At 46.0% G+C, this 144,179-nt stretch overlaps 1 protein-coding gene across 1 annotated transcript; it reads right to left on the bottom strand.

Annotated features, from left to right (window-relative positions):
• Positions 1-60,903: 60,903 nt before the first annotated feature.
• On the bottom strand, positions 60,904-137,798 carry LOC142563264 (uncharacterized). The gene is made up of 8 exons (XM_075673817.1): positions 137,554-137,798; positions 123,277-123,335; positions 116,035-116,076; positions 68,126-68,234; positions 62,606-62,743; positions 62,074-62,224; positions 61,115-61,234; positions 60,904-60,960 (listed from the first exon to the last, which is right to left on the bottom strand). The coding sequence occupies exons 2-8, from the start codon at positions 123,320-123,322 to the stop codon at positions 60,904-60,906; spliced, it is 663 nt and encodes a 220-aa protein (XP_075529932.1). The 5' UTR covers positions 123,323-123,335; positions 137,554-137,798.
• Positions 137,799-144,179: the final 6,381 nt, after the last annotated feature.

Here is a 144,179-nt window from a genome sequence, read left to right as displayed (position 1 = left end):
ATGCGCAAATGGTTCTTCGTCTAACCTGCTACACGGGTCTTTGTCTATCTTTTTGCACCGTAAAGGTCCGATAGGGTATTCACGTGAAATGTGTGCTTATGAACCACGTTGAAATTATTATTTACTCGATAACAAGTAATTGGTACAGTGAAGTGTAGCGACAATAGAGGCGGCAAGATCATTCTAAGCATGTGCTCGATGGGCAACGAAGAACGGCTGAAATTTAAACGTGAGCATGTGACTGGTAGGCGTAAATACCTGCGTGGGATGGTCGTTCCGATGGTCGGCGTGATCAACGTCTTATTTGGCAGCAGATCAATATAGAAGTTGTGCGAAAGAAAAAGGCGGAGGATTTCACTTTGTGCATCAAGGTGTGGTAACACAAGCAAGGATTTTATTGGCGATACGCAAAATTTGAAAGAACCTTCAGAAGTGATGAATCTAGAAGCGTTGCTTTCGATCAATTTCTAGTCGTTAGTTAGATTAGATAGGTAGGGGGGTGTCACACAATGACATGCATATACGAGCGTACGAATGGCGCGGCTTTTGCAAGCGAGGTACTATAACTTACGTGGAGGAATCGGTAAGTCCCGAAGTAAGTAACTAGGATTAGGATTAGCTGAGATAATATTTCGCACGATATGATTAAGCCCAGATATATCAAGGGAAAAATAAATGCTGAGTGAGGAAGGAGATAGGTGTGCTAAAAAAGCCCCTTTGCCATCACGTGGCTCGTACCCAGTTCGCTCTCTGGCTGCGCTCTACCTGCTGCAGCGGCATTTGTCGCTGGCGCTATACGACCCAAATAAACCCCCTTCACAACTGCTGGAAGTGTGAGGTGCAACAGGAAATCTGAAACTTCGCAATCGGACACTGCAGCCCGTCTTCATTATGCCAGAAGAAGGACTACCACAATCACAACCCGCTGCACCTGCGGCTACCATGATCAGCCCTGGTTCCTTCTGTGAAAGTGGCCCAACCATCTTCAGCGGTGCAGAAAACCATGACGTAAAAGACTGGCCCGCTGACTTCGACGGAGTGGGCATCCGCAATTACTAGGACGACACCAAAAAAAACTGAATTACGTGTCGTTGTATTTGAGCATTGCCGCCTGCGTGTGCCACTGCAACCCGAACGTGATTTCACCAAGTGCGTGGACTCCAAAATTAACGTGACTATGACATTCGGGCGCCCTGCCGTTCGCAACCTTCGCGCCGAGCAAGGTTTCCATGGTCCTGCGCAGCAGAGCGGGGAGATATTTGCTATTTATATAGAAGGTGTCAACCCCTGTAACCTCGTTGACGTCACAATGGCTGATGCCGAGATCAGGCACATCTTAAACGGCATTGAAGACGACGCCTTCCAGATGTTATTTGCGAAAACTCTGGCAATAGTGTCTTAACTCATCAGTCCCTGTCAGAGCTTCGACGAACTACGCAAACAGCGCGTAGCCACCTGCCAGTCTCCTCCATAGGTCACATCAATGTCGAACATGGTTGTTACCCCGGATAAGACATCGCTGCTGCTACAGATGAAGGAGTTCCCCCATGAAGAAATTGCTGGTCACCTTTCTCTGATACCGTTTACACACGGACAGTAGAATTTTTCATTGAAGCCAGCTCTCCAATTTGTCTTCAAGGAGCAGATAGCGGACAACATTTTATCTTCTCTCCAACAGGCTCCGACTGCCACATTCCTGACGTACGCCGAAGTCGCTACGGGGCCTGCACCACAGACCTACGGTCCGCTTCGCCCGCCTTTGTGCACGTCTGTATCCACTCCCGCCAGTGGTGCAGTATGCACGACCTCCAGACTATTGGCGCATGGTAGACGACCATCCGACGCGTTTCTTTTTGTGGCTGTGCTGGACATTGGCACGTCACTGTCGCCCACTTATACCAAACGTCTCCTTCAATGTGCTCCTATATGCGCCACGTTTCCAATAATACGGCAACTATTCGGGCAGCTTTGAATCTACTCCTGCCGTCGAGGCAGCATTCTGCGCTCATCATTCACCTCGCCACCTCTCCCTTTCCCCCGTGCACGGTCGGCGCAGCCCTCTGCGCCATAAAAACTAACCACCGCCGTTCAGAAGGCGAGAACTGCGGTGTCAGCGCAATCTATAAGTTCAAGTTCAAGTTCATTCTTCTAGTACAGACTAGAAACGTCCTCCCGGGCTAAAAGCTGCGGTCAGCAGCTTGACTGGACTAAGCAGGCGTTATATATACATGGCAGTGCGATAACAGTAACCTTTTCGGTACAAAATAAACTTAAGCAGAAATTTACTAACATAGACTAAACATGAAATTGAAAGCTCAGATACATGCTTATGACAGGATATGTAAGAAACAACAACACATTTTTGTACAAATATGGCCTCAAACTTCTCCGAAAAACGTTATTGGAGCTGCAATAGAAGTAATATGGACGCTAGCACTTTTCGACAACGTTTTGTTAATTCCAGGGGGACTTCAGCCATTTACTTCTCCAAATTTGTATTAGCTATAAGGGATACTGAAGGAGAGGAACGTCATTCGAAGTACTGACAGATTGGTAGATTACACAGTTGTCAGGGAAGAGCCGGATGGTAGAAGAAAGGCAGAGAGGATGATCTTGAATGCATATATGGAAAAATAATCGATGTAGAACGAAGTCTTCCTGTACACCGGCGCGTACATATGATGGTGTTCCAGTGTAAGACTTGCAGCCAAGAAAACGTTGGCGATTGGTTAGGTATCTTCTGTTGCATTCTACAACTTACGTACGCAGAATTAGGCTCGAAAGCTTAATTAAAAGGCGAGCGTGAAATTTTTTACGTAAACTTATTTCACAATGCAGGGAGAGGTTAGGAGCAGGAAAGTTACATTCAAGGAGTCCTTTAGAAAAAGAGCAAGCTGCGTGTCGCATGAGAGATGCTCACAGGAATCGTGCTAATTAGATTGAACGAAGTTCACTGATATAAGCAGACATCTACTTGTGAGGACACTAGATGATTAATAAGTAATGAGAGTGTGCTAGTGATTGAGAGAGAGAGCGATAATTTTATGTGGGAGAACAGTTAAGGCACGTTCACACCGAAGGCGGAGCGGACAAGAGGACAAGCGGATCCGGCCAAGCGGCCGCGGATTTTCCGCTTTGCGGAAAATACGCTGCCACTTGGCCGGATTGCGCCCGGACCGTTTTTTTTCCGCGCGGATAGGTTGGCCGCTTTGGCCGCATCCAATCAGAATCCCACACCGCGGAAGCGCTGGTGAAGGAATGTAAACGAATGTCTTTCTCTGGGCTTTTCGCTTCTGTTATTCAAGAGCGTCAAAACGGCAAGTTGGGCTAGTTGGTTGGTATTCATAGTAAGGTTTGTTACAGCGCAACACAAGACAAGGACAAAAGAAGGTATAAAACGACGACACGGCGCCGTGTTGTCGTTTTATACCTTCTTTTGTCCTTGTCTTGTGTTGCGCTGTAACAAATCTTGAAAATCGACTAGACAAGTGGCGAGTAAAATGCCAACAATCTCGTCTTCTTCGTCTGAACTCATCATTGTGCAGAAGTAGATAGCGGACGGGAGCGTGCCGACCCACGAAGAAAAAAAATATCGAAAGTGCGCGCACAAACCCAAAGTGCCGTGAGATGGCGGCGCGTCCCTGAAATTCCTAAAGAAATTGCGAGATGCCTCGCCCTCCCGGCGGCGCGGATAGCCAGACAACTCGGCCGGTCTGAACAGGCGCGGGCGCTCGCCGCTTCGCCGCTTTGAAAATGCGCTTGTCCGCTTAGACGCTCCGCTTTCGGTGTGAATGTGCCTTTACTTCTTAAATAGGCTGTAATAGTCTCAGGGACCTCCCAATCGGCTGAACGGACCGAGTATGAAGTGAGTCATAAAAAAATGAGGGCGAGAATGAAACTAGGAACTTGCCAAGTATTCTTGGAAATGTTGGGGTTGATACTGTCGATACTGGCTAATGTTGTTTAATAGATAAAAGAATTAACTATTTTTTTAGCCTCAGTATCAATGCTTTCGATGTGTGGATAACAGAGATATGACATGTCTGGAACATTGCTGGCATAATAAGAATTGAAAACACAACAAAACGTTGTAAACGTTGTACATAGGACATTGATGACTCCCAACCTAGGTATTGGAGAGCCTAAGAATAACCGAGAGAAATTTGGCTAGTTTTGTCTGTATTTCTTGTATTCAAAGGTATTTCTATCAGTTTCTGGCATAGTTGCTAACGTGTTAAAAAAAGGAATGATGTTTAGCCTCACAATTTAAAATATATATATTTTTAGAATGCAAAATTATTATTCCAAACAATGTTTTACTCAGCAATTTCAGTAAAGTGAAATAACCGTTTTCTGTTGTTGTTGCTGAAGCGTTTAATGGTTGTATTGCGCCGTGGTGAGTGAGTGCAGTAAGTATTCGTTCTTGTAGGTATACAAAGCTCAAATAAACGTTGTACTGCCGTTTTAAAAATAACATCCGAATTTTTCGGTAGGGCATCAATTACATTATGATGTGATCAGCAAATACCGGCTGTTCACGAATAGTACAGTCAAAATCACCTTCTCATACAGTGGTAAAAATATTACCATGTTAAATAGTATCGTATGGAGCAGCATGCAGGACAAAATGAATACATAGGCGAGGCGGAAGGACAAAAAAATTCTCAGAGCTCATCCAGTCTGTGAAGGAGGATGACCAACGAAGTGCTGTATGTCGGCCCTTTACTGGCGAACTGCACCTCCGGCCCGGTTCGGCCCTGCATTGCACTGTCTTAGGGATCGGCCTTCGCATTGGGAGTGCTTCACGCCTGCTTAATTTCCGCTTCGGGTCGGCCCGGCATTGCACTATCTTCGCGATCGGCCCACGTATGGTGAGTGCTTAACGCCTGCTTCACCTCCGCCACAGCTCGGCCCGGCCTCAGAGTACCTTCGAGATCGGCCCACGTATGTGGAGTGCTTAACGCCTGCTTCACCTCCACTGCGGGTCGGGCCGGCAATGGACTATCTTGGAGATAAGCCCGCGTAAGTTCCTGAACGCCTGCTTCATCTCCGCCGCAGCTCGGCCTGGCATCGGACTATCTTCGGCATCGGCCCACGTACGGGGAGTACTTAATGCCTGCTTCAGCTCCACCGCGGGTCGGGCCTGCACTGCAACATCTTCGGGATTGGCCCACGTATGGTGAGTGCTTAACGCCTTATTCACCTCCCCCGCAACTCGGTCCCGTAATGGCCTATTTTGGGAAGTGCCCACGTATGTTTCTTAACGCCTACTTCGCCTAAGCCACCGCCCGGCCCGGCACTGGACTAACTTCGGGATCCGCCCACGTATGGGGAAGGCTAAACGCCTGCTTCACCTCCACCGCGGGTCGGGCCTGCACTGCACTATCTTCGGCATTAGCCCACATATGGGGAGTGCTTAACCCCTTCTTCACCTCCCCCGCAACTCGGCCCGGCCACTCACTATCTACGGGATGGGCATGCGTGTGTTACTTAACGCCCGCTTCTCCTCCGCCGCAGCACGGCCCGGCATGGGACTATCTTTGCGATCGACCCACGTATGGCTAGGCTTAACGCCTGCTTTTCTTGCGCCGCGGGTCAGGCCTGCACTGCACTTTCGGTATCGGCCCGCGCATGGGGCCCGCTTAGCCCGCTTAACGCCCGCTTAGCCTCCGCGGCGGTTCGGCGCGGCATTGCACAAACTTCTTGGTCGGCCCACGTATGGGGAGTTTTTTGCTTACAACGACACCAAAATTTCTCTTGACGGTAGAGGTATACAGCTTTGCTGTAAAAAATTGATAATTGGTTCTAAGGAACAGCTCTGTAATTAGCTGAGCAGTCCATGATACGTCTTGCTACAATACACCTTCAAAGCTCCCGAAAGTTGGGCTAGGCTTGTGTCGGTAAATTCAGTGTAAGCGTTATTCTGCATTTAGGATAGAGGCGATGTTTGTCTAAGCGCTTGAGGGGAAGGTAATTACTCGGAACCATTAAATTAGAGCTCAGTGATAGGTCATTGTTGGTGGGAGTACGGCCTGATAGAACAATGGCAGAAAAGAACTGCCATTGTTAGGTGTAAGATGGGAGATTTTGATCAGCACACCAAGTAAAAGAAAGGTGTCATTTTACCGTTGCACTCTGATACGAACACGTCCTAGAGGTTAGCGATAAAGGGGTAGTATTATTAGGCTCCCGCTAATGCGCTGCCAGAGTGTGCCTTGCATACATCATGAACCCATAATAGCGTTTGTAATATTGATTGTTACTTAGGCGTGCGTATATTTTGTGAAACGTTCTTCATCTTAGGGTTAGTTGAATGACGCCACGCGAAGTAAAATTAGTATCGAGCCATCTCTCAGTCTCAATATCCGGGTCAATGGCATATATATATATATATATATATATATATATATATATATATATATATATATATATGATATTGGACTGGCTGCACAACACAGTTAAACTTGAAAAGAATGTTGTTTTGTGACATTGAAACCGTATGAATTGCTACTGTTTTCTTTCCTATAAGTAAAAACCAGCACGAATTTACTATCGGCTTCGATAAACCGAAAGCGCGGTTAATTAGGCCATAAAGCTTTCCGTAACAAAATTGTTGAAGTGCGCCCCTGTGGTTTGCCCTTTATGGACCCATAATAACGTGAGAGAGTGCAGAAAGGAGCAAAAATATCAGCAGCACAAATATATGTACCTCGAAGACGTCGCCACGGAATGAAAAAAGAGGCCAAGAGAGTTGGCAACCACATACAAGGCGATTAAAGTGTAGGCAACCAGGAGTCATAAGAAAAGAAACTGAGAGAAATAGAGACGGCACATGGGATGCGAAGGATCTAAGGGAAGACCTTGGAGATCCTTGAAATACGGCAAGAAAGAAAGCAGGAACGTATGTCTGTAGCACGAAAAGCTAGTGGACGCCCTAGTTTTCGGCCTGAAGACGAAGGTGTGGGCTACAAAAAATGCCCGAGAAAGACTCATCATATTCTATTGAAATGCCAATATAATAACACAGGTCGAAACCCTAGGTAGTGTCCACCTTCCGGATGTACTGAGATTCAAAAACGATCGAAGGATTAACAGGGCAGTGGTTGATATAATTAGGAGAGCAATGGAGTATTAGTAGAAGAAAAGCGGGGAAGAGGTGGACTGAACCCGAAGCCACTGCAAGTGAAGGTAATACCATAGTAGGTGTCAAATACGAAAGTTAGAATCGATATCAGGGAGGCGAAAGGCTGGATACCCATAGATATAGGAAAACGTCACTTTTCGAAGCAGGCTAGGTGTTTGTCCTCGCTCTGTTTCAAAGGGGAGGCCAGTAAACATCATCATGATCATCGTCAGCAGTTTTTCACCATGCCATATCGCACGAACATGTCACTTCGCACACGTACATAGAACACTTTCGGGATATGTTCAGCACAAAACTGAATCTTGATAAAAGTTTCAATGCTACGCTCTTGGTGATATACTGCCCTTTTTTTAACTGATACAGTCTCTATGAACATAAAGTGTGTTTTCGCATAGTACAAACACTAGCCAGAACACTTTGGTTATTACTACACGGATCAAATTAACAAAATCGTGCTGTTTATATCCGTGTGTTCCACACTTGATCAATATGTTTGTGCTCCTTATGGTCTGTTCCCCTCGACCGTGTTCAACAGCAGAAAGTGCTAATAAAATTTTGTTCCATGTAATTATTCTGGTACAGGCTAGTGTGTACACTAGCATGTAATAAATTGACTATAACGGAAAACATGTGAGTTGAAATCAAATTAAGCTTTAGATTTTATCTGGTTAATAAGAAAAAATCCTTTTGGTGCCATGATATTTCCTGAAGGTGCTTTCTATTAAGCAGTATACACTTTGCACTTGCCGTTTCGGTGTGAGCTTGAGCATATTGCGCAACATCTCGGCGTTGTCGGTCCAACCGTTCTTTAAGTGTGCTATCAATTACAACATACAGGTGTAAAGTAAAGTGAGATTGTGGGTGTGTCAGATGCTGCCTTCCTGTTCACATTTAAAGGAGAAAAAACACATTCAAATCAAGCACAACGAATGTACAATGTTTTAGGCGGATGAATGAGAGCATGCAACCCGGTCCTCTCAAGAGAAACGTCGTAAGCAACCAACAATGAATACAAACGTTGGCTTGTCACTTTTGGAACGCTACGTCAATAGGTATGCCAACGTTCAGGTCAAAGGTGTCCTCTCATTCCTAAAAAAAATATTAACAGAAAGTAATTTTAGGCTAGCTGGACACTCGTGAAAGGTATGAAGCGTGCATTTTTTACATTTAACATAGAAATGACATAGTCCTTTACCAAGAGAAAGGTCACCCGCTACAACTGCAGGTTCATTCTCCTTAACTGTAATAGTGTATATTATCTATTATGAACGTGTAGTTAAGATGGCATGCATGAGAATAATTTGAAAGCAGCAAAATGTATTTCTTCTGCTGCTGTATTCTAGCAGTTATGACTACACATTTTCTTTATAATAGTATTATACATATTTAGCTTTGTTCAAATCTGTTTGGTGAACTATCAGAATTATTCAAAAGCCGCTTGATTGAATGTTTAATTGATTTATAAAATCATGTAGACGTGAAACCTATGCACGTAAGCACGAATAAGTACAAAGTAGTAAAAGCTTAACAGAACGCTTGTAATATTACAAACATAAAGCTCTGCAACTTGATGGTCTAAGGCCAACCATGGTACCACAGTATTTGAAGAAGATAACACTTATTGGCTTTGGTGAAATGAGTCACAGCTTACTTTAATGAGGCGCTTTAGAATTCTCTGAAATAATTAGTGCACATACGCGTTAACTTTGCCGAAAACGTTTAAAAGAAGAGTGGTGATATTTCTTGCTCCAGTGATATTAATTGCGATGTAAGCAGGCTTCAGTCTCGTGAATTTTTATGTTAGCATGAAATAAGAAGTCACACCTAAACTCGTTTAAGCCGTTGCACGTAACACAATTGCAATTGTTTGAAATGCCTTTCGTAGACACAATTTTCATGCAAATGATTTTCAGGAGGAAAGTTTATAACATTTCAATTTTTGTTATTTAGGTTGAACCCTTTCAATACTTCCTTATTTATAGATCTGTACAGGTCTCGGTATACCCCGTATAAAATAAAAACTGAAATCAAGTTTACCTTAAATAGGCGTAAAAAGAGCTTACCGAAAGCATATTGGTAATCAGTGTTCACATGAAAGCATTAGGTTGCTATTTAGTGCATTTGTAACTGTGAACTGCATGCAAGTTTACCATGCTAAATGAGGACACATATTTAAAAAGGTTTCTTCCTGACGTTGGCGGAAGGTAAGTTCTCTCAGTATTCGATATAGCGCCATTTTTGGGAGCTTCTTAATCAGTATTCTGAGCTATAACCGTTACCTTAGGTATACCTAAAATTGCGACATGGTGGCAGAAGTAATGTAGACAGCGTAGGTGCAGGTTCAGGGCGCAGTTGTGTGCCATGTTCTTTGGCTGTCGGCAATCATTAAAGAAGGCTGTGCTCTTACGGCGAGCTCGTCTTCAATATCTTCGTGACAATATTATAGCAACAGAAAGGATAAAGCTTTTGTTTGCGTCGTTCGGTGATTGCCGCATCGCTTTTGAACCTGGAGAGTGTGACGGAACACAATCATGTCCATATGACACGGCGCAAGAACGGTAGGGCCATGAGACCTACCAAAAGGATTTTTCACGATGTCGGACGCCTCCTGGCTAACGAAGCGCCTGCTCAGTCTGGACAAAGCAGAAAGCAGGCCACAATCACGTACACGTCCCGGGAGTTAACGAGGCAATTCCACGGGTGCTGGATGTCATGACGTATAGGTGGCGCATCTTGCATTCAGAAAACGAGCATGTTGAATTCACGGACCACCTGGAGAATAACAACTTCTCAGCTGTTTTTTACATCGCACCACGTGCGGATTGCCTACACATCTACATAAGTGAGACGGGCCGCAACCAGAATCGACTTCAACTGCGCTGAAATACCGTTAATAAGCACGTGTTGTCGAATGCCGAAGGCGATCGCTGCGCAATTACGCCACTGACTATCACCTATGAAGAAACGCGTGTGTGCTCCGAGGAGAACAATCTCCTTTCACGCCTTTGTTGCGAGTCACTGTTCATCGAAACCACTCTGCGCGCCCTTGATCGCATTAAGGAAACTTTCTGCCTGTGTGTGACAGATGCCTCGATCATGTCATGCTCATTGAATAAAAGCCACGCACTGTGAAGGTTCTCACTAGTTGTGAACAGTGCTTCCGTGAGGGAGGTGATAAGTTTACAAGTAGTGTTGAAGCTATAGTTCAGGTCCGTTTCATTACGCAGTGCAGCTGAGGTCTAAAATATGTGCCCACACATTAGAATAGTCATGGCTTAATCAATAAATAGAACAGCAAATTGAGAAGCCTTCTGAGCTGTATTAACATTTATATAACAGTCATGGAATCGGCTGCTTAAGAAATACCATTGCGATTTCTTAACTACCAACATGACTCTTATAGTAGACTTGAGCTCGTTTAAACGGCAGCTTTGACATGTTTGTGGCATCACCAATGTCGGCTCAGAGGTTGCGAAAAGGAGATTGCTGAGTGTGGTCAGTACTCTGGTTAATTGTATACGTCTTGTATAGAAGACGTCATCAATCGCTGCCTTCAGGTCAACAGCTCCATGACAGAGAATCACCACTTGCGCCACTCACTGAAACGCCATTCAGCAGTTGCGTTGAATGCCCTTTAATGAAGGACCCCATTACTGCGCCTCACGTCGTCCCTACGTGCCAGTATACGTGCCAACGGCTGCACGAGCTTCATTTCATTCGCTTGCAGCTTGACATGTCTGATCCCAGGGCAACCGGTGGTAAGGAGCTTCGAGCATTGATGTGTAGCAGCATTTTAGAGGACCCGCCATCACAAGCTTAACCGTGTGTGCTCTCGACGTTTATACGTGTTCTAACTGCGGCCTAGGTAACATTGTAAGAAAAGAACTAGCTTCGCTGGCTGGCGTGCAAGTGTCGAGCCCTCTGCCCACACCAACACACCCTTACCGTCAGGATACTTCAATGGCGTCATCTTTGGCGGACACGGCGCCGGCGTTGCCACCTTGAATTTACGGTTTTCTGGCTTCCCTTTCAGTCTCCCAGTACAAGCACTACCTCAGCCTAATCATGACGCCTGGCATTCATCTCGTATGTACTGCTGTTACGGCGGCATCCGTGGCCATGTTGCGGGATTTTGCCGACACCACAAACAACGCTCACGACGTGAGCTTTCTGCCCTTCGACCACTTACTGCATTGTACTACGTGGTGCACCTTTCCTACGAACTAGTGAGATCAAATTTGAGATCAGCACAAACGCCGTTTGCATCGAGCATTCTTACCTGACTTATTCCTCAGCTATCATGTACGCCATACTTCACGTCGTGTTATGTCAACCGTGAAGGCACGAAAAAAAATATATGCTAGCCTGGCTTTGTCGATTTTTGGTACAAGACTTTATTTTCACATACTTCAAGTCGGTTATGGATTTCGCTTTATTATATAAAACGCGAACATTGAGTACTTCAGAAAGTACCCGGCGCCACTATGGGGGCCATTTGCGATGAAGACCCCAAAATAAGCTGTTGGTTGGAAACAAAAATCACTTGCTTTGAATGGGCAAGTGAACCTTTATACGTGGCCGCTTAGCCTTCTGATGTTAAAAGGTGTTTTTACTATTCAAGATTTCGACATGTGATTTCGGCATTCTTACTGGCCTTTCAGAACACATGCGAACGACACGTTCTGCGTGCTGAGAGCTCTGCAATGCGCTTGCGCTTGAGCGCAGTCACATTGTTTCTTTTCAATTTTCGCTGGCATTTTACAAAAAGCTGAAAAGATCAACAAATGGCATACACGTTGTCACAAATTTTGGATCTCTCATTTCTGCATCTACTCTACAACGTAACGAAATGCTCATTTGCGACATTCATTTGTAAAGTTTCTGCAGATGAATCAGCTTCGAGCAGCGAAGAAGAAGTGTATCTGTTCGGTCGCTGTTTTTGTGCAGTGCTCTGAGTTTTCTGGTTTTTGGACATTTACGGTTGCCATTGACGACGACTGATTAACAAGACGTCGGGCGAAGGTTCAACGAGCCAGGCGCCTTACAGGTACGACACTTCTTTTTTTAAGGACCTGGCCATTACCCTGCCGCTACGGTGGTCGGAAGCCGAGAACATCGTCAGGAGCCTTATGCTCGTCCAAACGTGACAAGCCATATGAATGATGCTACGGGCCGTAATGAAAAGCCTGGGGCCTTGCAAGCGTCACAAAGCTTCATAAAGCCAGCACGTTTGGTTCTCCACAACTCGGAATCAACTTCAGCGAATTCAGGAATAATGGCTGACGGTGAAGCCGAGAGCAAGAAGCCTCGCCTAGAAGACAGCAAGTACGATGACACAACATCGAATTATGAGCTAAGTGATGAAGAAGAGATGGGTGAACATGCACCATTTACTTTGGTCACGTACAAGGAAAAGCGAGCCGAAGGCATTCCGGTTGTCTTTCGCCCAAGTGAAGGTACTACTTTTTGGCAAGTAAATCCAAACCGAGTGTCTGCCGAAATAGTTTCCGCTGCCAAAGAAAAAGTACAGTCTTTCAGGACGAACAGAGATGGAAGTTTCAGTGTCAGCGTTGCTTCCTTAGCGTCGGCGAAACGCCTTTTGATGCTCTCAAGTGTAGGCGGCCTGGAAGTCAAGCTCTTCATCCCCGAGTCATACACGCGAAACGTTGGGAAAGTAAAACATGTGCCTCTGCAGTATACAGGCGAACAACTCCTAGACTTCTTGAAAGACGCAGGAGTTATATCGGCACGCAGACAGATAAGGCATTCCCGCCAAGAAGATGGAGCAGTACAGCCTCATCCACTTCACACGGTAATTCTGACTTTCAGAGACGATCGCCCTATTCGAGGAAGAATTTACTTGGGTTTCACCAGTCACCCTGTCGAGGAATACCTAGGACCAGCACTTCGCTGCTATAACTGCCAGAGATTTGGGCACATGGCGAAAACCTGCCGCAGCACACGTCGATGCAAAATCTGCTCAGAAGATCATGACCACAAGGATTGCAAGTCAGTTCTTCAACCTAAATGTGCAAACTGTGCGGGGAACCATGCTGCCTCCTTCTCAGGCTGCCCTCAGAAAAAACAGCTGCACAAATGCGTCGACATGAACTAATCCATGGAAGACAACCGCGACGCAATGAACCCGCCCCAAACCTTGAGATTGTCCATCCAGTGCCAGATCACCCACCCCAGTGGGCACCGGAATCACCACAGCCAAGAGCACCAACAAGCTATTCCTCCTCTAGAGAACAACCAACAGTGCAATCAAGAGACCAATCAAGAGGATCACAGTCAAGTGCGCAGTCTTACGCATCAGTGCTACGGAAACCCAGACGACAACAGGCAGAAAGTAATACACAAGAAAGCTCCAGTACTCGCACACATTTCTCTCAGCGACCTTACTCATCTACTGCAGAAGTAACACCAGCTAATAGCGAGCATACCACAGCATCGGTGACACAACTGATTTTGCCAATGCTTTTCGCAGCTCTTAAGGCAATCCTATCTGCTCTGCCGGAAGCAAACAACCTACCAGAAGTGAAAGCCTTGTTGCCTCTAGAAGCACTATTGTGTCAACAATCCGGGTCGAAACTGCGGCAGGCAGTACATGAATAACCGCTACAAAAATGTCTCCATATTTCAGTGGAATGCCAACAGTCTTCGAAGGAAGTGTGCTGACTTTCGTAAACTGCTTGTGCAATACAACTTCCCAATACTTTGCATTCAAGAGGCGGGAATCAATGACGACTTTCGCCTCTCAAATTATGTGATATACAAGACTTCTCGTCAAGGTGCTGTTAGCAGAGGGCTCCTGTGCGTCAGAAAGGACCTACCATCTTATCAAATTCTGTCCAGTGATTCAGACTTCCCGGAATTCATCGCATGTAAAGTATCCTTTGGCAAGCTCTGTATAACAGTGATTAATTTAAACCTACAACCTTCAAACCGGATTTCAGTAGAAGCGCTAGTGGATATCTTCAAAATAGCTCATTTTAATGTATTTATATGTGGCGACTTCAATGCACACAACACCATCTGGGGCAGTGATCATTGTGATGCACGGGGTAACGTTATTGAGTGCCCCATAGATAAATGCAAGTTGACTGTTTTAAACGATGGGTCGCCAACATTCCTTCGTGGATATAATTACTCAAGCTGCATAGATGTTACCCTGTGTTCACATGATCTAGTGAATGGTGCGGGATGGACAACAGATATGGAAACACGCGGAAGTGATCATTTTCCCATCCTTGTTAACCACCCTAGCATGCACTGTGATATCAGGCGTTACAGCAGACTAACCAACTGGCAAGCTTTTCGGTACCGCCTAACGGATCAAATTAATCAACATGCAACAGCGGAAAAATTTACAGAACTTTTGCAGGACAATATGAACATATGCACAAAGAGGGTCCCAGTTCCAAAAAATTACGCTGCAGTTGACGGTGAATATGAACAACTAAGAGCCATCCGACGCCGATCCGAAAGAGCTTACCGATGGAGCGGAAGTTTAGAAGCATACAGAAACGCTCAGAAAATACACAATGTAATGGGCAGACGAATGGAAAATTTAGCCAAACGGCGCTGGCGCGATTTCTGCGGCACGCTGTCTCCTCAGACGGCTGTCCCACGAATTTTTCTAGTAATTCGTTCTTTAAGTGGACCTGTAACACAGAGCTTCCCATTTCGTGCTCTCGCTGTAGCACGGGACACGTGTGAAATAATAGTTGCAGATGAATTTTGTGAGCTTATTTCCAGACCTGCTTTCTCATCGCAATGTGCAGAGTTTGATATTTCAGTAGTGTTGGCTAAGCGAAAAATTACGGCTTGCTACTGGGCCCAACATCCTCAATTAGATCATACTTTCACATTAAGCGAGCTTCAATGTGCAATTGCATCATGTCGCCAAAAGTCCGCTGCTGGGCCGGACGGCATTACGTACAATATGCTAAGAAACCTCGGACCGACAGGTACAAATGCTCTCTTAGACATCTATAATAACTTATGGATAGAGGAAACGGTACCTGACTCTTGGAAAGTCGCTCGAATCATACCAATTTTAAAACCTGGTAAGACGCCCTTGTGCCTTGAATCCTTCCGCCCTGTTAGTTTGGCAAGTTGTTTATGCAAAGTAATGGAGAAAATGATTGACGCGCGACTTCAGTGGTGGTGTAATGAAACGAATGTGCTGTCCAACTACTTAGTAGGTTTTAGAAAACATAGATGCACAATGGATGCAATATTAGATATAGTAACCTGTGTGGAGCACGAGCGTGCACGTGGGAACATGACTATAGCAGTATTCCTAGACATCAAGAGGGCATTTGACACTGTTAGTCACGTTCATGTTTTGCTAAGCATGTTGGAACTTGGTCTGTCTGGCAGGTCCTTGCGATTGATTTCTGAATTTCTGTCAGGCCGCAAAATATTTGTTCAGACGGGTGAAGGAAAGAGTGCTGAACATCTCGTCAAACAGGGAGTACCACAGGGAAGCGTACTCAGCCCCTTCCTTTTTAACTGCGTCATGGCTCATGTAACCAGAAGGCTGCCATCACAGTTAAAATTTTCACTGTATGCAGATGATGTGTGTATTTGGACATCTGGGTCTAATGCTCAACTACTTCAAATGGCATTGCAAGACGGCATAAATATAATCAACAAATTTTTGAGAGAGAGAGGAATGGTACTATCACACGCAAAGACAGCTGTATTGCCCTTCACTCGAAGGCGGTTGAAAAATTTCACTCTTAGTCTGGAAGGACACCCTCTAATGATTGTCACACAGCATCGATTTCTAGGCATAATACTTGATAGGCAGCTATCCTGGGCAGCCCACATAAAGAAACTCGAAAACGAGGTCAATGCCGTAGTGACTGTACTTCGCAGACTTGCAGGCACATCATGGGGCGGATCAGTATCGTCCATGCTAACTGTATACAATGCATTAATACGACAAAAAGTAGCGTATTCCGCGCCCATCTTACACGGACTTTCCCACACGTCAGAAGAGCGACTTCAAAGACTTTTAGCTAGAGGACTACGCCTATGTCTAGGAGTTCCACGAGCGACTTCTAGTTCTCTTGTAATAGCTGAGGCTCGCCAATCACCATTTCCAGTTATGCGAACAACAGAAACATGCCGGCATTATTTCCGTCTTCAAACCCAGCATAAAAACCACCCATTGGCTCTAGACATAATGAAACGAGATAGAAGTTATGTTCATATAGAAATTAGAGAACATCTTCACATATTGCCAAGAAATGAATTTTGGAACTCCGACATCGAATATCCTCCATGGCTGCTTACAGTTCCAAAAATCGAATTGTCAGTAGATGGGATATTCAGCAAAAGAGATATGTTCATTCGAGCTGCTCAACAACTAGCGCTGTACCAGATATATATGCGGTATTCAGGATACACACACGTCTATACAGATGGCTCCAGTACAGCAACCTCTTCAACTTCATCATTCATTATACCGCACCTCAACAAACAAGAATCATTTAAATTATCTCGTGCGACTTCGTCTACAACGGCTGAACTGTTCGCAATCCTATGTGCGATAAAATTTATATTGTCAGTAAGAGATGCGCAAAAATGGGTAATTTTCAGCGATTCACAGGCGGCTCTAACATCACTCTGCAACACAAAGGGGAAAACATTCAGTGACAGTATAATGTATGAAACACTTAAAAACCTCACAAAGGCAAGCGAAGCGAAACATGCAATATCATTCCAGTGGATACCAGGGCATTGCGACATTCCTGGCAACACAGCAGCCGATGAAGCATCAGGACAAGCGCACCTAAAAAATGATACGGCTCCGCTCCCAATATCAAAGGATGAATTACGCTGCATTATAAGGACAACGTCTCTCAAATTATCTAGAAACACTTGGTTTGACCAGAATTCTAAGAGCTCGGACTTATACCATATTGATCCATTTATTGAATTCAAATTTTCATTGTCGTTAGATAGAACTATGGAAACCCTTATTCATCTATTAAGGCTAGGCACTGCTTACACAAAGCATTTCTTGCACAGAATTGGCCGTGCGGAAACCCCCGAATGTGATTGTGGATTTGTAGACGAAGATATATATCACCTCGTTCTAGATTGCCCACATCACGACACACCAAGAAGCCGACTTAAATCAGCGCTAATTAAATTAGACCGCAGACCTTTCAGTTTAAGGAAACTTTTGGGCCCTTGGCCAACAACGGCCTTGCAGAAGAGTGCTTTAAAATCACTAAAGACTTTTCTTGAAGACAGCGGCATTGCTGGACGTTATTAGCGCTTTCATTGTTCCCTTCATTTCATTGTCACTGTATATATCCATCTGTTTGTGAATTATGTTATGTTGACTGTTCTGTTGAGACTGTATGTGATAATGCATTTACACGATGTATCTACCACCCGCTGACTAGACCATGTGTTATTAGGCGACAATATCTTTTGCACTTTTGAGGCTTTCATCTACATAAGTGTGGAGAAATTTCCATCATTAATTGTATGTACCATGTGTTCCTTACGTCATAGTCTTCCTGTGGAAACGTTGCGTGATAAGTCCTGGTGCTTGTGTGAAAAGACTGTTTGATATGTAACCTTGAACCCTGTACGATGTATGACGGAACCACTCAAGAGATGAGGAGTAGCCGGCGCCTTAAATTGTGCGCCAACATCTCCTTATATCATATCAATAAAAAAAGCATGCTTAAATTAACGAAGTTCACATACGGCTGCGCTGGCTGTGAACAACGCTTTTCCTGCTTTAATGATGAATAGCTGAATGCCGTCGCGCAGCTGAGATAAAACTACAACGTGCTCCTTATGGCAGGGCGCTCTTTAGTCAAATTGCACACTAAGGAAAGTAGTGTGTTTCTTCTGTATTTATACACAAATTAAAGTGAAAGTGTGCCTTCGAAAATACACTAAGCAATAAATAAAATTGTCGTCCATCCGAATATAGTCTGAAACACGAAAGGAACCGCATACGGGTGTCTTTTGGAACTTCGTAGTACATCGAGTGAAACCTAAATGGGTTTCTGGAACAGGAAGCTTAGCATTTGAAAAATTCTACTAAGACGAATTTTTTCTAAACACCGCAGCTTGCTTTTTGAAAAACCCGTTTGGGTTTTATTTGTAGCTTTGGGCTACATCGGGCGAAACCCACATGTTTATCAGAAAGGAAGCGTCGTATTTATAAAGAAATTCGTCTTGCACGACATTTTCCTCACCTACTAAGCTTCCGTTCTGATAAACCTGAATGCGTTAAATTTGTGACTTCGTGCTACATTGGGTGAAACCCATACAGAATTCTCAGAAAGGAAACTTCTCCATGTCAAAAAGAAAATTGCCTAATACAAATCTTTGCTTATGTCGAAGCCTGCTTTCTAAGAAACCAGTATGAGTTCCCTCTGTAGCCGCTTGCGAAATTTCTGTGCACGACAATGTTCTCTTTGCTGACTTTTCCTGCGCTTTCCCGTTTTCCGCAGAACTAGTTTGCCACACAGAAATAATGCGTTATTGTAATATTTACATTGGTTGTCTTAAAACGCACGAGGTGGAGTTTATTTCTCTAAACACTATAGCAAGCCCTGCAGAACTCACCATCTTTGCTTTCTCTTGATTTCGATGACGCTTGGCAAAGCACTGGAAGAAAATGCAATTTGCAGTAGCAGTAAATTGGTCAGGGATCAGCTTACACAAGTTGAAAGAGCCATATGGTTTCTAACGTAGTACGCCACGATCATGTCACGTTCTTTGCGACTGTTGTCGCCACTATTTAGACGATCTCGTCAGTCACACCTGCAGCGCTATATGTGCATGGAGCTATGGTGTCAGTTAGGCCCGTGACGAAGTTTGGTTGTGGTTATACGATTTAGAATATATTTCTATTTACTCTATTTTTTTTAAATTGGCACGATTGAGACATATAGCCACGGTTTTATGGATATGCGTATTGAAGCTGGTGTGCTTCTATGCGTTTTATTTCTCACAGAACTGCTCCTATGAGGTCCATAGGGCCAGGAATTACATATTCTTTTTGTCTGGCTTACTTTACTGCAACGCCCTCATTTCCAAAGCCTTTCTTTTTAAGCTTTTATCTGTCTTTGTTTAGTTTGCTCTACCTATGTTAGGAGGGGTATATTTCTCTGCTTTTATTTTAGTTGTGAACTACTATGAAATTATATGCAGACATGAACACAACAAGGGTTTAGTTGTCACTTTCGTCCGCATGTCTTTTTCTTGGCTCTCTCAATTTGTTAAATTAAAGATGTTGATTTATTACGAAAGCATTCCTGGCATAACGATAAAGTCCATGGAGGGCAGTTGCATTGTCCGGTGTGTAAATTTCAAGTAGTTTCCGACATCGGTGCCGTCTTAAAAACATTCTCAGCTCTTCCTTTCTCGCAGAACATGGACAATTGTTAAAATATGAGAACAATATTTTATAATAAGGTACTTGTCCGTGAGTAACAAAAACAGATCACTAATTCTGCCGTACTACCGAAAATCTACACTATTTTTCCCCGCTCACATATCAGGAGTCGCGCAAAGTGTAGTGCTTGAATGGAAGTACTCAAGCAGGTAAAGGTGCTGCTTTTTCCAAGTGGCTCGAGAAGAAAATCTAATATACCGTGAGCGCGCATGGAATAGAACTATGTGAGTGGATATTAACCAATATTTTCTTACTTTACCCTTAGGATGAATAGTCGCAGACCAGTTCCCTATGCCGTTTAATGTAACACTTCTAACTTAAATAAATGAAAAAGAACCTGCTTCTGTCATTTTTTAACTCGAGATTTCACGAGCAATACGTCCGTAACTACAACAACATCCTACAAACGCCCATGTAAGGCCACTCGCAAATAATGACGTCTGCATGATGGTTAATGCTTAGTTTAGAGACAAGTTTAGCGTAGGTGATTTGAAGTTTGGTTAGCAGTTCCAACATTTTTTAAATCGACTCTCACATTTTTAATTTGGCCGGGATGTGGCTGACTACCCTGAATAATGTATTATTTGTACATGAAAACTAACACTAAGCTGAATGTGGGAAATATGATATCTGTCTAAAGCAAACAATCGAATATAACAGGAAACTCTATATTTGGACAAGATAACTGCCAGTTTTCCTGCCTGGAAACTGCTGTCATTATGGTTCACCGACGTTTGTACATTGGTTGAGACACATAAAATTTAAAAGAAGGTAACTGTTCTGTAATCAGAAGTGCAAACTATCGCCATTGAAAGTGTAAAACTCGTAGTTTTGGGCATTTGAATTAATTAGAATGCGCAGAATGAGGCAGAGAAAGACTAAGGAGGGTGTGGAGGTGAGCTAGTTGGCATACATCTACGGTAACGAAACGGTGTTAAAGACGTGGACTCGTAGGAAAAAGACACCCCCGGAAAGCGCTCATCTTCTATTCCTCTTTCCAGTCCACGTCTTTATCCCTGTTTTCTACGAGCTAAGCACACCCTTCGAATTCCGGTTAGGGTGCCATTTCGACGTTTTCTAAAGGGCCTTCGTGCAAGATTAGTGCAATGGCAATGCACCGACAATGAGACCTGCATCCTTCGGACACTTCGCGATCTTTTGTGTAGCTTCTTATTGGCGTATCGAACCTCTCTCATGCCAATCAGTCTCCCCACGTAGTTCATCGCCTAGTGAGCAGAGAATCGGATTGCTAACCCGAGGGCACGTGGACGCTAAGCTGAGGAAACTAACCATTGAAAAACATGCCACGGTAGGTATGTGGCATTGAGAATCGTCCACCGGTCTTCAGTAAACCTCGTTGACGATAACGTGGATAACTGGAGGCATGCGGTATGTGTGGCTCCTTAATCAAAGAAATGGTAAGCCACCCTAATGCTCGACTTAGGTGTCTCTTAGTGGCACTCAAGCCTCGGCGTTGTTATTTTTTTTTGGCTAACAGAGTGAGCGTGTTTCCCCTGGCACAATATGCGGGTGAGGAGCGAGTAAGGGCGACGAGGAAAAACAGCGTGCGCGACCTGGTAAAGCGTAGCCCCCTAACGAGCGGCACAAAAAGCGCCCCTAAGAGTGCTGACGTCAGCCCATGTAATGAACGCGCGCGCGCAGCTGTTGCGAGTAAGCGATCGAGCAGATGAACGCCGCGAGATGAGAAGCGAAAAAGGAGGGACTGACGTCACCACCCCTCTGCTGGGCATATGTTCAGTCTGTGCAAGGCAGCTGTTTTCCAATAATTAGTCATTTAAATATCAAGCCACCTTCTTGTGTATGACGCCATTAGCGAAGTCAATACTCCCGCTTCCTACTCGAGGGGTTGCAAAAATTTCGCCAAAGCAGTGCTCACGTGGCGGGTCTCTAATATCAAAGATTATATGCTTGACTGTACGGCAATCAGGAACTTCCGTATGCCCCAAATATCATATCTATAATGTAGCGCATAAATTTCGTGCTGTAGTATTCTTTTTTTCCATGTTTACTTCTGAATTTCGTCCCCGGTTCTCTCGGGAGATGAACCGAAGGTGCTGCGAAAGAAACAAGAGGTTAGGTCGATCCTCCTGCTACTAAGAACAAAATCATTTGAGATGTCGTCAGTGCAGGGCAGAGTTCAGTTTGCCTCCTGTGTATTTATATCACGCTGTTGAAACATATACTCACACATGTGCCACGCTAGCTGGCTCAGTGTGCCTAGTGGGAGGCACGCGAGATGAACCAGGATGTTTGAACCGCTTTATAGACCTTTTCAAAAGGCGAGGAGGAAAGAGCCCGCGGCGATCATTTCCTCCTCTTTGGCTTGGGCGAACCGGCGTGGTGTTGCTTGAAAGTATTGAGGTCGCCTACTGCGGAACGATTTTGAGATGTTTTATATCTTACTTTGTGAAATTTACTCAATGTCTGTTCATATAAGGTCGTCATGGAAGCCTATCGGTGCATCGGTAACTACAGTAGGCGGATATGTCTTTTGGAGGCGCAAACATCTGACGCGCATTGTCACCAGCGGTGTCCCTATGTGTTATGAAGTATTGTGCGTATATGAGTTTTAATTCCACGAAGAAAACCGGTGTCCCTGTTTTACCAGCCCGAAATGGTAAATCAGCTTACTATCTGATTGGTTGTCGTTGCGACTAAAATATAAAACGTAAGCGCGCATTCTCGTGTACGGCAAACCTAAGGCAACTACGGAACATCTAAGCGGCAGGCGCTATCAAATATTTGTGATACACCGGCATCGTTTTTACGCATTTAGAGTTTAGTAGGCTTGAAATCACTACATGTCTACGCTAGCATTCCTGCATGAGGGCGATGGCGCTGCTCAACGTAGTGATAACTACGGTTGGTTAACCAGCATGATACATATACAAGTGATGTGCTTTGGCATTGCCTTTTTAACGTGTAAATCCTTAATACATGAAAAGGATCGCATAAACAGAACACGATGGCTGTTCTTGAAGGCAAAAATTTTCGTAATATATGTGAGCGCCTCCTAAAGAAGGGAACGAACACTACCAAAAAAAAATTTCACCAGCAGTGAAAGTGAAATCCGCTGGCAATTCTTATCACGTACGTGTTTGAAGTCCTTTAAAACATGCTTGTGAGGATTATGAAAACACCCTGTTTAAACTGAACACTTTTCTTACACTCATTTCCGTAACCCATGATTGTTTCCTCAAAAAGCAGGGCTGGAGTTTTAGAAATAACGACGCATTTTCCAATTAGTTGCGATTTTCACTGTTGCTTTGCGTTTGTTCCACAACGTGCCGGATTTCCTATTAGCTTTCTTATGAAGCATAGCTATTACAGTAGAGGCAAAATATTCACACCTAGAAGTGCCGATAAGAGGAGCATCCAGATTGTTTTCCTCTGGTCTATTTTTCCCTGTACTTGTTCATATGAACCACTAATAAAATTATGTGATGTAAAGAAAGCGTAAGTACATTGGGAACGGATCTCATTTCTGTTGATAAAATATCTCGTTTCTTGCTCCAACTAAGACTCAGAAAATCATTGTTCCGTACAAACTTCTGTTCATTAGAAATTAAAACTTACGAAACTATAATGAGTGCAGCAAATTATAAATAAAATGCAAATGAAACGATGATTTACCCAAGAGGATGCTCCAATAAAAAAGCTTCGGTAGCAGCCTTCCCATGTTCAAGCGACTCCTGAAAAGCAACGAAACGTACGCCGTTGTAATGATATAGTTCAGTAATTTTGCAAGAAGTGGCGCATTCCGGAATGACAAGCCAGGAAGACAAGAATGTGAGGATCGAGTCATTTGTCACAACGACAATCATGTGCGTCACCTATATGCGTTTACGTAAAATGAACTTATTAAGGTTGTGTATCGTGGTTCATTCATCGTAAATAGTATATTTAACTATTTTCTTAAAACATAATAATCAGAAATCAGTACACATGAGGGTTGGGCACTGGAAAGAAGCATTGAACGGAACATCCTTGTTCTTCAATATTTAGGCCTACAAAAACTTCAAGGGCGTTCGTTCTGCAACTCACTCAGCTCATACTTGGCTATTGGAGACATATTTCTTAATACTTTTTCATGCACCTGACCGTAATGTCACTGGCAAAATTATATCAAATGCTGTGGCCGTTAAGCGTTTTGCCTTCGTAGACCACCGCGGCCTTAAACCACCCCCATGGTGTGGTCCCGAGGCGTCCATGCGGAAAACGCCGCTTTTGGACTCATAATGGCGTGCCAGGGCCTCCTGCCGAAGCAGCCGTCTACCACTATGGTATGTGCGTGTCATGTTCTGCGGAAGATGGCACATGTGCAGGGCATAGTGTCATTCTTGTACCTTACGTACGTGCCCTTCTATCTATCTGAGAGGTTGGAGGTGTAGTCGCTCAAGGAAGCGGATACCCGACAGTGTCTGAAAGCGATTTGTGATTTCGCGGGTAATATAAGCTTCATTGCACTCCCGATAAGTATTCGCCCTCCCAAGGCCCGAAAGACTCTGGGTAGAGGTGCTGACCGGAAGACCAAGGGCCTGCTTAACTATCTGATGGAGTAGGACCTCAAAGGCATCCTCCTCATGCTTTCGGAGATAAAGGTATGGATTCGAGTCCAAAATTCAACTAGCCGCAAATGCATTGGCCAGCCGCAAGGCACCTTTGCATCTGAGAGCCCTCGCTTCTAAACCCGGCAGACCATGCGGCCCACCTGGTCCCCCCACCTTCTGCAGCTTCCCTACTGTTTTGTCTGACCGGCGGGGATGGTTGATGAAAAGTCCGAGTACTATAATCTCAGGCTGTTCAGGGATTGGACCACACACGAGAGAGGGCAATTTTGGTCGTGCATTTGGGCGAAAGTCGGAAATGCACTGGAGGAACACTGGAGGCCTCAAGCGTGAGCATATCGGTCCATTGTAATCGTCGCTTGCTACAGGTTGGCCTGCAGGTCTCCCAAAAGTCTTGCGTTGCCCAAATGACGATGTCGTCCGTGCAGACAGCTTCTTGCACCCCGGGGACGGCCTGCAGCTGGGCAGGCAAGTTCATCAAGGCGAGATTGATCATTAGGGGTAGAGGACAGCGCCCTGTGGTTTACTTCTTGTAACTAGAGTGTATGGGTAGGGATTGGTGTCCCGCATGTGCAGGTATGCGTATCTCTGTGTTAGAAATTATAAGACGGGCTGAAAAGTGTTACGCACGTAATTGGTTTGAGAGAGATGTGTTAAGAAGATTTCATGAATGGCGTTGTCCAATGCTGTCTTAAGGTCAAAGGCCAGGGCCACCTTTTCGTTAAGGGGATATTCAAGAGGGTTTAGGACTTCCCGATTAAGTTGGAGGAGGACATCCTGCGCGGATTTGTGTGGGCGAAACTTAAATATAGTGTCGGCAAATGTATTGTGTTCTTGAATGAAAAGAGGCAGCCGGTCCTGCACCATCGTCTGCATGAACTTGTCCATACAAGAGGCGAGAGAGATGGGGCGGAGGTCGTCCGTGTCCATGGCTTTTCCTGGTTCAGGAATAAAGGTGACAAGTGCTGTCTTTCAATCGATAAGGAGGGGCGCTTGTCCCAGCCAGATAGAATTGAAGTATGCTAATAGTGAATTGTAAGTTGAGTACGGCAGGTGTGCGAGGAGCTCGACAGCAAGATTGTTCAGTGCGGGTGCAGTGCAACATTTCATTTTGTCCAGGTCGTGTAGATCGTGTAGAAAATGATCGTGTAGATCGTGTAGATCTGCGGATGGTGTAGCTGGAAATGATTCATCTCGGCATTCTCGGAGCCTGCATATGAGTGTGCCGGCCCTCGGGAATCCTGGGTTGTGCAGAGGTATTGGTCCCTGGGCTTGCACGCTGCCATAGCTGTCTTACCAGCGTGCTGAAAGTGTTTCTGCGCTTCAGTGCAGGTTTGTCTGGGATCAATAAGGGCGCGAAAAACACGCCGTTGGTTTCTGCTGTGCATTTGTCGCGCAGTTGTATTGCAGCGGATAAACCAGTTAAAGCTGGCGAACTGGGCCGCATAATCGGCCGCCTTTTGGGTAAGCTCTGGTATGCGATATTTTAACGTCCTATTGTGTTTCTGAAGGCGCCAGCGGCTCATGAGGCTGTGCCGGGCTTCTCATAGGTGGAGGAGGTGGTTATCCAAGTCCGACACCGCCTCTGACAGCTGGATCTGTGTTTCCGTAGAGTGCAAGCAAGCAACCAATTGCTGTGACCAGGTCTCGTAGCCTTGCATGTTTATAGGAACAGTGGCCTGCTAATTTTGCCTGAATTCTGTCCAGTCTGGGATGAGCGCATGTTTTATGGGTCATGCCTAGGGGCGGGTACGAATGGCTGTGTGGATGAGACAGTTGTCGCTCAAAATTCACCCAGTCGGCGAACTGAATGTTGTATGTGAAGGTCAAATCTGGACAGGTTTCTCGGGTCACAAAGTTGCCAGTACGAGTTCGGAGGACTGGGTCAGTGTGAAGAGTCAGGCCCAGCGTGGACGTACGTTCGGCCAACTTGCGGCCACGCTTCTTTTCACGACGGTACCCCCAGACCCGACTGGGGGCGTATAAGTCGCTCACAATCAGGAGGGCGTTCCGGCCTGCAACTCTCAGTGCACGACAAAAGAGGTATGCGAATGGCACCTTTCGGAGTTTGGTGGAAGAGTATACGTTGAAGATCTGAATGGGTGGGTCCTGTTTCCGGAGCGAGACGAGAGTTACCATCACATGGGAATAGTCGGTTTGGAGGTCAAGGTCGACGTGGTTCGCTGTATAATTTGGATGGACGCAGAGACAAGACGAGGGGTCCTGTTGGAATGTCGAATAATATATAGGGTGGCTTCCTTCCCTGGCTCTTGGAGGGCAACAACCGCGGGCAGATGCTGAAATGTTGAGAGGGAGAGGAAAAGTCGGAAGCCCGTTCTGTTGGTACGAGAGCAGAGGCCCCGAGAGTTCCACTGGATTATGGTGAAGGGGGACGCCGATTGGGAGGGGGGAGAGCGACTAACTTTAACGGTTCCCGCCATGATTAGGTTGAGCGTAAAAATGAGTGCAGCTGTGCCAGAGGCAGTAGGCATGAGCAGCGGTTTGACTCCTAGGCCAGCCTCGGTGCAGCCTTCATCATCGTCAATGTCGACGCTGCGACGCGAAAATTTTGAGAGGCGGCTAAATACGCCCTTAAGGGGGCCCGCTTTGCGCAGCGTGATAAGATGCGCAGCGACGGCTTGGTTGACTTAAGCCGCGATCTGGTCATCAATTTTCGCGAGCATCTGGGCCGTCGCGGTGCCCATCAGGACCACCATTCATGCGCTGAGGCACGCCTCCATGCTCTCAAAAAGGTCATGGGTCGACGCCTTCGGAAGAGTAATCTCACTATCCATGGCCTCCGCATTGTATGCGGAGGTGGAGGTAGGGGCAGACGGTGAGTTGGAGAGTTGAACCTCAGGACTTGCAATTTTAGCGTGGGAAGGCTCCAGGTAATTGAGGATCTCCTCAGCAGTAAGAATAGGAGAGGGAAGAGGGAATTGGGGAGGAGAGGCTGACCCACCCTGACCGCTCACCTGTCAGCCATAATTTTACTGCGTTTGCGGATTCCGCGTTGGGGCCTTGCTGTTGCTGTTGACCGCGTTTCCCCTTGCTATCGTGTGATGGCGGTTGCTGCGCCGCTTGGCTATTGATGTCCCTACGACGTGGTGGTGCCTGCTGCGTTGTAACGTCGATTCGGCATGATCAGCTCGCCAGAACTCCATGTGATGACGTTTCTTCTTCCTTGATTTGGGGAAGCCGCGCTGCCCAGAGGAGGCCACCTTGGGTGGTGTGTACTTGGCCGTACATTCGCGCGAGTTGGTGGCGTGGCGTCCTCCACAGACCACACACTTAGGGTTGTGCTCGTGAGGTGCCCGCACCCCTTCCGCTAGCTCAGCCTTTTGTCAACGCATGGCGCACTTTGCATTGGCAGCGTTGGGACATAAATCAGTACAATGTTCAAAGGTGCGACACAGTCCGCAGGCCGAGAGGGTCCAGTAATAGGGTTGAATGAAGGTGATTTCCGTGTTGTAGTGAATGTAGCGAGGCTTGACTCTGCCGGCAGCGGCTAGTCAATCCTTGTTCCACGTGCCAAATTTGCGGATATTCAAGAGTTCACCTGCGTGAAACTGCATAACCTGGCGTAGGGTGTCGGTCATCTCGTGGTTGGCGACCGTGACCATGCCGTAGCAGACGTGCTCGCCATGTTGCTTCAGATTGCCGTGGGCGGCCATATTGCCTTTGTCGGTTTGTAGCTCAAAGTCGCCAAGCAGTTTGTCCGCCGTGTGGGCCTCCCGCGCACTGGCGATGATGCGGTTCTACTCCGGCGAGAGAAGCAGGCTGAGCGTCGTCGCCTCTTGTAATCTGAGGAGAGTGACGAAGAGTGACCAACGCGGCGGAGAGTGCACCACGTTGAAAGAAGTCTCGCAGCATCACTGGCTCACGAAGCTTGATGATGACGGCGAAGCCGTCTGGGTGTGGTCGAGGCAGAGGCTTAGGGGACCACGCCATTCTAGGCTTCCTGCGCTTCGCGCTGGATCCTTGTGCCGCAAGAGTGGCTGAACCTGTCTAGGTTGAAGTTGGCTTGCCGGCGGGTAGTGCCGATAGACCCGCCACCGTAGCTTAGCGCTGAGGCGGTGGTCAACCAAGCGAAAGGGTTCATCATTGTGGATGGAGTCCGCAGCAGAAGATTGCAGTCCCTCGGGGACCGGGATCGTCGCCCGCGCCATGGCGTGGAGATCGTAACCATGTTGAGCAGAGAGATCCGCCATCTTTCAAGCCGAGCGATCTGCTCCCAACTGCGGGCTGGCTTAGCCGTGAGGCTTACCGTCAGCGCCGCGAGACCGAAATGGAAAATCGCCCTAAGCTTGCCAAAAATGGGCCGACCTGAATAAGGTTGGTATCCTCCGGTGCCGGACAACTTTAGGAGTCCGATGGAAGCAAAATTGACGGTGGTCCACGATATTGAGCGTGGATCTCGTCAATAATTGACGGAGCCGATGCACCGCCCCACGCAAGAGGCAAACGCCAAACGCGTTCCCGCCACGTGCAGGCTTCGCCACTGGGGTGTCACATGGCGCTGAGTGTTCTTACCGAAGCGAGGCACATTAGTCGTGCTGCAGTAAACGCTTCATATATAGCCCGTTTCGACATTGACAATATGTCGTGTCGCTGTATTGATCCAATGCTAAACAGAATACCGTCGACTGTCAGCGTGGGATGGATTCGGCCGTTCTTGCATTTGGCCGCCATGAAAACGCGGCCACTGTGGTTGGGGTCGAACCAACCAGCTCGTGCTCAGCTACACATTCCCACAGCAATTAAGCTAACGTAAGCAGTTAGCCCCAATCTCTAGATTCTAAGAGAGCTTTGTACTAAAAGAAGAGGTACTTACTTGTCGTGCATCTGAAGACAGGAATATGACTGGCGGATTGGCACACAGCTGTATCTTTTAATAGGCAGTCTAGGAACGCAAATCTGCCATTGCAAGTGGGAGAGATGGCTGTCAAAACAACCTAAATTGGTGAAAGACGTTCTGGAACAGCTGCAAGCGCTAACATACACACCTAATGAGGACGTTTTGACACGCAGCATTTTCGAAAGGACGCGTGAGGTATGATACAAGAGCAAATTAGTGCAATGTTACTGAATTCGCTATTGAGCTTCACATCGCATGTGGTCGTCCAAAATACAGAGACAGAAAGACAGAGTCAGCCCCTTCGTCCTTTTAAGCAACAAGATGAGTCAGCGCGGCCTAATGCCCTAATCGATTCTCGTCATCGCCTCATCAAAGCTCAACAATTTCGACCACCTGGGGTCCTTTATTGCACACCCAATACACGGTGCCCATGCGATATCACCTTTCGCTTTCGTCGAAATTGTGCCACCGCAGACAAAGTATGATCCGGCGACTTCGTGCTTAAAAGGGCAATTCCACAGTAACTTAGAGTGACTGATGCACAATCTGACCTACAATGAATGTTACTCGTCCTATAGTAAATTGAAGTATCATTGCAGACGATGACAGATACATTAAAGTTGCACAATAAACTTAATTTTGGTAGACAATACACATCAAAAGTATTCGTAAATAATCGCATATTTTGTTTTAGGCTCAGAAGATTTTCAAGCCGCGTCGGCAGAGCCAGTAGTGGTAGCCGTGGTAGCTGTGGCAGCGGTATTAGTAATATTAATAATAATGCGTTATGCCACGACTCTGGAAAAGCCGTCATTTGCGAAAGGCCTTGAAATGTCATTAAGGGCCAGCGTGGCGTTCTCGTCAATTAAGAAAGCCAATTCAGACGCCACTCTGCGGTGTTCTCGCTTGCAGTTTAGATTATTGTACGCGACTGTAAAATTCTGAGTACGGCGCAGTAAAAAGTGTTTTAAAGGGCGAGATATGTACTCGGGCTAACGCCAAGCCGCTAATGCCAATTATCAGTTTCCCCTCGAGCTTCTGAAAAGTGATGCCATGCTGTGCTTTTAAAAAGTGCTAGGATGAGCTATGTCTCATACGAGAACCTATCTGGCATGTCACAATGCTATGGTATACAATGGCATATCAAATTCTTGGATGTGCAACGGCAAGGGACCCGCTATACGGAATTTACATCAAAGCAAACCGCATACACATAAGAAAAAATCAACAGGATTAGGATTTGTAAGAAATACTAGTGATCACTGGGGCTACATCATTTACGTAACACACTTGCCACGATATGTGATCGGCAATTAGGGAACCTGATTGAAACGTTTATAACATTTATAGATGAACAAAGCAAAATGATAATTTCTGTTTTCGGAGAAGCAACGCCTGGTTGGTGAGTCACAGACATATGTTGAGGTTTTGTAACGAAACATAATTGGTTATTCAGCCATTCACGTCACTAAACAATCAAGTGAAACACTAATGACCTTTCAGAGTGGATTGATGGACGCGCAAAACTTCGCGAAGTTTTCAAGCTCCACAATAGTTTGTGTGGGCATCAGTGTAGCAGTAGCAGATTCAAGCAAATTCTATTTTGGCTTGGGTCATCTAGCGCTTCTTTTCGGCAACAACAAAAGAACTACATTGAAGAGAATTTCACTGAAAAACACTTCAAATCTCGGTTATAATACTTCTGACAACATAGCGCAAACGCCACAAATTACATGGGATGCTTAGAACTGTCTAAGAATGTGAAAACGAAAGCGTAGTCGGACCTTCTGGTGATCTGCTGGTGAACACTCTGTTCAACTTTCAGATGAACACTCTGCTGATGCACTCGTCAGCCGCTGCCGTAGCTTCATCCATAGCCGCTTCTTCCCGACAGCGGTTACGAGGAGCGGCATTTCGAGCTGCTCTAGCCTCTTCCGCAGCGGCGTACATTCTCGGTCCTCCCCGCCCGTGACTAGGTCCTGGCGCGTCCTCTCTCCCAGCGATGTGGAATCCAGCTCGGAGCCCTGGCTGCGGCGTATACGAGGCGCCGTTTCCACAAAGTTCTGCGGGCGCCGTCCCTGGCATTTCCCTCCTCCACCGTCATATCAGCCCTCGTATTATTGCCATAGCAATTATATGAACACTCCTAGCGCATTTCTGCCGTCGCCGCGGGGTTCCGTATGAAGTCCAAGGGCGATAAATCGCCGCGCGCCGTATGATGTATATGCGACTCTAAGCGTGCGAGGGTGAGCTGGCATCGCGGCTCAATCTCGCGCACGAAAGAGACGAAACGCGGGGAGAGGAATTGCGCCGTCTTCCGTAACGCGCAAGGCCCCAGTGGACGAGGAGGGCGCTTCTCCTCTGGCAGGCCCGTGGTCCCACGCGATACCGCTCTAACCTGAAATTCATCTGCGGCGGGGTTCATTTCCGCCGGGTAGAGGGGGGCTCTCGGGGTAACGCGCCTCTCCCGGGCTGCTGTGTCTTGAAAGCCATCTGGCGACGTGTAGAGCGCGCCGGGTGCAAGGGCAACTGACGATCGCGGCTCAATCTCGCGTGCCCCGCAGGGGCGTCTGCGTAAGCAGGCGTTTGGTATGTTGCGACACCACGTACCCGAGCACACGAGGGTTGGACCCTCCCTCGTTTAACCGTGCGCGGCTTAGGTGTGTCTGGGGAAAGGGGGATCCTGAGGGTTGAGCAGATGCCGGCTGTTCGGACCTTTAAGGCCCCCCGGCGGAGCCAACACACCTCTTTGGCCTCTGCTTCACGTAGACGGCACCCCTGGACTGGCCCACCCGGGGGAAATCGGTAGTGGCCTTTTCCTGTCTCTCGCTCTCCCTCCAACCTTCGTCTTTCTCTCACTTTCCATCTTTCCTGTCTTCTCCTTTCTTCTCTTTACTTCCATATTTTTCAGGCAGCAAGGGTTAACCTTGTGTGCATAAGCAACCTAGGTTTTTTATTATTTGGTTATAGTGTTAATGTACAGCTGGCGTTTGCAGGCCTGTTTCACAGGCCCTGCAGCGTTCCCTTGTGGGACTGCACGGTGGGTGGCTGCTGTTACTGCCGAAATTACAATCTCCTATGGCTACTTCCTTTCCCCCACTACCTGATCGCTCCCTGAAGAGGGGGCGCACCGATAATGTCTTAGCATTTTTTCCCGTTAAAAAGAAAGTTTCCCTCGCTTCCATGTAGTCCACTCCGAAACACCAAACAAACCCGTGCGAACAATCTCATCATTCCTCGTGTCCAAGTCTCTTACCCAAGTATTTGGTACAAGTTACAAAGCATCCAGAATGGCAAGCGGTGATCTCCTCTTGGAGCTCCGCAACCAGAAGCAATATGAAAAGCTACCCAATCTAGCATCATTTGGCGACGCCAATGTAACAGTAACTCCGCATCGTACTATGATTACCACCCGTGGTGTAGTCTCCGATGATGATCTCTTGGAGCTCACAGGCTGAGCTCTTGGAGGTATTCAGTGAGCAGAACGTCATCAACGCTAAGCGAATTAAGATGAGGCGTGATAACAAGGAAATACAGACCAAACTCCTGATGCTTACTTTTGGCACAAGTGTTCTGCCCGAGTCTATCGAGGCCGGGTATATCAAGCTCCGTGTTCGCCCATATGTTCCTAATCCCCTACATTGCTTCAAATGCCAGCGTTTCGGTCACAGTTCACAGAGCCGCCGAGGCCGTCAAACCTGCGCGAAATGCAGTGCTCATGAGCACACCTCTGAATCTTGTGAAAACTCTCCCCATTGTGCAAACTGTGAAGGGGAGCACGCTGCATACTGGCGGTCCTGCCCAACCTGGAAAAAAGAAAAAGGAATTGTGGCGATAAAAGTAAAGGATAATATAACTTCCAAGTAAGCACGCAGGCGGGTATCGTACTTACCCAAGAACACATTTGCCGAAGTGGCGCGTCTACGTCCTTGTTAGTGGCAAATGATACGATGCGATATATCTTTCCTACAAGTTACAAAGGAAGCCCCAGATATCGAAATCCGAATGCATTTCCTGGAACTCCAGTACAAGTACTCCTGCACAGAGTTCTACACAGACGCATCGAAGTCACGCGACGGGGTGTCCTATGCAGCCGTCGGTCCATCTTTCTCGGAATCCGATGTACGGCATCCGGAAACTAGTATCTTTACGGCTGAGGCCTACGCACTGTTGTCGGCTGTAAAACATAAAAAGATCAAAACTCCAGAAATCAGTTATATATTCGGACTCCCTAAGTTCTGTGAAGGCCTTAATGTCATTTTCTATGCACAAAAATCCAGTAATCAATGAACTATATTCCGTCCTATGTAAAGCGTATATATGCAACCAGCATGTCATCATATGCTGGGTGCCGGGTCATAGGGGCATCAAGGTAACGTTCTGGCGGACCAGATGGCCACATCAATTGCATCGTATTCTGTTAATCCTACCACTGCAGTCCCTGCCACAGATCTGAGGCCCTTTTTGCGCAGGAAACTGCGAAACTACTGGCAACGCTCGTGGGACATGGAAAGAAATAATAAGTTGCACGTAATGAAGCCACAATTAGGGTTCTGGTCTTCAGCAACAAAATCACGCCGAACGGATGTCCTATTCTGTCGTCTAAGAATAGGACACATATTTGGGACCCATCATTTTCTATTAACTCGAGGTGAACCTCCAACCTGTGGTAGATGCGGTGAGAGGCTGACGGTCCTCCATGTCCTGCTGGAGTGTCGGAAAGCCGAACCTGAAAGAAAGAAACATTTTCCGCTTGCATACGGTTATTACATCCCTCTACACCCAGCTATGTTTCTTGGTAAGGAACCGCTTTTTAACACCAAGGCAGTTCTCGACTTCTTAAAGGATGTAGTTCGACACGTTATAAGTCCACTAAATTCGTACAGCATCCTCGCTCCAGAGGATGCCGCTGCGATAATTGGTTTGAATAGCAAATGCCTCCAGGCCCTTGTGTTTCAAGGGCTCAAAGGAGGCAGTAGTGCTCTAGCATATCTCATATAACCTGATATAATTTTAGACACCGTGCCACTCTTCTTAAATGCGTCTTATTGTCCATAGTACACTTCATAAGTCATCGGCATAATCTTATTATACAGATTTTACGCACCTTAGCGCGACCATTTTTAGGGCCCCTCTACAGTCACGTCACACTAACTTCATAGAACTCATGATTTCACTGCAAACTCATTAACACGGACATGGCGCTCTTTTGCCATACTTGGCCCTTGCGCCATAAAACATCAAATATTCATTCAAGTGGCACGTCAGGGGGCAGTGCCACAACGGTCTCCGGCGGCTGTCCGACCCACACCCAGTGAGCCGGCAGTGACACCATCCGCTCCCCCCCCGCTGCAGATGCAGCTAGGTCTGCTACGCCAACCCAGCAGACGGGGCCATCTACCTCCGGTCAGGTGACCTGAAGGCCTCGTCCAACGTGCCGAGGCCTTCACGCAAAACAAAACGCTCGGAAGAGCGCGTGTCCAGCGCCTCGCAAGAGGCGATGGACACAACCACGAGCAAGACGGCGCCACCAGCGCCTAAGGAGTGGCGAGGCACTCTCAATCGCTCCAACATAGACAAAACTCCCGTCGCGGCGCTAGAAAAAGGTCCGTGAGCTAACCTTAGTCTCTTAAACACACAGCACCCAACACATATGGCTTAATGGATACACAAAAACTACAGTGGAATGTTAGAGGACTTCTCCATAACCTTGGCGACGTTAAAGAACTCTTACAAAGCACAATCTCAAGTTGCTGTGTGTTCAAGAGACACAGCTAAAACGCACACAAACTTTCTTGCGCCAATACACTATCTTCCGCAAGGACCGTGATGAGGCTAACACCTCGTCCGGCGGTGTATCAATCCTTGCAGACAAGTCCGTAGCTTGTCGCCAGGTAGCATTACAGACACCCCTCGAGTAGTGTCAATTAGAGGAATTATTTTCAAGAAGTTGGTAATCGTCTGCTCCATTTATATACCTGCAAGCTATCGTCTCCGAAAATCGATTTCCATAACCTGATAAATCAGCTGCTGGAACCCTACATATTTCTAGGGGATTTTAACGCCCACAACACATTGTGGGGAGACGCGCGTGGCAACTCAACAGGCCGGCTTATTGAAAATTTTATTCTGACCTCTAATGCCAGCCTATTTAATAAGAAGGAACCAATATATTACAGCCTTCAACACAATTCATATTCATCCATAGACCTAGCACTAGGCTCATGCTCACTAGGCAATGCCTCATCTTGAATGGAATGTGATCAAGAATCTTTTTGAAAGTGACCACTTCCATATAACTTTAAAATCAATAACGCAACATGACAGCCCTCCCCGGTTTCCCATTTGGAAATCAGGATCGGCTGACTGGGAGCATTTTAAAGAATCTACTCATTTACTGCACGATTTTATAAACAATTTTAGTATATATGAAGCTGTCGCATATTTTACTGCTTTTATTATTGATGCTGCTGAAACGTTTATCCCACAAACAAATGGTGGTTCACTTAAAAGACGTGTTGCCTAGTGGAATGATGACTGTAGGAATGAGCGAAAGAGGCAGAATAAGACATGGGGAATATTTCTTAGGTCGCCGAACGCAGAAAATCTTATTGAATTTAAGCAAGTAAAGTTACAGGGGAGGCGCATACGGCGTCAGGCGAAGAATGAAAGAAAGCTGGGTGAGGTTTCTTTCAGGTATGAGTTGTTACACACAAGAGGCGAAAGTTTGGAATGGCGTAAGGAAGCTAAAAGGGCAGCAAATAAATCCGTTGCCTTTGGTGAACGATCAAATAAATACCCTAGAAGAGCAGGCAGACACCCTAAGGGAGCACTTTGAGCGTGTGGCGAGCTCAATTCACTATTCCCAATCCTTCCTTAAACACAGAGAAATAGAGGAACGCAAGCCAATCACACGAAAATGCATAAATAATGAACCGTATAACCGGCCTTTTAGTATTGCCGAGCTGACAGCCGCCTTGAACACATGCAAAAGCTCTGCACCGGGACGTGACAGGGTCATGTATGACATGATCAGAAATGTACATACTCACACACAAGTCACACTACTCGCACTTTTTAACCCAAATTTGGCTGCGGGATACCTCCCATCTACATGGAATGAAGCGATCGTAGTTCCTGTTCTGAAGCTGGGAAAAGACCCTTCCTTGGCGGCAAGTTATCGTCCGATAGCTCTAACAAATTGTCAGTGAAAGCTTTTTGAAAAAATGACAAATCCGAGACTTATACATTTCCTTGAGCTCAACAATATGCTCGATCCTTATCAGTGTGGCTTCAGAGAAGGGGGGTCGACAACCGATCACCTTGTGCGCATTGAAGGAAATATCCGCGATGCATTTAGATATAAACAGTTTTCCTATCGATATTCCTCGACATGGAGAAAGCGTATGACACGGCATGGCGTTATGGGATCTTGCGAGACCTGTCGGAAATGAGCATACGTGGAAACATGCTGAACATAATCGAAAGCTATTTCGCAAATCGTATCTTCCGCGTGAGAATCGGCAACGTATTATCGCGACCTTTTATACAAGAAACAGGAGTACCCCAGGGAGAAGTACTCAGTTGCACTCTCTTTATCGTTAAGATGAACACACTTCGTTCTTCACTGCCACCATCCATTATTTATTCCGTCTACGTAGACGATATACAGATGAGTTTCAAATCCTGCAACCTTACAGTGTGTGAAAGACAGGTACAGCAGGGCTTAAACAAGGTGTCCAAGTGGGCAGACCAAAACGGATTTAAAATCAACTCCCGGAAAAGTTCTTGTGTTCTCTTTACTAGAAAGAGATGTCTCGTCCCAGATCCTTGCGTAGAACTGGGCGGACAACAAATACCTGTGAGCAACGAACACAAATTTCTAGGTGTAATACATGACTCGAGGCTTACTGTCATGTCACATATAAAATGTCTTAAAGCAAAACGTCTAAAAACTGTGAATTTACTTAAAATGCTATCCCACACAACATGGTGTAGCGACAGGAAGTGTTTACGGAAGCTTTACAGGAGCCTAGTTCAATTAGGATTAGATTATGGTGCCGTTGCATATCACTCTGCCGCCCCGAGGGCGCTAAAGATGTTTGACCCCGTTCACCATCTCGGTATCCACCTGGCCACTGGCGCATTTAGAACAAGCCCTGTCGAAAGTCTATACGTCGAGTCTCATGAGTGGTCCCTCCATTTTCAGAGAACATACATCAGCTTAACGTATTTTCTCAAGGTTCGCTCTAATAAGGAACATCCGTGTTTCACAACCATTAAGGACTTGACGTGTGAAACACTTTTTCGGAATAGATCCTCTATGAGGCTTCCTTTCTAACTGCGTGCAAGAGAACTCAGCACGGAAATGGATGTGCCAGTTCTGGAACATCGCCTCATGCCTCCAGCTAAGCTATTACCACCCTGGGAGTGGCAGATGATAGACTGTGACATATCCTTTGTAGAGGTCACAAAGCATGCTCCTGACATAGAAATCGCTATGCACTTCCGTGAACTCCAATAAAGTGCTCCTGCTGCGAATTCTACACAGACGCGTCAAAATCAAATGGTGGCGTATCTTACGCTGCTCTTGGTCCCTCTTTTTCTGAATTTGACGTGTTAAACCCCCAAACAAGTATCTTCACTGCAGAAGCGTATGCAGTACTGTCTGCGGTAAAACACATAAAGAAACTAAAACTTGACAGAGCAATCATATTCACAGACTCTTTAAGCCTTGTAAAAGCACTCATTTCTTTACAAAACCATACAATTCCTGTCTTCAATGAACTCTACACACATTATGTAACATCTACTTATCAAATAGACATGTAGTGTTATGCTGGGTTCCTGGCCATACAGGAATCGAGGGAAATGTGCTTGCTGACGAGACTGCCAAATCAATGGCATCGCAGGGTGTTCTGCTGCAGTCCCTGCCACAGACATGAAGCCTTTCCTCAGAAACAAACTGCGAAGCCACTGGCAACGCTTGTGGGACGCAGAAACGAGTAATGAGAAACGAGAAACGGGTACAGTCCAATTGTTCCCGCCAGCATACGCGAGGATACAGGTATCGATTCCGCGTGAGCTACTCGTGGCAGCGTGCGTTTGTGTTAATATTAACAGCATTTGTTAAGGGAGCCTGTTTCTACTGAGTTTAGTTACAGTTCGAAAACATATTTTTGGAAAACGGCAAAGAAATGTTAGTTGAATGTCATCACTACAAATTATATGCCTACTTGGGCCTAGCTTCCCAAATAAAAAAAAAGACCAAACCAATCTTTGCTCTAATTCAATAGTTGCAGTATTAAGTTTCCAGGTACCAGCATTACGTGTCATGAATATATTTGTAAGTTGAAAGGAATAATTTTAAAAGTCCGCATGCGCATTTCTGATTTTTAAGATGGCCATGCAGCCTGAAATTGTTGGCGCAAGTATATTATTATTATTTACCTAATCACGGACGCGGCACCGCGAAACGCGGCTGTCCATCCTATCTCCATGTGACGTAAAGACATGCATAAAATGAAGCTGCCGTCTCATTTCCCGCTGTCGCCGATCTTATTCCGATTTGCACTGAGCGAAAACCACGATTACTAACATATGCACTTCGGGCAGCTTTATGATGCCGTATCCCAGTCGAAAAATACACTAAGCCGGTTTTGGTTTTTATCGTTTACACGAGAGCAGCTTTTAAAAAACGGGCCTGGTGTGTCGGGTGTGCCCGTGCTGCCGTGTACGGTTAGCCAGGTTTGGTGCGCTTGGTGTACTTGACCCGGTCCTCTCGGTGTGTTTGACGTTATTTGGTGTGCTTGCCTGGTGATTTCTTTATCCTGGTATCGTCTCGTTGGGACCTCGTTGGTACATTCTGATGTGTTTCAAAAATTTTAGCATGCGCCAAATTTATATATTTATCACGAGTTTTATGCTACAGAACTCATATTTACTATGGTAAACAGTTCGTTGACATTTATTCCGCAGAGGACAAGTTGCTCTAATATCAGAAGCGAAAGAGCAGTGCAAATATTCATTTCGTAAAGTAAATAAAATGGCTTTTTCCTTGAAATTATGAGCATATGGTAACCTAAGTGCGCTCAATTTCCTTGCACGCACTCTGTTGCCCTAGCAACTAAGTATTTTTGTTAAGGCAAAATGCTATATATTAGCTGCGTAGCTTTTTATTTCAAACTAAATGCTATCTCAGCTCTGATGACCAGGGAGAGAGGAGGAGGAGGAGGAATAAACTTTTATTCTAGAACCAGCACTTTATGATGGCCGGGCCTAAGCCTCCCACGAAGGGACGTCGAGGGCTTGCCTCGCCGCCGCATCGCGGGCGTGCTGGGTCGCCCAGGTTTGGTCGTCGAGGGCGGAGCTCCGCAGAGCCTCATGCAACCTCGACGAGAGAGTCGTGGTGTTAGTCTGGGTGTACTGTGCTGGGCACTCCCATAGCATATGCGGAAGCGTAGCCGGGTGAATTCCACAGCACCGGCAGTTGGGGGTAGTGTAGACGTCCGGAAATATAAGGTGGAGGCGGGCGGGTGAAGGGTACGTGTTTGTTTGTAGTAGACGCAGGGTGGTAGCCTGCGCCCGGCTGAACTTTGGGTGAGGCGGGGGGAAGATTCGGCGACTGAGGTGAAATGCCTTAACGAGATCGTTATAAGTTGTCAGACTTTCCCTGGTGTCCAACTCATCTCCAGTGACTCCGGCGCGGTTGACTAGACCTCGCGCAATGGAGTGGGTGACCTCGTTGAGATTGGGGAGGTGTGGGTGGACAGGGCCCGCATGGGCCGGGATCCATGTTAGGGAGATTATGCTGTCTTTAGAGTGTGGTGCCTGGCAGAGGATGCGAAGAGCTTGGGGAGAAATACGGCCTTTGCTGAAGTTAGTAACGGCTGAGCGAGAGTCACACACTATGGTGTGACAGGTGGGATCTAAAGTGGCCAGGGCGATGGCCACTTCTTCAGCCGTCTCGGAAGTGGGGGTAGTGACGCTGCAGGCGTGGCGTAGGGCTCCATCGCGTGTGGCGACGGCCACAAATCGTGTGCCATGGGAGTATTGGGCTGCATCAACAAATGTGACGCCAGGTACGTGGGCAAGGGCTTTTATGATAGCTCCGGCCCGAGCTTGGCGCCGGGCCCTGTTGTATTCAGGGTGCATATTTCTAGGGATAGGGTCTATGTAGATCCAGCTACGTATGTCGGTCGGGATCGGTTGTTTGGGGCCCTGTTGCTGATGGTAGGTGAAGCCAAGCGTGGACAGAATAAAGCGCCCCGTTTCAGTAAGGGTGAGCCGTTCAAGCTGGGAGCGTTGTTGGGCTTCAATGAGTTCGGTAAGGTTGTTGTGAACTCCCAGTTGGTTGAAGAGTTCAGTGCTGGTGCAATGCGGGAGCCCAAGTGCTTGCTTGTAGACCCCTCGTATGAGGGTGTCAAGCTTGTTTTGCTCAGCGCGGTACCAGTTGAGGTACGCAGCAACGTACGTAATGTGGCATATGACAAAGGATTGGACGAGTCGGAGAAGGCTTTCTTCTTTGAGTCCTCCTCGACGGTTAGATATACGTTTAAGAATTCGTAGGGTGTTTTGCGATTGGGCACAGATCTTGTTGAGAGCCAAGGCGTTGGAGCCGTTGGTAGAGATGGTGAGACCGAGAACCCGGATACTAGGGACGTGTGGGATAGGACTGCCATCTTGAAGGCGTAGGGTGATGGCGTCACAGGGTCGGTGATCAGATTGGTGTTTGGGAGGGCGACCCCGCTGAATGGGCTTGTATAACAGAAGCTCCGATTTAGCCGGCGAACAGCGCAGGCCGGTCCCTTGGAGATAGGCTTCAACCGTGTCAATCGCCGTTTGGAGGGCTGATTCCACTTGACCATCACTGCCTCGGTACGACCAGATGGTGATGTCGTCGGCGTAGATGGTATGGTTGATATTGTCGACTTGCTGTAGGTGCTTGGCAAGGCCAATCATGACTAAGTTAAAGAGCATGGGAGAGATAACTGAACCTTGCGGGGTGCCTTTGCTGCCAAGGGGAAGCTTGTCTGATCGTAAATCCCCGGCCGAGAGGGTAGCCGTGCGATTGGAGAGAAAGTCACGGATGTAATTGTAGGCTCGCTCTCCCAGGTGGAGGTTGGAGACCTGGTCAAGGATAGCTGCATGGGAAATGTTATCAAAGGCTTGAGCGAGGTCGAGTCCGAGGATGGCTTTCATGTTACGGGAACGATCGTTTAGCACTTGATGTTTGAGCTGCAACATAGCGTCTTGAGTAGAAAGGTGAGGGCGAAATCCAATGATGGTGTGGGGATAGAGAGAGTTGTCCTCGAGGTGACTGTTGATGCGTGCTAAGAAGGCGTGTTCCATCACCTTGCCTACGCATGAAGTGAGGGAGATGGGCCTTAAGTTATTGAGGCTAGATGGTTTGCCAGGCTTTGGGATTAGGATAACGTTGGCAGTCTTCCAGGCGGCTGGAAGGGCACCACTGCGCCAGCAATCGTTGATGTAGTCAGTCAGATGGGGCACGGACTCGTCATCGAGATTGCGAAGGCTTTTGTTAGTGACCCCATCTGGCCCTGGAGAAGAACGACCGTTAAGCTTGCGTAGAGCGGCATGTATTTCAGATACGCTGAAATCGGCGTCTAGTGTAGGGTTGGGGCTACCGATGTAATTGCTGTGTGGACTGAATTGTCCCCTGGAGATATATCTGGCGCAGAGGTAGTCAGAGAATAAACATTATACGAAAGGGCACACGAGTGTAGTATGCTCATGCGCTGTGCAACGGGTGGGCCCCTCAGTCCAGCTGACTTAGCTGCCCCTTTCACTCGGTTGACCAGGTTGAGCTGGTCCGTCAAGGAAGAGATGGACTGTGCTGCCTCCCATTGCCGTGTGCAATGAAACTTGGAAGTCTTGTAGAAGCCACAACCAGTTCACAGCTAGTCGCACCCTCTGATGCTTCCCAAAGACAAAGCCTAATCAGAAAAGTTGTCTGCGGTTTTTCGACCTCATTGGCCAAAAATTGCCGTATCCGAGCCTGGCGCCTTGTAAAAGTAGCGCCGTTCCAGTGTCCTATTACGAGCTCTTTGTGATCGCCTGCCGCGATGCGACATTACCATGCCTTGTGCGACACCCGGAGCAACCTCGGAGTGATTCACTGCCTTGCTTTACGCTCGAATCTTGACTTTGTCCTTAATCACCGCCTTTTTTTTCTAGTACCGTCACTTTTTGTACGAAACGCTTCATGCTTTCCTGACTTTCTCTACTTATGTTCAGTAGTTCCTCCAACATCTTTCTTTGCTGGGCCTCTCCCTCAGACGTTTCCGAGTAACTGTCGTTCTTAAAAAGGGGGCCTTACGCTTTGTTTTAACGAGTCCTACGCGGGGTATATGTTCGACTACCTGCGGTGTCTGGTAGCTCGCCTCTATGGGCATTGGGTTTGCCTTGGCGCCTTTGAGTTGGCGTACCTCCCTCTTAGCTTCTTAACTTCTTTAAGTAATGCGTCCACATGCGACCTACTACCATGTTCTGGCGAAGCTGATCGCGTTACTTCCATGGGTCTCTGTAGCTCCTTCTTCGTCTTCCCTTTGACACGTTCCGCACAGGTAGGCTGCTTCTGGATCTTCATGCTGGACACCGAGCGCCCTCTTGATCTAGAGCGCTGCCTGATGGCCCCGCGCTTTCGCGCAGCTGGCGTGCGAGAGGGCCTTCTCTCGGTGCTGCAATCCTGCACAGCTGGCGTACACGAGCAGCTCCTGCCGCCCGCCGTGAGGACGTCGGTCCCCAGCTGCAACTGCTCGGCACATCGACGCCACTGCTGACGTCTTCTTCTGACAATATATAGAACTTAAATTTGTCCCTACACTCTTTGGCCGCTGTGCAGTGCGGGCCACCGCACAACGTCCATTTCGAATCGAAGTGGTCATCTTATGCCGGCGATTGTTTGCCGCAGGTGCGACACCATTTGCTTCCCGGGTTGCTACACACGTCAGCCCGGTGTGCCAGTGCTCCGCAGCCTGTAGCAGACTTCCGTACCGCGTAGGTAGAGCGTGCAGCGAAATGTGCTCGCGCCGTATGCCACGTAGGTGGGGCCCCTAATTCCCTCGAAAAGCACCACCACCGCTGTAGTGTGCTTGATCCGCCTGGCCTCCAAATCGCCATGATTCCTACAGTTTACAATCCTCGCTCTGAGATCAGCCTCGCTGATTTCCACGTTGACTCCTCTTACGACTCCTCTACACGTATTCTCAGATGGCACCAGGTACGCCGCCACACCAGACGTGCCTTCACCGAGCCTGGTTTTCTTCACTCGGGTATAAGCGTCCGCGTTTTTCTCGTGAGGAGAACACACCCCAAAAATGTTCCGAACTCCGTTGGAGCACATCGTGTCCTCTTCTACTGCGGCCGGAGCCAAGGATGCCGTCATGGCCAGGGCTTGCTCAAAGCGTGTTTTACGGACCTTGTGTACATTCAGGCTGTTGCGCGGTCTGACAATGATGCGAAAAGTGTCCCTCGGCAGTAGAACTAGCCTCGAAGCAGTGGTGACGCGTCGTATCGCGTCGCTTCGTGCGGCGCTGCGGCCGCCGTCGCCCCGTCTGCCACTTGTATTTCTACCGTCTTCAGCCGAAGAATTCTCTTCCCTGCGCCTTATGGTCCGGTGGCCATACACCACCTTCCATCCCGTGTCGCATGCCTCTTCTTGAGTAATATCTTCTCCCTCCACAACTTCCATCCTGGATTCAAAGTCTCACATGCGCGGTAGTATGCTTGTGCCTACCCTCGCCGTGTTTCAAACACTTGCAGAACGGCGAAACGTCGTCCAACAGACAAAAATCCGGTATCGGGAGAGTCCTTTTGACGTGCCACGTCGGTTAAGGCATAGATCGTCGGATCTCTCAGGGAGAGCCACTCGAGGACATTGGTGAAAGGTGTAGCCGATGTCAACGCGTCCGCACTAGTCGACTTGTTCTCGTAGAGCCCGATATCACGAGAAAAGCAATTTTTTGAATTTTTTTTTCCACCGTTCAAGTCGATGCGGCATAGAAAAGATACACACAGAACATGCATCGTACATCTGCAACCAGTGCGAGAGAGAGCATCATTTGTTACAACGCCGCTTTTCTTGCAAGCTTTGCCAGTCGCTAGATGCATGCGAGCTCGACTGTCCTTAGTGTCGCGCCGCGCAACCATTTCGAAGGATTTGTTTGCAGTGCCTAATTCATGCCGTACTAAAGCGAGTAAAAGGCGAACATGGCCTTAGGCTTTGGAGCGGCATGGGGCGACAAGAGGAAAGCTGCCAAGGTATACCGAAAATGGCAATGTGCGGAAGACATAGCGCGAACAGAATTATGCGGAGTTACTTAACGCTGAAAGAAAAAGGTAGCTTGAAGAAGACGTGGCACAGAAAGGGGACCATCAGTAAAAGAGGCTGTAGGAGACATTTTGGCTTTCACGACGGCAAACTCTATATCCAGCGTGCATGATGCGAGTGGTGAGGTCGGCATTTCAGTCCTGAGAGTCAGGAGTTCTTAAACCCTGGGCAAGTAAGTTGCTTGATTTAAACAATTTCAATCATTATTTTAATGCCACAGCAGGTATATGGACACTCCAGCCACATTTTTGTCGTCGCTGTTACCGTGATGTTCCGTGTAAATTCCAAGGATGATGACGCCGTCGCCGCGGGTCCTACGCTGCATTGCGAGTGAAAGCTTCGCGAGGGGATCTGACGATCGCGGCTCAATCTTGCCCGAGCGACAGGGAGGGATGCGGGTTCGTTTTCCGTAGTGAGGAACTCTCAACGTTTCGACGTACCTGGGGGAGGGTAGAGAGATGGCTACGGTTCTTTTCTCGCTGAAACATCTCATGTTGCGGCTGCGCGCGGTCGCGCGGCCATATGTTGAGAACGATCTGCGTTGAGGACGCAGTCTAATAACGAGGGCACCTGGTAGCTTTGAGCCTGCTTTGTTTTCTTGGAGCTCAGTTTGCGTTGAAACGATAGACAGCGCAAGGTCACTTCGCTCACTGCTGCTGCCGCTTTTTCTCAGGCCAGCGCTTTGGCAGACACTCTCTGTGGTCGTTGAGTATGGTGTGTTCATGTTTTCCGTGCGCTTGACACCATGCTTGCTAATTTATTCACTCTGCCTTTGCTTACCGGGTTATACTGCCGATAAGCATACTATCCTTATTTCGTGTAGATGTCCACTAATTTGGTCTCGCACTGAGTGCTTCGCTTTCGGCCGAAACTGCCACCTAATATGACGCTCACTGCTTACTTATCTGTGCAATAGGAAGCGTCTACTGTTCAGAGACGCTAACGCGTTCTCACTTCCCGCCCAAATGTCACCTGCACCGTTCGCTAGGAAGGCGATGAAAGTAATGAGCCCTTCCGAACGACAGTGGCTCACTTGTCATCGCTGGTCTGAGTGTTATGCACTGTACTTTGACAAGCTGGTGACAAGCTGGCTGACAAGTTGGTGAGCGCTAACTTCCAACTGAGGTTTATTTCGTGACACAAGACTACTTATACATTCGCAAACCATGTGACATCAACAAAGAAAACCAAGCAAGAAAACCGATAGCAACCAAGTGGCAACACATTCATACAGCCTGTGGCTGCAGTCGGAGATACGCCAATTCATTTCTTGATAATGATAATGAGGGTGAGCTTACACATGCATGGCCCAGACCAATGATAGCCTTTGCTTCGATGATTTCTCTTGTGAGCTGATTACGACTGCGACCAAGAATGACGCATTCCTCTAAGACAGGTTCGCAACCACACGTTTTGCAGTGCTGCGCGAGAAACCCCCCAGCTGTAATACAATTCTTGGCATTGTAACAATGCTCGCGCACCCTGTTTTCCGCTCCCTTTGATTACCCCTACCTCTTTCCTTTCTTCCTCGTCCCGAGCTGCGCTACTAGCCTTAAACAGTTATGACATACCAACTCGCCCAAACTGCCACGCTTTTGGTCAAGCTCACTATTGTTCGCGCTTCAAGTACCGATCAGTTCTTGTGCAGTCTTATGCAGTGCGTGCGCACTTCGACATTTTCTCGACTTCGACAATTTTGACTCGTGACAAGCGATCAAAAGTGTCACGGCGAATGCACACAGCGCGCCTCCCGCTTTGCTGCCTTTGACGTTGGCTGTTCGAGAGTTTCACTTGTACATGGCCACAGAAGTCGCTTGCAAACTGCAATGCAGGGTGCCTATATTGACACGATTACCTCGCCACACTTCTTTGGCTAGATGTATTACCTGTCTAACTGCAACACACACTAAGATGTGAAAACGTGCGGAGGAAATAACGAGATTTTAATGCGTTTTAATGTGAGGGTTCAATCGCACGAGCACAGGCTTAAATGTGCCTGGTAGTGCATGAACCACAGCATCGACGCTACCAGGCAAACACTAGCGTGTCTTTCGCGACGTTTTTTAATGTCCACGTGGCTGGAATCGCACGATAAACAGAGTTCCGGGCCTCGCACACGGCTGCATACGCAATCATCCCTTCCACAATCTCCTGTCTGCAGCTGTGGCCATGCGCACGAGCAGCCACCAAAAAGAAAAACCATTACGACACCACGCCTGCACATGACCGGCCCGGCATGGCGGCCAACTTGTGTGCCATTGGTCTCTTGTTGCCTAATAATCATGCGCATCGGAATACCTTAAAGCATGTGGTGCGTGACACGTAATCATGTTTATCGTCTTATGAAGGTGTCGTGTATTTGAGATCATCGGCAATCCAATTCCGCAATCGCCTTTACACTCGCGCCTACGTGGCTTACCGAGACACCGCACTTTACTTCGCCCGCAGATGACGGCAAACAGCTTCGCACGTGTTTCACGCTTTCATACTTCAACGAACACACTTGAGCTCATGCTCATTTTTACGGCTGCAGTAGTGCGCTACGTCACGTAATTCGCTCACGTAACTTGTGCCCAGCTGACCTTTTTTCACTGCATCTCCGCACATGACAGTGAGTGTCGACGCACTGCAGTAGGAAATATTACTAACGACGTCTTTACAAAACTTGGCTTCTTGCATCCGCCACACCACGTTTACCACGCTTTTACAGCAGGGCGCTCCCTAAAAAGTCGCTGCCCCGCATGAGTTGTGGGAATGCGTGAGCCGTTGAAAGATCACGGGGCTTCATCGCCGTAGCTCTCTACCCCTCACCAGGAACCTCGCGGAACGACGGAAGTAACGTCTTGTTGTATACCTTCCGTGCGGTATGCCTCCACGACGCGTCGGTGATCATTACTGGATACATTAGCGCGAACGCGCTTCGACGTGAAAACGAGTGGCTTGTCTTGCCCATTGGTGCTGAACGTGGACTTGGCCTCAAGGCTTTTGCAACCTCAGTGCATGCCTGCCATTGCCAACTTACTTCAGCGACCACAATGCGGGGGTCGCTGTCGGCGTCGAGTGAACTGTGTTCCACTTATGTTCACGCACGCGTCCACATCGTAAGACTGTATTTCCTGCAAGTAATTTCTACGTCCCTCAATATATACGCCACTTACTACTCGTCATCTCATTTGTTGCATTATTCTAAGCATTATTCGAGTGAGCGTCCCAGTGCCTACGTGCCCGGTACACGCAGCAGCGTGTCTACCAACCGGAAAAACCCGGAAAACCGGAAATTCTCAGGGAATTTGAATAGCCTGGAGATACCCAGCCAAAAGTCAGGCAATTTGTGCTTTTCTCAGTGAAAATTAACTGTAACTTTATTGAAAGGGAACGAAAGTCGCGCTAGTGCTGGCACCAGAGGAATTCCAACTATTCGTCATTGACACCGTGTCATTGTCATGAGGTATTGACAGAGTAGTTAACGACCGATGTTCCAGACGACCGATTTTTCGAACATGCCCGATCATTCCCACGGCTTTGCGGCACCACCACGTACTCCATATAGCGAATGTATATTGCCCTGACTGCAGGTCTGAAATGGCATCAATCAAAGCCACGAACGCCGCCATTTTGATTATCTGGCTTCCTCGAAATGGCACTCTCGCGCAGAACCGCTGGCAGCAGTAGCCACCACCGTGGTAACGTTAGGCCTAACTGCTTGTATGTTCACTATTAAGCTTCTTGCAGTGCGGTGCTGTGTTTTTGATTGAAATAATTCACAGCTGTCATCAACTGAATCGACTCCGCCTTTGTAATCCTCGCGATTGGCTTCGAAGCTCAGAGAGCACAGCGCGTTGCGTAATGCCAGTCTCTGAAAGCTAGCTTCGCCTTAGTACAGCATTGTTACGCGATGAAGGATAATAAGCGTGGTATTGGACAATTGTCATGGGACACAGTATATATTCCTTAATTATACAAGCGTACACCCTCGTCTCCGGTCACAGTACGAGCACCGATATGCATAATAAGTGTGCTGGCACGCCTTACGAGCTTTTTCGGACGTGTCTTCGGCAATTTTAGCCATTCAGGGCAGGTAAAGACATGCATTCAATTTTTTCAAACTGCCCGATTTTTCGGATGTCCGTGCGGCCCCTAAGGAGTCCGAAAAATCGCAAGTTGACTGTAGAACTGACCAATAGAATGCTTTAAATGATCCATGGTGTGAACGCATGGCGGGAGGAGGATGAGAAAACAAAGGACCGACGCACTGAGGAATTAACGGGAAAAGAAGCGTATCGTCGCCTCTTTGAAAGAACTTGAGCTCAAAAAACCAAGTGTTGGCTGACGCCGAGATGCAAGTGTCCCTCAATCAAACCAAAATAAACTCTTTAAAGCTGTGAAAGCCAAGATTGAGATGTTGTGGACGGGCTGAGAGTATGTCAAGGCAGTTGAGGTTAACTTTCGATCTGCTGAGAGAGAATGTTAGCTGTGACGAAGTTAAGCCTCATACTGATTAGTTTGCTATCAAATGATGGAAATAGCTCATATTAAAAATATTTAGTTATGGAGGCACCTCCTTTTCATCCGTATTCGAAAATGTTGGACTCAATTTGGAATGGGTTTTGGAATTTGGAATGAATTTTTTTCGCTCTTCCCTCTCTTTTCTTTTTAAACAAAATAGATATTACTCCATAGTATGGAAACTGGATTAAGTCCTTTGTTTTGTTTCAGCCTGCTTACTAGAGAGCGACAGGTTCGAGCAACGTGGTGTGCCCCCTCCCCCAGCCTGTCTTGACATAAAGCAAAGTTCCGCTTCATCACAGGTAATATTGCAAAGTGCTCAGGGAAAACCTGGAAAACTCAGGGAATTTGGAAACGTCAACTTGTTAGACACCCTGGCCCAGTCTCATTTGCTGTGCGCACGATGTCGGCGACAACGACTCCGCACCGCTGCTCCAGTCCTACCTTTATGCGCGGTATCATTTTCCCGCGCCGTATGTTCGCGGCCACCTGATGGGGTCATTTTTCGACGCGCCGCACACATGCAATGCTCCAATGATCGGCAACGAAGTAAGTATATAGCCCTTCGCCTCTACACGCGTTGCCAAGGGAGCCGCCTGTCGACGGCACCGTTTCACACCCGGCCCGGTCGTCGTGCTCGTCCCGCGTTTCTCTTAATATCAGTCTTCCTATGCCGCGGCACACCTGCTTACTTAGCAAGCTCATGCTTACTACAGTTCGTGTTGCTCCTAAAGCAGCTAGTCTTAATTCGCATAACATTCCAGTCTGCTGCTATTGCATGCATTGCTTTGCCCTTGTCACGACAGTGCGAATTGTTATGCACGACTTTCTCAAGAAAACCTTTCGCCAAGCGATATCTTGCACTTCACAAGCAAAACTGCGGGACTATTCGGCAACCGAGTCTAGGAGAAACAAACAATGTTTTTTTTAATACGTCGAAGGCTCATCCAAGAAACCGAATTCACGAAGTCAAGCCAATCTAGTAGTCGCCGAAGAGTGACAAACAGGTGTGCAAGCCAAGTGGATTTGCTGAGTTGCCAAAGCTGCATTGGGGGTTCTGAATATATTTGCAAGGGGGGGGGGGGTTCCTTCTACGTGTTAAGCAGTGATGCCACCTCCGCCCAAGACTACTACAGCTGTTACCATGTTTCTTTCGTACGTTAAATTCAACGAATTAACTTATAAAACGGCGCCAACTACACATTTAACGACTTGTGCTAACAAACGCGGCTATAGAGCGACACAAATTACAAGAAATGTCTTTTGCGAAGAACCCAGCTATCATTCGTTTGAGCGTCGCTGACTACTGTTCGAAACATACAGCACACGGAGATTTCGTGCAAGCATTTACCTTAGTGGCGTCTTTCAGTAGCGACTGCATGATTACGGTCGAAGTGCATTTATATTTACGTTAATAGGCATGCTTCTGCTTTACAAGGCTATAAAGTTTTCCATCAAATCATGACTCCCTCGTTTTCTTGTTTTTATAGATCAAGATTGCAGTTGAAATGCGTTAAGGTGGTTCTAACAATGCAAACAAAGGAGCATGGACGTACAAGCACAATCGGTCACTGTCACCGCATACCGCCACCAAACAGCACAGTATCACTTGCAGGACTATAAACATATGTTCCGGCTACAGCCACTTGTCCTATGTTGTTGCCCTTTAAAACTGTAACAGTGACCTTGTCACCCTCCGCTGCGATGACTTGTGATGTCGGCATGCTAACATAATTTCCTCTGTTAGAGGTCCTTGGTCGAAGCGCGCTACCGAGATTGCGAGCGATCGTCTCTGTAAATTGTTATAGGAACAAAGTTTCGATTGTATTATAAGGTGAAATAAATCAAAATTCTGCACCGTAGGCTGCAACAAATAAATATTACGAATTGTGCACCTACAAAGCTGCTTAATGATGCCTGATGAATGGCATCAGGCGTTATATGGATTGCGCAGAAGTCTTCTGAAGTACTTGACAAGGAAGGAGCAAATATTTTTTTTATTCAGAACTTCTGAAGTTTGGAGATGCCAAGTTCGGCATCCTAAATCCAAGGCATTCGTAATTTTTCTTACCGGCATTTTCCTTTAATGCATCTCTGCAATAAAAAGAAAGATAAGATGTACAGTAGTACCACGCATGCCTCAAATGCCAAAAGGGAAACAAATTCTCTAGCTCGCTCTAAAATTATTGTTCTAATATTATATAAGTTCAGTGGGTGACATCTGCTAAAATGTTAAACCTAAAATTTGTTAGGCCTCCGCATTCATAATTAGATCCTGTACTTTTTTGCAGAACCGAGATGCGCGTGATATCCTTTACTTGATTCGTAGGCATTTTCTTGTTTTTGTTTTAAGCAAAGCTGCATGGCCCCATCTGGCTCCATCTGTATGGGCCGGCCGCGCTTCAAAAATATGGTATGTTAACCCTATGGGGATGATCGAGTCGGTGTGAGTGAAATGGCGCTGGTAGGATGAACAAGCATCAAAGAGCTGGGGTTGTGGTAGTACATTCTGTGGAAAAAAAAACTGAATGACTGCATTCCATGGTTGGCTAGCGAAGGAAGACCAAGAGTACGTTTCATTTCCTGGACGCTGGCACTGCGAGCATAGTTACCTGAAATAAAGCGAGTGCTGAGATGTCGCACTGCCTCAATGCCCTGTATCAAAGTATATTGAAAGTAAGTTCTATAGAGTAACAGTTTGAGTCACAGCGGGGCAATACAAAAGTTTCTTTTCAGGTAACCTAAAGTTTGGTTCGCTTTAGCTATTAGACAATCAACGTGATGTTTCCATGATAAGTCGCTGCATATGATTGCACCAATATAGCGAGAGGAAGCTGTGGTTCTGAGGGAGTTGTTCTTAAGAAGGTAGTATGGAGAGATAGTGTCACACCTAGTTACGTGCATGCCTTTCCGTTTGGCAACGTTAAATGCCACGTACCACGTGCGTCACCACTCTGTTGCGATATTAAGATCATGCTGAAGTTATGTTTCGTCTGAATCGTTGCCTATATTCCGGTAATGGACACAGTCGCCGGCGAATAAACAAGCTTGGCAAGAAACTTTAGCAGTTAAATTGTTGATTTAACTGAGAAATAAAAGGGTCCAAGTACTGACCCTTGAGGTACGCCGGAAGCTATTGGAGCCATGAAGAAACGTTTCCGTTAGCTGTAACATACTGGACATAGCAGGAAATATGTTCGCGAATGAAATTTAATAGTTGCGGGTCAATATTTAACGTTTTAGTTTTTGTAACAATATGCAGTGATTAAGGTTATCATAAGCCTTGGCGAAATCTGCAATAGTACAGTCTACAATAAAGCCAGATTCAATATACGCATCTAAGATGTTTTTGAAAGTGATAAGTTGACTCTCACGCGAGAAGAACTTGCGGAAACTGCGGTGCGAAGTCGAGATAAAACTATTGTCCTCGATATAGTTGACAAGATGTGTGCAAAAGATATGTTCACAAATTTTGCATGGAAGTGGCGTCATTCAAATCGGTCAAAAGGTTAATGGACAATTCCGTTTACCTGATTTAAAAATTGGCCCAATTTTACCTATTTTTCAGTATTCTGGTAATGTACAGGAGTCATACGATTGTGAAAAAAAGCACTCGAGAATAATTGAACAGCACTCTTTCATATTTTTGAAGAATTTCGTGTTAATCCAATCTGTTCCACAAGTGTAACATTGTTCTGCTTTGTTGATTATTTTTGCGATTCAAACTGGATCAACAACTGTCAGATCCATGGGAACGCAATTGAATCGTGAAAGTTTACGTGCCATAAAGAATTTTGCAGATGAAAATGATTGAACGTAGGTATCGTTCTATGCTGAGGCAGTCAGGGATAGCGGCACGGGATCACCACATGGGCTGGATATTGCTAACTTGCGGTCATTGTCGTTTTTAACGTACTTCTAAAGCTTTCCTCGTTAGGTTTCGGTATGTTGGGAAGAGCAATGTTGAAAAATGAAACTTTGCTGCATATCGAAGCAGTAAAGTACGTTGAAGGCACTGTTTTGTGCGACAGCCAATCAGAAATCTTTTGACAAGTTTTCGCTCTTCGAAAATACGTTTCGTTTTGTTGGAAGTCGGTGTATGTATCTATTGTACCAACGTACGCTATTACTGGAGATTGTACGACGAAGAGGTACGTGTTTCTTAAGCAGTTTTGAAACTAACTCTGAAACATTGAAGACAACGTTGCTCTCAATGGGCGCTACATATATTGCGAAAATATATGAAAATCTTTAATGCATTTATTTTGATATTCTCAACGCAACAAGGCCCTACGAAGATGTGTAGGTATAGATGCTAACTGCTCCTTTGAATCCCGTGTGAATCCCGTGACAACGAAGAAGGAGGAAGGTGGCCACATTCGTTAGCTGTTTCTGCGATTAAGTAATAATGTGATATATTAATAATATTGTAACAGATACGAAAGGCACGGACAAGAAGAGAAGGAAGAGAAGACGAAGAGAACGAGGAGTTTGAGAGGCCGGGCTGCGCTACGATCACGCTACCATCATCGTCCAATTCTCCTGTAAATAAAACCATTCCTCCGGAACTCCTCGTAACAGTTGTGGTGGAGGTGCGGGGTAATCGACACCCGAAGACGGAGGCTGAACCACAAGTTCTTCGACGGAGCCGTCGCCTTGCTGGAGTCCCACCGAAGTCACCGGAGCTGAACATGTCCCACGACGCAGACGAACAGCGGCCCATTCCAACTGCTGCCCCGACAAGTTCTGTTCTGCAACTGAGAGATGCGCGTCCCTTCGCCGGAAGAGCGGACGAAGACGTCGAGGAATGGCTCATCCATTATCACCGGGTGAGTGCCGCCAACAGGTGGAACAGCGCTTCTCAGCTTTCTAACCTCGTGTTCTTTCTAACGGATACTGCGTTGGTATGGTTCGAGAACCACGAGGAAACATTCACAACATGGGGAAGATTTGTTTCGGAAATCAAAGAGCGATTCGGCGACTCCGCGACAAAAAAGGAAAGGGCAGTACAGACGCTACTGCAACGTGCGCAAGTACCAGGCGAAACCTGCACGACCTACATTGAGGCCGTAAGCAAACTGTGTAGGATGGTGGACTCCGTAATGTCCGAGGAGGACAAAGTCGGGCACATCCTAAAAGGAATTGCCGAGGATGTTTACAATTTCCTCATTGCAAAAGACAGCCTGGCTTCCGTCGCTGACATCATTCGGCACTGTCGTACTTTCGACCAACTGAAAACGAGGCGCATCACGCCGAAGTTTGGCAGGCTAGCCAATGTGACCACAGTTGCAAGCGTGGACAGCAGAGAAGACGAATAGAACGAGGAGCTTGAGAGGACGGGCTGCGCTACGATCACGCTACCATCATCGTCCAATTCTCCTGTAAATAAAACCATTCCTCCGCAACTCCTCATAAAAATATTAAAAATGTAATAATATAATAATGTATAAAATAACTAAGTCGTAATGGGGTATGGTAGGTGATCTGCCTCATAAAAGCATTTTTCGCCATTTTGACATCAAACATTTGATATCAGTTTTTATTATGAACTATACAATTTTCATATATTTTGCCACCAAACTCAGTTGAACGGGCGCATCGAATTGGGACATTTTCAAATAAGGAGTGACCGCCGGTTACAATAAAGCTATCGAACTTTAAAATTAAGGAGCGCATACTTTCGTCGTGCAGCCAGCTTACAAGGTTAGCTAGAAGAAAGCTTCGCGAATTTGGCAAAAACTAGCCTAACTAGCCTAACCATGTCCTCTTGTTTACTTTTGCACACGGTATTTTTCAGGCACCTGTTTTTTATAACGCATGAAGACTGCTGCAAGGTCACAAGGATGTCAAAAGAACCAGTCCAGCGCGACTCCACATAGTGCAGAGGAGCGCACGCCGAAGAATCAAAATACATTTCCGGGCAATTCTGACGACAAAACTAGATTGTGGATATGTTGGCTGTACCATTTGACTCCACAAAACGTTAAAAATACAGTATGTCACACCAGGATGAAAATCCTCACGTGCTCTAGGCTGTCATCTTAATCTGGTATATTTTTGCAATGTCTGATGAGAAAGTCAAAATCAAGTATGCTCTCTCGAGACAAACACATACGTGCAAGTGTCATTCAAAAGTTGCAAATGTGTTCAAAAAAGGCTGATTAGATTTCTGAAAAGTGACCGCTTTTTGTCTTGCCGCTCAACAGATATATCCACGTGATAAAAAAATAGTGGTACAACGAAATAGCATATTTGCTTTATGACATGATACATACTTGCAATGAGCATGGTACCTGTGTTCACTATAAAAAACAACAGATCATGTGTGCTTAGGTGCTTACATACATTTAACAGCTTTAATAGCTTACAGTTAACAGTACGTGAATACAAGGGTGCAAATACAAACCAATGTTATTCTGTATATTAAATGCTTTCATGATGCAGACAGATTTTCATTCCTTCTCTTTTATTTATTTTTCACTTATTTTAGGAATATGGCCTCTTTTTAGGTCCAGGAAAGGGAAAGCATTGGGGGAAGATAATTCCACGTTTAAGAAGCCATTATCATTTACATGCATGCTCTTGAAACCAGTTCATTGGAACTGCTTGTGCCTCCCGAAGTGAAATAAAGGAGCAATTAGGGCTTTAACTGTACACCGTGTTGCACACCTTACGTCTTAGAAGCTAGAGAGTCACTCCGAATTGTAAATTATGTTAAAAAAGTAAAATTGTGGTTTCTCTTTCTGTGAAATAATCATACGATAGCTGCAGGTGCAAATACGGCAGGTATTTGATATATTGATTAGGGTGACTCAATCTACTTGCCAACCAAGTATGCTAGTGGAGGTAGAGGTGTGTTCAATGAAAAGAACTGAGAACATCTGAGTAGAACACTTGTTCATGAATTGGTGGATGTGACCATATAGTGTTAAGCAAAAGCTCCTTAGTTGTATCGCTTCTGTAGGCATAATTTTTATAAGGCAAAATAAAATTAAAGCATTTTTCACGTGGTAAATTTATGGACTTCTTCCCAGACACATGTGCACTTGTTTGGAGACGAAGATCCAATGAAGTGCTATAATTTTTCTTAATTTAGCGCATCTTAACGACTTCAGTAGGACGAAAGCTTTGGTGGCAGGTAGTCGGTTCATTGTGAGTGTATATGTATAGTTGAATGCAAAATCCACGTGCATGGAAGGGATATGTGAACGAGGAGAGTGCCCTTCTCAATTGATGATTAGCTTTCTATGTCTTTTTCGTGAACTGCCCTGCCTGTACATTTCTTTCATCGCCTTTGATGCATGACATTCGTCACATCTTGCAACCTATACTCATTTGCTACACACTAGAAAATATTGTAAATCTAATTATTATTTATTTGTGAGAAAGTATAACGGATCAATCCTAACAGCACCAGGAAACTACTTTCGTGAGGAGGCGAACGGAATAGGAAATACCATACGCATCTGTAGTGGTTTCAGACCGGGCAGAATATTGCGACAGAACCACGACAAGACACGCTTAGAAACAATGGGGCTCAGCCCATACAGGACTAACATTATATAACCTTATAGCCTTCTGTATACTTGTGTGAGCATGTATATTTTCTGATCAATGAAATCAACTGAAACAGAAAAACTGAAGCTAAAATATAAGCAAAGCTAGCGAGACCTGCGGGCCTCACATGAGAATATACAACACATTTCTAAATGCACAGTACTCTCACTCAGGAACATCCATATGCTGTACAGGACATTATAAAATGAGCTGCTGTCTTAGAATATTGCGCACAAAAATGTTTCTCTCACAATTGATCTGCATTACTAGCCCCATGCTTAGCGGCTCATCTGGTAACCTCCGCCGTATAAATGCAAGCATTTTCTGCCACAAAGGTGTTTGCTGGCCAGTAATGTAGCGAACATTTCTCTGTGATCATGCTGTCAATATTTGTGAGTTTGGGCACGTTGATTCTATGTTTAACTTTCCATGGTACACTTTATTTTTGTGAAGCTGGAGGCAATTCGAATACAGGATAATTATCCACTGTAATACTTTTGAAACTTTAGAGAATATTCTTATGCTTAATTACACGATGTGTTCAAAAGTTCGTGAGCATCATTGTAATCTGATTTTATCGGTTTGTGGCTATGTTTGTCGAACTATTATTCAGCTTCTCTTGTGACTGATAAAGATTTTGACCTTTAGAGAGAAAACGTTTCAATATAATAACTCCGCGACTGCAGATTACATCCCATTCACCAAGCACAAGTGCCGGAGCTGCTCATCAAGGAATCAAATATTCACCACATTTAAGTATTCCGAATCCCTTCTAACGTGACCATGGATCTACATCGTGGGAAGAGTGCTAGCACTCGGTACTGAAGGAGTACAAGCACTCTGTTTGGGGGAGTAGAAACACTTGGCTTGGAGGAGTAGAAGTACTTGGCTGGGAGGAGTAGAAGTACTTGGCTAGGAGGAGTAGAAGCACTCGGTCTGGGGAAGTACTATTACCCCTGTGGGGAGAGTATTAGCACTCTGCAGAAGAGTGCTAGCACTCCCTTGCAGTGGAGTAACAAAACTCGGTCAGGAGGAGTTATCCCACCCTCTCAAAGAAGGTCGACCTACTCTCAAAAAGATAGTGAAATATGGGACAAGCAGTTACTCCCTCGAAGAGAGTGCCCGAAACAGTCTTTTTTTGCCGTTTAGGACCTCAGGCAGCACTGCAAACCTCCTTGAGCCAATGTTATTCTTTCATCCTGATATGTGTCAACATGTATCGCTTGTTTTAAAACCATTTGTAAAAAAATAAGTTACCACTATGATAGGGCACATTTTGACGCATAATATTGAGCTAGCTAATTGTTTTGATTCTTTGCTAAGACAATTTGATGATCGCACCATTGATGAGAACTGCATCGTTCTTAAAATTAAAATACATGGTGTCACTGACAAGTTTATTCCACCATGTAAAATATCCTGCAGTGATGAGAAGCCCTGCTACAACTCTAGGTTAGAAAAACTTTCCAACAAGAAAATACTGCATTGAATAGCGAATAAAAGTGCACTTGCATCGAAATGGGGTGCTTATAAGGAGGCGAACAATACTTACACGCAGGCTATAAAACTTGCCAAGAAGGCGTTCCAAGTACTGACTTTGCCTAGAATGCTTGCGAATGACCCTAAAAAGTCTTGGCGCGTTATTAACCCTTCCAAAGATAATTCGGTCACGCAAACCGAGTCCAGTAGTTTCCCGCTACCCGTTCACGTATGTCTCCATGTCCTTGATTCTGTGATCGGCAACAATTTTGTCGTATGTAATGACCATGTCCTTCCTACTCTTGAGATTTGCAATTATCCTCCTATGGACTTTATTATCATTGAACCTCTTGTGGTACAAAAATGTAATTAAATATCTGAAGTTGTCATCAAATCCTGGTACTCATTTGGTTCATGCGAAATGTCTGAAAAATACTCTTGTTTATTCATCTCTTCGGCTTTAAAATTTTTTCAGCAATCACTGCATACCCATCATTTATGTGCAGATAGGAAGGTCGGCCGGGTGCCCCACTTCACAAGTCCGGTAGCAAAATTTCGCCCCTCAACTTACCGCCCCATTTTCCTCACCAGCATTTCTTGCAAGGTTCTTGAATATGATTTTCACGCACATTTAGCAAAGCACTTAGCCAATAATTCAGTCTTCACAAAATTGCAACATGTTTTCCGAAAAAACTTCTTTTGCGAAAATCAACTTCTTCCTTTTACTCACAGCCGTCATCGTATTCTCGACAAAGGCTCTTTCGTAGAATGTCTTTTCTTTGATTTTGACAAAGCCTCCGACAAAATGTGTCATAAATTGCTTCTATTTAACTTTAGTAAATTTTAACTTGTTCCAAACCTGCTTGCAAGGCTTGGACATTTTCTCCTTAATCCGTCACAGTATGTTGTCTCAAATAACCATGTCTTCAGTCAATCCAGTAGACTCTGGTGTGCCCCAAATGTGAGTTATAGGCCCTCTTCTTTTCTTAACTTTGATTAACGATTTACCCAATCAGGTTTTTTTTCTAATCTTTACCTTTCCGCAGATGACTGTGTTATCCTCCGCGAAATTTCAGGCAAATGTGATAACAAACTCTTACAAGACGATATAAACGCTATCTCTAAATGGCGCGATGTTTGGTTAATGCAACTTCATGTAACAAAATGTAAAGTATGCTAGTGACTCACAGCAATATTCTTCCGCCTATTACTTTATTGATACTCCCCTATAAGTCTTAACCTCCTATAAATACCTAGGCGTCCACATAACCTTGTCACTTTCCTGGTCCTTGCACATGGATAAGGTAATTCACAATACTAGCAGCAAGCTAGGTTATCTTCGCAGAAAATTTTCTTTCGCTCGCAGAACATAAAATAGTGTTATACAAAACGCGTTCTAGGAGTAAAATGGATACGCCTCATCCATCTGGGACCCGCATCTCGAAACCCTTATTCAATCACTTCAACTACTCCAAAACAATGGTGTGCGTTTCATTGTAGCAATTATAGCCGCACATGAAGCGTAACTGCCATGAAAAGCTCCTTGATACTTGCTCCTCTCTTATTGCGACGTAAGTGCTTTCGCCTTGCTTTATTTCATAAAGTATATTTCCACAATTCCTACTGGTTCGCCCACATTCATCATATCCATCAGGTTGGAATAATTAAATACACACCTGAACCTATTACGACTCATTTATTCCCAGGACCTTTTAGGAAGGGAGCCACCTTTCCGACCCAGTTGTCGCAATAAAGGACAACTCCAAGTTTCGTTCGACCTCATCAAAAATCATCACTTCCAGATACAATTAGCTAATCAATTCTGCTCTATCACCTACCTTTTGCTGCTTTCTTATTGTGTATATGTTTGTTACCCACTCCCCCTCTGTAGTACTTCGGTCTTGAGGGTACATTAAATAAAGCAAATAAAATAAATAACAGATATTTCCTTTTATAACAAATATCATACAGTTTGGCTTCACAGCAATTTTACGAACTTGCTTCTTCAACGCGCTCTACACTTGCAAAAAGCTCTTTTTCTTTCGAAATTGAAGATGTGGCTCATAGGTAATGTTAGTTGATTAGAATTTTGAATATTCACCGAAGAATGGCATCGCTGACGTTTACGGCAGCTCCATCGTTTGCAAGGCAGCAGTTGCGTTTATCGTAGTCCACATTCTCAAAATTTTCCCAAACTAGAAAAGTGCGCGTGTTCGTACAGAATACTAGAAAAGCAGGAATGTTGCATTTTTCTTCAAGCAAGCAAAAAGGGGAGATTTTGCGAAAATTGGTAAGCTATCTCGTGTCCACATGGGGAAGCCTCGCTCGTAACAAGGGCCCCATGATGACCCTCAGTGCCTCGCTCATATGCTCAAAGCAATCCTAACAGCAAAGCATTCATTAGAATTGATTAGAGTACCGGCGTGGAAGGAGTATTCGAGGGAATCCCGGATACATTACGCTGAAAATGATGTCCTGGAGCGTGTTAGGCTTGATGCTTCAGAAATGAACATCTAAACGAAATTTCGTGAATACACTGCTTTTTCCTCTAAAAATAACATTATGTCTTCTACTTGGAAACATTTTGCTGAGAAACATTTTCAACCATTTTAGTGCGTGGAATGCATCTACTGAACTAAAAGAGTATTCTTACCTGATTTAGTTTCTCTTAAATAAATATATCTCTTAGCATGTTGCCCTCATTATGGGATGTCATTGTTGAAAAGACTATGTCAAAGCACGTTGCATTTTTAAAGATTTCCCGCATGTTACATTTTAAAATAGGGCTTGGTATGGTTGTTAAGATTTGTCATAACTAATTACCGCAAGTTTTTAAAACGTTCCTTTCGCAAGAAGAAAAGAAATTGACGTATTGTTTACGTTCCACATGTGCCATCATACAACTTAAATATCTGGAATTAACCTTATATGCAACATGTCACACGGCATAAGCACGATCACCGAAGACGAGACTCATCGCTTTGAGTACTTCAGCAAGCGTACACTCTCTTCAAAGAAGTCTACAAAAACCTGCAACGTAAACGCCAACAAAGAATTTGTGCTGCCGATGAATCACTGCTCAAATGACGCTCTTTGGCCAGTTCTTGCCCTTGCACCTATAAACCCCAATCATCATAAATCGTTACGCTTCTTTGTTACTTTATTGCTCAAATATGAAACTTACTTGAAAGGAATTTACATTGTTACAGGGCGTATTGTCTTCATCAGTCATGAGAAATACATCTTCAACTGATTTTGTCTCGTCGTTATTAACGCTGCAATGAAATTTGCAAGGTGTCGTGCCCTGAATGACAAAAAAAAGGCTAAAATTATACAAATGTAGAATAACAGGTAGTGCGGCACTATTTACCTATCTGTATAGACAGCAACCAAAAGTTTTCAAGGAAACTATTTTACTATTTTGTGCGTATTCGGCACGACAGCAAAATATATTTTGTATATGGACTATCGATAACTTTTAACGGTAATTCATTAACATTTTACCAATAAAACGATACACCGTATTGCCACCGTCGAAACGAGGTATGTATAGGGCGTGTACTGTAGCTGGACAAGTCTTTCCTGCTAACCTAAAATCACAAATCCTAGAATATTTCAGACCCCGAAAGTAAAGCACTGACAAAATATAAGCCATCCAACGCTCCATGTACTCTTCTCATGAGTGCGGTGACATCATAGAGCACTGTGCGCAGCACGGCATTTTGCGCATTTTCCTCTTGAAACTCCGCGTTGTTGCTGCAGGTATGTGTGCTCTATAAATGCGGGCCGATCCCAAAGATAGTGAAGCCGAAAACCTTAAGCTGTCAGATGCTTCTCCTACTCTCCTGACGTGAGGGGTAACGCGATTGACTGCTGCTTCCAATCCTTCCGCGCCATTTTCTCCGAAACTATAGCCGAGAACGATTATCATAGTACATCTTGTTTGTAATTTTCAGAACCGTCTACATTTAACACACTCCACCAGTAACAGAAACAGGACCAAGGCCACACCATTCAAGGGTCTCGCTACAGTTCGAGTGGACGAGTTTTGTTACTACATATGCACAGCCTATTTGCAGCTCTATAATATAACTTCTACATAACGACTCTATAATATAACTTCTAGATAATGATTCAACGTACCTCAATGTGTGAGATTACCTGTCCTTTACTGATGCGTTTTTCACATGCTCTCTCCCTTTGATGCCTAAGTTGTGGATTGTTCTCAAGCTTCGTGCCCAATTCAGGTTTGGTGATGTCTACCTCTCCAAACAAGCAGATAGCTTGGGGTTTACTGCGCAAGCAGGAAGTACGAGAGGTACACAAATTAGCAGTTGCGAAATTAGGGGATCTATATTTAAATAATAAAGAGGTTGAAGGGAAATTTCGACAATAAACAAAAAAAGAACTTGTATAAACGTAAAACTACGCCTTATACGGGACGACTTGAAGCACATCTGAATTTTATTTCGCATATATGCTAGTGTCTACGAGTCAACGATGATTACGAAGCCTATAAACTGTTGCTTTACAAAATCCACCATATCTGGCAAGCGCTTGTACTGTCCTTGCCTGGGTAGCAGAGATCACAAATGTAACCTTTCCCAACCGTTCGTGTCATACTACCCTAATAGTAAACAACCAGTAAGAAGCGCGATGAGAAAAACAAACTTACTGCAAAAATTTATTGATGGCACTTAGGCTGCAGCGTGAGTACGTTTCTCTTTTCTCTTGATGATAGGGGTTCATTAGGTGACGATCACTCTCTGGACACCCCAAGGATGTTTCTGCTCCATCGTGAGGAGATCCGAGCCTGAAAGTACATAGTTGTTAATGTGCATGCAGTGTACATGATGTTATATATAATCAGATTATCGGCCGCTGTAGACCACAGCTATGATCCACCGTCATATGCGGACAGACGTTCTTAGACTCGGACCTGGAGAAATTAGCATAAACTTCCGCTTCAAGACAAAAACACGCGATATTCTACTCAACCCAGCTCACACGAACACAATCAGGAGAGTGGTACCCCAGTAGGTCCACTTCGACTACGCTTTTCCTACGCGAGTCTTGCTCGTTATTTGTTCGCATAAAATGTTAGAAGACCTTGAACCTCCATATGAGACTAATATCTAGCAAGTGCAGGGTGTTGCGACGCCGGTTCCTCAAACTTCACGTTTGGCGTCAGACGTTAGCATGATGACTGGCCATGGGCGTACGAACTTGATACAGCAAGCACGAAAATGAATGAAACCTCCAAGCGGTTTAAAAAGGAAGAACACAGTGCTAAAAAGGGCAAATCAGCACTATTTTGTTCGTTTTAGGCACATTGGTCCTTTCTTGCGTTGTCTGGCCGCTCTATATCACTCCCATAATGCATTACCAATTAGCCCAATTTGCAGCACAAGTGGCCATGGGTCTCAGTACACGAGGCGGCAAGACAAGGACCTAGGGTACCTTCTGCTAGACCTAACATTTATTTCCACGTTCAGTAAGTGAACTATGATAGAGAAGACAGCTCAAACGATAGGCCTATAGGGGCCTTGATGCCTACAATACGCTACCCGACGCGGTCTTTTCGCCGGTGCAAGCAAAGTCTTTCCTCTGGGCGACGACGTTAGTCCACCTTGTAGTGACGTTCTTGTCAGACGACTAAGCATGTGCCACCAACGTGCGGCATTTGCCGACCGCAGGCAGCATGTGCCATCACTTCCGATCACTGGCCTCTCAGATATTATCCTCCCGTCGGTAGCCGCAAGTCTCTTCTGTAGAAGAAGCCGAAGGCAATGGAAACGCGCCCAAATATTTGGCAGTTGACACCAGTGTGTTAGCATCATGAACACGAGACACAAGAAACATGTGCTTACGCACTGTACCTTGCTTTCATAGAAGTAGAACCAAATTAGTGAAATAAAGCTGCTTCCTCGTCGTCAAAGTAGCAGGTCGTACAGCATATCAAGCTGGAAAGTGAGAGCAGGACGTGAGGTGGCCAGCAGCTACAGTGCAGAGAGATCGGCCATTCACCTCTGATGATCAGCCTCTTGTAGACGGATGCTCGGTCTACGTTAGGTGGATTCTAAAGGGTGCAAAGGTGTAGCCAACTAGCCGAGTTTGTATTGCTGTTCTCTGGACTGCTTCTCTCTTTTGTAAATACGTTGAACGTGCGCTTGCTGGCCGCATTTGCAACGCATATAACGCATCTCTGACATGCCTGTTTCTGAGGCGAGTGCCGGCGCCCCTCTTAACCGAGTGAACGAGCACAACGAAGGACAAAAGAACAAACGCAAAGCGTAGCGGCGCATGAAAGACTGCGACAGCGAAGAGAGCGCGAGGAAGAAAACGGAGGAGGATGCTGCAGCGGAACCATGAGGCAGTGGAGAACGGTATGGCAAAAAGGTTAGAAGAATAGCGTATCTCCGCGCAATGCGGACTCTCCTGGGACGATAGCTGCAGAATGAAACAAGAGCAGCCCGCGTCTTCCGTGTGGGAGAAAAGCACTGCGTGAGCGGAGGTCTGCCTGCGGCGGCCGATGGGAATCGCACCCACGACTCACCCACATGCTGCCTCTCGCGATTTCCCAATAAGCGAGGCAGTCGTGCCACACTTCGTCCCGTGTGGAACGTGCCGCAGAAGATAGATTGTCCGCACCAGCCTATATATCGGAAAATAAAAACACGAAAACTCACTCGCTCAGGCATAGCATTAGCATGCCTGAGCGAGTCTGAGCATGCCATAGCGTCGTATTCACCAGTGAGACTTTTTCTGTGTATGTCCCCCTCCATAACGCTAAAACAACCATTTCCAGATGTCGAAGATGATAGACCTAGTACACTAAAAATACAGTGACACAAATGAGCGGGAATTGAAACAAAAAACACCATTGAGAAGAACATTGCACACAGACAAACGCAGAGGGTTCAGTATTCATATGAGAATATTGCGCACCCGGGTGCAGATATTCTTATGAAAGGTAATTACGATCCCAGTGCCTAGTATTACCCCAAAATTTATGCCATTCTTTCATATTAGAGCAACGAAGTAGACAAATACTTCAGCGGATAATAAATTGGAGACTGATATTTTGAAAGACGTGTTTTTGCGTTTAGATCTTCCTAACAACATGTCGCATATTTCCTTTTTAAAGACCATGCAGAAATGTATGCTCGTTCACCACCTTCGCAAAATAACCAGAAATATTCGAATTGGCCGATTTGTTATTGGGAGACTCGTTTATTTCAAGTTTATTTTTGTGTATGTATTAGAGGCGAGTGAAAGTTTAATTGTATACCTTGCACATTCCGCGATAGGCTAATTGACTAAGCTATTCTACTCCTTAATCTCCTAAATCGCGACGGATCCGCCACTGTCACATCAAATCCTACTCCCTATCCGATTTGCCAGGATATCTTTCTTAGCTGCGATCTTGTATGGTAAACTCACTCGAGTAGCAAGAGCTTCCACCACCACCGCAAACCTGTGCATACTAAGCTGTCCTCGCACGCCCGCAGGTGCTTGTTGGTGCAATTTGTTCTTACGTTTGTGCTTTCTTTGGAAGCCTGTGTGACTTCTCTGTAGGAATTACGAAGCCAACGCTTTTCTTACGTTTGCATATTTACAGGCAGCAACAATATTTGTCGTGGGCTGTGCCAGATTGACCCGTTTTAATTTATTCAGCTCTTTCGGTTAGCTTCCTAACCTGCCCCCCGTTTCCTTCAAGCGTTCTGTGGGCTTGTATGAAAGAAGTTACAGGTACTTTAGCATATAGCCCCCGTCCAACACCATAACGCGGGTGAACTTTCTCTTCGAAGAACAAGAAAAAAAGTTGGGTGACGCTCCATGCGTTGTTTGAGAAGCCTACTACGCTGGTCATATCGGTCGGGTGGTCCGTTGCTACCCCTCGGTTTGCGACATTGGAGACCTTGGAGAACGCATCTTTCACCGCGTTCACTGGCCGGAGCCCCATTTAAGCCCACCACTACTTCCTTTCCGGCCCATTCTTCCTTCCTTTCCGACCCATTCGCCGCTACGCCAGTGAATGGGTCGCCCTGTTCGAGCTGGCTCTGGAGCTGAACAACACTTCGATGCAGGAGTTCACGTACGAGGTACTCCTCCATGTCCTGCCACATAACATGAAACTGAGCCTCAGGCTTCCGTCGCCTGGCCCTGCGCTCCTACGATAGACTACGGCTGCCCGCGCGGAACTAGCCGTGCGCCCATTTCTAGAGGTTGACAGCACAGTACAGAACTAATCTTTACCAACACCCTCGCAGCCAATGCCAAGCGCGGCTCTTCCAGGGCCCGCATGCCATTGTCATCAGGCCAGCCTTCTTCCCTCGACTTGTCTCGATACCATCTCATGATAGAGACTCATGATTCATGATACTCATGAGAGTCCTGACTCGTGATGGGTCTCATGACTCCGTGATAGAGTGTGTAAGCGCGACTTAAGGAGTGTGTACAAGGAGTCCGGTGCTGTCAGCGTTGTCCTTGACGCTTTTGGCGCAGGTAACACAACCTACAGTTCTTCCGAATGTTCACATATGCTTCACGGACGTTCGCGCCTCGCCGCTGTAAGCCTCAAGGTCTGGTCGACTTCCAGCTTTTGTGGTGTTGCAATGAAAGATACGCTGCATCCGGCGTCAGACGCAGATGCCGAACAGCCAGAGACCCTTACGAGCGTCAGCCCCACGTTGCCTGGTCAGCCCCTTGTTCAGTAACGATGCACCCTGTCGCCTTGTCTGTCTTCCTTGTGTCCGTGGTTTTATTTGCGCTAAGCTACCTCTTCAAACCTGTCGCCAGCTGCGCCAGACCATTTTCGCTTCCGGACGCCACCTCCACTTGAAAATTGGAACACAGGCGTCGTGGCAACCCACGCGCTTCGAATTAATTACGCGCGCACCCCAACTGCTGCGCCGCCGACAACGCTGGCTGAGCACCGTCGATGCACCATTCGACTGTCAAGCGTCGGGTTTCGCCCGATTTCAAAACGCATGCGCCGACCATCATCTCGTCTATTTGGCGCATTCTTCCCAATAGCGTCCGTACATCAAGGTCCTCGCCCGTTTCGTAGCACCGAACGCTGCCTGCTTGAGCTATGTTGCCGACTCCATCACCTTCACGCTGACTACTTATACTGACCCTTTGTAACGTAACGCGGTCACACTAACTCGCCATTTTGCCGTTCTGTCTCGGCGGGGGGCCCTGCAGTGCCCACGGACGCCACAGCGCGTGGACTCAGAGATCGGCGTTCTCAGCCGGTGCAGTGATGCTGCCTCCGAAAGATCAGAAAAAAAAGCTGGACAGGGCTTGCTCCATGCGCAAGAATGACACATACAGTGTTGTTGAGTTTTACGTGGCAAACGCATGATCTGATTACGAGACACGGCGTAGTGATGACTCTGGATTAATTTTGGCAACCTGAGCTTCTTTAGCATGTACCTAATCCGCGGTACACGGGCGTTTTTCGCATTTCGCCCCTATGAAAGACGCAGTGTTCTGGAAGCCTACAACGCTGGTCCTCTTGGTCGGGCACTACGCCTCGACCCTTTGGTTCCTGACAAGCAAAAACTCCCACCACACAGCTGCTTTCTTCACTACGGTACCGAATGGGTCCTTTGTTCTTACGTTAACAGCTGCGAGCAAATACTATTTTTATAAATTGCCTGCGATATGCATCCCTTACGTTTGGTTGCTAAACGTCATATTCGTAATTCTACTACGTAAGCTACAACGAAGCTAACGATGAGATCTTTCCAACTTAATTGGTTTTCCGTCCTGGTGTTAACACCGCAAAGCGTAGATGGGCCACGAGACGAGAAGACACCACAGCTCTGTGCTGCAGGCAGCACTTGTGGTGTCTTGTCGTCTCGTGTCCCTTCTACGTTTGACGCAGTTAAGACCAGGATTTAAAACCAACAAGCTCAGGCTGCTATTTTTTTGGTTTGTCGAAGCATTCTGAAGTGTCAACTGATTTCTACTCTAGGCTACTAACATTTATAATCTTGAAGGCGCTTTACTGTGAAGCTGTCCGAAAGTTCCGAGCAGCGCAGTGGCCCAGTTGCCTCAGTTACCTGTGTACAATGGTGAGTCTGGCGAAACATTTTTTGCAAGAATGACAGCCTATCATGCATCGTTTATGTGGTATCAGCGAAGACTGTTTCAGATTTCGGTATACCATTTTTCGGGCACTTACGCATGTGATATTTCGTGGGCAGCAGTCAAGGCTGCTTTGTACGGGTCACCACTGTCCGACACCATCGCCGCCCTCGAAGGACCGCAGGCAGCACCCCTCGAAGTGATTCCTGTCAATATAAAGATACAGCAAGTAATAAGCTTGTAGAGACGTTGTGCTCAAGGTGCATGAGGATCTTGACTATGCGTTCATCTAAGTGCTAAAGACCTTTCCTTTGACGAAATCATGTGATAAGTAAAACAATTCCTGATGTAATAAATTACCAGTTTGTGTCTAAATATATTACGTCTACAAGTTTCACATAATTATCCTGTAGGCAAATTATTCCAAAATAAATTTCTCGAAGCATACAAAGTCAACTCAACCTGGGCTGCTGTGACACTCTTCACTGCGTTTTTGACGGGATAACATCACTAGGCTCATTGTGCGACGCCACCGTCATTAGGAAGCCGTGGCAGAAAGTCGGAACACAAATGACGCCATCTTCACCTAATTACAAAGAAGTGGCCACACTGAGGATTCGATCCACTGACCCTTCGCCACTGCTTCCGCTGCGAAGCAAAGTGCACTAGCCACTGTGCCACCATTCTAATGTAATGTAATGGCTTCGACGCTGTTCACGCGTCTGGGATTTCCCTGGTGGACGGTTCCTTAATGGAGCATAATAGGAATGGTATAACTGTGGGTGCTGTAGAGTCTTCACCGTCGGAATTTAGAAGCATCCCGTCTGCATCATCACGCGTGACCTCAAAACGTGGCCAGTGGCGCCAGTTGACTGTCGACAAACTACGGGACCATCGTAACGCAGCGAAGCGTGCGAAGCGAACTGCTGCAGCGAAACAATGTTCACCGCCCAAATGCCCAGTTTGGCGTTGTAGAACTCCGATCACAAGGCCATGCTACTGTGAGTCTGCTAGGACCCGCAGACGCCGTCAGCGGAGCACGAATCCAGGACTAAGTTCACATGCACCAACAAAAGCTTCGCATAAGTAGTTTGTCTACGCGTGTGGAATGTTGCGATTATTTTCACAGACGGCCACTTATGTGTACCTTTTTTAAACGAAGCTTTCGTTGACAACTTAACCCAGTTTTTCTGGTTGTTTCCGTGCCTTCGCAGGGTGTGAGTTTGAACCGCATGTGTACTTCATGAAATTTAGACCGGCAAATTATTGGCAGTGAACACAGGTCTGTTGAATCAATTGATTTAAAAAATGTCCTATTGTAGGATCACACACACAAACTATTACGAACAGGTTTAGAAAAATTGCACATTATGCTGAACAGCATCATGGCGTACAATATTGCTGACATTTGCGCTACGCCATTCGTTGGCCATTTGGGGTACAAAGAACCTGATTAAAGTTTATATTGGTTCTAATATACCAATTGAATCTGTATAAACTTTTTCCCCTTTAAATCACCGTTTTGCATCAACATAGTAGCGCGTATTTCTGCACGAGACGCAAGTAACACTGCTTGAGCAGTTAGCAGCAGAATGAATAATTCAATTGGTACTGTCTCATGCAGCATGTCGATTACGATATTATTTTTCAGAAACTATTAACAAATATGCGGATATCGTCATTGGCTGGTATTATCTTTTTTCTTTTGTTGCAGTGAGCGTAACACTTGTCAATGTAGGCGAAATGTGCTGTATAAGCTCTACTCTCTTTCAAAGATTTGAAACAAGGCCAACCACGACAGGAAAAAAGTACAAAAATGCATATAGGTCGTATTCTTTTTGTTGTTCTTCTTTCGGTTCATTATTTTATGCTGTTGTGAGCATTTTAACCGGTTTGCTGCTAATCGTGGGAAGCCTCCGGGCGTATGAACGCGGCCTACATTGCGAAAGAAGGGGATGGCCTACTGTGCAATCTGTGCAGAAGGCGATGGCCTACTGTGCGAAGACGACGGCCTACTGTGCAATTAAAGAGCTATTCGTGGATACTACTGATACTCATAAATTCAGAACAAATTTTGACGGCTACAGACAATCTCAGCGCACTAGGAAATTGATCGCGCAGCAAATAATTCTCGAGTTTATAATTGAAAGAGCACAAAGTAGATGACAACTTAATGGAATATGGAAGACTTTAAGAGTTTAAGCGCGCAAAAAGAGGAAGCCATCTTTTCGTAATTAGTATGACATAAAGGCAATAAGATATTTTCTTGTGCTGCAAACCTTGTGGTATTGGGATAAAAAATGAGATGAGAACTAACGAAGTTATAAGAAAGTTGTTGAGTTAGTATTTTCAAAATAATATCGCTGAATGGGGGGGGATAGTTAAACAAATCAGTAACTTGAAGAATGCGGTGTGTACGTAGTTATGAAGAGGCGTTAGAGGAAAAGTGGCTTCGCGTTATAATGCGGATAGCCTGACTTTGTATGTGCTGAATAGGGGAAAATGACAATGGTAAGTATTACCCCAAGAAGCGATACCATAAATGAGATGACTATCAATGAAAGCGAAGTTTAACGATAACAATGCTTCTTTGAAAAAGAAATGCACGTGTTGTGAGTAGTGCTCTAGTGCCAAATGCTGTTTTTTGTTTGAAGTGTGCAAAGTAATTAGTAAACTTTAGGTGGGGATTTAATTTGGTGCCGAGGAAAGAAACACAAGTGGAGGGAGGAATGTCATGCCCATTCAGAGTTATGCTCGGACTGCAAAGCAAATGTCTCTGTGATGAGTTACCTACATGAATTGCATTTTCGTAGGGTTCGTAACGAGAAAATTGGCGTTGAACCAGTCAATGCTCTTTGACAGACCACTGTTTAGTTTCAAAGACAGCGAAAGTAATGACTTATCCGAGAGGCCAACAGTCGTATCGTCTCCGTATAATATAGGCAGGGTATAATTTGGGCAGTCAGGTAAACCATTTATATAAATGGAAGTAATAGTGGACCTAAAATCGAGCCCTGAGGCACTCCATGGTTGATAATTTTGTTTTCAGAGAAAGCCCCGCCTGCGTGCACTGTTATTCACGATTAAAAAGACAACTTTTTAATAAATTAAGAGCTGGACCAGAAATGCCAGCAGAATCCAGTTTAGTAAACAAAACTTTTTTGTTTATTGTATCAAAGGGTTTAGTAAATTCTAAAAAGACCGAGCCAACAAAGCATCCGAGATCAAGTGAATGTCGATTATAATCAGTTAATGCTAGCAAAGCCAAGTTAGTCGACCTTCCTGAGTGAAAACCGAACAGACAGGGTTTCAGCACGCTAAATTTGCTAAGGTTTTTTAAGGTTTGTGTTTGTTAAATGTGTTAAGGTAACGACGAAGTATTGTTTTACTACAAGTTTACTAATTAAAGCTAAAATACATATAGGACGATACTTCACCACTTGCGCGAACTGTCCTTCGCGAATGTCCTAACTTCATTGCTCCACCAGGTGTTCAGTCGTCCTCGATTGCGTTTCTCTTATCTTCGTACCCCTTCTGTAACTCTAATGGTCCAACAGTTATCTAACAAGCGCATTACATGGCCTGCCCAGCTGCATTTCTTTCTCTTGATGTCAATTAGAATATCGTCTATACCTGTTTGCTCTCTGATATAAACCACTCTCTTTCTGTCTCTTAACGTTTTGCCTAGAAATCTTCATTCCATCGCTCTCTGCCCAGTCCTTAATTTCTTCGCAAGCATCTTTGTCCGTCTCCAAGTCTCTCCCCATATGTCAGCGCTGGGAAAATGCATTGATTGTACACCTTCTTTTTCAATGATAACGGTAAGCTTCCAGTCAGCAGCCGGCAATGTCTGCCGTATGCGATCAACCCATTTTCATTCGTTTTTGAATTTCCTTTTCATAACCAGGGTTCCCGAAATTACTTTATCTAGGTAAACGCTCTCCTTCACAGACTCTAGGGGCCTACTGCCGATCCAGAACTCTTGTTGCTTCGCGCTGCTATTTATTATTATCTTTGACTTCTGCATATTAATCTTCGATCCCACTCTTAAACTCTCTCTGCTAAAGTCCTCAATCATTTGTTGTAACTCGTCTGTGCATTGTTGCTGAACAGAACAATGTGATCGGCAAACCGAATGTTGCTGATATATTTGCCATCTATCTTTACCCCTAAGCATTCCCACTTGAACAGCTTGAATACTTCTTCCAAGCACGCAGTGAATAGCATTGGAGAGATTTTGTCTGCCAGTCTAACCCATTTGTTTATTGATTTCTTGCTTTTTTTGAGCAGACTTAAGGTAGCTGTAGAACCTCTGTAGATATTTTCTAAGGTATTTACGTAAGCATTTTGCACTCCTTGATTACGTAAGGCCGCTATGACTGTTGGTATCTCTACTGAATGAAAGGCCTTTTCGTAATCTATGAAAGGCATATGGAGAGGCCTATTATACTCTGCGGATTTCTCGATAACCTGATTAATGGCATGGATTTGGTCCATTGTAGAGTATGACTTCTTGAAGCCAGCCTGTATCTTTGGTTGACAAAAGTGCAGTGTTGCGTTTATTCTATTGGAGGTTATTTTGCTAAATATTGTATATAATACTAGTAGTAGGCCAATGGGCGTATAAGTTTCCAATTCTTTAACGTCTCCCTTTTTGTGTATTACAATAATTTTTGCATTATTCAGGTTTTCTGGCACCCTTGCAGTCGATAGCCACTTCGTATGAAGGGCCGCCAGTTGTCCAAGCATTATGTCTCCTCCGTCTTTGATTAAATCGACTGCACTTGCATCTTCTCCTGTCACTCTTCTTCGTTTCGTGTCTTGCAAGGACCTTATTACGCCATCGCTTGTTCCAGGAGGAGCTTCTCTATCCTGTTCATTACTGTTTCTAATTGAAGTATCCTGACTCTTCTAGGTACTGTACAGGTAAGTATAGAATTCTTCCGCTGCTTTTACTATATCTTCATGATTGCTGATGATATTACCCTGCTTATCTTTCAGTGCATACATCTTGATTTATCCTGTGCCAATTTTTTTTCTCACTGATTTTAGGCTGCGTCCATTTTTACAGCTCCTTGAGTCTTTCTCACGTTATAGTTTCGAATGTCACTTATTTTCGCCTTGTTGTTCAGTTTTGATAGTTCCGAAGTTATATCTTATCTCTTGTGTTGGACACTTTCATTTTTGTCGCTTCTTTATTAGGTCCTTTGTTACTTTTGGAGAGCTTGCCTACTGGATGCCTTGGTGCCTTGTCTCCCCCTTATGTCGCTGGCTCTGAAGCCAACCTAGTTACGGTTTCATTCATGAGCTGTATGTCTTCATCATCTCTCCGTTCTAATGCAGCATATTTGTTTGCAGGTACCAGCTTGAATTTGTCTGCTTTTAGCCTTACTGCCTCTAGCTTGAACTGTTTCTTCTCGACTAAGTTTGCTCTTTCTTTTTTCTTTCTGCTGTTTTGCTCTTAATTTCTTTTAGCATAATCAAATCAACGATATGATCAAGCGCTTTAACCGTACCATCACAGATCTGCTGTTCATGCAAGTTTGGAGGACCATCACGACTGAGAGATTGCCCTCCTTACGTCTCGTTTGCGAATAAATTATCTCAGTATGACACTGGCATATTTCCTACCTTCGATCTGCTATGCAGTTGGATAGCGATATTATATGTGCACAATGTCCTCCATCTGCTTGCCACTTCAACAAGCAAGTACGTACGTGACTCGATCACCCAGGCCGAAAACGCGCAATTGAATGTACTTGAATGGCGGCACAGTAAACCATGTAGTGGCGCCTAAAGAATGTTCGAATCTATGACGTACAATTATTGGATCGCGCGTGCTTTCTCCTGTGGCCATTGTCCGTCGTGTAAGGTTTTCGGAAAAGCTCATATGCTGCTAGACGCACATCTACGGCGTGCTGGGCCAGATCACACCAATGATATACCAGATTACTGATGCCAATTCGGATCCGCCCTCCAGCTTGGCAGCCAGTAAAATCGTTCACGTCAGCAAGCTAAAGTCTACCACACCGCTTCTGACCACAGCATGTACCAGTTCCGAGACGGTCCTTTAGCTGCCAGGTCTAGTGCTACGGGCCAGTACCATTGAAATCACTGATGGTAGCTGTCTTTGAGAAGGCGATGACGATCCTTGAGCTAACCGTGGCTCCAGCCTTCAAGCTTGTGGCGAGCATGTGGGGAGCAAACATACTTCTATTAGTTTATCGTCTGCGTCTTTCCACGTAACATCATAACGAGCAAAGAGTCATATACTGCTCCAAGGATGACATTGTCTTGTATACCGTAAGGAATGCTTCTCGAAACGATAGCACTTATTAGGCCTTTAATGAATGCCATTCGCGTGCTGCTAAGCAACATGCACACACCGTCTGCCAGAAGTGCGCTTCAAGTACTGGACGCTCTGAGTCCGGTGCTTGCAACCCTTGAGTAGATCATGGCTCCACAGCCACGGTCTTTTAGGGCAGAGGTCCGACAAGCAGCTATTTTTCAGTGGAATGCCCGCGGACTCAGAGCGCGCCTTTCGGATTTCCATCGCTTCGTGTTCGCCAATATGTTTCCCATTATCGTCATTTGCGAGCCGAACTTATCGAACAAAATCAGGCTTTCTGGATATGAATCATTTATGTCGTCACCTGTGTATGAAAACAGTAAGGTTTTGGTGTTTATTCGCCGTGACCTCACCTACACTCATCAGCCTGTACCACCTAATGACAGTAATCAATATATATGCCTAAACGTAAGGAAAAAGAATCTGGCCTTCACTTTTGTAGGCGCCTACCTATCTCCGTCAAGTCGATTTGATTACAAAAGACTACGAGACATCCTTTCCTCAACTTCCGATCCCTGGGTCATCACTGGAGATTTCAACGCCCATCATACACTCTGGGGAAGTCCGATCATCAACGCAAGAGGCAGAGCTCTGGTATCTTTCGCCTCCAGTAATGAACTTTGGCTGCTGAATGATGGAAGTCCTACGTTTTTACGTGGCTCCACGTACAGTAGCTGTCTTGACTTGGCTTTCGTCTCACGAAGCCTAGTCAGACGTGCAGGGTGGTTTGCGGACATAGAGACGCACGGAAGCGACCATATCCCCACGTACATCAAGATCAGAGGATTGACCGCTTCCAAAATACGGGACACGATCCAAAGAGTGGACTGGCCTAAATTTCAGTCTATTATGGAAGAACACTGCGACGCCAATCCATCTTTCGACTTGGAAGAGGCAATCAAGAGCGTGGTGCAAGACACTATGCGTACTCTAACATGCTCCTCGAAACTTAATGATTTTGATGTGGAACTAGAACGACTTCGAGCAATCCGACGACGTGCTGAACGAAGATACCGACGTACGAAAACAATGGACGATCTACGCACCGCCAGGCGCACGCAAAAGAAGATACAGCGCCGGTTAGACAAGCTCGAATCGCAACGTTGGGCTGCCTTCTGTGAGTCGCTAGATCCACGCAAGCCTTTATCGCAACTATGGAGAACGGTGCGAGGACTGCGGACACTTCCCATACAGCGATTCCCATTCAAGGCACTTGCCCTCTCTCAAAAGAGATCGGAGATTGACGTGGCAGAGGATTTCTGTGCCAGATTATCCGGCCAACTCACAGCTACCAACATTCCATCGCCTTCGAGCAGCTGTCCGCCACCACGTGATCACCGGTTGGATCTACCATTCTCGATCCACGAACTTAAGGCAGCATTAGCTTTGTGTAGCCGCACATCAGCGCCAGGACCTGACGGAATTTTCTACCGAGCTCTGTGTCACCTGGGGGAGCGAGCGAGAGGGGTTCTTCTTGAGGTGTACAATGAATCTTGGAGAAATGGCACGCTACCAACAACCTGGAAGACAAGTCGCCTTGTTCCACTGCTAAAGCCTGGCAAGTCGCCGTTGGATCTCTCATCATATCACCCGATCGCTTTGGCGAGCTGTGTGGGCAAAGTAATGGAGAGGATGGTCCTAGGACGCCTGGAGTGGTACTTGGAGTACCACAACACCTACCCAGATGCCATGGCGGGCTTCCGACGCGGTCGATCATCGATCGATAACGTCGTCGACCTGGTGACCTACATTCAACATGAGAAACGCCGTAAGCGTCTCTGCGCATCCTTATTCCTCGACGTTAAAGGGGCGTATGACAACGTTACGCATGAAGCCATCCTCTCTGCTCTCGCAGAGGTAGGAGTGGGTGGTCGGATGTTTCAATGGATACGGAGCTATCTATCCATGCGATCCTTCTTTGCAAGCACCGAGGAAGGCCATACTTCTCTACATTATAGCTACCGCGGCGTTTCCCAGGGCGGTGTACTTAGCCCCGTGTTATTTAATCTAACACTAATTGCTCTCCATGAGCACGTGCCAACCACAGTCAGGCTATCAATGTACGCGGATGACATCTGCATATGGACATCTGTAGTAACACGCCTTCAGCTGCGAGCGAGGATTCAGAAAGCCGCGACACAAACTGCTATCTACCTCCGTAATCGAGGCCTGGAAATTTCCTCCGAGAAATGCGCACTTGTGCCATTTACGCGCAAACCCATGGCAAACTACAGTGTAACGATAAATGGCCAAATAATACGACGGGTCCGATCGTACAAGTTTCTAGGCGTCATAATCGACAGGGACTTCTCATGGAGCCCACACATATCTTACGTGAAAAAACGGTTGACAGGCATTTGCCACCTGTTCAAGTTTTTCGCTGGCAAGACCTGGGGAATGTCGCCTAGTGCCATGTTACAACTGTACAGGGTGCTTTTTCTGGGATTTCTGCGATACAGCTTGCCAGCAATAAACAACACAGGCAAAACGAATCTACGCACAATACAAAGTCTTCAGGGTCAAGCGCTCAGGATCTGTCTGGGCCTGCCTCAGAGTGCTTCAACAGTGGCGACGATAGCAATCGCTAGAGACCACCTTGTCAAGACCCACATTGAAATTGAAGTACTCAGGACCCATATAAGGCATCTAGCCAGGACTCCTCATCACCATTTAGCCTCTCTACCAGCGGACAGGCAACACACATCTTTCAGCCAAACGATAACTGCATATGATGAATCATTGCCAGCTTGTTTCACTCCGGCTGCGAGACCTTCGATCCCTCCATGGTGCCTCGCTCAGCCAAAAATCAACCTCGCAATACCTGGTATCTCGAAAAAAGCTGATCTGTCATCACCAGCCCTTAGACAGCTCACGCTACTATATTTGTACGAGCACTACCGTGACTCTACGCATATCTACACTGATGGATCTGTCCTTCCAAGCAGCTCCGCGGCGGCAATCGTCATACCAGCGAAAGCTACAACAATCAAATTTAAGACGACCCACGCGACAACATCGACGGCAGCAGAGCTCGCAGCGCTCTTTACTGCTCTTCATCACATTGGTGATGAACCGCCACACAAATGGACAATATTCGGCGATTCGAAGGCGGCACTGCAGTCTCTACTGTCACCTTTACGACGCGGACCGCACGAACAACTAATATTCCATATTACAGAGACATTACACCACATAAGTGATGCAGGCCACGAAATAACCTTTCAGTGGCTTCCAAGTCACTGCGGGATCAGCGGCAATGAACGGGCGGATCACGCTGCCCGCTCAGCCCATACTGAGGAGTGCCATGTCCCAATTCCTCTTTCTAGAACTGACGCGGCACGGAAGCTCCGCCTACTTGCTCGGCAGTGCACCGCGTCGCAGTGGAATGAGCCACATTTAAGAAATCCGCGACTGTACTCACTTGATCCAACATTAAGTCTTCGAGCACCCTCACAGCTTCGCCGTAGAGACGCCACGCTTTTATATCGACTTTGGTTGGGCGTTGCCTTTACTAAAGCCTATGCCTTCCGCATAGAGATGACCGACACCCCAACCTGTGACCACTGCGGCCATGAAGAATCAATTGGCCATATTTTGTGCACCTGCCCGCAGTACAGTCCACAGAGGGCATGCCTTAGCCACGAACTTGAACAACTGGACGACCAACCGCTATCCGAAAAAAGAATTCTGCAACATCGAAAGGACCTACCGTCACAGAAGAAGGCCGTGCAAGCGCTTTTGCGCTTCTTGCGATCTACCGGCCTGTGTGAACGACTTTAACTGGAACGCCTTTTGTGTGTGTGTCTCCATGTGTGCGCGTTCGTTTTTTTTTGCGTTTTCCTCTCTGTCATCTTTCTAACCCCTATCCCCCATCCCCAGTGTAGGGTAGCAAACCGGAGACTCATATCTGGTTAACCTCCCTGCCTTTCCTCTTCATTCTCTCTCTCTCTCTCTCTCTCTTCTCGAAACGTAATTCTTTGAAAATGACAATGAAAGAGAAGAGCTCTCATGGCGCATTTGTATTGCAATTATTTGGAATTTCTAGCCGGGAAAATGTCCTAGTTCCTACACAGGCACAGCCAAATGCTTTACTGGTTGTTAGGGCTTAAGATTTAGGTGCCTAATGGGTCGAAAAATTCGATGGTCCGCGCGAACAGAAAATTAACCATGAGGCGTTATTGTACAAAAATTCAATGGCACCAAAATTGATACAATTTGAACCCAAGGCCTTTGGTTGGACCGAATTCAATCTTGAAAAAGTAATGGTGTCATCATTCATGGTTTAATGCACGGCCGTCTGTTGGTGTCGAAACCATGACCTCTAGTGTAACTAAGTGAAAGGTATCGAAGGCACAGTTAATGAAGATTGAGATAATTAAGGCACTTGAACCCATGACGTTTGGTGGGAGAAAACAATAGGAAATAACTTATTCTAATGAGAATGTCAAGTAGTTCAAGGCATGACTCGTGAGTGGTTAAGCATTCGGCTTCATCCTCTTTTGTGTATGCTAAATTAACTTTCATCTTTTATTTCTTCGGATATGAGAGAAACCTTTAGCAGTATATACCTATATTCAATCTCATAAGCCATTTACAGCACTATGGAAACTGCGGCACGCTTAGGAAATAAGAAGGCAGAATGCACATTGAGATGTGATCATCCGTGCCGCGGCATGTACTCACCTCAACTGCAATCCACCTACTGCAACCACTACTTCACCTATCTACGCAACGTATCTTGTACTAGCCTAAAATAAAACTTTAATTTTGCCACTAATCACACAGTTACGCCTGGATCTGCGTTCCCGTGCGCTAGGATATTACCTGAGTGCAGCTTGTACCGTTCATAGTGCTGCAAACGACTTGTGAGATCAAGAATAGGCTAAGTTGCAATTGCTAATTCATAAGGGAATCACATAATTGCACGGCTCTTAGGAGCTCGTTCCTGCATCGAGCGTCGGCGTCGTCCCTCGTCGTCCTTATTACCCAGCCAACAACCACAACGAAACCTAGAAGAGCGAACACGAAGTGCGGGTAAAGGACGGCGCGAGGGGAAACCGGAAGACGAAGGTGCTGCGGAACCATGAGGGGGAAAGTGGAGGAGGAGGGCATGACAAAAGCGTGAGAAGAAAAGGATTGCTCCGCACAGGACGCGCTTTGTGGCAACGATGGCTACGACATGGCGCCAGACTTGTGCACGTCATCCGTTCACCGATGACGCCACCGATACCATATATGAAAACAAAGCACTGCATGAGTGGAGGTCTGTCGGCGGTGGCAGCAGTGAAACGCGCCCACGCGACACCTACGCGCTGCCTCTCTCGATCTGCCATTTCGCGAGGCCATCACCTTACACGTTGCTCTGTTCGCAATGTGCCCTACGAGAGAGATTGTCCACGCCAGCCAATATCTCGCGAAATGAAAAGACGTGTACATTTCCACTCAAATTTGGCATTAGGGCGAATGGTAACCGTTTGTGAGTTTTTCGCAGCACCAATAATTCAACGTACGGTATACTGTAGACTCGTTAAGTTGGGGTACAATTGGGCACACTTACCTGCAAGTGGAGCCGGGGAGCTGTCGCGAACCTCGCGGGCCATAGAGCGACTGAAATTGTAATAGCAACTGATACCATACACATGAAAGAATAGACTTCTGTATATAAAAAATTTTTACTAAAAGGGAATTTCTTTTACGCGATGCAATAGTTTACAGTGTCAAGCTCTTCCTTTTACTATCACCAGCATTTTACTATCATTCTAAAGAACGCATTCTCTGTATGCTCGGAGCACTGGCTCCTTCCCTGCCTTCAAGGTAAGCAACTTGCTCGCCATGCCTGCGCAAACCTGCTTTCGGGTGCTCTTTTAAGGCTGGTGTGTCACTCATTCGGAGTATTTGACACAAAATATATTTGCTATTACATTGAGAAGGGCCTAAGGGCGTAACAATTTTCGCAGACTTAGCTGACCTTCTTTAATGAGTTTCGCTGACGGCATCCGAAAGATGTACAAATGTGATCATTGTTCTTTGTAAAACGGTATTCCCAACAACGTCAATGCATTTTACGGTATTTACAAAACCTCAGGAGCATACCGTTTCCCACTTTGCATAAATGTCTCAGTGTAACCTTGCACGTCAATATTTCCTTAACCATTATTTACTCTATGGTTCACCGGGTATTACAGCTCGAAGTTCTCAGTAGAATTAACATTGTAACAATTATGAAAAACGTATTTTACATATTAAAAACCACAGTCAGTGTCTGATCGCATATTGTTCAATGAGGCATAATGATTTACTCCTCTTCGGCTTCTGCGCGTGTGTTACAACGGCTTCTTCGATGGGATGATAATCGCGTAAAATTCTATGCAGCGGAATGATTAGTTCCTTCTCTGACGTCGCCGAAGCCTAAAGTTTACTGCATCTGTACGCCAATATTTGTTTAGCTTCAAACTTTATCACTACTCCCACTGATATACCATTCTTTTGTTTGGTTGTCATGGTCTTTTTTAGGCATTATTTCCGTTTGACTGATGCATCTGCATAAGTTATGCTTATTAGCTATGTTTTCTATTTGCACATCCTTTTTTGCTGTATTCCTCCATTGCCTCTGTTACACTTACGCTGTACTGAGTCTGTAATAATAGGAGTGCGTTCTCTAAAACTCATTGTTCGCTGTGAACAAAGCCATAACGAATCACTAGATTACAGGGGCATTCTATGCAAATTTTCATCATACCCGGGTTCATTTTTCCCGGAAAGCATTCTACATTTTTGACTGATGTTCGAGACGTCAAAAGAAGGAGGAGAGACCTCGAAGCACTGCTCTGTGTACATATTTCATGCATCATTATCATCATCATCATTACTATTACCATCATCAGGTTATTTTATGTCCAACGCAGTACGAAGGCTTCTCCCTGCGATCTGCAATTACACATGTCTTGGCGCAAAGGATTCCAACAAGCGCCCGCAAATTTCCTAATTTCTTCGCCCCACCTAATCTTCAATCCTCGACGGCTCTTCCCCTCTCTTGGCACCAGTTCTAAAACCCTAATGTTCGACCGGTTATCTATAACCTGCCCAGCTCCATTTTTTTTCTTAATGTCAATTAGTATATCGGCTATACCCGTGTGCTCTCTTGCCCAAACCGTTTTTTTTCTGTCTCTTACCATCATGCACAGCATTCTTCGTTCCATCGCTCATTGCGCAGTCTTTGAGTTGTTGTCAAACTACTTTGTCAGCCCAAGTCTCTGGCCCATATGTCAGCACCCGTAAAATGCACTATTTGTACAGCTTCCCTTTCAATGTAAGTATCGAGTTTGGTACAATGGTAATTGTAAGCTTCCAGTCACGAGTTGTCAATGTCTGCCGTATCCGCTGCAACCAATTTTTTTCCTTCTGTAAATTTCCTTCTCATAATCAGGGTTCATTGTGAGCGATTGACCTAGGTAAAGGTAGTCTTTCACATGATCTAGAAGATGACTGGCGATCCTGAACTCTAATTGTCATGCGCGGCTATTCGTCAATATCTTTGTCTTAAGCACAACACAATATTACTCTTCAACTCCGCACTTACACTCTCCTTGATAAGGTCCCCAATCATTTGTTGTAATTAGACAATGTCATCGGCATACCGAAGGTTGCTGAGATATTCCCCGTTGATCCTTACTCCCAAGCCTTCCCTGTTTAATAGTTTGGATACTTGGTCTGTGCAAGCAGTAAATAACATAGGACAAACTGTGGCTCTTTGTCTCACCCATTTTATAGGTATCTTCCGACTTGTGGAAAATTAAGGAAGCGCTCGAATCTGTACAGACATTTTCCAAGATATTTACGTCACTGGCCTGTACACATTGATTACGTAATGCCTCTATGAGTGCTGGTATCTCTACTGTACCAATTTTTTTTCCATTATGAATGAATGCCATGTAAAGAGGCTAATTGTATTCTCCTGATTTCTAGGTTACCTGAATCAAGACATGGATGTGATACATTGTAGAGTATTCCTTCCTGACGACAGCCTATTCCCTTGGTTAACTCAAGTTATGTGGTGCGTGTACTTTATTGGAAATTACCTTGGTGAATATTTTAAATAATACTTGCAGTTAGCTAATGGGCCAATAATCTTTCAATTCTTTAACGTCTCCCATTTTGTGGATTAGTATTTTGCGTTCTTTCACTTCTCTGCGACCCTTGAATTCGATGTACACTTCGTATAGAGAGCGGTCAGTTTCTCAAGCGTTATGTCTCCACCATCATTGAATAAATTGACTCTTATTTCATCTTCTCATGCAGAATTTCCTAGTTTCATGTCCTCTAAGCCCCTTCTAATTGCATTGCAAGTTATAAAAAGAGCCTCTGTAGCATGTTCCTTGATGCTTGGAAAGGAGGTATCGAGGCTCCACTGGGAACAGGTCAGTATAAAATCATTCCGTGTCTTTTAGTGTACCTTCTAAATTGCCGATGATATTACCCCGCTTATCTTTCAGTGCATACACCTTGGTTTGTCCTATGACAAATTTCATTCTCGCTGATTTCATTTTGCGTCAATTTTTTGCTGCTTCCACACTCTTTCTGGCGTTATTATTTCCAATATCCCTAATTTTCTCCTTGTACACCAGTTTTGACAGTTCTGCAAAGTGTTGAATTGGACACTTTCTTTTGTTTTCCTTTTTTATTAGGTCATTTGTTATTTCGGTGAGCTTGCCTTGGTGCCTTGCCTTCCACTTCGATTGCTGCTTCGGAAGCTAGCCTAGTTACGGTTTCATTGAACACTTCAACGTGATCTTCATTTCTCTGTTCTAAGGCAGCATGTTTCTTTGCAAGTAACAGCCTGAGTTGGATTGCTTTTACCCTCACGGCGTCTCGGTTGGCTTGTTTCTACTTGAGTAATTTTACTTTCTCTTCATATTGAGTTGGATCCTTGATGTAACTAGCCTACGATCCCTGCACTTAGCCCTAGCACTCCTGCATCCTGCATTATCCTGGGATCCGCAGAAAGCATGACATCATTTTCATTTTTTTCTTTCACCATTAGGGCTTTTCCAGGCTTACTGTTTCTACGCTTCCTTAAAAAGTGTTCCTTAATGGCAGCTTATTCCTTTCTGCGAATGCTACCAGCATCTCTCCTCTAGCGTTTCTAGTATCCATGCCGTAGTTTCAATCGCTTGTTCACCAGCAGGCTCCCCCCACCTTTTTGCAATGAAATGGCCCATCACTAAACTATTCTGGGATTGCACTTTTCTAATCGTTAGTTCAACAACTTCATGAAACAGATTCACTTCATCAGCATCATCACTGGATTTTGCGGCGTAGGCTTTTAGTAGCTTTATTCTATACCTCTTATTAAGTTTACTACGACTATTGCTATCGTCTCACAGATGCTGTAGAATTCGTCCAGCTTGCCCGCTATGTCCTGATGGATTAGGCATCCTGCCCCTTATTACTCCTTATCTGGGAGACCTCCATAGTAGAGAACCTGGGCGTCGCTCAGCACTGTAGAAGCTTCAGCTCTCATCTCACCGAGACCAATCACATCCCAAACAATGCCTGACACTCACTTAAACAGTCCTGCTAAGCTAGCCTCAGTCGACAGAGTTCGGATGTTGAATGCTGCCAGGGACATATTCCACTGGCGGCCTGTCCGGGTCCACGAATCCCTAGTAACCTCTGCGCCGTTAATGTCTGACCGTCGCCTTGGTTAGCTGCTCCCCAGCTGCTGGGAACTGAGGGCCATTGGCTGATCGAATGGGTCATTTGGGAGGGAGTGGCCGAATACTGCCCTAGGGAGGCCAATTGATGTTCTGATGAGGGAGCGTCTTTGGTAGATGCTTAGTAGGCCTTCCTAAAGTTCCTTCATGAGCTTTTCTAAAAATAGCTAACTACTGAAATTTTTTCCGCCGCAGCTGACGTCCTTGATTGGGCAGCGTACCCTTCCGGTTGGAGCTGCTTCCGTCCGCCTTGTTCTTCCTGGGCCAGTGCAGCTGCTGAGTACGACGGCGCTAGCACGCTTGTTTTCTTGCTTGTGCAGTTGGTGTCGGCTACAGGTTGTCACCGAAGGCGACTTATGCATTTCTGTCCCTGTTCACTGGAACTCAGCGTACCTTTCCAAACACTTATTCGTCCCTGATGCTAGAGCAGCCGCCGCCGCTGCGGAAATGCGCGTTAGAAAAAAAGGCGCGGGCAATATTACGTTAAGAAAAATATGGCCACTGACGCGATCCGCATGTGAATGTGTGGTAGGAGAGGAGGAACTTGTCGCTACAATGCAAAAGCCGGGTTGGGACCTCAGGACTTCCAAATTTCGTTGTACCTGGACAAGTAAATCCCCACTAGCTCTCAGCATATTTTGCCGATGTCAGGCGCCAATCCAAGCCTGGAGATGCAGTGCACCGGAGGAGGTGAATTTCAAGCTTAGCGTCCTCAGATTTAAAAAGAAAGCTTTTGTCATTCGAGGATTCAAACTTCTAACTATGGCAACCGAGCAACCGACAAAGCTCAGTCAGATAATCCTTCAATGCCTAAAAGATATCTTGATTTATTCGCCCTTGGCGGGTAGCTCAACATAGTGTGATTTCTCAAGGATTCTAACATTGTGGTTGCGGAATCTAAGGTAAGCATGCGACCATGAACGCGGCTAGGTGCACGATATATCTTCGGCGTATTTGAACAGCACTTGAAACATGTGCAAACAAAGCAAAAAAAAAGGAAATAGGTTTCAGCGCATACCGGGAAGCCCCGTGTCACGTACGCGCGGAGATACACCCGTCCGCTCATTGTCTCGTCTCCCTGCGTCGGGCTATATTGTGCGGTCCCTTTCTCGCCGTCGTTGGCGTACATACCGAAACTTGCGGTTCCGGGCAAATACTAAGAGTGCGAGGCGTGCCGCCAGAACATTATGGTCCTGAGCTGCGCTTAATACAGGCGACCTTCATACCGGCTTAGTTTCTTGGAACTTTATACAGGTTTGTATGGTGCTTATACAGGTTTGTATGAGCGAATAAGAGCAACGAAATGGCGGAACGGGCCCCTTAGCGTACTGGGAACACTTCAGACTGAGGCGCTAGCAAGTCAAAAATGTTGTACCCCAACAACAACTACAACAAGGCAGTATGCGATCAGTCAGCATGCTTTCTACACTTCGAGCGTGCTAGCAATTCAGGACACTATTACCACAGCGCTCGCAATACAATACAATATAATCAATCGATAAATCGTTCCCTTTATGTATTTTTCTATTTTCGTATTAATTCTCAGGAAAACAAACGCAAACAGGAAAAAAAAAACACGTGCAAGTGTAGAAAAGTAGAATGGACGCGCATACGACCGTGTTGATGTGATGAAAATCTGGGTGTTTAATTTTGAAGGGGTTTCGCTACGTGCTTTTGTCTTATCCTTAGCGTGAATACTGTAAAGCCTTCTCGTCAATTTTCTGTGTTCTATTTGTGCAGAAATATTGCATCATCTAAAGAAGTACATTTCGACAGCGCGTTTCGTAAATTGCTGACGATTAATTCTCCTACTTTTGCAGTGTTATGGAGTGCTGACATCTGTTCAGGCATTATGTTTCCCAGCACGTTTGCGAGATATTTATGAGCAAACTTCTACATATGCAGGCTTCCAAAGGGAAATCTCGTTCATTTTTTACAACGTTAACTCGGCACATACAGATGTTACGAATTTATCCTTGTATTATTTTCTAGGGTTATAACAAGAAGGTATGCGTAGGGTATGACAGTAGTGTTTTCATTATTATTTATTTTTCACATTGCATTACTCTGCGTGACAGGAAGCACGAGCAGTGTTGAAAGGCTTAACGATACTGCAAGATGTATGAAAAAATTATAGTTCTTACTTAAACAGATGTATGACAAAAATTTAAGATTTCTTCGCACGTGCTGTGAGAGTCATCGTTCTACTTTTAGCAGCTAATCACATCATGGTCCATCTTCTTTATCGTAGTGTACCCTCTCGCTTTAGCTCAAAAAGAGCTGTCACCCATCAATTCTCATGTTTTCAGCTTTCTTTTTCGGACTAACTAAGAGAGAGGTATTTCTTATGAGAGAAAATAAGAAAGGTCGGCCTGAATTAATGTTCCGACCTGCTATTCGGCCTGTAGGGAAGTGAAGAGGGTTTACTTGTATCAGAATGATCGAGCTGCCGGTGGAAGAGTTGGTCATGTTGCTCTACGATGTACTCCTCGACACTTTTCATCTGATTGTTACAATTGGGAAGTTGATAAATTATTAAACAGTAATTATGTGAGTGGGTGCAATGTAAAAGATGCTCTATTTTTAAGCAACGGCAAACAACATTGACTTCGTTCTGTCTAGCTAAGTCGCAGTTGCATTTTTTGATATTTGGCACAAGCTCACTGAAAAAGCCTCTATAAACAGAAGTGACTGCGCATGTCTCGGGTATGAGTGCTCAATGCTACTGCTTATAGAGAACGTCTGCTTCTCTCCCATGTGAGTGATGTTGCCCCTCGCCTTCCCCTTCTTTTCTCAACGCATGTATCCACCGACGAGGAAACGAAATAGATGGTCGACCAAGCTGACCAAAGCTGGCTGCTCCAAAATGATACCTCCTAGGCATTTTCTCTTCTTTTCGTACATGCTTCTAGACTTCTCTCCTTCCTTAGTTCCATTGTCCTGAACAAACTTTCCTGCTGGCGACGGTCGGATTGGCTTAACTTGAGCCCGACCTCATCATCACTTTCCGACTTTAGAAGAAGTTGGCAAGTTGGCTGTTGCGGCAACGCCGATGCAGAGTGCCACATTAGTTCCACCAGGCTCGAACGAAATCCATAAATCAGCCCATAATTCACGAGCAATAAACGGGGTTGTTGCATGGTATCATCATCATCATCATCATCATCATCATCATTATCAGCCTGGTTATGCCCACTGCAGGACAAAGGCCTCTCCCATATTTTTCCAACAACCCCGTTCATGTACTAATTGTGGCCATGCCGTCACTGCAAACTTCTTAATCTCATCCGCCCACCTGACTTTCTGCCGTCCCCTGCTACGCTTCCCTTCCCTTGGAATCCAGTCTGTAACCCTTAATGACCGCAGGTTGTCTTTCCTCCTCATTACATGTCCTGTCCATACCCATTTCTTTTTCTTGATTTCAACTAAGTTGTCATTAACTCGCGTTGGTTCCCTCACCCAATCTGCTCTTTTCTTATCCCTTAACGTTACACCTATCATTCTTCTTTCCATAGCTCGTTGCGTCGTCCTCAATTTGAGTAGAACCCTTTCGTAAGCCTCCAGGTTTCTGCCCCGTAGGTGAGTACTGGTAAGACACAGCTATCATACATTTTTCTCTTGAGGGATAATGGCAACCTGCTGTTCATGATCTGAGAATGCCTGCCAAACGCACCCCAGCCCATTCTTATTCTTCTCATTATTTCCGTCTCATGATCCGGATCCGCAGTCACTACCTGCCCTAAGTAGATGTATTCCCTTACGACTTCCAGTGTCTCGCTGCCTATTGTAAATTGCTGTTCTCTTCCGAGACTGTTATACATTACTTTAGTTTTCTGCAGATAAATTTTTAGACCCACTCTTCTGCTTTGCGTCTGCAGATTTGTGAGCATGCATTGCAGTTGGTCCCCTGAGTTACTAAGCAAGGCAATATCATCAGCGAATCGCAAGTTACTAAGGTATTCTCCTTAACTCTTATCCCCAATTCTTCCCAATCAAGGTCTCTGAATGCCTCCTGTAAACACGCTGTAAATAGCATTGGAGAGATCGTATCTCCCTACCTGACGCCTTTCTTTATTGGGATTTTGTTGCTTTCTTTACGGAGGACTACGGTGGCTGTGGAGCCACTATAGATATATTTCAGTATTTTTACACACGGCTCGTCTACACACTGATTCCGTAATGCCTTCATGACTGCTGAGGTTTCGACAGAATCAAATGCTTTCTCGTAATCAATGAAAGCTATATATAAGGGTTGGTTATATTCCGCCCATTTCTCTATCACCTGATTGATAGTTCGAATATGGTCCATTGTTGAGTAGCCTTTACGGAATGCTGCCTGGTGCTTTGCTTGACAGAAGTCTAAGGTGTTCCTGATTCTATTTGCGATTATCTTACTAAATAGCTTATAGGCAACGGACAGTAAGCTGACCGGTCTATAATTTTTCAAGTCCTTGGCGTCCCCTTTCTTATGGATTAGGATTAGGTTAGCGTTTTTGCAAGATTCCGGTACGCTCGACGTTATGAGGCATAGCGTATACAGGGTGGCCAGTTTCTCTTAAACAATCTGCCCACCATCCTTGAACAAATCTGTTGTTACCTGATCCTCCCCAGCTGCCTTCCCCCTTTCCATGTCTCCCAAGGCTTTCTTAACTTCTTCCAGCGTAACCTTCGGGATTTCGAATTCCTTTAGACTATTTTCTCTTCCATTATCGTCGTGGGTGCCACTGGTACTGTATAAATCTCTATAGAACTCCTCAGCCACTTGAACTATCTCATCCATATTAGTAATGATATTGTGGGCTTTGTTTCTTAACGCATACATCTGATTCTTGCCAAATCCTAGTTTCTTCTTCACAGTTTTTAGGCTTCCTCCGTTCCTGAGAGTATGTCCTATTCTATCCATATTATACTTCCTTATGTCAGCTGTCTTACGCTTGTTGATTAACTTCGAAAGTTCTGCCAGTTCTATTCTAGCATTAGGGTTAGAGGCTTTCATACATGGCCGTTTCTTGATCAGATCTTTCGTCTCCTGCGATAGTTTACTGGTATCCTGCCTAACGGAATTACCACCGACTTCCATTGCACACTCCTTAATGATGCCCAAAAGATTGTTCATTGCTTCAACAATAAGGTCCTCTTCCTGAGTTCAAGCCGAATGCCTGTTTTGTAGCTTGATCTGGAATTCCTCTATTTTCCCTCTTACCGCTAACTTATTGATCGGCTTCTTATGTACCAGTTTCTTCCGTTCCCTTCTCAGGTCTAGGCTAATTCGAGTTCTTACCCTTCTGTGGTCACTGCAGCGCACCTTGCCGAGCACGTCCACATCTTGTATGATGCCAGGGTTAGCGCAGAGTATGAAGTCTATTTCATTTCTAGTCTCGCCGTTCGGGCTCCTCCACGTCCCCTTTCGGCTATCCCGCTTGCGGAAGAAGGTATTCATTATCCTCATAATATTCTGTTCCGCAAACTGTATTAATACCTCCCCCCTGATATTCCTAGTGCCTATGCCATATTCCCCCACTGCCTTGTCTCCAGCGTGCTTCTTGCCTACCTTGGCATTAAGGTCGCCCATTAGAATAGTATATTTAGTTTTTACTCTACCAATCGCCGATTCCACGTCTTCATAGAACCTCTCGACTTCCTGGTTATCATGACTGGAGGTAGGGGCGTAGACCTGTACAATCTTCTTTTTGTACCTCTTATTAAGTTTCACAACAAGACCTGCCACCCTCTCGTTAATGCTATAAAATTCCTGTATGTTAGCAGCTATATTCTTATTAATCAGGAATCCGACGCCGAGTTCTCTCGGCTAAGCCCCGGTAGCACAGGACGTGCCCGCTTTTTAGCACTGTATATGCTTCTTTTGGCCTCCTAACATCACTGAGCCCTATTATATCCCATTTACTGCCCTCTAATTCCTCCAATAGCACTGCTAGACTCGCCTCACTAGATAACGTTCTAGCGTGAAACGTCGCCAGGTTCATATTCCAATGGCGACCTGGGCGGAGCCAGTGATTCTTAGCACCCTCTGCTGCGTCGCAGGTCTGACCGCCGCCATGGTCAGTTGCTTCACAGCTGCTGGGGACTGGTTGCGGGGGGTTTGATTGTGTTTTTCGTATAGGAGGTTGTGGCCAAGTACTACACCAGGGTGGCCAATCCTGCTCTGGTGAGGGAATGCGTTACCGGTTCTGGTCACCGGGATCAGGCCACACTCCAGGCCTGTTTATGCAATTTTATCAACACGCGGATTTTTTTTTAATCCGGTGGAAAACTGCCGGCACCGGGATTCGAACCATGGACCTCTTGCACACGAGGCGGGTGCGCTACCTCTACGCCACCGCTGCATCGACATTGCATGGTATTGCTTCCTTTTATTCATGAGCCTTTTCATCGTGAGCAGATCGTTGAGCAGATCGTCTATATAAGCGACTGGAAAGTGACCGCTGGTACATCGGCGTGGTGGTACGCGTTAGGTAAGGACAGTGCACGATACCATTGTGCACGCTAGGTCAACTTTGGCTGCAGTCGTCCGACTTAGAGTGATGCGGAATCCATGCCTGTTTCCAGCTTGCTGGTTAGCTCTGCCAACAGCCGAGTTGTGCCTGCATATATGTTGGCCCTTGTGCTTTTGGCGGTGGCAGGCTTATATCTTAATCTCCCGCGCACAAGAAGCTATGTATCATGACCTGGCAGTAGTGTATGGATCGTTGCCCAGTTTCTACCAAACAGCTTGTCTTTGGCGTCCTTTATCGCGCACTTTCCACAGCGAAAGTTTCAGCCTCGCACAAAACAGGAAAAGTTGTGTGGTTGGCGTTGATGCCTCGACTGGTCTCGTCGAGCGATCAACTAGCGGTAATTTCTTAACGAGGCAGTAGCTGCTGTCTAGATATTTATACCAGTGGATCACGTTTCTGCACCACGTCGGTGTCTGGTCAAGGTGTCCTGAGGCCTTGTGGCAGGTAGGTGGGTCTGCCTTGCTAGCGTAACGATGGCGAGCTGAATAAGCTCTTTCTCCACAAGATGACTATTATATTTGCCCCTGAAAGCTCGTTTTCACTATTCTGGTATTCGGTATGGGATACTTTTCATGCTTAACCCTACCCCATTTTAATGTATAGTCAAATAAATTTTCGGTCATCGTCAACCACGTCTTCGTAATGCTTCATATGTATGTAGATTTATCTATGCTACTTGACTGTTTAGTGCTACATGCAAGGTAGGTACTGTAGTATTCAAACGACAAGCTTGCTCAGCTCAAATTTTGTAGCACAATGTGAAACATTCCCATAAATTTTTCACAATTGCAGTGTGAAAACAGCAGTCACTAACCATGTGCTCCACGGCGTATGACTTGTATGTTAGTTCTTTTGACACAATTCATAAAGTACAACCGCATCTTATTGCTCAGAATCTGAAAGTAATTTAATCCCTCTGGCGCTGCTTACTACGGCCAGCGCAGTGGGGCCGCTGCGATGCAAATGTAGTTCCTACACGGTGTATTAAATTGTTTAGGAGTGCCAGTTATTTTGGGTTCTCGCGTTTATCCCACCCGCGTATAACAAGTATGTCGGCCGAGTAGTCCAGGCGCAACCCTAAACATTGCTATAGCTGGCAATGTTCAGCCTTCCATGCCAAGCCTTTCATGCCAAATACCCAGTTTGCTTATGTTGCACTTTTTTGTTTGTAGCGCGAAGGGATGTATAAGAAGACTAGAAGCAGACAGGAGTAGCGTTACGTCTGTGTTGACGGAGAGCCTTCTTCCGTGTCCCTTCGAGCCATAAACCAGAACTATGGTAACGTAGCAAGTCCAGTGACATTCTATTATTTTGCGTATGTCAATCGGGTGCTGCGGAGTTCCAAACCATGCCTTCTTTGCGAACAGGCAGCTGACCACCACACTGTACAAGCGCAGTGGACAAAAGTAGTCGTTAAGCGGCGTTGAAATAACAAGTCCACGAAAGGTTATATGCCCAATAGTTCTAACCGGAGCCCTAAATGTGAAAATATTTGTCTTTTGAACTATATTAAGGTGAATGCTAACCACGTATGCAGGAGCCCTATAACGTAAAACTATTCCAATTTGTTTTCATTACAATCTCCTGAGGTCGAATTCACGTAACCGCGCCGACGCTAGCGTCAGGCTGGGACGCTCCGCGTTGTCCGAACAGCCCAATGAAATGCTCTCCTCGTTCGTAGGAGGTCACTTTCGTTCGCTTTCAAAACGAATAACGTTGCCTACTCGCAGCGGTTCTTCCTGTCTAAGTGCCTGACAAGAGGCAAGGAGGACGCTAAAGTGGAGAGGGTTGCGGTGGGGCCGAGCCAGCTCACTGGAAATAGATAATCGGATGAAGAGGGTGGTGCTGCCGTCTCCGATTGGCCCGCTTCCCTTAGTTCTCTAACGGTGGCTGGTCGAAATTCGTGGCGGCGTGCCACCGAAGTTGAAGAATGACGCTTAAACGAACCCCCAGCGAGGAAGAGTTGGCAGAGCGATGTTGTTTACATGCCCAAGGGGCTCGACAATATATAACCGCAACGCAAAAATTTTCATTGTACGGAATAAATCTATCCTCACCCGTAGGTGCGAGTATCCATGCCTCAGCGATCGGCGGGCAGCCATCTTCTATTCGTTTAGGAAAGGGACACTCTCGGACTGCTAAAAAATTGGTTTTCGGCAAATTAATGTATCTTTAACGCATACACGTCGCCTTGACGCACCGAACTTCCTTGGCTTTGTCATGTCGCGTGACCGACTGATGAAATAGGCGCAGCCCGAAAATTTTTGACCAATAGTAGAGGGCTGATGGTGAAGAAGCGTCGGTAGAGGAACAATTTTTTTTGTTTGGTTTAATCATGCATAAGCAGTGGTTACACGTTATGTCTGATGGGGAGCTATTGCGGTTATCGTGACGTCGCGTGCCAAACAGGTGAAGTTGGGGGTTGCCAGAAATTTTTTTGACCACTAGTTTTGGGCTGATTGCAGAATTGGAACGGAAAAGTTTGCATAGGCTTTACGTTACAGCGCCCCAGGATTCACATAATACGTTCGACGTCAACATTTCTTACTTTGTCCGCACAGTATATACATTGACCCAGCACTGTTCGCACGGTAAACACATTGAACCTTCGCTGTTCGTTCAAGTGAGTACATGTTGTAATGGAAAGAGACCAATTTGCGTAACGGTAAAAAAATAAAAGATGCAGGAGTCATGTATATATTTCACTCACAATGTAATAGTATTTCCAGAATAGAGTGTGCACTTAGCTATGTATGAGAAGTTAAAACAATTGCTCACCCCGTCAACAACAATACAAGATCGGCCTGCTGCATATCCCGCTGTTTTTTTACATAGGCCTGAAATGAAAGCTGTGATTTTGGCAGTTTAACTTTGCCGTCTTGCCAGAATTGCATGTACGGTTCGTCATTCGCCTGTAAAGTTACGTTTTGTTATTTGAGGATTTGCGGACATCTTTTCTACTCACCTTTCGAGAAACTTGAGTTCCTATTAAGCTGACATTGCCGGGAGGTACCAGTTGGCTCATGATATTGTTGAGCTGTGGACGTATGAAACACCATAATCACGTGTCATAATGGCTAAACTTGATAACGTAAAATATTTCGTCCAGTATACAAGCCCTTGCCTTTTCTAGTGACACGAATCGTGGCTAAGAAATAATGCAGTTTTCGATATTTATGAAAAGCAATAAACTTGACCAAAAGACACTATTTGAAAATGACCAAATATAATCGCAATCTTCATTTCTGCCATTCAGATAATGAAGGAAAGAGAGCTCCTCAAGGGATCGCCAAGATACGTGGTGATGTCACTGATGTTTGTGCAACTGTATCTGCAAATATATTTCTTATGAGAAAGAAACTTAAAATATGTTACGAAAATATACAAAACACTTGAAGAGCTAGCGACATTGGTGTACCTAAACGTAGCTGAATGCAATAGCGAACTTATTGAGCGCACATGGATTAATCATACTTAGCTCAAGTTTCAGCGTAGAATGACAAGCAAACATTATGTTGATGTTAAAGTTTAGCCCCCTAATAATGGTGTAACTAAAGTGGAATTCGCCACGGATATCTATTTTAGATAAACATGCAGCAAATTGCTTTTCTCGCAAATGGCATCCCCCTGAATGCGGAGGCCTTCCTAGAAAACGGGTCGCGTTTATGTACCGGACAAGAAATCTTGCGCCTCACTTTGTGAGGCGCAAGATTTCTTGTCGCATCGCATGAATGCGATGCAATGCGGAATCATTCATGCGATGCGAGGCCGCATCGCATGAATGCAGAGAGAGTAATATATTGATTGGATGTGAAAAATGTACAGCCGTACTTGGGTACGTGAAACATTTTGTACATGCTATAGATGGTGAATTGGCACATAGGCTGCAGAAAGGATCTGTGAAAATAGACACTTTACACTTATGGAAGCATTAGAAATGTGGTGCTGGTTGCTGCGTTTGTCGCTGCTGCTTTACGACCCGAATAGACCCCCTTCACAATTGGTGGAAGTGCGATGCGCAACACGACATCTGGAACTTCGCAATCGGACAATGAAGCCCAACATCATTATGCCGGAAGAAAGGCTACCACAATCACAAGCCGATGCCCCGGCGACCACCGTAGTCTGCCGTGGCCACTTGCGTTAACGCTACCCACCCATCATCGGCGGTACAGAAAACCACGACCTAGAAGAGTAGCTCGCTCACTACGACCGGGTGAGCCTCCACAACCACTTGGACGACACCGAAGGAAAAATTGAATTGTCCGTCGTTTTATTTGAGCAATGTCGCCAGCGTATGGACCTGCAACACGGAACGTGATGTCACGATGCGGGCTCCCTTCAAAATTAACGCGACTCAGGTATTCGGGCACCCTGCTGTTCAGAAGCTTCGCGCCCATCAACGTTTGCGTAGTAGTGCGCAACAGTGCGGGGAGAAATTTGCCAGTTATATAGACTATGTCGTCCTCTGTAAAAGCGTTTACGGCACAGTGGCTGGTGCCGAGAATATCAGGCGTATCTCAAAAGGCGTTCAAGCCGACGCCTTCCACCTGTTAAGAAAAAAATCTGGACAGTGTCTAAACTCGTCAGCCCCTGTGAAAGCTTCGACGAACCACGCAAAGAAGGCGTAGCCACTTGCCAGTCTCCTCCTCAGGTCACGTCAATGTCGAGGATGGCTGTTGCCTCGGATAAGACATCGCTACTACTACAGATCAAGGAGTTCTTCTGTGAAGAGGTTGCTGGTGAGCTTTCTCTGATGCAGCTTGCACACGGCCAGTCGAGTTATTCATTGAAGCCCGCTCTCCAGTATGACATGAAGGAGCAGGTAGCCGACCACCTTTCACCTTCTCTCTAGCAGGCTCCGATTTCCGCTGCCCTTATGTACGCCGAAGTCGCTACGAGGCCTGCACCACAGACCTACGGCCCCCTTCGCGCGCCTTTGCGCCCGTCTCTATCGACTCCCGCCCCGCCAGTGGTGCAGCATTCACGACCTTAAGACCATTGGCGCATGGTAGACAATCGTTCGACGTGTTTTTTTTATTGTGGCCGTGCTGGACGATTGGCACGTCACTGTCGTCTACTTACACCAAACGTCTCCTTCAATGTGCGTCCATATGCGCCACGTTTCCAACAATACAGCAACTATTGGGGCAGCTTTTAATGTATTCCTGCAGTGGAGACCGCATCCTGCGCTTGCCACCCACCTACCGGTCGCCGACCTTTTCCCCCAAGCACCGTCGACGGAGACCTCTGGCCACAAAAAACTAAACATCGCTGTTCAGATGGTGAGAACTGCGGCGTCAGCGAAATGCATAAGGCCTCACACTTCTTCAAAAAACGTTATTGAAGCTGCAATAGAAGGAATAGTGACGCTAGCACTTGTCGACACCGTCGCTGCACTTTCAGCGATTGACGGCGGTTTATGCCCCAGAATAAGAAAAGTGGCGAGGCCGCTTTTTGTACTGTCCCTTTGGACGGCCAACACGCAGCACGTCGAGCCATCCGGTGCACACCGCTCGTTTCGTCATTCAGGAGGTCATTTATGTCATAGAATACATCGTGTTGCCATTATGTTCAAACGGCGTCATATTAAGTTCGACATTTCTCATTATAACATCACGCGATCATCGACTGCGCCCGCGCCGAAATAGAGCGGTTTGAGTTTACGGCAGTTATTGTCACTCATCGCAAGGACCCGCGTCGCAAAATTGTCGTTTCAGACTCACTGTCATACCGGCCTTGTTTTCTGAACTTGTCCGTATCTCTTTTGATTATCTCGATGAAGACACAGTACTCTTCACACCGTCTCAACTCTTAGCTCGCCGCCGATCACTACGACTGCCGTTCGCCGTCCTCGAGTTCAAAACTGGTGCATCTCCCATGTGCGTGTCAAACCCATCGGCCGAATCAATTACATTACGCCAACGTGAAAGCCTTGGCAGAGCAAAGCCATCGGCCTCATCTTCAATATTTGACATGATGGACGCCTCCATTTACCTTGCCGCTCTCGAGGCGTTGCCTACTCAGTCACTGCCACGTTTCTTTATGCCAGCTATTGCCAGTGACCTTATGACGACGCACCGCGACGAACTTATACACTTGCTCCAAGTCCCTCCTTCTTCTTTTGACTGCCAAACAATATCACTCGGCCACAGAACAACTGTTTCCCAAACTGTCGACACTGGTAGCGACGCACCCATTCCACAGCATTCCTAGTGGGTATCGGGAACCGAAAGACGCGTTATGAATGACCAGGTGAACGATATGCTCAAACACGGTGTCATCTAGCCTTATTTTAGTCCCTGGGCATCACCAGTTGTCCTATTTAAAAAAATAGACGGCACCATATGATTTTACGTTGAATATCGAAAGCTTAACAAGATTATTTGAAAGGATGTATACCAGTTGGGATCTATCGACGACGCACATTACAGTTTGCAAGGAGTGGAGTTCTTTCCTCATTAGATCTCCGCTCAGCGTACAGGCAGGTGCGCATGGCTAACGTTGTCTGTTGTAAGACCACATTTTTTTTGTAACAGCAGGCGGCTTGTATTTATTCACTGTAATGATGTTCGGTCCCCGCAACAAGTCCGCCGCCTTCGAACGTATGATGGATGGTATCTTACGCTGCCTGTTGTGGCATTCTTGTCTCTGCTACCTCGATGACGTTGTCTTTTCATCTGATTTTCCGACCTACCTTTGCCGTTTACATCAAATTTTGACCTATCTAAGGAATGCTGGTCTCCCACTTCACTTGGAGGAGTATCTATTTTCAGCTCGAAAACTTATTATCTTGGGCCACGTTGTCCCCAGAGAAGGCATTCTTCCTGATCCTGCTAAATTTCGCACCGTATCTGAATCCCCGAAGCCCACTAACTTAAAAGCACTACACAGCTACATTGAGCAATGCTCGTATCATTTTGGTTCGATTCGCAATTTCGCTACTGTTATCGCACTACTGAAACAACTTATCCAAAGCGACAATGAACCTTCTCCTTGATCGCAAGCCTGTGATGATGCATTTATTACTCTTCGTCACCTAGTTACATCTCCGCCAATCTTGTGCCATTTGCTCCAAGCTCACCTATAGAACTTCACAATGATGCCAGTGGTTTCGGCCTTGGTGCCGTGCTCGCACAACGCAAGAACACTAATGCCAAATTCGTGGTCGCTCAAGCCAGTCGTGCCCTCACAAAACCTGAGGCCAATAGCACAGTAATGGAAAAAGAGTGCCTGGCCATTGTATGGGCTCTTCAGAAATATTGTCCGTATCTCTATGGTCGACGCTTTGACGTGCTAACGGATTATCACGCTCTTTGCTGGTTGTCTAAGCTCGAAGACCCGACGGGCCGCCTCGCACGGTGGGCCTTCGCAATCCCGGCATATGACATCCGTGTCGTCTATCGCTCTGGACGCTGTTAGGATCGGCCTGCAGCTATTTCAGCCCGCTGCACGTATTCCGATCCAACCGGGACTGTGGCGCACTTCAGAGAACTGCGGATAACCGGCAGCCACGTGGCGAGGGGTCAGCTCAGGGGAGTTCTCGAGGGGAGGTAATTGGCGCAACCTCCCCATGAGCTTTTCGAGACACCAGACAATGTGGTACCCGGGCGCGCCACCAGGGACGGCTCCGAGTTCTATGAAGCCCCTCTGACGTCGGCCGCGCTGCAAAGGTCATCTGCCTTCGGAGGGGCACCGAAACTTGTGTGCGTGTGTGTGTGTGTGTGTAAACCGTCCCGCGGAGAGGCGGCTGGTCTACGGTGACGTCGAATAGGGACGTCGAACGATGACGTCCAAATATGACGTCGAGCGGAGTGCTTATAAGCAGCGATTGTCGGCTGCTAGAGTGTGCTCGTGGTCGTGCTCGAAATGTACTCGTGAGCTGTGTGCTCGTAAGCTGTTTACAGTATGCTCGTCTTGCGGGCTCATTTGGGAGTCATGCTAGACTGTCGATGTATCTCATGTTCAACTGTAAATAACATGTGAGTAAATCCTGCTCTCCTAAGTCCCGACGAAGAGTCAAGCTCCTTCCTACAGCTACGACTGCCAAATCTTACATCTGAATGGCAGTGGTGAGATCCGCCTACAGCTCGTAGAACATCCGACAACTCTAACAAATGGTGACAGTGACGAGATCGTCCGACGAATCTTATATCTGGTTGACAGCGCTGGAATCGGCCTACGGCTCCTAGAACGGCCTACGGCTCCTAGAACGGCCTACGGCTCCTAGATCGGCCTACGACTCGGGAGACAGCAACGGCAGCTGACGGACGTTGGCACATGGTGACCGACCGGCATCCTGATCAAGTTGGAGGCGACTTCAGATTGACCAACACTTGCAACTGACTGGATACGGCGGAGAAGGACTGATGATATGGTGCGGCTTCAGTGGCTAAGCGTTTGGTTTTGGCTGTAAGGTTTACCAAGCTTCTATTTCTCTGTGTTTTTGGATTTGATTCGCTGGGGATCATTTACTTGTATCTTGATTTGCGTGGGTATCGCAGCAAGTATTGTGTGACAGCAGAGCCAAAGCTTAATGTAGCGACCATGGTCCTAATGTGTTTGACGGAAGCTGACCAGTTGTGGTTGGGTGAGGAGATAGAGGTAGACGTAGAGAATGGCTTGACGGAATCAGAAATTCGTAATGCCATCTTGCAAAGCGGCAATGATTTGAAACTCATCGAAAAACTATGTAAACGAATTCTGAGCAAAAGACAGGAACAGGAATCAATTAGACAAGAACGCCAAGAGCGCGAGCGAAAACGCCGAGAGCGTGAGCAAAAACGGCAGGAGCGTGAAAAGAAAATGCCAGCTGTGAAGAAACAGATACAGGATTTGCAGCAGATACACGCACGAGGAGAACAGCGGCTTAAGAAATCTGTACGCTGGAAGCAACGAAAGTGGGAAGTTGATAGCAGATTTTGCTCGAAAGCCGAGGAAAGTAGTAGTACCTGTGTGAATATCAGCACGTTCATAGGTGAACTCGAAGTGCTAGCAGCTAACGAAGCCTTAGTGACAACTGACGCCGTTAAAGGCCAGAGTGAGAGCGACGAGGTGCTGTGTCAACAGAGGACTGTAGAGACAGCTAGGCCAGCTGCGAACAAATTGGCACAGTTACCGCGCGTGTGCGTCGCATCTCATGGTAGCGAGGTCGTTAGCGAGTTACAGAATACTGCGGACTTGACAGTCGCGAGCACACATGTCGAGTCAGATCTGTGTGCCGAAGTGAGGTGCGAGATGAACGATGCAGTTGAGAGTAATTCTCAGGATGGCGAGCTCCGTAGCTCAAGGGAAGACTACTGCATGGTTCAGGGATCGGTGCGGCTCTCCACCAGTCTAGGTAACCAAGAGAGGGATGGTTCAGTTAGTAATAATTCGGACTGTGCGCGTGAGACAGCGATCGATACCGACGGGCTGTGTGCTGCTGCACAGCGTGAGTTTGACAATGCAGTAGAGGGTAGTTCGCAAGAGTGCGAGTTGCATAGCTCGAGTAAAGCCTGCTGCATTGTTGAAGAGTCGGCTGAGCTGTCCGCCAGCCGAGGCAGAGAGAGTGTTGATTTAAATGAGAATCAATCAGACTGTGCGGGTAAGAGACCGATCCGGGCCGACGAAATGTGTACCGGCCAGCACGAGGCGCGAGAAGGCGACATGATAGAGAGTTCAAAGAAAAAGCGCCGCAGAAAGAAGCGCGCTAAAGATCGGAATGCGGTGCCTAATATAGCACAGCCAAAGACGGCGAAAGACGCAGAAAGCCAGGGCACGAGGAAAAGAAAGGTGCGGTCGTGGTTGACGATGTTGACGCACGCAACACGTTCGAGCCACCGGTCAAAAGGAGACGGAGAAGCATGTTCTGCACGGACGCGGACAAAGGGCACGGGGCAGTTAAATTCCTCGTCGTTCCGTCGTTCTTTTCGAAGCTGTAGGGCGGGAGAGCGCAAGGTGGCAAGACGAGACCAGGTGGGGAGTAGCGGCGCCGTCAATCGAGGTCGTGATGAAAATGGGGCGCCAGGACGCAAATTGGCACAGGACTCTAACGTCTTGGGGGACCTTCCTCGGTAGCCAGAGTATCTTTTGAACCGCCACCACCTCGAGTACCGCTCAAATAGTATGAGTCAGTTGTAAACGTTTGAAACGGGGGGGGGGGGGGGGCGGGGGGCAAGAGAGCTTCCGTAGAAGTGCAAGGTGTTGTTTTGTTTTATTTTATAGCACTTGGATATTTTCGCGATTTAGGACTACAGTTTCTTTCAGTATGTAAGGTATGAGCTTTGTTTATGTTTTGTTCGGGAAGCTCCGAGAGTTGAAAGACGCGTTTTAAGTAAACCTGTAGTTTAGCGAGTTGTTAATAAGTAAATAGGCTTTCTTTCTTTTTGTGTGTGAGCAACATGAAGGGTCAAGGTTATCGTTGAGAGGCCTATCGTAACGCGCGTGTGTATTAGTTAAACTTCATTTTCTTGTTTTTTTTTATTTCCTAAGTTTAAGAGCGTAGGTTTTCACTAAGTGCGTGATTTACACTAAGAGCTCTTAGGTCTATTAGCGCGTGTCCTGTGTGGACGGAAGGAAGCAGATTTATGGCTGGGTTGCTCGTGTATGTTTAGGGCAGCCGTATTCTGACTTCTCTAGTGAGCGTGCGTGGAACGAGTCATTAGCAGACGCACTTTTTAAGAGTTCTGCGGTGTGCGTAAGTTACGCAAGTGTAGTTGCTCGGTTAAGATACGTGTACATTATTGGACTAGAGCAAGACATGTGAGTAAGCGTAATGAAAAGTTTTCGTGCGAGGCAAGCACGTGTTCAGTATAGAGACGACAAAGCTAGCGCGATTGTCATTACGTACCTGTGGAGTTGGCCAGACGATTCAATGGCAATAGTACGTAAGGTAAGTACGCAACTGCGATAAGGTAAGGACAGGCTGTTCGTGAAGTTAGGCTGCTTAAGTTATGTTCAGGTATTGGTGATTAAGAGCCTTCAGTTTGATTCTGCGTAAACATTTACTCTTGTGCAGCGCGATGGTGAGGTTTGATCAAACTCAAGAGTAACGTGAACGCTCGCTTTGGCGGCACAAAATTTTTGGCCAAAATTTGGTTTCCCAGTTGAGTGACTTGCATTGAAATTGTGATAGGAGGCCTGGTGGATTAACAGCTGATTCCGGGCGTTTGCACGCTGAGTGGTATTGTGTTGCCAGGATCGACTCTTCTGTGCCAGTCGTGAGATGGTTGAAGAGAGCAAAGCAGAGAGCAAAGAGCAAAGAGCAATGCAGAGCAGAGAGCAAAGCCATCGTCTTGCTCGCCAGCCATTCTCTTCCTGTCCAGCGGTTGCCAGCACTGGCCAGGCGAGATTTTCCGGGCCATGGAGGAGCTGTTAGGATCGGCCTGCAGCTATTTCAACCCGCTGCACGTGTCCCGATCCAACCGAGACGGTGGCGCACTTCAGAGAACTGCGGATAACCGGCAGCCACGTGGCGAGGGGTCAGCTCAGGGGAGTTCTCGAGGGGAGGTAATTGGTGAAACCTCCCCCTGCGCTTAACGAGACACCAGGTAATGTGGTACCCGGGCGCGCCACCCAGGACGGCTCCGAGTTCTACGAAGAACCTCTGACGTCGGCCGCGCTGCAAAGGTCATCTGCCTTCGGAGGTTGCACTGAAACTTGTGTGTGCGTGTGTGTGTGTGTAAACCGTCCCGCGGAGAGGCGGTTGGTCTACGGTGACGTCGAACGGTGACGTCGAACAATGACGTCGAGCTATGACGTCAAGCGGAGTGCATTTAAGCAGCGATTCTCGGCTGCTAGAGTGTGCTCGTTGTTGTGCTCGAAATGGACTCGTGAGCTGTATGCTCGTAAGCTGTTTGCGGTATGCTCGTCTTGCGGGCTCCATTTGGGAGTCACGCTAGACTGTCGATGTATCTCATGTTCAACTGTAAATAACACGCTAATAAATCCTGCTCTCCTAAGCCCCGACGAAGAGGCAAGCTCCTTCCTACAGCTACGACTGCCAAATCTCACACCTGAATGGAAGCGGCGAGATCGGCCTACAGCTCGTAGATCGACCGACAACTCTAACAAATGGTGGCAGCGGTGAGATCGTCCGACGAATCTTACAACGCAATCAGTCTCACGCCCATGCCCTCTCGTGCTTCCCAGTTAATTTGGACGCCAGTACTTCTATCTACAGACATGATATCTCACCACTTCTAATCCGCGACATACCCACGGAGCAACAAAATGACCCATGCATCGTCATAATATTCAATTTTTGTCAAATCCTCCGGCAGATTCGGCACCACGAGCGTTACGCTGAGAGATGCAGCATTTCACCATCCGCGATGGACTTTTATAACGCCGCAACTACCGCAATGACGGCCGCACACGGCTCATAGTAGTGCCCCGCCGCCTCTGAAAAGATTTATGCTCCGATTTTCACTCTTGCCCACAGTGTGGTCTCAGCGGAACCTCAAAGACCTTCAAACGGCTACTCCTACGACATTATTGGCGTCGCATCTACAACTTTGTACACAAATACGCACACTCCTGCGTCACCTGCCAACGACGCAAAAGTGTCTTGCATCTCTCCGCCGCACCTGTACACCACTTTCCCGTCAATCTCACCGATTTTACCCAGTCGGCATTGATTTATACGGGCCTCTTCTTCCATATACTGGCACTGGTAACTGATGAATTGTAGTCACCGTAGATGATTTGACACGATAGGCTGAAATGCCGACTTGCCTGCCACATCAGCATAAGAGGTCACCTCGTTCATTCTCAACAGCTTTGTTTTCCGCCATGGCACACCTCGTGAACTGCTGAGCGATCGGGGTCGCGTATTGCTCTTTGACGTTCCGCAGTGACTCCTACTTGAGGGCCAAATTATTCATTGCACCAATTATTCTTGCACTTCCATTCGACACATACGCATAAAATACTATCTCTCCAGCCACTTTCAGATTATTACCCTTCTTTCTTCTTTACGGCCGCCATCTCTCTAGCACCATTGATACGGCTCTACCCCACCTGCCGGGCCCTGCTGAAAGCTCACCTGTTTCTACTGTCGTTCACCACGCCGAGAAATGCCGGCAACTGGCCAGTTTTTTGACGTCTCCTCAACATGTGCCGCCGAAAAGAGCGTGGCTTCAACCCACCACCTCACCATTTCCCTATCGCCTTACTTGTGTGGCTTTAGGTCCCGCCTGTTGCTGCTCCTGGCCTTCCGTCCTAAATCCTCCGGTAGAACCACGGGCCCCACCACGTGGTTGCGCAACCATCACCAGTTAATTACGCCGTTGAACACGTATAGCCATTTTCCTAGCTCGACCTTGACGGGCGAGGGACTCTGCACATTGACTGGCTCAAGCCGTATTGAGTCTCGCTCACCTCTTCCCAGGTCGCAAACATGGTCACTCTTCAATTCCAGGGGTGGTTGTAGGAAAGAAGGTCGACGCGCTGAAAAGCCCCTATACCATCGCGTGCCTCGTACCCAGTTCGCTCTCTGGCTGCGCCCTACCAGCTGGTGCTGCGTTTGTCGCTGCTGCTCTACGACTTGAATAAACCTCCTTTACAGACAGCTGTAGCATTTGACACCAGCTGGATCGAGAGCTGTGACGTTGACAATGTTATGGGCACGCGCACAGTAACATTGGCCTTAAGATTAAAATTTTGTTTCGTTAATTCTATGGAAACTGAAGCCATTTACTTCTCGAACTTTCTACAAGTTGTAAGGGATACTGAAGGACAGAAATGCCATTCGAAGTACTGATAGATTGGTAGATTGCACAATTAGCAGAGAAAAGCGGGTTGGTAGAAGAAAGGCAGAGCGGATGATCTTGAATGCATATAAGGAAAAAGAGGCGATGTATGACGGAGTCTTGATGTACACCGGAGCGTACGGATGGCGCTGCGCAAGAGTAAGATTTGGAGTCAAGAAGCTGTTGGAGATTGGTTGGGAATTTTATATTCCACTTGACAACTGATGGATGCAGAATTAGGTTTGAAAACTTAAACAAAAGGCGAGCGTGAGATTCATTAGCAAAGCAAATTTCACAATATAGGGAGAGGGTAGGAGCAGGTAAGCTACAATGAAGGAAAAAGTGCAAGTCCTTTAGAAAGAGACCAAGCTGGGTTTAGGATGAGAGATGTTCACAAAAATCCTGCCGATTAGATTGAAAGAAATTCACTGATAACAAGGAGGCGGTTACTTGTGAGGACACACGGCGATTCATAAATAGAGTGTGCTTGTGAATAAGACAGAGTAATAGCATTAGGTGCAAGGACAGTTACCTGTATATAGGCTGGGATAATGTCACGGACCTGCCAGTCGACTTACGGACCCAGTATTAAGGGATTCATAAAAAATGAAGGCAAGAATGAAGCTAGGGACCTACTTAGTATTCTTCGAGACCTTGGGGTTGATACTGTCGGCACTGGCTAATGTGCTTCATTGCATCAATAACATTTACAATTTTTTTAGTCTCAGCGTTAATACTTTCGATGTGTGTATAACAGACATATGACATATCTGAAACATTGTTGGCATATAAGAAATGAAAACGGAACAAAACTTTCTACTTAGAAAATTGACGACTCTTAACCTAGGTATTGTAGAGCCAGAAGGAAAGTGGAGAGAAATAGGGTTATTTTTGTCACTATTGCTGGTAGTCGAAAGCATTTCAATCAGTTCATGATATTTATCAACGTGTAAACAAAGAAATCATGTTTCGTGCTCAAAATTTGAAAGGAAAATGTTTTTAGAACGCAAAATATTTATTCAGAGCAGCATGTCAATCAGCAACTCCTGGAAAGTGAAATAAGCGTTTTCTGTTGTTGTTGCTGAAGCGTTTTATGGCAGAATGACGCCACAGTGAGTGAGTGCGGTAAGTAATCATTCTTTTAGAAATATAAATCTCAAATAAACGCTGCACTTCCCCTTCAAAAGTAATGTCACATTTTTTTCCGCAGGGCATTACCTATATGATGATGCGACCAGCAAATACTGGCAGTTCACGAATGATACAATTGAAATCACCATTCTGATACATAGTTAAATTTATCACCGTGTTAAGTATACTCGTATGCAGAGTATCACGCTGCACGAAATGATCCCTTGGATGAGGCGGAAGGACAAAAATTATAATGGCTTCTAAGGAAAAGCTCTAGTATATTAGCTGAGTTGTCCACGATACATGTTGAAATACACGTTGAAAGAACTCGAAAGTTGGGCTAGGCCGGTGTCGGTGAATTCAATATAAACATTATTCTCCTTTTAGGATCGAGGCGATGCTTGTCTAAGCGATTGATGGAAAGACAATTACTCGGAACCAGGAAATTGGAGCGTTGTGATCGGTGATTGTTCGTGGGAGTAGGGCTTGATGGAGGAATGGCAGAAATGAACTGCCATTGTGAGGTCTAAGATAGCGGATTCTGACCAGCACACGCCGTAAAAATAAAGTCATATTACTACTGCACTCTGATCCGAACACGTGGTGCGATGGTAGCGAAAAAAAGGGTAGTATTATTAGGCTCCCTGTAATGTGCTGCCACAATGTGCCTTGCGTACAGAATAAACCATTGTTGCGTATTCCTATGTATATATTGTTAGACGTTCTGTATGTTAGGGTTAGTTGAATGACGCCATGCAAAGAAAAATTAGTATCGAGCACTCTATCAGTTTCAATATCCGTGTTTATGGCCTGAATATATTTACATAATAAAGAACGGGTAGTGTACGTAGTTAAAATTGCAAAGAATATTGTTTTGTGGCATTGAAGCCGTATCTATTCATATTTTTTCCTTCCCATAAACTAAAAGCTGCGCTAGTTTAATATCAGGTCCGAGAAACCGAAAGTGCCATTGAGCCTAAGCCGGTAAAATTGTTCCAGTAACAAAATTGAGGAGCAGATCACCTGTATGTTGCACTTTATTGACCCATAAGGTAATGTGCGAGTGTGTGAAGCAGCAAAATAACCACCATCACAAATAAGTACCTCGAAGGCGTCGCCACGGAATGGAAAAAGAGGTCGAGAAAGTTGGCGATCATGTACAAAGTGCTTGATTGTAACCAGGAGTCATAACCAGGCAACCAGGAGTTAGAGAACCAGGAATAGAGACGGCACATCGGATGCAAAGGATGTAAGCGAAGACCTTGGAGATTTCGAAACACGTCAAGAAAGAAACCAGGCGCATATGTCTGTAGGTTAACGCAAAGTTATTAGACGCCCTAGTTTTCGGCCTGAGGACTAATTTGTGGGCTACAAAAAAAACGAAATAGACAATACATATTTTAATGAATTGCCAATATAGTTACACCGGACGACCCTTAGGGAGAGTGCACCTTCAATGCACATATAGTATTCAATGAAGATGGGAAGATTAGCGGGTTAGCCGTCCAAATAAGTAGGAGAGGAATAGACTATTATACCGCTGTCAAACGTACATTTGGGATCGCGATCGCAACCGACCTAGATTGGGTGTTACTTCACCGTCATTTCCGATCACGATCCTGCGGGATCCGGACCTGGGCGATCGCGATCCTACAATTGCGGTGAGGCCCCTTGATTGCGATCGCAGTCTGAAGTCCACGCCCCCTAGCGCAGTATTCTGAAAACGCCAAAAACAGAAATTGAAGCCAGCTCAATAAAAAACGTTTAAAACCTTTCACCAGCAATATACAGCTGTAAAATTGACCTTTTGTCCAAATTTAACAATGTCTTGCCAATTTGAACTTATAGCTAATATATTATGCAGTTGAGAGAATTTTTGACAATCAGTCGACGGTATTAACGCTATCCGGATGTTTGAACCGTGTAGCAACGACTATTGTTGATCGCAATTGAGAAATCTGATCCGGATCAGCCCAGATTGTGATCAGAAGTGTACGTGTGACACCGTTATTAGTAGAAGAAAAGCACAGAAGAGACAGATTGAACCAAAAGCATGCAAGTGTTGGTAATATTAGAGTAGGTTTTAAATAGGAATGTTAGGATCAATGGCAGGGAGGCAAAAGGCTACATACCGATAGATATAGTAAAACGTCATTTTACGATGCAGGCTAGCTATCTGTCCTCGCCCCGTTTCAAAGGGGAGGCCAGTAAACATCATCATCATTATCAGCAGCAGTTCTTTCAAGTGCCAAATAGCAAGAACATATCACTTCGCAGGCATACATAGAACACTTTCTGGATTTATTCAGCACAAAACTGAACTTGATAATGATTTCAATGATTCGTTCGTGGTGATATACTGCCCTTTTTTGAACTGCTAGAATCTGAATACCCATAAAGTGTGTTCTCGCATAATACAAACGCTGGCCAGAACACTTTGGCTATCGCTAGACGTATCCGATACACAAAATCGTGCTGTTTGTAGTCGTGTATTCCTCATGTGACCGATACTTTTGTGTTCCTTATGGTTCGTTCAGCACAGTGGTGTTTAACCAAAGAAATATTAATAAACTGATTTTTCGTGTATTTATTCTAGCACACGCTAGTGTGGACACTAGGGTGTACTACATAGCCTATTGGAGCTCGCTGAAACCGAAAACTAGTAAGTTGAAAACAAATCAATGTTTACATTTTATCGTGGCTATAAAAAATCCCATTTGTAGCATGATATTTCGTAAAGGTGCTTTCGATTAGGAAGTATTTCCTTTGCACTTGCCTTTTCGACGAAAGCTTTAAGGTAGTGCTCAACTTCTTTGTTTTCTGCGTCCAACCGTTTGTAGAGTTCGCTATCAATTACAACATACAGCTCTAAAGTAAAATGAGATTGTGGATGTGTCAGAGGCTCCGTTTCTGTTCACATTTAAAGGAGAAAAGGCAGAATGAAAACAAGCACAAAGAATGTAGAATATTTTGAGCGTTTGAATGCGAGCATGCAATCCAGTCTTTTTAAAGGAAACGTCGTAACCAACCACCACTTAATGCAAAATATGTCTTGTGCTATTGAAACATTACATCACTAAGTGTCCGAACGTTCACATCAAAGGAGTCATCTGACTCCGAAAATAAATTTGCTTCTATGAACAGATACTAATTGTGTGCCAGCTGGTCATTCGTAAAAGTTATGATGGATCAGTGTATTTACCTTTTACATTGAAATGGCATAGTCCTTTACCAAGCGAGAAGTCACGGTCCAAAACTGCAGATACATCCTCTTTAACTATAACACTTTATATATATGATGAGCGTGTAGTCAAGATGTCATGTATGAGAATAATTTGAAAGCAGCACAGCGTATTTCTTCAATTGCTACTCTAGAAATTATGACAATAAATTTTTTATAATAATATTTCACACTCTTCACTTCTTTTTAATCTGATTTGCTGAACTATGAGTATTGTGGAAAAAGCCGCTTGATTGAATGTCCAATTTATTCATAAGATGATCTAGACGGAAAGCCTATGCCGGTAAACACGAACAAGTACAACAATGTAAGAACTGGAACACAACGCTTCTAATATTGGAAATATAAAGCTCTGCAACTTGATTATCTAAGGTGCACCGCGGTATCACAGTTTTTACTGCAGATACAACTTAATAGATTTGGTGAAATTAGTCACAGCTCACGTATTAAGTGCTTTAGAATTCGCTCAAATAATGAGTGCACATACGCGTTAATTCTGACAAAAGCTGACGTTTAAAAGAAGTCTGGCGATATTTCTTTCTCCAGTGACACAAACTGTCATGTAAGAACTCTAACCTAATCTAGTTTAAGCCGTTGCACGTAACACAATAGTATTGTTTAAAATATGTTTTGGAAATAAATTTCATGCGAATAATTTTCACTGGGAGCATTTATATTATTTAGGTTTTTGTTATTTACGTTGAACCGTCTCCCCGCTTATATACATATTGATATGTGCAGGTCTCAGTATACCGCCTATAAAATAAAAAGTGAAATCAAGATCACCTAAAGTGCGTGTAAAACAGCTTACCGAATCCATATAGGTGAATGGTGTTCACATGAAGTGACCGAGTTGCTATTTAGTGTATTTGTAAGAGTGAACTGCATGCAAGTTTACAATGCTAAATGAGGACACATAGCTAAAAAGTTTTCATCGCGCTGACGTTTGCGGAATATATCTTCTCTCCGTATTCAGTATAGCGACATTTTAGGGAACATCTTAATCAGGGTTCTATCCTATAACCATCACGATAAATATATCTGAAATTGCTACATGGTGGCAGAAGTAATGCAGACAGCGTAGGTTCACGTTCAGGGCGCAGTTATGCGCCGTGGCTTCTGGTTGTTGGCCATCATTAATGAAGGCCGTGCTCTTTGATTATCTTCTTGACAATATTAATGCAACACAAAGGATAAAACCCTTTTTTTGCGTCGTTGTATGATTTCCGAATTGCTTTTCAACCTGGAGTGTGTGACGGAAACCCGTCATGTCAGGATGACACGAAGCGAAAATGGTAGTGCCATGAGACCTGCCAAAACAATAATTATTGATTGTGTCGGACGCCCCTGGCTCACGAAGCACCTGCTCAGTCTTGACCCAGCAGAAAACAAGTTACAATCACGTATACGTCCCGGGCGTTAGCCAGGCGCTTACACGGGTGCTGCATGTCATGACGCAGTTGTAGAGCATCTGCCATTCTGGAAACTTTGGTACGAGCTTGCTAAGTTCAAGAATCAGCCGAAGAATAAGAAATTCTGAGCCGTTTTGTACTTAAGTGAGACGGGCAGCATCCAGGATCGACTTCAACAGCGAAGGAACGACATTAATGAACACGTGTTGTCAAAGGCCGTAGCCGATTACTGCGCAATTGCGCCACGCACTATGAACTACGAAGACGCGCGTGTGTCCGCAAAGGAGAAAAATCTGCCTTCACGCCTTCGTCGGATGTCATTGTTGAACGAAACCGTGCCGCCCGCCCTAAATAGCAGTGAGGGAAACTTTCTACCTGTGTATGGCAGATGCCTTAATCGTGTCATGTCATGTCATGTCAGAACAGTCATGTAGTTATCAATGAATAGAACCGAAAATTTAGAAATCTTCTCATTTTTCTTCTCAGTCATGAGATTGTTTACTTAAGAAATCCCATTTCGATTTCTTAAACACCACCTCAACTCTTATAGTAGACTTGATCTTGTTTAAACAGCAGCTTTAACATGTTTGTGCCATCCCAACTGTCGGCTCAGAGGTTGCGAAAAGAAGCTTGGTGAGGGTAAGCAGTACTCTCGTGAATTGTGTACTTCTTCTGTTGAAGACATCCCATATCTCTGCCTTAAGGTCAGCAGCTATATGGCACAAAATAACCACGTGCCCCATTCACTCAAAAGCCATTCAACATTTGCTTGCAATGCCCTTGCAGTGAAGAACCCCATTGATGTGTCCCACGCCATCCTTACGTGGCATTATACGCGGGAACGACTGGACGAGGTTCATTTGATTCGCTTGCAGCGTAACAACTCTGATCCCAGGGCCAGCGGCGGTAAGGAGCTTCGAGCATTGATGCGTAGCATCAGTTTAGAGGATCTGCATTCACAAGCTCAGCCGTGTGGTCTCGGCATGTATACGTGTTCTAATTGCGACCTAGGTAACCTTGTGAGGGAAGAACAAGCTACGCAGGCCTGCGTGTAAGCCCTGAGCCCTCTGCCCATACCAACACACACCGTTAGGCTACTGCTATGGCGTCATCTGTGCCGGGTACGGCACCACCGCCACCACCTTCAAATTAGGGTTCTCTGGCTTCCCTCGCGGAACACGCACTACCACAGCCTAAATATGAGGCCTGGTACTCACATCGACTGTTCTCTCATTACGGCAGCATCCGTGGCCATATAGCGGGATTTTGCCGACGCCATCAACAACGCTAACGACGTGCATAAGATGCTTCCGAAGGATGTGAGCTTCCTGCCTTTCGACAGCAGACTACATTTAACTACGTCGAGTATATTTTCTTTGAACTTGTGAGTACAAATGGTGAGCAGGACAACCGCCGTTTGCATCGCACATTCTTGCCTCATTCATTCCTCATCTATGGTGTACGCCAAACTTCACGTTCTATTATTTAAACCATTGAAGCCCGACGACAAATCTACTAGCCTGATTAGGTCAATTTTTGGTAGACAATTTTCTGTTCGCGTATTGTAAGTCTATTATCGATTGCGCTTCAGTATTTAAAACGCGAAAACAGTGTCCTTCATAAAGTACCCTGCGCTATTACTGGTGCCAATCACGATGCACATCCTAACATATGCTGTCGCTTGGAAACAAAATCACTTGCTTTGAATGGGTTGTGAAACTTTATACGGGGCCGCTTGTGTCCTGAGGCAAAAGGTGTTTTTACTATTAGAGATTTCGACATGTCGTTTTGGCATTCTTACGGATCTTTCAGGGTAAACACAAACGACACCTTCTACCTGTTCAGATCTCTGAAATACGCTTGTACATGCGTGCAGTCACGTGGTTTGATTTTATATTTCGCGAACGTTTTATGGAACGTGCTGTCACATGTCATATGGAGCGGACGTAATCTCACATGGCATGCACCTTGCCAAAAATTTTAGATGTGCCGTTTCTGAATCCACTCAACAACGTAATGAAATGCACATTTGCGGCATTCATTTGTAAAGTTTATGCAAAAGAATCAGCTTCGAGCAGTGAATGCTAAACATGATAAAAGTAACTAAGCTCACATACAGCTGCGCTTGCTGTGTACAGCACTTCCCCAACTTTCATGATGAATAGGTGAATGATATCTCGCAGGTGAGATAAAACTACAACATGGTTTTCATGGAAGACGCTTCTAAGTCAAACTGCATACTAGGAAAAGTAGTGTTTTTCTGCTGTACATATTGACAAGTGAAAGTTGTACTGTGCCTTGGAAAGTAAACTGAGCAATAAATAAAACTGTTATCATCGCGAATATAGGACTAAACAGCAATGAAATCGCACGTGGGTGTCCTGTGGAGCTGCGTGGTTCATGGAGTGAAATACATATAGGTTTCCCAGAAAGGAAGCTAGGCAGTTGCAAAATTCGACCAGGACGAAATTTTTTCTAAACAGCCAAGGTTCCTTTTTGAAAGGTCCGTTTTCGGTCTTATTTGTAGATTCGTGCTGCATCAGGCGAAGCCCAAACATGCTATCAGAAAGGATGCTTCGCCATTATAAATTCGTGTTGCACGAATTTTCCCACAACTACTAAGCTTTCGTTCCGCAAAAAACTTGATTGGCTTAAATTTGTGACTTCGTGCTACATCGGGTGCATTGACGCAGCCAGTAATTTCGTTAGGAGGCGGAGCTCCCGTTGAAGCTCGGCGTCCTCATAACATTTGTCAACGGATAAAATACATCAATAATAACTGCATTTCCACTGCCAAAGCTGCTGCAAAACGAATTCTTAAATGCTGTGCACTGTCAAGATAAGTGAAATATGCATTTTTCCATAGAAGAATATACTTATATGTCCCAAAAATTGTACCTGAAGTAACTAATATCAATGCTTCCATGATCTTTTTTGTCAATCTACTAAGTAAAGAAAATAACACACGAACTTTAGAACAATATCAATTCGAACTCAGCAAAGCAGTGCATGTCGCTGATATGAAAAATGTAAAAGCCATGAAATGAAAAAGATGAGGACAAATCTTTTGATGAAAATTTGTCATTCAAGAACCCTGTTTACATTTTTGTATATATGCAACCGCCAGAAGAAAAATCTGAATGATGCTGTCCTTTGTTCCAATGCATTGCGCAGGAGCAGTTTTTACCTGTCGTGTATTGCGAGTAATTGCACTGAAATTATAGTCGCAACAGAGAGCACATATAGCAAGAAGACGTTTTGTCAAGTATATGAGGACGAGTCAAATTAAAGTGACCAATTGCAAATACATGAGAACCCAGGTACTCTATTTAAAAGTAGTCTCCATCAGCATTCATACCTTTGTTCCACTGAATAACAAGTCGCGTGAATCCCGTCTCATAAAACTCCTTGGGTTGCTGCTTCAAAAACCCTGTAACTGACTCTTTCACGTCATCATCCGACATGCATCTGGTTCCCCGGAGCTGTTTTTTTTTCAATTGCCCAAAAATCTGGAAATCGCAAGCCGACAGGTTTGGGCTGTATGGCGGATGTTGGAGAGATGTTGCAAACTTTGCCAGTTTTGTGTTAACTGCATCAGCAACGTGGGGACGGGCATAGTCGTGGAGCAATATTACCCCATTCGTCAATTTTCCACGTCGTTTGTTTTTTATTGCGACACGCAGCCGATCTGATATTTCACAATATCGGAAACGACTGATCGTCTCTCCAGGTTTAGCAAACTTGACCAGTAATGACCCCTGACAATCGATAAAAAAAGTCAACAACACTTTTCCGGAAGAATTGACGGCCTTTGCTTTCTGTGGGGCCGGCAAATTCGAATGTTTCCACTGTAAGCTTTGCCGTCGTTTGTCAGGGTTGTAGTAGTGGCACCATGGTTTGTCCCTGATCACAATCAGATGAGAAGTCGTCAGCCTCATTGTGATACCGGATCAGGTTAGTCAAGGCAGCGCGAAACCTCTTCGTTTTCTGGCGGTGGATCAAACTGTTCGGCGTCCATTACGCACACAACACCCAATAACCGAGATGTTCATAAGTTATGGTGTGCGCCGAAACGTGACTGATGTTGACACGCTCTGCCTGTTCATCGAAGCTTATCCTCTGTTCTTGTCTAATCCGGTCATCAACCTTTGCAACGGTGTTGGTGGTGATTGCACGGTGGCTTTGGTCTGTTTCACGAGCTTCTTTGTACAGCTTGCTCCACCGCTTCACAATGGTCAATGAAATGGAATGTTCAACGTATGCGGCATCCATACAGCGACTAATTTCTTTTTGGTAAACGCCTTCACATGTCAAAGCCCTACGACGCCACGCTGTCCAACTTTTGGAGCATCCATTATGTCTCGCAACCATGTTCAACCCACTATATGAGAGCATTAAAGAACATTTATCCTCACACCTTCGTGTTACTTTTGTAAGTGAGTGATCCCTGTGTGCAATGAGCACGCCTTGCAGATAATGAACCAACCATTATTGCGCCGGGTAGGTTAGAACATTTTCCTTTGACTCGCCCTAGGGCATTACACATACGAAGATACAATGGAATATAAAAAGGCGAAGACACAGCTTGATAAAGGGCAAGAAAGAGTCCCTGGAAACAAAGTTCGCTGAACAACACTTCGCAAGAAAATATTTAAATATGCCTACAGTTATCCAATAAAGCTGTGTATTTAAGAAAAGGTCACTGTATATAGTGCGCCAAACAAGGCCCATAAACATGTTGCGCAATCACAGATTCACAGGTCACAGAACACTAAGGCCCGCGTCCCCTCCGTCCGCTCCCCCTGCTGTATCGCGTGCGACGAAGGCACGCGGGTAGCGAGAACAAGAAAATCGAAGAGGCTCAATTTGCCCTCGCGAACAAAAGTCGAAGTAGAAAAATAAATAAAAACGTAGTTATATTTCCTGTCTTTAATGCCTTGACATGGATGCTTTGGCGCCGGTGACAAAAATGTTGAAGTACGTTTCTGTGCCATGACGGGCAGAAATGAACCACCACAACGCTTCTTCTCAAGGGACATCGTTGCGTGCTTTGTCAACTTGTCTGACACTGTGTTCAATTCGCTTGTCTCGCGGCATGGTCGGACGTACGACTTTAGAAAAGTCAATTCGCCTTTGGCGTCACATGTTTATAACAACATTAAAGCCACAAAGTTCCGGCATTGAACATCTAAAGCGCAAATTTGGAAATATCAATGCAACTTTCACATCAAAAGTTTATGAGAACTTTATACCCATAACGTTTCGGAATTCAAATCCGGGCGCTTCGTAGATTCCGCGGGCACCGCGAGAGGCTGCGACGAGCGCGCTCGCAATTAAACACCCTTGAAACTGTGTGCTCAGATGGAGCTTCTTGCGTCTGGCGACTACCGGTGCACGGACTTTGCCGCAAAATCCGGTCCAAGTTCGCAATGTTTGCGCTGAAATGTCATTTCGAGTGTGAGGAAGACATTCTAGAAAAAATCCAGAATGATTTCCAGCGCCGGGGGTTGCTTTTGGTCGGCGGTGCATCACAGCATTAAGAAATTTCCAGGGGGGGAGGCTAAAGCCACATAAGCCCCCCCCCCCCTTTGGCTACGCCCCTGACCGAGTGAAACCCATACAGGATTCTCAGAAAGGAAGCTTCTCAATTTTGAAAAAAAAAATATTTGTCTTTCGTCATATCACAGCCGGCTTTTTAATAAACCAGTATAAGTTTCCTCTGTAGCTGCGAGTGAAATTCGTCTGCGTGGCTATTTTCTATTTGCTTATTTATCCCGTGGCTTCCGGCACTCCGCAGAACTGGTTTGCCAAAGAAAAATAATGCGTTAGTGTAATATTTATTTTCGTTGTCTTAAAACGCACGAAGAATAGTTTATTTCTCTAATCAATATAGCATGTCGTGGAGAACTCACCATCTTTGCTTGGTCCTGCTTTGTGTGATGCCTGGCAAAGTGCTGGAAGAAAATTCCATTTGCATCAGCGGTAAATTTGTCAGAGATCAGCTCATAGAAATGGAAAGGGGCATACGGTTTCCAACGAAATACGCCATGGTCATTTCACCTTCTTTGCGACTCTCGTCGCTACTAATTAGGCGATCTCGTCAGTCACACCTGCAGCGCTACATGTGCTTGGAGCTGTGGAGAAAGTTAGGCCCGTGATGAAGTTTGTTCGTGGTTATACGTTATAGAAGTTGATTCTATTTACTTTATATTATTTTCAAATCCTCACGATTGAAGCATACACACGTGGTTCTATGGATACACGTATTCAAGCTGGGGTGTTTCGATGCGTTTTACTTTTCGCACAACTACTCCGATGTGGTCAATCGGACCACACATTTTGTATTCTTTTAGCTTTCTTTAATGTGAAGCCTTCATTTCAAAGCCTTTCTTTTTAGGCCTTTATCTGTATTTGTTTAGGTTGCTCTGCCAATATTAGTAAGAGCGTATCTCTCTGCTTTTCTTTTTGATCTAAACCACTGTAGATTACACGCCGACAACACCACAGCAAGAGTTTTGTTGTCTCTTTCATCCGCATCGCTTTCTTGGATCACTCAATCTTAAATTAAAGATGTTAAATTGCTAGGAAAGCTTTGCTGCTCGTCGTCGCACAACGATAAAGTGCAAGGAGGGCAGTGGCATTCTCAGGTGTGTAAATTTTTAACAGTGTGCGACATCAGTGCACACTGTTAAAATTATTGTCAGCTTTTCCTTTCTTCTACAAAATGTACAATTGTTAGAATATAAGAAGAAAATTGTATAATAAGGTAATATAGTATTATCCGTGAGTAACAAAAACAGATCGCTGATTCTGCCGAACTACCGAAAATCTACACTTTTCTCGTGCGCTCACAATGCATAAGTCGCGCAAAGCATAGTGTTTGAATAAAAGTACTGAAGCAGGTAAGGGCGCAGATTGTTCCTAACCGCTCGAGCAGAAAATCCCATATGGCACGAGCACGCACGCAATAAAACTATGTAAGGTTATATTAACTAATAATTTCTAACTTTACCCTTATGAAGAATGGTCGCAGACCATTTCCCGATGCCGCGTATTCTATCCCTTCTGACTTGAATAACTTAAAAAGAACATGCTTCTGCACTTTATTTACTTCATCTTTCAAAACTAATGCGTCAGTAAACACAACATGCTACAAACGCCGATGTGGGGGAACTCGCAAATAATGACGTCTACATGATGGTTAAATGCTTAGGTTAGAAACAAGTTTAGTGTAGGTGATCTTAGGGTTGGTTGATTGCTCCAATACTTCTTAAGTGTACTGTCATATTTTTAATCTGGCAACGATGTGGCTAAGTACCCTTAGTAACATATTAGTTGTACATTAAGAACGAACACTATGTTAAATCTGGGAAATATGATGTCTGTCTAAAGTTAACAATCGAATACAACAGGAAAATGGATATTCGGACAAGATAACAGCCACTTATCCTCCCTGGAAACTGCTGTTATGATGGTTGATCGATGTTTGTACACAGGTTGAGACACACAACATTTAAAACGAAGTTTAGCAGTTCTGTATTCACAAGTGCAAATCATCGCCATTGAAAGTGTAAAGTTCTTATTTTTCAGTATTTCAATAAATTACATTCCGCAGAATGAAGCAGAGAAGCACTTACGAGGGAGTGAAAGCGTAGCTCCTTCCGAGGGATCTACGGTAAAAATACAGTGCTGACGACATGGCCTCGCAGGAAGAAGACAGGAAAGCGCTCGTAATCTGCTCCTCTTCCTAGTGCGTGTCTTTATCGCTGTTTTCTACGAGGTAAGCACCCACTTCGACTTTCGGTTACGGTAATAATTCGACGATCCCATTCCCTGGTTGTACGTTCTTGAAAGGGCCTTCGTGCATTTTCGGTCCAAAAGATGGACATGCTACTGTTGCATGCTGCTAGAGAAAGCTGTGCAATGGCACTGCACCAATCATAAGATGTGCATCCTTCGGATAATTCGCGAACTTTTGTGCAGCTTTCTGTTTGCGTATCCAACCTCTCTCTCTCCAATCAGTCTCACCTGGTAGTTTATGGCATAGTGGGCAGAAAATCGGATTGCTAAACAGAGGGAGCGAGGACGCTATGCTGTGGAAACTAAACATTGAAAAAAAGATGGGGCAATAGGTATGTGGCACTGGTAATCAGCCGCCGTTCTTTAACAAAGCTAGTCAACGCAAACGTGGGTAACACGAGGCATGCGGAATGTGCCGCTCCTTATTAAAAGCATGGTAAGCGACCCTAATGTTTGACTTAGCTGTCTTTGTGGCAATCCTGCCTAGACGTTGTGGTTCTTTAAATTAAGAGAGCGAACGTTTTTCCCCTGGCACCATATGTGGGCGAGGAGTGAGTGAGGGCGACGAGGAAGAGCAGCGTGCCCCACCTGGTGGGGCATAGCCCCCTAGCGAACGGCACGCGAAGCGCACCCTAAGGGGCTGACGTCAGAGCATGTAACAAGCGCGCGTGCAGCAAGCAAGCGAGCGAGCAGATGAACACCGGGAGAGAAGAGCAAGAAAGGAGGGACAGACGTCACCACCGCTCTGCTAGGAACATGTTGAGTCTGTGCCAGGCAACATTTTTTCGATAATTAGCTAGTTAAATATCATGCAAGTTCTTGTGTATAACGTCATTAGCGGCGTCAGTAATTCCGCTTTCTACTCGCGGGGTTCCGGAAATTTCGCCTATGTCGTGCTTACATAGCGGGTCTCTAACGTCCAAGATTCTGCGCTTTGGTGTGCGGTAATCAGAAACTTCTAATTAATTTGAAATATTGCAAACACTTCGGTAACTCAACTTGTAACTGATGCTGTGATATCATATCTATTATGTTACACATGAAGTTCTTGGTATGTTATCTTTTTTTATTTTTTTCTGATTTACATTTGGAGAGAGGAACCGAAACTGCTGCGCAAGAAACAGGAGCTTCATTCGCTCCTCCTGCTACGAATAAAAAAGGGTATTTGAAATGTCAACAGCGCTGGGCTGAATTCAGTATGGCTCCTATTTATACATATCATGCTGTCGGAATATATACTCTCGCACGGGCCATGCTCGATGGCGCAGGTTGTGTCCTGTGGGACGCGTGTAATGTGAACCCGCATGTATGAACCTCTTCACACATGGCGCGTTTCAGTGATGAGAATACGTTGCGTCGCTACATCATCTCCATATACATTATGCACAATAACGTGTATATGCATCGTGAGATAGGCTCGGAAAGGTGTTTAAAAGGCTGGTAGGCGTGAGTGTAATGCACCCCAACCACGATGGCATGAGTGAGTGAGTGAGTGAATAAACTTTTATTCGGTCCAGCAAAGCGCGATAAAACGCGCACCCGGCTAATCCCACGACGGGACTGACAGATCTAGTCTGCCGGCCCGATCGCGGGCGCGCTGGACGGCCAGGATTTGATCCTCAAAGACAGGACTTCGCAGGAGCGCGTCCCACTCTTCCTTGGTGAACTTCGGGCCCAGCGACCCGCACTCCCAGAGCATATGAGGCAACGTAGCTACCTCACCACAGGCCACGCAAGAACAATTTGGATAAATCTCTGGATATATGCTATTAAGGGACGCCGGATTTGGGTACGAGTTCGTTTGCAGAAGTCTTAGTGTGACCGCCTGCGGCCTGCTTAGCTTGGAGTGAGGCGGGGGGAAAACCCTTTTGTAGATCCGCGTAACCAAAACACTTTCTGGTTTACTGTGTGTACAAATATAGAAATTTAATTGTGTGATTATTGAGGCCCAACTTTAATCACTTAACACTGCCACTTATTTTGCCAGAAACGGACAATTTTTGTCTGGCCAGCAGCTTGCGAAAGCATGATTCAGAAAATCGATTGGCACTTTTATTTTCCTGACTTTGTATTTGCCATTGTTCTGGGATGTTCATTACCAAATCAAATCAAGTGGGCAACGTTCTCTTAGCCACAATACCTTAATTTATTTCGAAATTATGCTTGTATCTTCAATGTGGGCTCAGAGCCGTTCTACCACACCTAAACAAAGGTAAATGTGCTGTTGTAAAAAAATGCTACCTTACACAGGGTGTCTTCTAAATCCCTTACTCATCACTTTCTGCCCATTAACGGCATTATAACCTCTGCAGATCGCGCAAAATCGTAAAGCAAAGCTTTTTTTCCATCCCATCCGGATTTTCCTGACAGTATATGGTGGGGACTCGTGCTGTCTTGCTTATTGCTTCGTCTCGCGGATCGCACACATTTCACTGGAGAAGCTACAAAGCTTCTGAAAGAACCAGAAAGACCTAATCAGCTCATGCAGCTTGGAAGAATAATAGGATCAGGTCTCTCCTTACTGCAATCCTTATTCCGTTCCACAGCTGCTTTTCCTATTTGAACACACAGTAAAAAGTAGTTCCATAAAACAGTTTTTTTTTTGCTTAGATGGGAGACTGGTCAGGAAAAATACTCAATCGCACGCGTGTTAAACACACAAACTACAAGAAGAATTATTTAGTAATGAGAAACAACGCGTCAAGTAAAATTGGCGTTTGCGAAAAGTGCTAGGCGCTTGCAGCGCGCAGTGAGGTAAACATCCTTCACAAGACGATCCCAAATGCACACTACACTGTTTGAACCCCGCCGAATGAAAAGCTTCTGTGATGGTACGGGTGAACCATATATAACAAGTTATGTGCCTTAAAGCGAAAATCCTACGAGTGATTTTTCGAACATTACGCCTTGGAGGTAATCCAAATGCTCGTCCGCCGAAGATGGATGCGAAAACAAACGGGTGGCTGCATGAAAAACGGGGGTTACGGCTCAGATTCTATGCTATCCGTGCGAAATAAACCCACCCAGCCCAACAAACGTCTTGCTAACAATGTTCTCAACGCAACCAACGGCAAAATTATCTCTGCAGGGAAAAAGAAACACCTTGCTGCACGAACGAGGGGCCGCGTGGAAAAGCGCGGTGGGATGGGAGTAACCAGCGGCAGAGGACCGGCGCAGCATTATACATCTTCTTGGAAACGGGATGCGTGGACGTAACCCCGTAGGCATATGATGAGCTGTCTACGTTCCAGGTAAAGTGAAAGCGCAAATTGCTAGGCTCCCTGGCGGTCGGTCAGACACTAACATGCCCGGCAGCGAAACGGCTCGAAAGTCCGCTTTTTAGGTAGGTATGTTTCTGTATGCGTGTACTTCTACCGTGGCAACGTCAACTCTCTCTTCGAGATGATGGCCGCGGTCATCAGGTTCGCAACAGGTGCGCAAGAAGGTGCGCGTGGGTGCCAGTTTTTCTTTCTTTAACGTCACAGACGCTAGAACGAAACGAGCAAATCTCTAGCATTTCATTAGGCGATTCACGGATTCCTCACTTCACATTAACTGTCAGATGTGCACTCGATCTGCTTAAGCTTTTCTTTTGTGTTGTCGGCTCGTGGCTGTATTGTTTAGTCAGGCATGACCGCGGTGGAGTATTTCCTTCGTCGCTACCTGGAGCACGGTTCTTGCTGCTCACATCACGTATATTCACGTCGGCTTCATACTACGTTTTTTGTAATTGTTTTAGCACTGTGACATCGTTTTTACTTCGATCTGAAACGATCAGAATTAACGCCTGTTAAAAATTCAGGCACAGCTGATCTACGAAGACATTGCAAGTGGACGTAAATGCGATTACCATTCGAGCAATAGCGATGCATGGCATGCCAACGATTCATGTATGAAGAGTTTATTGCGGTCGAGCAGATCTCTCGAGCTTTCTCCTTGACTTCCGGCGAATTCCTCTTGCGGCTGAAGTTAGGTGTGAACATACTTAGTTTCACGTGGCTACAGACACCAAGAACGCATATCCATTGGCACTTTTCCAGGAGAACGGATCACATATTAGAGTGCACATCCTTCCAGGTCGGTACACATTCTCTTACGCAACGATCCTCTCACATATCTTTAGGAATAAATAAGTAGATATGCGAAAAGAAAAGTGGTAAGATATTACCACGAACACTTTTCACAGTAACGCTTACCTCGTTGTTCAGTTTCATGATATTGTTTTGCTTCGTCATTACTAGGAACTTTTTTTCGTCCCGAAGCCTACGATTATGCGCTTGACAACATGGTTTTCCATTATTTGGGGTGCGCACTCAGTCAAGCCTTCTCAACTTCATTGGCCGTGCACGAAAGATTGATAACGTAATGAATAATGATTTATTAAATTATTATGAGTTGCACGAGCACATTGTTCCAGCTCTGCGACAGGCAGTAATGCTTGCTTTATGACGGTTGGAATCGTGTGGATGAGTGCATTGATTTAATCCTCCAGTCAAACAGTCAAGGTGCATATGTATGCGGCCATACGACAAGCTCACAATGCAACAACTGTTCGTTTTTGTTTCGCAGCCAGTAGTCTATATCACAACTGCAAACCTGATTCGTATGTTAAACAAAGCCTACAGGTAAATCAGTCACAATGTCACATTACAGTGCAATTGGAACTGACGTAATGGTGCTCTTTCTGTCAAGAGCCAACCTTATAGATGCTGCTATGTTTCCAAAGACGCCGTGCCACTAGCAGGTAAAGTGAAATCTGCTGGTAATTCTTAAAATATAAGTGGTACGTGCGCGTTCAAAGTCCTTCAAAAGATGCTTGTGAGGATTAACAAAGCACACTCTATTGAAAGTGAACACTTTTGTTAAAGAAAGACTCATTTTTCTAACCCCTAACTGTTTTCCCAAAAAGAGTTGCTAAAATTTTAGATATAACGACGCTATTTCCAATTACTTCGTATTCTTCAGTCGCTTTGCGTTTGTTCTATGACGTGCTGAATTTACTTTTGGGTTTCTTACGAAGCATAGCTATTAAAGTAGGGGCAAAGGTAACCACACACACATAAAAATACAGGTAAGAAGAGCACCAAGATTGCCTTCGTCTTTTCTATCTTGCCCTGTATTTGTTCATGCGAAACACTAATGAAATAACGTGATTTAAAGAACGCGTGAGAACTTGTGAACGGATATGATTCCCTTTGATCCAACATCTAATTTTCTGCTCCATCTAATACTTAGAAAATCATTGTTCCTTAGACACTTCTGCTCATTAGAAATCAAAGCATAAGTATGAAACTATAGTGAGTGCTGCCAATTATGAACAAAATGCAAATGGAACGATGATAAATTTTATTTACCAAAGAGGATGTACCAATAACAAAGCTTGGGTAGTAGCCTTCCCATGTTCAAGCGGGTCCTAAAAAGCAACGAACAGTAAGCCGTTGTAATGATCTAGGTTAATAATTTTCCAAGCTGTGCAGCATTCGCGTATAACAAGCAAGGAAGGTAATAAAGTGACGATCCAATCATTGGCCGCGATGACAATCATGTGTGTCACCTATGTGGTCCTACGTAAAATGAATTTACTAAGGTTCTGTATCATGGTTCATTCATTGTAAATGATATATTTAACTATTTGCTTAAACAATAATGATTGCAAATCAGTACACATGAGAGTTAGGCACGGGAATGAAACCAGCATTGAACGGAAAATCCTTGTTGATCAACTTTTAGGCCTACAAAACATGAAGCGCGTTCATTTTGCAACTCACGCAGCTTTTTCTTGGCTATCGGAGACACATACCTTAATACTTTTTTATGCATCCGACCGCAACATCACTGGCAGATTTCTGTCAAAAGAGTTGCGATTAGGAATAGGGTTTGACATCTTTCGTAGGACATTCCTTTCTTTCTAATTTACTTGAAGTGAATTTACTTGCAACAATACTGTTGGATACGAGGAAGAAAAAAGCTGATGGAGCAATCTCAGGGGCCTTGGCATTCCTACACTCAAGTCAGCATAACGGTAGTGGCAACACGAAAAAAAATAATATGGTACGTTTACATTGTTCACAAAGCACATTTCCTTATGCCAGTTATGAGAAATCTTGAAATGCGATATTTAAAAAAAACAGTAAAGTGAAATAAACCATCAGCAAGATTAAGTACAAACGTTCAAGAGTTCATGGTAAAGATGTTATTACCTCTAACACTCTCAGCAGTTCTTTAAATGAAAGTTGTGTGATGTCACAGAGTTGTTTACTAATTGAATTTACTAATGTGGGTAGCAAGAACTGTAGCATCTATTCGGCATAATTTGTACGCGCTACCTAACATTTGTGTTGCACTGCTGTGGGTGCAATTAATAATGGCAAAGTGAGCATTCTACGGTAAGGCAGTTGGGATATTGTTCAATTAAAACACTTCGATAGAGTTACCCTCTTTTAAACCAACTTCCGAAACTACCAGAAAAATAGGGGCTTAACATGTATAGCTACGGCAATTGGTGGCTATTTAAGGAATTAAGCATTCGTACAAAAATAAAAAGGGAGCATGGAATGTAGCTTTACAATTTTTGATAACATCTGTCGTGGTTGTCGTTGACAGATGAGCCGTTCACGTATGTACGATGTATTAATAAATATATAACAAGGTAGACTCAGCGTACGTGACTAAGATGTCGCAAGATTGCAGGGACGTAGTTTGAGCCTATTTTCTGTGATGTTCTTCTTACGCTGAAGACTGCGTTCGATACATGAGCAATTGCTAAAGGGAGCTATGCTCAGTAAAATGCAGTGTACCCGTACATGGCCGATTATATTTCACGAAAACATTTCTTCGGCTGCGTGGATGCGTGATCGACCGATATGTTTCGGTAGCGGAAGGCAAGAACTCCACGGTGTCATAACTGCCCAAATGTGTTGTTTAAGGAGCATTTCTTTCTCTTACGCATATTCTAGCAGCCATTGAGATCTTCCATGGCCGCCTTTTGTATGCGGCGCTTTCCAGCTCCTTGTCTCGTGCCTCGAGCAAGTAACCCGAGGCACAGAAAGCGCAGTTTTTTCCATACTATTTGAAGAGACAGCTTCTTTGTCAGCAGTATTGGAATGGTCCTGCTGTCTAAGTACGGGCCCAACCTGCCTTTCAGGACTGCGATTAGGTTTGCTTCTTTCCAAGCCGACGGAATGTCCGCAATAAAACATGTGGTCTTGAAAGATGACGGCGCTATTATCCTTTATATTTCTCGGTATAAGGTTTTGTTGATGTCATAAAGTATTCTCTCCGTTCGTGGAGCCTATTTAGAATTTGGCATTGTGAGACATTCCGAGACATTCCGAATTTGGCAGTGCAACTTTAGGGATTTCTCGGAAGAAAGGTCCCCTACAGCAACATCAACGTAGTTGTGTAAGGAAGCCCTAGGTTATCGAATTGCAGGAAACCTTCTCGCGTGACATCTCGATTACTAGGTTTCGCTTGGGTGCCGCGCAATCGGGGTAGGGGGAGAGCGCTACGTACTCTCGTTGGCAAGAAACTCACTCATATAAGACATGATCTCAAAAAGGCTGGTAGTAATATTGAGTATGTCATAGTAGATATCATACTTGGTCTGGTCACGGAGGCAGCATATATGTTCATGACTTGGATCATATGACGATGGAAGGCAATGGTGCAAGACTCTGCTCCCCAAGGCCGTAGACCTGGCAGGCTCAATCCCTCTTATTGTCGCAGGGGACTTTAACGCCTCGGTTCAAGCCTGGGGTTATCAATATGATAAAGATAAGGGTAACCACGTCTGGCAGAATGGGTGAGAAGCTTGGTAGTAACCTATATATTTGTGAGACCCAGCTTTCTATCGTGGGTAAAAAAGTGCGAATTCTCGTACACGGACTGGGAGAAAATCCGCAAGCTCCGGGAGGAGATGGTTACCCTCAGATTCATGATTTACCAAAGAACAATGGATGGGTCAGGTACAAGGGGACGTTCGACGTGCAAACTCTAAGGTCTGCACCAACATTCCTACTGAGAAAATGGACAGTAGGTTAACTCACCTGCTAGAGGCCAAACAGTCAATTCTGAACACATCGAAGTGTGAGCGACCTAAGAGTAGGCTCAGATATGTTGAATAAACATATATTAAATTGACAAACGCGTTGTGCAATCTCTAAACAGCAGTGGGACGAGCTTTGCGATTCCGTAAAAGGCCAGATGCGTAATGGTAAAACTTGGCACTTGCTTAAAGGGAAGCTGAAGAGTCTGCGAATTCAATAAGACGCTCATATACGGATGCGGGAACCTTATAAACCATTAAGGTAAAGTTTTTGGGATGGGGGATTTTTCACTTGCGAGCGACGCAATCGTCGGTTAAATTTGCGCTGTAGCTCTGCGCCCCGTCGAGCGCCGCGCGCTGCTGCTGACGCTGACGATGCGAGCGGAGACCGGAAACCGCGGCTTAGTGACGTCAACACTTGTGTTCCGCTCCTTCGCAGTCTCCGCGATAGTGCCTGACCGTTCTTATATCTGCGTGCGTGCCGTCCTAATCTGCTTCGCTCGACCCTACATTGCTTTATTTCTGTGTATATAGGAGTGGTAGTTGACGTCCGCAGCATCAATTGAACTTGTAGGTCGATCATGCCGGCGTTCTGTGCAGCCTACGCTTGCACAAACACCAGCAGGCTCCCACTTAGCTTTCAGCTAAGTAGGAGGCTACTGTGAAGCGAAACAACTTCGAGCGCTCAAGAACAACAGTGTTGCGCTCTAACCACTTCCGTGACGATTACTACCGGAGTTTATCAATAATGCGTGCTTTGCCTTCTCCTAAAAAATAGTGAGCACGCTGAATGGAAGGTGCATATTTATCTCCCACCCTTGACACAGGGTTCATCGGCAAGCGCCGCGAATTTTCTTTTCGCACGTGTGTTGTGAAACAGCCTGCATGCAGCTACCATAACCCAGTGCAAGCGTAAAGTTTGCATGTGTTGGAAAGCCTGCTCACGCCAAGACGCTGCACTCCCCCTTCTCTCGCACACATAAGAAACCGACCATCTCACGTAGCCGTTCCCTTTAAGCACCAGCTTAGCGAGACCACTACTAAGTCTAATCAGAGGCATGTCATTGGTAGCACCATACATGAAGCCGTTCGAATGATCTCTCAGGATTAGTTAATCCGCACGCTTGCTGATCAATATCTTCCAGTCAGGTCAGGGTGGTTTTATGTGCATCTCGATTACTGGGGCCAATTCCTACCTGGATGCGGAGTTTCGCGTTGAGGAAATTCGCTGGGCTCTACATTGACTCAATGGTAGATCCGCACCTCAGTCGGATGGCATCTCGAACAAGATGTTTCAAAATCTAAATGATAAATCAATCGCCTACCTCACAGAGTAAATTAATGTAATTTGGAGGATTGGAAGCGTCCCATTACCTTGGAAGACTGCTCTCGCAGTAATCATCCCCAAACCTGGGAAGACACCTAGCGTTGACAACTTGAGGCCCTTCTCGCTCATATCCAGTGTGGATTAGGAAGCGGAGCTCGCGGTCCTCAAACGGCCTCGCGGTCTAGGAGAATAACGACAGTTGCCCCCGTAGTATAATATTATTCAGAGCAGGCCTATCCAAACAAGATAGTGTGAAACTCATTAAGAATCAAATCATATACAATGGCTCTAACGACACTCTGGCCATTTTTGGACTTGATCTTGAGGAGGCGTTCGACAACGTTCTACATTCACATATCCTTGCCTCGATATTTCGGTTCAGTCTAGGTGAGAAATTTTACAACTATGTTAGATCGTTCCTCTAGGCAGGGAAGGCTACCCTCCGGGTGGCCGATCTCAAATAACAACTGCTGGATCTTGGCGAGAGAGGCACACCAAAGGGCGCAATCATTTCTCCCCCTTTATTCAATATAGCCATGCTCGACCTTAGCACAAAGCATCTCGAGATTGAAGGCATCAAACACACCATGTATGCTGATGATATAAATATATAGTGCACAGGACGCAATGATGGTAAGCTTGAGGGAGGCTTACAGGACGCTATAGACACTATCAAAACCTATCTCGAACCCACCGGTCTATGGTGCTCCCCCTTTAATTCGGAACCCTAATTGTATTGTTCCAAGAAACGTGGTCCAAGCCCCAAGCGGTAGACATCGTTATATACAGAGACAATTACCTATATAAAAGAAACGCTTGCAGCCTACCCAGCGTCGATTCACTCAAGGTTTTTGGCATGATCGTTGAGTCTGAGGGTACAAAGGTCAAGACTGTAGGCAAGCTAATTGTTACAATTGAAAGTGCCGTTTGGTTAGTTCGTAGGGTAGGAAATCGGCATAATGAACTCAAGGAAGAAAATGTTATTCGACTAATGCATGCCTTGGTTCAGGGCCGCTTTACATACGTGCTAGCCATACATCCATAGAAACCGGCAGAGCAGGATAAATTGAATACACAGCTTAGGAAGATTACTAAGCGGGTTCTCGGTTTACCCCTGTACACTTGTTACTGAGCGCATAATGGCGCTTTTTATTCATAATACTCTAGAAGATATTGCAGAGCCCCAGAGCGCACCTAGCTATTTAGCCTCACAACAACGAAGGTAGGGAAATCCATCTTGCAGGTACTCGGATATCAACCCGGCAGAGTAGCGGAGGTGTTCTCTGACGTTTTTTCGTCGATTCGTGAGAACAATACGGTCGTGCCTATACCTAGCAACATGCACCCCGATCATAACCGTGGCAGAAGGGCAAGGGCGGCCAACCTCCTTAGGCAAATACACAGTAATCATCGACAGGTCAGCTTTGTGGATGCTGCTTCTTTTAATGCATGTCGGGCGTTCACCATTGGCAATGTTGATGGTCGGCAAGGAATCACCAATGCTGCTTCTGCACGGACAAGGGACTCGGAAATTGGTGAACGAGTGGCTGTTGCGCTTGCCGTGCTGCATTGCTCATGGGTTGCCATCTATAGTGACTCAAGGTCTGCACTTAGACAATTTGAAAAAGGCACCCTTTCCAAACAGGCCATTAGACTTCTTGGCGGCAAGGTAATCACGCACCACTTCATTTGTTGGTTTCCCGCACATCAGGGTCAGATAAAGGGTGCTCCTCCCAACCTCAAAGAGTCGGCTCAAGGGGTTGCGCGCGAAATTGCCCACCGCGCTACTCCCGAGCAATCGGAAGCAGACTCACCTAATACAAGATTACTAACCACTTTCTTAGCAGTAGAACCTACTTCCTTCTTCATCCGCCGCTCGATAGAGCTAAAGCACTAACGCTCCGTCTACTGTAAACGAATACGTATCCCAATCGGTAGCTCAAACATAGAACAAATCCGTGTACTTACGTGGAGGCTACTTGCCGCAAGTGTCGATAAATAGCCTCGTTAGAGCACATGCTCTGGCGGTGTGCCCAGTTACCCTCTATCATCGATAACAGCTCGGCCAAATGGGAGGCGGTTCTCCGCAGCCCTCTTCTAACTGACCAACTCTGGGCTGTCCAGCAGACCCACGACGCGGCCGAGAAGCTCTGCCTTTCGGTTCCCACGTGGGAGTTGCCCGCTTTGTGAATACTCATGGTCCGCACGTCTTGATTAAAGTTTTATTATACCATACCACTTAGAGAAGGCTGAAGGCCAGTGATGACAGTCAATCCTGTTGAATGGACCATTGTATAGTTCATTCCTTGCGCTTTTTTGTTCTAGGGCAATCGTTGTGCTTCTCGTTGATTCCTCAAGAATGTGTCATAATTCCGGGATGAACAGCAAATATACTCCAATTGTGCGCCTTAATAATTCGCTTCGGCATTCGCTCTTACGAACTGGCGCGCCCTCCATTTCAGAGGACACGCGTTATGGTGGTGGTGAAAAACGGTTAGTGGTCTTTCAATAAATGCTAGGAGGTGTGCTCGGGACGAGCCTGAAGTCTCCACCCTTAAGAAACACTAGGCGAAGTCCCTAGTACGGGCCCCCAGTGGCGGTAGCTGCCGGTTCAGCGCCATCAGGTAGGGTCTTTTAGGCCCGTAGGTTTGAGCAGGCAAGCAGGCCAGCCTCTCAGACCTCTCGGGTCGGTTGAGGTTGCGTTTGTGGTTGGGTGAGGGGGGAAAGCAGGGTTTCAAGGGCAAGACCACATCATGTGGTAGAGTTCCGAGGACTTCTCCGCACACTGCGGACAAGCTACCATAAAGGCTGGATCGAAATGCTTGAGAACCGCCCGGCAAAACATAGTGTTGGTAAAAAGATGGAGCCGCAGGTTCTCCTCCTCCTTTCTGCGGCCTCTACACGCAAACGAGTAGAGTTCGTGGCCAGATTAATAATAGGCTGTAACTTCTGTAAGCGATTAGATTGGTTTGGAGGTGGAGTCCTGAACGGCGGGATCAGAGAAGAAAGGAGCCCAGTGAGAAATCGCGTGTGCTGCAGCGTCCGCTGCCACATGTCCATCCAATTCCTTGTGACGGGTATGGGGGTCCCCAGTTTGGCAGCTAGTTTAAAGGATGTTTGACCACGCATGGAATATGACGCTGTTCGTAGTTCCGACCGGCCCCTCGCAAGTAGGTGATGATAGTTTGAGAGCGAGAATCTTATGCAATCAACGCGATGGCAAATTTTTCCGCATATGTTATGTCCCTAGCGCGAAAGCCGAGGCCGTTAACTGTTTTCACTTTTTGGACCACCGCGGCCGTAAACCGTCGCCCATGGTGGGCGACGTCCACGTAAAATCACCGGGTTTCGAGTCATAATGGCGTGCAAGGGGCCTCCGCGTTATCCAGGTGTCTGCCATGATGGTATGTTTGTGTCATGTTCTGGCGAGGAAGGCACTTGTGCAGACCATAGCGCTATTCTTGTGGCGTACGTACACGCTCTTCTATCCGTCTGAGAGGTTGTAGGTGTAGTCGGGGAAGACACCTTTGCATCTGAGACCCCGTGCTTGTTGCAAACCCGGCGGGCCATGCGACCCATCTGGTGAGACCTTTATCAGCTTCCCTAGTGTTGTGTTAGACTAGCGGTGTTAGTTCATGAAAAGTCCGAGGACTCTAATCTCAGGTTGAGGGATTGGACAACACTTTAGAGAGAGAGAGAGCGAGAAAGAGCAATTTCGGGCATGAATTTGGCCGAGGGGCGGACATGCACGAACTCAGACTTTTAGAGGGAGCATTGGAGGCCGCAAGCGTGAGCATATTGGTCCACTATGGTCGTCGCTTGCTCCTGGTTTACCTGCGTGTCTCCCAAAGAGCCTTGCGTGGCTCAGATGGTGATATCGTCCGCGTAGAGTGCGTGTTCCACCGCGTGGACGGACCTTCAGCTGGGCAGGCCAGTTCTTCATGGCCAGATTCAAAACCGATGTGAGATGACAGCGCCCTGTTGTGCACCTCTGGAACCTAGAGTGCATCGACCGTGTTCGGTATCCCGTATGCGCAAGTATGCGTGTCTCTGTTCGCAATTCTAAGACGTACTGAAAAATTACGCCCGCGGTTGGTTTTCGACAGATCAGTTAACATGATTTCCTGACTGACGTTGACGAATGCTCCCTTAAAGTGCAATGATTAGTATAGCCGATGCACCGCAACACGCCAGAGGCGAACGCCAACCCCGTTCCCGCCACGCGCAGGCTTGGCCGAAAAGGACGTCACCTGGCGCCGAGTGTTCATAGCGAAGCTACAAAGTGGGATTCCTTGTCAGTAAAGGATCCACTATAGCCCGTTTCGGCAGTTACAATATGTTGTGTCGCTGTATTGATCCAATGCTAATGACATTACCGTCGACAGTCAGCGTGGGATAGGTCTGGCCGTTTTTGCCTTGCGTTTTGTCTCCATGAAAATGCCCCCACTGTGGTTGGGGTCAATCCAACCAGCCCGTGCTCAGCAATGGCACCACATAGAAATTAAGCTAACATAGACAGCTACAATCTCTAGATTCTAAGAGAGTTTTTTTTTACCTAAAGGAAAAGTACTGACTTGTCGTGCATCTGAAGACAGGTATATCACTTGCACATCTGCACACAGCTGCATCTTTGGTAGGCAGTCTAGGAATACTAATTTGCAATTGCAAGTGTGAGCGGTGGTTCTCAAAACACGCTAAAAAGGTTCAACGCCCCGAGAAACACCTGCAATGACTAAGAGGCACACGTAATGAGTGCGTCTTGACACGCAGCATTCTTGAAACAAAGCGTGGGCTATGATGTGTGAGGAAATTAGTGCGGTGTGTCTGAATTCGCTCTTGAACTCCACATCACATGTGCATGTCAAAAATACAGACAACAACATCGTCTGAGTCAGCGAATTCATGGTTTTAGGCAACAAGATCATTCTGCAAAGAATAATCTCCTAATGTATTCTCCTTATCTCCTCTTCAATGCTCAACAAGTTTCACCACCGGGGGTCCTTTAACGTCCAACCAGTACTCGGTACCGATGCCTTCTCTCCTTTCGCCGCCATCGAAATTTTGCATCGGCTGACGAAATCTCATCTCGCGACTTGGTGCTTAACAAGGCAATGCCAAAGCCACTTAGACACCACGACTGATGCATAATGCGACCTAAAATGAATGTTACTCAGCCTATTGTAAATTGAAATTTGATAGGAAATGATGGCAGATACATTGCAGTCACACAATAAGCCTATTTTTGGTTTGCAATACGCATGAAAGCTATTCGTGAATAATCGCCCATTTGCTTTTCGGCATAGTAGATTTCAAAGTAGTATCGGTTGAGCCAGTAGCGGTAGCCGTCGTGACCGTGACAGCAGTATTAGTAATATTAATAACAATGCGTTATGCCGCGACTCTGGAAAGGCCGTTGCTTGCAAGAGGCCCTGGACTGTCATTACAGGCCGGTGTGGCGTTCTGCTCACTCAAGAATGCCAATTCAATCGTCACTCTGCGGCGTTCATGCTTGTAGCTTTGATTATTGCATGCGAATATAAAACTTTTCTAAATGCGGCATAGTAAAATGTATCTGAGAGGACAAGCCATGGACTCGGGTTTACGCCACGCCGCTAATGCCCATTATCGGTTTTCTAAAATGTCGCGCATTGCTGTGCTTTAAAACAGCGCGGTATAGGCTTTCGCTCATAGGACCAGCCTATCCTGACATATCACAATACTGACGTGACACGTAGGTTATAATTCGCTAATGCGAAACGGCAAGTACCCCGCCATGGGCAATTTACATAACAGCAAACCGCATATAGATAAGTAGAAATCAACAGGTTTATGATTTGTCAGAAATATTAGTGATCATTAGCGCTACATCGTTTACCTAACACAGTTCTAACCATTTGGGATCTACTAATTAGTGACCTCATTTGGAAGGCTTATAGCATCTACCGCTGACCGAAACAAGATCGTTATTTCTATTTTCGGAGAAGCAACACCTGCTAAGTCAGTCACAGATGTGTGTTGAAGTTTTCTAATGATGTCTATTCAGCGATTTGCGTCAATAAAACAAGGTGACGTGCTAATGACCTCTCAGAGTGGATTGATGCACGCGCCAACGCCTCGCGGCTACCGTAACCTATACGCATTTACGGCCGTTTATTTGCGCAAACTTCGGGAACTTTACTAACTCCACTGTAGTTCGTGAGAGTAGAAGTGTAGCAGTAGCATATTCAAAGAATTCTCCTTTGACTTGAAATATTTAGCGCTTTTTTCAGCAAAATACTAGATTTTAATGGATTTTACTGAAGAAACGCTTCAAATCTAGATGTTAATACTTCGGACAAATTTGCACATGCGCAAAAAATTACATGAGGCGCTCAGAACTGTCAAAGTATGTGAAAGTGGAAGCCTAGTTGGACATTCTGGTGATCTGCTGTTGAACTTTCTGTTGAACTTTAAATTCACACTCAGCTTCTGTGCTCGTCAGCCGCTGACGTAGCTTCTTTGATAAACACTTCGTCCCGACAGCAGCTACGACGAGCGGCATTTCGAGCTGCTCTAGCCTCTTCCTCTGCGGCGTACTTTCTCTGCCCTCCCCACCAGTGACTAAGACCTGGCTCGGCGTCACGCCTAGCGATGTAGAATGAAGCTCTGAGCCCACGCAGCGTCGTAAACAAAGTGCGCGTGCGTGCTGCTGCCGCTTCCACGAAGAAGTACGGCCGCCGTCAATGACCTTTCTCTCCTCCTGCGTCACCTCGACCGCGCCGCGCTGTTTTGAAAGCCATCTGTGACGTGTACGGTCCGCCGGGTGCAAGGTCAACTGACGATCGCGGCTCGGTCACGCGTGCCATAAGTGGAGGAAAGCAGGAAGGCAGCGCGGGTTGGACGAGGGGCCGCTTCGACTCCGCCAAGGGTTGAAGTAAGCATGGTCGCGCGCCGTCGGCCGCGCCGTATCTGGAAAGCGATCTGCGGGTGGCGCACACCTTTGTGCGCCCCGTGTTCTCTCCTCTATTGAGTTGAATAGATAGACCGCACGGTCAATTTGCTGGATGCTGCTGCTGCGGCCACACTTGCTCACAGCAGCGTTTTGACATCGACTGCCCGCGCTCATCGAACGTGATGTGTTGATGTTTGCTTGAGCGCGCTGACACCATGTTTGTTAGTTGAGTTAGTAAGCGAATGTTTCCATGTTTATACGGGCAATATCAATACCATCCTTGCTTCGTATAGCTGTCGACTAATTTGATATTGCAATCGATGCGTCGCGTTTCGGGCGAAGCTGACTTTTTGAATGCCTAAGCATTTCTATGCCTACCCAAACAGCAATTTCTCCATAGCGTAAAAGAAAGAGCGGCTAATACCCCCTTGTGCAATAGGTGATAACTCCCTCAATTTCTGTACCCCCCATCACGATTTTGAAAGAGCTCTAAGAATTTCGCCCTAAAGATGGAAATGAAGAAAGATCGTGAGCCATTCCACTCTATGAAGGTAGTTGACCACAGAAGCTGTGTTGCCCATAGCAAAGCGCTGAAAAAGAATTTGGAACAAATATACGAACACATCTATTGTCTTGATCGCTGGTCATCGCGAGGAAGGGTGCGCCCACACAATTATTCTTACCAGCTGTGGCTCTTTAGTCGCTATGGTATTAGGCTGCTATGCACGAGGTCACGGCATTGAATCCCAATTACGGCGGCCGCATTTCGATGGGGGCGAAATGCAAGCTTAAATATAGGTGCACGTTAAAGAATCCCAAGTGGTCCAAAGTACGAGTCCCCCGCTGCGGCGTGCCTCATAATGATATCGTGGTTTCGGCACGTAAAACCGATAATTATTTTTTACATTTGTTGTTATGCATCCGCATTCAGTCCCGTTATTCATTCGTCAAATACATTCATGTTTTCATTTCGCCATATATAGAGTCAAATAATTTGAGGACCAAATCACCGCACTCAGTGCCACCAGCGCCTTCGCGGAGGGAGGGGCAGTGTAGGCAGGCTATTATGAGTAGCAGCAACGGAGCCGCTGTGTGACAAGACGACGACGGTCGCGAGACCAGTGGCACGAGCCATTGATGATGATGGCAGTTTTTGGTCACATATATTTATTGGCGAACACGAAACTTGCAAGGAACCCTAGCCGCAAACAGCTTCGATGTAAAAAAAAAGAGAGTGGGGACAAAGGCAGAGGTCATCCTTTCCCCGTTTCTTATCATTCCCATTTTTACGCTAAAGTTGTTGTTTGAACTGACCATCCAGCAGCACACTACTGAGAAACATTCAGCGACAGTTACACGAATCTGTAGTAATACTAAGACGGTTGAGGATCTAAAAATGACTATTGGCGAATACTAGCATTCGAAACAAAGGTTATTTTTTACGGATCTTACAGCAACAAGATATAAGACACAGCTCGGTACAGTCCAAATGTTCCCGCCAGCATACGCAAGGATACAGGTATCGTTTCCGCGTTAGCTACATGTGGAAGCGTGCGTTTGTGTTAATAATAATAGCATTTGTTAAGGGAGCCTGTTTCTGCTGCGTTTACTTAGAGTTCGAAAATATTTTCTATAAAAAGGTAAAAAAGGCAGTTGAATGTCATCACTACAAATTATATGCCTATTTTCACCTAGCTTCAATAGTAGCGGTATGAAGTTTCCAGGTACCAGCATCGCCTGTCATCATTATATCTGAAAGTTGAAGGGAATCTACTTAAAAGTCCGCATGCGCATTTCTGACTTTTAAGATAACTATGCAGCCTGAAATTGTTGGCGTAAATATATTAATAATATACACTTCATCACGGACGCGGCACCGCGAAACACAGCTGTCCATCCTATCTCCATGTAACGTAAAGACATGCATAAAATGAAGCTGCCGTCTCATTTCACGCTGCAGCCGATCTTATTCCGATCGGCGCTAGGCGCCAGTCATGATCAGACGCCGTATCTCAGTCGAAGAACACACTAAACCGGTTTTGGTGTTTATCGTTTACAGGAGAGCGGGTTTTAAGAAACGGGCCTGGGGTTTCAGGTGTGTCCATCCATGTGTATACGGTGAGCCCGGCCTGGTGCGTCTGGTGCTACCGTCCTTGCGTGTATGGTTAGCCAGGTTTGGTGTGCTTGGTGTACCCGACCCGGTCCTTTTGGTGTGTTTGACGTTGTTTGGTGTGCTAGACTGGTGCTTTCTGTATCCTGGTATCGTCTCGTTGGGACCACGTTGGTACCTTCTGATGTGTTTGAAAAACTTTAGCATGCGCCAAATATCTATATATCACGAGTTTCATGCTGCAGAACTCACATTTACTATGGTAAACAGTTAGTTGACATTTATTCCCTAGATGACAAGTTGCTTTAATATCAGAGGCGAAGGAGCAGTGCAAATATTCATTTCTTACTGTAAATGAAAATAGTTTTTTCCTTGAAACTATGCGCATATAGTAACCTAAGTGCGCCCAATTTCTCTCCCGCACTCTGTTGCCCTAGCAACTAAGTATTTTTGTTAAGGCAAAATGCTATCTATTCGCTGCGTACTTTTTATTTCGAACTAAATGCTATCTCGGCCTGATGCCCAGAAAGAGAGGATAAACATCGTCTAGTATGCAGGTCTAGTATGCTCACATGCTCTGTTGCGGGTGGGCCCCTCAGTCCAGCTGCCTTAGCTGCCCCTTTCACTCGGTTGACCAGGTTCAGCTGGTCCGTCAAGGAAGAGCTGGACTTTGCTGCCTCCCATTGCCCTGTGCAATGAAACTAGGAAGTCTTGTAGAAGCAACAACCAGTTCACAGCCAGCCGCACCCTCTGATGCTTCCCAAAGACACAGCTCAACCAGAAAGAGGGGCTGCGGTTTTTCCACCTCATTTGCCCAAAATTGCCGTATCGGAGCCTGGCGCTTTTAAAAACTAGCGCAGTTCCACTATCATAATACCAGCTCTTTGTGATCGCCAGCCATGAGGCGACATTGACATGCCTTGCTCCACATCTGGAGCAACCTCGGAGTGATTCACTGCCTTGCTTTGCGCTCGGACCTTGGCTTTGGCCTTAATCGCCGCCTTTTTCTCTAGTACCGTCACTCTTTGGACGAAAAGCGTCACGCTTTCCTGATTTTTTCCACTTATCCTAAGTAGTTCCTCCGACGTCTTTCTTTGCTGCGCCTCTCCCTCAGACGTTTCCGGGTCGCTCTCGTCGTTAGGAAGGGGGCCTTACGCTTTGCTTTAACGAGACCTACGCGGGGTATATGTTCGACTACCTGTGGCGTCGGGTAGCTCACCTCTATTTCATGGACGTTGGGTTTGCCTTGGCGTCTTGGAGTCGGCGTACCTCTTCTCTTACCTTCTTAACTTCCTTAAATAATACATCACCATGCTCTGGCGACGCCGACCGCGTTACCTCCGTGGGTCTCTGTAGCTCCTTCTTCTTCCCTTTGACGCGTTCCGCTAAGGTAGGCTCCTCCTGGATCCTCATGCTGGACACCGACCGACCTTTTGATCTGGGGCCCTGCCCGATTGCACCACGCTTCCGCGCAGCTGACGTGCGAGAGTGGCTTCTTTCGGTGCTGCGCTCCTGCACAGCTGGCGCACGCGAGCGGCTCCTGCCGCCCGCCGTGATGACGTCGGTTCCCAGCTTCAGCTGCTCGGCGCGTCGACGCCGCTGCCGCCGTTATTTTCTGACGATATATACAATTTGAAATTTGTGCCTACACTCTTTCGCCGCTCTGGGGTGCGGGCCACCGCACAACGTGCATTGCGGATCGCACTGGTGATCTTTCGGCGGCGAATGCTTGCCGCAGTTGCGACACCCCTTGCTTCCCGGGTCGGTACGCACGTCAGCCCGGTGTCCCAATCCTCCGCAGCCGTAGCAGACTTCCGCATCGCGTTGGTAGAGCGTGCAGCGAAATATGGTCGCGCCGTATGCCGCGTACTTGGGCACCCTCATTCCCTCGAAAAGCACTATCACAGCTGTAGTATGCATGATCCGCCTGGCCTCCAAATCGCCAGGATTCCGATAATTAACCATTCTCGCTCTGAGTGCAGCCTCGCTCATTTCCACGTTGATTCCTCTTATGACTCCTCTACACGTATTCTCGAATGGCGCCAGGTACGCCACCACACCAGACGTGCCTTCACCGAGCCTGGTTTTCTGCACTCGGGTAGAAGCGTCCGCGTTTTTCTCGTGAGGAGTACACACCCCAAAAATGTTCTGAACTCCATTGGAACACATCGTGTCCTCTTCTATTGCGGCCGGAGCCAAGGATGCTGTCATGGCCAAGGCTTGCTCAAAGCGTATTTTACGGACCTTGTTTACATTCAGGCCGTCGCGCGGTCTGACAATGATGCGAAAAGTGTCCCTCGGCAGTCGAACTAGCCTCGAAGCAGTGGTGACGCGTCGTATCGCCTCGCGTCGAGCGGCGCTGCGGCCTCCGTCCTTCCGTCTGCCACTTGTATTGCTACCGTCTTGACCCGAAGAATACTCTTCCCGGCACCTTATGGTCCGGCGGCCCTACGCCACCATCCATCCCGTGTCGCCCATCCCTCTTCTTGAGTAATATCTTCTCCCTCCTCAACTTCCATCCTGGATTCAAAGATTCAGATGCGCGGGAGTATGCTTATGCCTACGCTCGCGGTGTTTGAAACACTTGCAGACGGCGAAACGTCCGCCAACCGACGAAAATCCTGTATCGGGAGAGTCCTGTTGACGTGCCACGTCGGTTAAGGCATAAATCGCCCGGTTTCTCAGGGAGGGCCACTCGAGAACATTGATGAAAGTTGGAGCCGATGTCAACGCCTCCGCACTAGTGGACTTGTTCTCGCAGAGCCCGGCATCACAAGAAGGGCAATTTTTTTTTCATTTTTTTTCCACCGTTCAAGTCGATGCGAAATATAAAATATACAGACAAAACATGCGCCATACATCTGCAATCTGTGCGAGAGAGAGCATCATTTGTTACAACGCCTCTTTTCTTGCAAGCTGTGCCAGTGACTAGATGCATGTGAGCTCAACTGCCTTTACTGTCGTGCCGCGCAACCATTTCGAAGGATTTGTTTGCAGTGATGAAATCATGCCGTACTCAAGCGAGCAAAAGGCGAACGGGGTCTTAGGCTTCGGAGCGGAACGGGGCAACAAGAGGAAAGCTGCCAAGGCATACCGAAATTGGCAATGTGCGGAAGGCTTAGCGCAAACACAAGAACAAAGTAGTTTGAAGAAGACGCAGCACAGAAAGGGGACCATCAGTGAAAGAGGCTGTAGGAGAAATTTTGGCTTTCACGATGGCAAACTGTCATTCCAGCGTGCATGATGCGAGTGGTGAGGTCGGCATTTCAGTCGTCAGAGTCAGGAGTTCTTAAACCCTGGGCAAGTAAGTTGCTTGATTTATAAAATTTCAATCATTATTTTAATGCCACAGGAGATATATGGACACTCCAGCCGCATTTCTGCCGTCGCTGTTGTCGTGATGCTCCGTGTAAATTCCAAGGATGATGACACCGTCGCAGCGGGTCCTACGCTGCATTGCGAGTGAAAGCTTGCGAGGGCATCTGACGATCGCGGCTCAATCTCGCCCGACTGGCAGGGAGGGAGGCGGGTTCGTTTTCCGTTGTGAGGAACACCCAACTTTTCGACGTACCCGGGGGAGGGTAGAAAGGCCTACGTTCTTTTCTAGCTGAAACAGCTCATGCTGCGGCTGCGCACGGTCGCGCGGCCGTATATTGAGAACGATCTGCGTTGAGGACGCAGTCTAAGAACGAGCGCACCTGGTGCTTTGAGCCTGCTTTGTGTTCTTGGCGCTCAGTTTGCGTTGAAGCGATAGACAGCGCAAGGTCACTTCGCTCACTGCTGCTGCCGCTTTTTCTCAGGCCAGCGTTTCGGCAGAGACTGTCCGTGGTTGTTGAGCATGGTGTGTTCATGTTTTCTGTGTGCGCTGACACCATGCTTGCTAATTTATTTACTATGCCTTTGCTTACCAGTTTATACCGCCGAGAAACCTACTATCATTATTTCGTGTAGATGTCCACTAATTTGGTCTCGTACTGAGTGCTTCGCTTTCGGCCGAAACTGCCAGCTAATATGACGCTCACTGCTTATCTGTACAATAGGCACCGTCCACTGTTCAGAGGGCGCTAAGATGTTCTCACTTTCCGCCCCAATATAACCTGCACCGTTCGCTAGGAAGGCGATGAAAGTAATGAGCCCTTCCGAACGACAGTGGCTCACTTGTCATCGGTCGTCTGAGTATTATGCACTGTACTTTGACAAGCTCAAGCTCACTATTGTTCGCGCTTCAAGTACCGACCAGTTTTTGTGCAGTCATATGCAGTGCGTGCGCACTTCGACATTTTCACGACTTCGACAATTTTGCCTCGTGATAAGCGATCAAAAGTGTCACGGCGAATGGACACAGCGCGTCTCGCGATTTGCTACCTTTGACGCTGGCCGTCCCAGAGTTTCGCTTGTAGATGCCCACAGAAGTCGGGCGCAAACCGCAATGCAGGGCGCCTATATTGACACGATTACCATGCGACACTTCTTTGACTAGATGTATTATCCGTCTAACTACAACACACACTATGATGTGACAACGTGCGGAGGAAATAACGAGATTTTAGTGCGTGTTCATGCGAGGATTCAAGTCCACGAGCGCAGGCTCCAATCCGCATGGTTGGCGCATGAACCACTGCATCGACGCTACAAGGCAAACACAAAAGTCTATTCGGCGACGCTTTCAATGTCCATGTGACTGGAACCATACGGTATAACACAGTTTTGGGCCTTGCACACGGCTGCACACGCAATCATACCTGCCACAATTGCCTGACTGCAGCTGTCACCATGTGCACGAGCAGCCACCGAATAAAAAGCATTACGACACAACGCTCGCACGCGACCGGCCACGCATGGTGGCCAGCTTGGATACCGGTAGTCTCTGGTTATGTAATAATCATGCGCACGGGAATACTTCAAAGCATCTGGTGCATCGTAATACCGCATGCGCGACATGTTATCATCTGTATCGTCTTATGAAGGTGTCGTGTATTCGAGGTCATCGGCAATCCTATTCCGCAATCCCCTTTACACTCGCGCCTACGTGGCTTACCGAGACACCGAACTTTACTTCGCCCGCAGCTGACGGCAAACAGGTTCGTACGCGTTTCACGCATTCATACTTCAACGAACACACTTGGGCGCATGCTCATTTTTACGGCTGCAGCAGTGCGCTACCTCACGTAATTCGCTTACGTAGCTTGTGCTCAGCTGACCTTTTTTCACTGCATCTTTGCACATGACAATGTCTGACGCACTGCACTAGGAAATGCTACTAACGACGTATTCACGAAACTTGGCATCATGCATGCGCCACACCACGTTTACCATGGTTTTACAGCAGAGCGCTCCCTAAAAACTCGCTGCCCCACATGAGTTGTGGCGATGCGTGTGCCGTTGCAACATCACGGGGCTTCATTGTCATAGCTGTCTACCCCTCACCAGGAAACTCGCCGAACGACGTCAGTAACGTCTTGTTGCATACCTTCCGTGCGGTATGCCTCCACGACACGTCGATGTTCATTTCTGCATGCTTTAGCGCGGACGCGCTTCGGCGTGAAAACGAGTGGCTTGTGTTGCTCGTCGGTGCCGAACTTGGACTTGCCTCAAGGCTTTCGCATCCTCAGTGCACTGCCTACCATTACCAACCTACTTCAGCGATCACAAGGCGGTTGTAGCTGTCGTAGTCGAGGGAAATGTGTTCCAACTATGTTCACGCATGCGTCTACACTATAATACGGCATTTCGTGCAATTCATTTCTACGCCCCTCACTATATACGCCAATTACTGTTCGTAATCTCATTTGTTGCATTATTCTAAGCATTATTCGAGCAAGCGTCCATGCACCTACGTGCCCGGCGCGCCCAGCAGCGTGTCTACCAAACGGAAAAACCGGGAAAACCGGGAATTCTCAGGGAATTTGAATAGCCCGGACATACTCAGGCAAAAGTCAGGGAATTTGTGCTTTCATCAGGGAAAATTAGCGGTAACTTTATTGAAAGCGAATGAGAGTCGTCCTAATGCTGGCTCCAGAGGGAGTTGCAACGAATCGTCATTGACGCCATGCCATCGGCACGAGGTATTACCGGAGTAGTTAACGACCGACTTTCCAGACGACCAATTTTTAGAACATGCCCGATAATTCGCACGGCTTTGCGGCACCGCCACGTACCCCATATAGTCAATGTATATTGCCCTGACTGCAGGTCTGAAATTTCATTATTAAAAGCCACCAACGCCGCCATTTTGATTATCTGGCCACCTCGAAACGGCTCTCTCGCACGCAGAACCGCTGGCAGCCGTAGCCACCACCGCTGCAACGTTAGGCCTAGCTGCTTCTACGTTCGCTATTGAGCTTCTTGCCATGCAGTGCTCTGTTTTTCATTGAATGAATTCGCCGCTGTCAGCACTTGAATCGACTCCACCTTTGTAAACCTCCAGATTGGCTTCGAAGCTCGGAGAGCACGGCGCGTTGCGTAATCATTATCATCATCATCATCATCAGCCTGATTTCGCCCACTGCAGGGCAAAATCCTCTCCCATACTTCTCCAACTATCCCGGCCATGTACTAATTGTGGCCATGTTGTCCCTGAAAACTTGTTAATCTCATCCGCCCACCTAATTTTCTGCCGCCCTCTTCTACGCTACCCTTCCCTTGGAATACATTCCGTAACTCTTAATGACCATCGGTTATCTTCTCTCCTCATTACATGTCCTGCCCATGCCCAATTCTTTTCCTTGAGTTTAAGATATCATTAACTCGCGTTTGTTCCCTCACCCAAACCGCCCTTTTCTAATCCCTTAACGTTACATCTATCATTCTTCTTTCCATAGCTCGTTGCGTCGTCCTCAATTTAAGAAGAACCCTTTTCTTAAGCCTCCAGGTTTCTGCCCCGTACGTGAGTGCTGGTAAGACACAGCTGTTATAAACTTTTCTCTTGAGGGATAATGGCAATCTTCTGTTCATGATCTGAGAATGCCTGCCATACGCACCCCAGTCAATTCTTATTCTTCTGATTATTTCGGTCTCATGATCCGGATGCGCAGTCACTACCTGTCCTAAGTAGATGTATTCCCATACCACATCCAGTGCCGCACTACCTATCGTAAACTGCTGTTCTCTTCCGAGGCTGTTAAACATTACTTTAGTTTTCTGCAGATTAATGTTTAGACCCACCCTTCGGCTTTCCCTCTACAGGTCAGTGAGCATGCATTGCAGTTGGTCCCCTGAGTTACTAAGCAAGGCAATAACATCAGCGAATCGCAAGTTACTAAGGTATTCTCCATTAACTCTTATCCCCAATTCTTCCCAATCCAGGTCTCTGAATGCCTCCTGTAAACACGCTGTGAATAGCATTGGAGAGATCGTATCTCCCTGCCTGACACCTTTCTTTATTGGGATTTTGTTGCTTTCTTTATGGAGGACTATGGTGGCTGTGGAGCCGCTATAGATATCTTTCAGTTGCGTAATGCCAGTCTCCAAAAGCTAGCTTTCCCTTTGAACGGCATTTTTACGTGATGAAGGATAACAAGAGTGGTAATGGGCAATTGCCACGGGACACATTATGTATTCCTTAATTATACACGCGTACAGCCTCGTCTCCTGTCACAATATATTGTTGGGGAATTGTTGAAACAACGGACTTAACAAATTTTCAAAAGCAATTGAGTTGGCTCAAAACTTGCACAACAATATTACCGTTGAGTGTTCTCAATAAACAATTTATTGGGTAATTTGTGTTGATTTTTGTAGTTGTATTTTTGTTGTGTAGCAGTTGAGTCTAGTATACAATAATTAGGACGCACACACAAAGACATTCCAAAAATTTAATGCGCAGCGTTCCAACCTCATTCCTGT

This window comes from Dermacentor variabilis, chromosome 11 (assembly GCF_050947875.1).
Source record: "Dermacentor variabilis isolate Ectoservices chromosome 11, ASM5094787v1, whole genome shotgun sequence".
NCBI lineage: Eukaryota > Metazoa > Arthropoda > Arachnida > Ixodida > Ixodidae > Dermacentor > Dermacentor variabilis.
This window is presented reverse-complemented; position numbering and strand designations above follow the sequence as displayed.

Coding starts and splice junctions, on each gene's coding strand:
- LOC142563264 (XM_075673817.1), bottom strand. CDS start 123,322: ATGGGAAGGCTACTACCCAAGCTTTGTTATTGGTACATCCTCTTTG. Junction 62,225..62,605: donor GCCATCAATAAATTTTTGCA/GTAAGTTTGTTT, acceptor CTGCTTGCGCAG/TAAACCCCAAGCTATCTGCT. Junction 61,235..62,073: donor AGGTAATCTCACACATTGAG/GTACGTTGAATC, acceptor TTTGTCATTCAG/GGCACGACACCTTGCAAATT.